This window comes from Leuresthes tenuis, unplaced genomic scaffold (genome assembly GCF_036924035.1).
Source record: "Leuresthes tenuis unplaced genomic scaffold, fLeuTen1.0.hap1 SCAF_9, whole genome shotgun sequence".
NCBI lineage: Eukaryota > Metazoa > Chordata > Actinopteri > Atheriniformes > Atherinopsidae > Leuresthes > Leuresthes tenuis.
Window position 1 is genome coordinate 24,735,456 of NW_027325363.1, and position 123,351 is coordinate 24,858,806.

A 123,351-nucleotide genomic window follows, 5' to 3' on the forward strand; every position below is an offset into this window, starting at 1 on the left:
TCAGTCAGAAGAGGTTGGCTCCTTGGTATAATTCACAGCTGCGTGCGTTAAAGCAGACTGCAAGAAAGCTGGAGAGACAGTGGCGTTCCTCTAATTTAGAAGAGTCTCAATTAGTCTGGAAAGATAGTTTAATAACGTATAAGAAAGCACTTCGTAAAGCTAGAACTGCTTATTATTCATTATTGATAGAAGAGAATAAGAATAATCCCAGGTTTCTTTTCAGCACTGTTGCCAGGCTGACAAAGAGTCCGAGCTCTGTTGAGCCATGTATTCCTTTAACTCTCAGCAGTGATGATTTCATGAGATTCTTCATCAATAAAATTGTTTCTATCAGAGAGAAGATTAATGGACTATGGATTATTATGACTGATGTATCATCAAGTAGAGCAGCTTTAGAAGTATCTTTCGAGCCTGAATTGTATTTAGACAGCTTCTGTCCAGTTGATCTTTCTGAGCTAACAACAGCGATAGTCTCTTCTAAACCATCAACTTGTATGTTAGACCCAATCAGAACCAGACTGTTCAAGGAGGTTTTCCCCTTAATTGACACTTCCATATTGGATTTGATCAATCGGTCTTTGTTGATAGGATATGTACCTCAGACTTTTAAGGTTGCTGTAATTAAACCTTTACTTAAAAAACCTACTCTTGATTCAGAAGTGTTGGCTAATTATCGACCTATATCCAATCTCCCTTTTTTGTCTAAAGTTCTTGAAAAAATAGTTGCAGTTCAACTTTGTGATCATTTACATAGAAATAATGTGTTTGAAGAGTGTCAGTCAGGATTCAGAGTGCATCATAGCACAGAAACAGCACTGGTGAAAATTACCAATGATCTCCTGTTAGCTTCTGATAGCGGACTTGTTTCTGTGCTTGTCCTGTTGGATCTCAGTGCTGCATTTGATACGATCGATCACAGCATTCTGTTACAGAGACTTGAACATGTTATTGGGATTAAAGGAACTGCATTAGGCTGGTTTAAGTCATATTTATCTGATAGATAATGTTTGTTCTTGTAAATGAAGAATCTTCCTCACACGTTGGAGTAAGTCATGGAGTTCCTCAGGGTTCTGTGCTTGGACCGATTCCTTTTACTTTATACATGCTTCCATTAGGTAACATTATCAGACAGCATGGCATAAATTTCCATTGTTATGCTGATGATACTCAGCTGTACTTATCTATGAAACCAGATGAAACCAACAGGTTGGTCAGACTACAAGCCTGTCTTAAAGACATAAAGACCTGGATGACTCAGAACTGTCTGCTTTTAAATTCAGACAAAACTGAAGTTGTTCTCTTTGGACCTGAGCGCTTCAGGGAGAAATTGTCTAGTTATATAGTTACTCTAGATGGTATTTCCTTGGCTTCTAGTTCTACAGTGAGGAACCTTGGAGTTATTTTTGACCAGAATTTATCATTTGACGCACATATAAAACTGGTTTCTAGGACTGCCTTCTTTCACCTTCGTAATATTGCTAAAATCAGGAACATCCTGTCTCAGGGTGATGCAGAGAAACTAGTTCATGCATTTGTTACTTCAAGATTGGACTACTGTAATTCCTTATTATTGGGCTGTCCCACATATTCTCTGAAAAGCCTCCAGCTGATCCAAAATGCTGCAGCCAGAGTTCTGATGAGAACTAACAGGACAGATCATGTTTCTCCAGTTTTAGCTTCTCTTCATTGGCTCCCTGTTAAATTCAGAATAGAATTTAAGATTCTTCTTCTCACATATAAAGTTCTTAATGACCGAGCTCCATCATATCTTAAAGATTTAATTGTAAGGTATTTTCCTAACAGAGCACTTCGCTCCCAAACTGCAGGTTTACTTGTTGTTCCCAAAGTTTCTAAAAGTAGAATGGGAGGTAGAGCCTTCAGTTATCAGGCCCCTCTCTTGTGGAATAAGCTGCCAGTAAATGTCCGGGAAGCAGACACCCTTTCCACTTTTAAGATTAGGCTTAAAACTTTCCTTTTCGATAAAGCTTATAGTTAGGGATGGCTCAGGTAATCCTGAAACATCCCATAGTTAAGCTGCTATAGGCTTAGACTGCTGGGGGACCTCATCTGTCACACCTTTCCTCACTTTGCTCTCTTTTTCCCCCTGTTTAATTTCACAATTGATTTTATGTACATGTGACATTATTGTGGTTATTAACGTATGTTTCCCTGTTCCAACAGATATCCTTTGAATGGCGTTATGGTGTTTTTCCCCCCTCTTTTCCCTCTTTTCTGTCTTCTCAAACCCCAGCTGGTCGAGGTGGATGGCCACCCTTCCTGAGTCTGGTTCTGCCAGAGGTTTCTTCCTGTTAAAAGGGAGTCGTTCCTTTCCACAGTCGCCACAGGCACGCTCAGGACGGGAGATTGGACTGAAGACAAGTTTCGGTGCAATCTGTTGGTTTCCTTAGCTAGGATATTAATTTTTTTAATTGGCTCTATATGAATTAATTGGATTATGATTACAATGAATTGAATTCCAATTGGCTTGAATTGGACTATATTACTTAAGTGCCTTGAGATGACAATTGTTGTAATCTGGCGCTATATAAATAAAATTGAATTGAATTGAATTGAATTAAAAAAGTGAACACAAGATAAAAAAATCAGCTAACAGTTTAAACAATCACTTAGGCCGTGGAATCAGGTCTACAGAAGAAGAGAAGAAGGATCAGTGATGCACATCGTCATGCAGTTTAAATGCTGCTGGGTGCAATACAATGCAATGCAATGCCAATAAAAAAAAAAAATCACCATCACCAAAAGCGTTTTAGGAGAATCTCTTTCAGTGATTTATAGAACATATGTCACCATTTCGACTGCAAACGCTGGGCAGAGTGTGTGTAGCCAGCAGCCAGTAGCACTGTTCATAGTTGTCAGCATTCACTTTAGGCTTACTTTGGATTCACTGAATATGCCAAAAAGCTTGTTTTTGCTGGATTTTTTTTACTAACTAAGAATGGTAGCGGACACTTTAAAAAAAGAAAGCTTGTGTATAAACAGTCTTTTAGAGATAAACTTGTCTGCCTCTTGTTTATTTCTTTACTGACATCTGTTTCTTTCAGTTAAATGAACGTTTTTCACAAAACCTTTGATCCTTTGAAGTCCATGATGCATATAATCTTAATAGTGGTTCTGTTGCGTTGTCTGTCCATCTATTTTGTCATGTTAATACAGTGATGTTAGACCAGGCCAAATTAGTCCAGCAATATTTTCAAGTAACTCTTATCAAAATCCCCCTCTGCTCAAGTTCTTAACCTTTTTAATGTTTTTTTTATGTGTTGCAAGATGTATCATGGGCAAAATTGGGCATCAGAGCACCACTGAAAGTCTCAGATCTCTGTGGTTAGACACTTCACATGACTAGCACTAACCAATACTGATTACTTGCGGGTTGGGGTTGTACAGATAATTTGCTTGAACTGTGACAAACAGTTGAGCTAGCAAGCTATGAAAAAGATCGTTCAGGCTAGGTGAAGAACACTTGGCAAGCTGGGGGAACTGGTCAAACGGGAGCTAACCGTAGAAGCCTCCAAGTCTGGGAGCGCAGGGCAAGATAGGGCCAGAAACTGGAGAAACATTGGAGCTAGCAGATTGAAGTCTCAGCTTGGCCACAAGCCGACTAGAAGGTTTTGGTTCTAAAAGTAATGGTCTAGAAAGGCCTAGGGACAGGGCTTGTTGCTGGACTAGCCCAGTACTCCCAGGGCTAATGGCTTCTGTTTGGTATGTGATTTGGCTGAGATTCTACTCATTCTTAATAGGGTAGAATTCATACCCTATTCTACAGGGGCGGCTGTAGCTCAGGAGGAAGGTCGGTGGTTCGACTCTGGCTTCCCCGGGCTACATGTTGAAGAGTCCTTGGGCAAGACACTGAACCCCACGTTGCCTCCCGATGTATCCATCGGGGTATGAATGTATGTATGAATTATTAGAAAGCACCTAGTTATGTGTAGTATCTTAAGACGTGCTGTATGAGTGTGTGTGAGTGGGTGAATGTGGCATGTAGTGTTAGAAGCGCTTTGAGTGGTCAGTTAGACTAGAAAAGCGCTATACAAGTACAAGTCCATCTACCATTTACCATTTACTCAGCTTCTTCCCAAGCCTGCCAAGCTTGTGGATACTATACTAAGTGCAGCACTTCAATCATTTGCATGACACAGTGCATGAAATACACATTCATGACCACCATATAGCAACAGTTTTTTCACACAAGGATTATCTTTAGTTAATAAACTTTTGCTGCTTCCTAGTTGGGTTTAGGCTATTATGTTACTCTTGGCAAGACCAAGAAATCAAAACTGCTTGGTTAGGATTGGGTTACTGATTATGGTTAGGGCTAAAATACAGGCAGCCATTTCTTTGAAGGACACCGTTCTAATAATTCACATATAATTAATTTCAAAACCACTAGAGGTCGCAGATTTTTCTAATGTAATTGTATATTGTTTTGGCCTGTATGCTCCATAGGAATGTGCCACAAAATAAATCCTGGCTAAGGAGATTGAAAATTCAAATTTGGATGTCACCAGGACTTACGTAAGCCCTCAGAAACATACAAACAAATAAATAATAAAAACGTATATCAATAAATAACCAGTTGGCTACATTCCGCTATTTCTTGTCTGTTAATGGAAGGTAGGTAGAGTAGAGGAAGGATACCCAGATCTAATGAGAGAGGACCAGACAGGAAGGACAGATGGAGGTGACAGAAGATCACGAGGCTCAGTAGATGTAGATGAGAAAGATGGGCAGAAAGGCTGAATGCTACAATATGTGCCTCCTCTAATGTGCGGTCCAACTCCAGGCTGGTGCTTGCATGACATGAAAATCATGTCATATCCCATATTAGGTTTGAGCCTCATTAATTAGCTTTCAACCTCTGTGCTTCAACATGATAAAAGAGGGACTGATTGCATGTATGGATAAAGCAGGGTTGGACAACGATGATGATGATGATGATGATGAGAGAGAGCGGGAGTGTGCTGCAGAGAAGGAAAAACAGAAAGAGAAGCTAATGACTGGTTTTATATGCCAGCACGGCCCAATTTTTGCGTGATTATTAAAACTAGCCATTGTAGTAGAGTTCTGCTCATTATAAAATGACAGGATTTAAAATGAATGCCACTCCAGGAATATTAAAGCTTGAGAAAACAGTGATGAAAAGGAGAGGCAAGTGACTAAGGTTGAGCTTAATGAAAGGATGGGTGCACGTATGGGTGAGGGTGAAAGAGGTAATTGAAGAGACAGGACAAAGACGGGGAAATAAATTAGCAGAAGAAGAGGAGGAAAATAGAGCAATAAAAGTGTGAGGAAGTGGTGTGAAGGACAAAGACAGACAGATCCAGGAGGAGATAGAAAGTGCAATGCAGGTTAACATTGACATTGTTTACATTTGCTATTTGTTTGCATCAGGCCAATCATATCCTACAACTGTCATTATGAGTAACGCTGCAGTGCAGAGCTGTTTTCTGTCATAATGTATGTGGTATGCCCCGCTATACAAAAACATTAATTTGATGTATTGTGTTTTGTGTGGAGTTCATCCAGCTGTCCCATGAAGAATTAATGTATCGTAAAAGTAGCATTTAACACTAATTGAAAAGTAGAAATAACAACTGGCTTTCCTCGTGGTTAAAAATACCCCTGCTGCATCAACAAACACAATGCAGACATGAAGCAATATCCCTCTATTTGATGACACGCTCACTGATATTTCATATTATACTAATTTAAAAAGCTCTTTTCAAAGCAGTCATTGCTTTACATGGGAGAGTCGAGATAAAACAATTTAGCACAAAGACATTGAAAAGGATCAGTCAATAAATCAAGCAAAAACGAAGGGTGAAATAATCAAATAGAAAAGTGCACTTTATGGATTAGCTAACATGAATTTCAGTGCAGAAGTTCACTTAATAAATTAGTTCATCTAAGGATGGATTTGCATAGACCATACAGATCTGAGGTCAGTCTTTTTTCTTTAGCTTTTAGGTTTATCCTGAATGAGTTCAAAAGTTGCATAGACAGCCTATTTAAAACCAAACAATTTGGCAGTAAGTCCTAACATTAACATCTGTGGGAGATGACATGAACAAAGCCATTTTCACTCATGAATTCCAAAGAATGTCTCGAGAAGGAGGGCTGCCATTTTTTCACACATGCCCTTAGCGTAAGTAGATTCTCCAGTAAGATACTCTCTCACATCTGGAAACAACCTGTTTGTGTGAGTGTTTTCTGGGTAGAGAGTGCACAACATTCAGGACACAGATTTGTTACAGCATGTCAAGAATGATGGAGGTGGTGACCTACTTGTCTGTAATATTGATAAGTAAAATTTATATCAACATAAACATGTATAATGATAAATCTGTGATATGAGTGATATATAGGTCTGCAGACAAAGGTTTCAAGAGACTCGTTTGCAATGACTAGTACAGAAAATAACATATTGCATCACACAATGTAATTTTGTCATTTGTCATGCTCTGGGCATTTAAGTTCTTATGTGAACCGCTGGAAAATGTAAAAAAAAAAAACAGTTTGGGTTCTGGTATATATGCCAGTTCAGTTAATTTAAATTCAATTTAATTTGATATCTTTTTGACCACCCTCTTTTGTTACCACCCTCAGACCTGGCACATTAGACATTAGACCCCATTGCCATGGGGGACGTGTGCCAGGTCTAATGTTTTTGCCCAGGCTTCGAACGCCTCATATGCCCATGTGGTTAAGCACTGGGCTGACTCAGTGAGAGAAGACCAGTCCATGGTTCAGCTGCTGATTTTGTGATTTGAACTATCTAAGAACACCTCAAACAGTATCTTGTTGAAGTCCCAGTGAGTAACAACTGCAATTATTCAGAAGGTGATATTTCCGTTGTAGCTGATCAATGCAGACTGTTTATTTCAAACCTCGAACCTTTGCAGTAGAATTGTGATGTCCTTCTAAAAGATTAAACAAAACACACCTTGACATGTTGTGCTTTCAAAAAACTGATGAAGGATTATCATTAGGTCCACATCCAATTTCAGCTAAAGAAAAAAAGAAAGGACAAGGTCGTATACCTTGTGGAGTGGGAATACTTTAAGGAGAGAAAATCGGTTGGTTGGTATCACAATCATAGATACTATCGTTATATATTTTCTATTTTATTTCTATCTGAAGACGCTATGGGTCTTATCACTGTGGGATTATAAAATGTAATGAAATAAAAATAGTAATGTCTTCAAGTAGACAGTAGAGGAAACTAATTTCCATCATGTTCTAAAAATTTAATAAAAAGAAAATTTTATAAAACATATAGAATGTTATGTATATTATAAAAACATTAAGCATGTCAAGCTTTCTGCTCACCCACAGTAAGTATACACCTTATGGTGCTACTGCTGGGGAAGTTTTATTGTATGCTGGCACTTACAGAGAGTTTAAGTGATAGTACAGTGCTGCTTCTTTAAGTTCCCTGATGGAAGAGTGGCAGTAAACAGTTTGTGTCATGGCTTTTCAAAGAAATCCAATGTACAGTTTTGTCACTAGGATGAGTCAGAGAACGACATCATAAAGGCTTTAACCCACCCCAGGAAAAGCTGCACTTATCCAAGCTCAGAAATCATTGTGAGATACAGACTTACGATGTGCTTAAATTGAATTAAGAATTATTGTGGTTTTATCTTGTTGATCTTCTTTTATATCTTTTATTGCAATGGACTCTTGCGAGCATTCCATCTCAATTCATTCAGGTTCAAGTTGGGCCACTGTTTATTCTGATTTAAAGCTGCAGAGGTCAATGTATTCCCAACAGAAAGATAGATTTTGACACCACAAAGCTGTAAAACTCCCACACCCTCTGCTTAGAGCTCCTTCCAAAGCCACACCTCTACGACATGTGCACACATATCAACCCGGTCAGCTGGAAGAGCAGTAATTTAGCCTTGAGCTAACATCGGAAAACCGTGGTAAATACAGTCATTGACTAACATGCAATAACATAGTTGCTCCACCTATAAAGTAAGGAAAATATCAAATTCACCACGAAACAAAGCAAAGCATTACGTTACCACAAAAACAACAAGCATGGTGTGAATTTTTAAGCTCAGCGATTCCTGGAGTTGTAGCCATCATGGAAAAGCTGCCTCTTTATTGACAGGCTTGACCCTTTCATTTAACTAAACATTTTTCATTTGTAGTGTTTATTAATAGAGTCATCCTTTTCTTGCCTCCTGTAGCAGTGCTTGGTGTGGAGGGTTTAAGCTGATGCTCTTTCTCTGCCAGTACAGTGTTGTCTGTTAGCTGCTGTCACTCTGTCAATGCAAAGTATCATGCAGATGCAGAAATCTGTCACTGAAATATAGAAAATCAGTTCAAATTCCCACTGTAATCGCAGTGTTACGTGAATTCACTATTTGTGTACATCAGCACAACTAAAACAAATTCCAGTTAGTGATTATTTCAGTTTGTGCTCTGACATCAGGTGAAAGATATTTATATTTAACCTATTTTTATACTTAAAAATAGGGCCATTTGCAATGTTAACCATGCACTAGAAAGCTCTCAAACAAAACTTCTCCCATATGCAGCTTTTATATCAAAACAACATCATTTTAAATTTTTGAATTTGTAGAAACTACACCAGCACAGCAGTATTAGATCATGCATCATAAACTCTGTAGAACTATAGTGATCTTATTTCTTGGAGGGTTAAAGCGAGCAATTGTTCCCCTCCTACCCCCACCTTGTTCTGTAGAGGCACCATTGAGAGTGTTCTGACCAGCTGAATGGCTGTCTAGTATGGTAATTAGTAAGAGGATAGGAAAGACAGGTGGAGCCTCTTTCTTCCCTACCGGACACATTTCACAAACCTAGTGTGCACAAGGCCTGCAGCATTGTACAGGACTCCTGACACGCTTCACATGGACTTTTCACAGTTCTGCCAACCAAGAGAAGATACTGCAGCTTCAGAGCCATATCTGTTAGGTGTGCAGGACATTTTTTACCCCCAGGCTGTCAGGCTCCTCAACATCAGGCTGCCCCCCGGGATCACACAGTCTCAATTACCACTTAAACGCACTTACACAGAACTTTTGTACATGCTACTCTCCTGTAAAGTCTAGCTGCATATATAACAAATAACTGAAAATCACATGCTGACCATTAAATATTCCTTTCTTCTGCTCTGAAAGTTCTGATCTGTCATTGTTGACATACGTTTATGCTTCTGCGTCACGTCGACGGTGTAGGACGTAACGCCGTCATTGAGCATTCGAAGTTCTGCGTCGAGGGAACGTGTTGCTCTGCAATTCACCATGCCGCTAGGGGAGTGTGGCTGTGTGTTTGTGGGGTTTCAGGGGTTATAGCCGAATCCTTGCTTTTTCTTCCGGTCACAGTTAACACCAGTAAACAATGGCAACCGAGGTGGAGCAGCAGTATTTTCAGTTGGAGCTCATCAATATTTAAGAACAATTGCTTATATTGCAAATGTTGAAGTGCAAGTGACAGAGAAGACGTTTGCAGAGGTGGCCTGTACGACCACTAAACCGGTCGAGGCTGGGAACGGGTTCACCCACTGAGGGTCCTGGATGAACAAATGCACTTTCGATACTTTCAAATGTCAACAGGCCGATTTGACGAGCTTTTTCACCGTGTATAACCATTAAGACCGGATCACAGCCCTTCGTCAACTTGATGCATAGGATTTTTTGGAGGTGCATGTCAGGCTACGGCATAGGGGTCCACTACACCGTCAACTTGACGCAGAAGCATAAACTAGGCTTTAAACAACTACCATACACTGTTTCTAATACTGGTGCCATGTCTAGTGCTATTTCTGCACTACCTCACACTGTGCTGTATAATATATTTGCTGAATATATTTTTGTATCCATATTGCACAGTACCATAAATTGCATCAATGTACATATTGATTACTACTCATCATATTGTTGCTACTTCTTGTCCAGGCTTTGCATAGATGTCTTTTCACAAGTCTTGTCTTGTGTTCTTTAAAAAAAAAGATTATTCTATTCTATTTGTGGACCATGAGCTTCGCAATTTTGTCTCTGAACATACTTGTATACGGTTGAGATGACAATGAAGCTCACTTTGACTTGACTTAAATACTCGTTACTGTCCAGATGTTTGAAGTATTGTACTAACAGTATTATATTTTTGTAGGGCTGTCTCCTATTTATTTTTTATATGGGATCTAGTAAATAATCCTCAATCATATAGCACAATCTCATCTTGGTTCTACAAAGCTCTTTAGTGAGCTTCTCTTGCACCCATTCACACACATCTAAACTCATACAGTGCTTCCCATTTTGTATCTGCACTCTATATATGCATCACTTTTAACTTTTTTTTCACTCAATCTTTTAAATGTGTTCTTACAATTTCCTTCCCAACATGCATCATTGAGGAGGAAATTTCTGATAAAGTTTAAAAGTAATGATTAAAGATTACGCAGTCATGTTTTGCTAATTTTAGACTATATAAAATTGAAGATCCTCCGTCATTTTGTGTAGTGGATTTGGAAGATTTTCCATCATGTAGGCCTGGTAATAGTCCTATTAGATACTATTAAATATTCTAGTGGGTTGTCTATTCTTGCAAAGATTCTAAGGTGAAGTAAATCCAATGTTCCCTTTTCATATTTCAATGTACACCTAAAGTGAATGTACAGCAATGTACACCCCTCACATGCTAGACAATGCGTGGGAAAAAAGGTATTATAAGTACTAGTATATAAGTAGTTAATGAAAAAAGTGAGCTTAATCACTGTAGTTAACAGTCCTGCCAGTGCCCCTGTTCTGGACTCAGTATACCATGTGAAAATACATTCAAACCTCCAGGCACTGCAGAAGTGTACCAACAAATCAAGTCACTGTTATTTATAAAGCCCTATATCACAGGTTTGTCTCAGAGGGTTTTTTCTGATGTCATTTCCAGTCAGTGAGAAAAGATCTAGCCGCTTTTTACAGTTTATTTTGGGAATTTTCAAGAGAGCTGATGTGACAGTCACACTTGGAGTGATGTAAGGGAGGGATGAGACAAGACATACCCAAGCTGTTATTGTACATTGTACATGGTTGTATGATAGCCAGAAATGGCCTTGTAAGGGTAAAAAATAATGTTCTTTAACAAATGTGCATTAAATTTGGGTTGACTGCAAATTTTAAATGACTGCACAACATCATACGTTTCATTATGAATGTGCACAATTATAGTACATTTAATACCTGTTATATAGCCATGAACATAACTAAGAAATAGTGGTCTTAATATATTACATGCAACAGTTGTTTGGTTAAAAGCATTACTGAGATTTACTGAAGTGCTTTGCAAGCAGAACTACTTTATTCTTGCTGTCTCAAAGATTATCCAAACATTAAAACGATTTTTGTGAAACTCTCAAGTAGGATAATCTTCAACAAAATTCTCAGATTTGTGTAGACTTGGTAGCAGAATCAATCAGTATTTTAAAGATGGGTTTGGCTCAGCTTCATTAGATCTGCTTGTGTCTGTCTGTGACAACAGGTTGATGTCTCTGCAGTCAGCTTATCACCTGAAAGAGCATGGGGTCCTGATTTAATTGAGTGGTAGAAGGTTACAGGGGGACATAGGAAGACTAGAGGGTTATTTAATACCTCACAAGTGACACTTTTGATGAATTTATGCAGTTTTGATATCTTACAAGCATGATACTAACAGCAGAGGTGTGTTTGAAGCAGGACAAAAAAAGTGGGTATTAAAACACATCTTACATAAGCTACTTTGTGGGCTGTGATGATGCAAATATGGACCTCCCTGATTATATGATGGGTGTGACTCCAGGTCTAGGTCTGATTCTGAAACTGTCTCTTACTATCCAGCTTTAAGAATTATTATGTAAAACGAATACATGACTCAATAGATTTGGCCACCTTTTTCTATACCTCCATGGTCCCGTTCCAAAACTCATTTGCCCCATTCAAGACACTATCAGCATTGGAAAGAGGTCTGCATTTACAGTCAGATCAAACTGCTTTGATGCAGCTCCGTGTGCAGCAGTCTGCAATGCACAATGGGCTGAGACATCATTTCAATGAAAGTAAGTCATGACACTTTTAAGTGGTTTTAGTGTTATGGCTTTGGTGAATGTGTCTTGTATGTGTGCAGTCCTAGTTTGAAAGTTTTCTAGTAATATAAATGACAACAAGCTTTGAAAATGATGACTATACACACACAATTTGTAAAATATAAAAAATCATTGCATTGAAGGATGAAAACAGAAATTACAGATACTTCTGAAGTCATGCCTGAGAGTGCAGTCTGAGTACACTGCAGTCACACTTTTACTATGGAGAGGTATTTATCAAGTAGATGAAATGGGAAACATTCACAGCAGTTAATTCTGCTACTCAGAGAAGTTATTTAATCATAGTTTGAACAGAAGCAGATATTGTCTTGTATACCTGCAGCCCGGAGTCCATTATCAACCTAATGAAACCACAGTGGAGTAAAAAGACAGAATCAAGATTAATAATACTAAGATGTAACAGCCAGGATCCAGCATGAACACACTCTTTGTAATTCATGATCTTGGGGTTGTTTTCCCTGTTCTGGATTTTTTTTTCCTTTCCTTTTCTGGCCCGTATTCCTTTGTGAGTTTGTGAGGGTGTGTATGTGTACATGTGTGTACATGTGTGTACATCTGAGCTTTACATGCATTGTTCGTGCACACCATAGGCACAACTCAATATTCTGCTGACAAAGAAACAAGTCAAGATTAAGGAAGAATATTAATGAAAATTATTATTCATGGAATGAGTTTATGCCTGATAGAATATGACTACTGAGTGCTGTTCTGTGGAGGAGTGTAAGTTAGAGAGGACAGCTTTTGTGCAAAGTGCAAAACAAAAAAATGGAGGGCATGTTAAAAAAAAAAGATGAGGAATGAGAAAGAACTTGGGAGAAAGCTGGAATCCATAATTTTGACATGATGGTAAATGACTGAAATGCATAATATATTAACCCTAATTCAGCCATAATCTATCTATAGACTTATAAATGTTGAAAAACATGACATCATTTTGGTAATGCTGAATGAATGTAAAGCTTTGCATGATATAAAGGTTTATAAATACTCTAAATTGTCCTCCAAGGGCTAGCTTTAATGAATAAAGGCATTTGTTTGCCTCAATGAATTTAAATGACTCATCAAGACAATAAGTAACATACACAAAATAGAACAAGTGTGTACATTAGATTCAAACCATCAAAACCCACTCAAGTCAAGCAGAACTTTTGAGGTTAGCACATCTCTTGTGGACGCTGCGCAGAACAAAGCCATTTTTTCATTTTGCATTATTAATTTGCTGCTAAGCAGCTGATACTTTGAAACGCTGTTTTCGACCTAATGGGAATACTCATACAGTATGTGCAATGTCTGTCTTACAGATGAGAATGTAAATACTTGTTAATGTTCAGGAAACTTTCCATCACAATAACTACAGTGCAGGATTGATATGTAGTATTATGAAAATATGAGAAGAAGACCCAGGACTGCTGGGCAGCTATAATCCTATATGAGACAAGAAACAGACAACATTCCTCTCCTGAAGGTCCAGCAACTGGTCTCCTCTGTTCCCAGATATTTATAGACTATTAAAAGAAGAGGGGAAACATGGCCCTGTCCCAACTTTTAGAGGTGTGTTGCTTCCAGCAAATTCCATAAAAGCTCATTTTTTTCATAAAATACTTTCAACATTTGATTTGATTTCCCAAAATGTTATACGTTCTATTGGGAATAACATATTGTTTGATCAGATTTGCAAATCATTACATTCAGTTTTTTTTTCTTTTTCATTTCCACAGCTTACCAGCTTGTGTGGAATTGTATTGTAAAAAGAGAAACACTAATGGCACAGCTACGCGTTTGTGTATTGGCATATTAAAGGATTTGAAATAGATTATTTAATTTAAAATATGAACTCTCCCAAGAAAATCCAATTCTGACCTTGCCCCAGTTTTTAATGATCCACATCTACCCTGGAGGTCCTCATGCAGAGCTGCACACCCCAGAGAGAACTGATCTCCCAACTGCTGCATTTGATTGTGTTTTCATCTGTGCCTGCACATGCACTTGCTAGATTTGGGTTCTGCACAGCACAGTACGTGTGCTCAACGTCTCATAAAGATCTGAGTGAGCGGCTGTGATTTTACACATATCAGCATTTTACAGCCTTTATCCAATAACATGCTCTGCTCAGCTTATGCTATTTTTGGCTGGTGTGCCACTCTGAGTACTATCTGCCAACAAGATAATGATGCTGTCTATAGCTTGGGTTTGGTTGGGCATTATGTTTATCACTATGGTAATTAATTCTGCCAATGGAAATTAGTACAAATGTGTGAAAGATAACAAAATAATGATCTTGTGCTCTTAAGGAGGCTCACAGACACACACAGTATACACATAAGTGTTTGAATGATAAGTTACTGTACAAAAGATAAGATGACACATTTATAGACCAGCAATAGAATGCACACTTAATTTCTGAGGATATGTGTAGGGGAAAAGCGAATTATGGTGCATCGAGAGTAACTCAGGCTTCAGGAAAGGGGAAATTTGTTCATCCATGACAACACTGTACCTATTAATCCAGCTGAATCATATGACTCTGACACGATAAGGAGAGCAAGAATTAGATTAAAAACAAAAAAAAAAGCTAAATTTGCAATAAAAGATATTTGAAACTGTTTATGTTTGGATTTTAAGCAATGCCTAAGGCATTTGTTTAGTATGCCCCCTTTGCCTTCTTGTTGTCCTTCCAATGAACCTCAGTATGAGCATTAAGCTACTGGCCCAATGCGGACATCCACTAATGGTTTTCCAGCCAAGACTGTACAGATTTATAGACTTAGCCAGCCTTATGGCAGCTGGGCAAAAAACAAAAAACAGAAGAAAAAAAAAAGAACAGACAGCCTCTGATGGTTTGCAGAATGCTGCAGCGTTTTGTCCGTGTGTGTATTTGAATGCAATATGTGCCTTTACTGCTGTACGTCTCTGTAGAAGAGAGCAGTGGTTAATGGCACAAGCAGTGGTTAATGGCTTTCCCACAAAACCATCACTTACTGAAACTCAAAGAGAAAATGGGGAGCCACAGGGCAGCAGCCACCCGAAAACTTCAGAGATAATGATCTGCTAACAAGACTGTGGAGGCACTTCTGCCCTCTTCAGCACATAAGAAATAAGACTGTCACAGCGATAAGCCACTGACCAGGTAGTAATTGTGAGAGCACTCTTGCGGTGTTGCTGCTTGAATGCTGTGAAATGATAGTCTGCCAATAGGGGGAGAAAATGGTGGATTTACAGGTGAATGAAAAAGATAATACACTCAATGTATCAGACCAGAGTAAAAAAAACATATACATATATCCAGTTGTGACCGGGTCTTAAGAATGAGGTAAATACAGCCCTTAGAAAAACAACAATGCCTGAAATGTCACAATGTCATTATTTTTTCAACAAAAACTACGCCAAAATGCAGAGGTAGTGTGTAAAAACTAAGAACACCCCATGATTTAGTAGTTTTCTGGCATTTGTTCACACACAGCTCTCTCACAGTTATGCCACTGCATTTGGTTTGAGTTCGCTGTTTTAAACATTACAAATTACTTGATTAAAGTTAAGTTGGAAAAAAATAGATAATTAAGGCTACATATTAAAAATTACTTGGTTAAGATTCTGTATTTAATAAGGAAATTTTAGGAAATATTATTGCTTTCATTAGAACTGACCCTGTAATAACAATATCATATCAGAATATCCTTTTCTGCCAGGTATAACAATCTAGACATACTATTGAAAAATATTACTTAAATGGTGACGCTAGATAGCATGAGATAAAAAGCACAGATTTTGTCTTTATCAACACAAATACATCGTTTTCTTTTGCGTGATTATTCCACATTTTTACGTGAGACAGTTGATATTCTGGCTAAACATCTCCACATCTTTCTAGAACATTGTCCTAGAAACCTTGTGGTGAGATAATAGAGATCTTATCCTTACAAACCTTTCAAGCCACATTTGCTCAGTGTTCTTCTGATTGTAGTGTCATCAATTTTGAGATCCAACTATTGCACAGTTTGCACATAGCTCATTAAGAAAATAACCCCACCCTCCTGGCCAGTAGATATTGCAAAAGATTCCTTACAAATCAAAAGTGAAATCTAAAATTAAACAGAGGAGGTAACACTTACATAATTGGAGGCCTCAAGAGTCTGATAATGATCCTATAGGATGTCTTGTATACAGGCATGGACATAGATTCATTCACTTGCTGTATCATATTTGATATAGTCACAATTTTAATATAAAAGTGATCACAAGCAGTTAATCGTTTTAAGTTGCCTACCTTTACGGTACTCATAGTAAAATATTACTGACAACATGAATGTTATTCTTATCATAATTCCCATCCATTTTCTAATCAATCTTTTTGGATTTACATGCCAGGCCCTGCAACAGACTGATGATCTGTCCAGGGTGTAACCTGCCTCTCGCCCCGGGGTGAAGCAGATGTTAAAAATTAATGAATGAATATCAGTTTCTACCTGGAATACCTTCATAGTCCACCAAAGGACAGAAGACATATCAAGTAATAGAGCATAGATGTTTGTTGATGAGCTTGAAGAGTTTCGAATGTCAAAAATTATATAATATTATAGGGCTAATAACGATTATCATACTAATTAAAAAAGGGGCTCAATGAAGAACTCTTGATGGATTAATTTAGAAAGGCCAAATGAAAAAAAATAAGAAGCAAAAAGTGATCACTGCTGCCTTTGCTTCTTTACGCAATCACTAAAGAAAAATGGAAAACTCCATTCCACCTCATCAAAAACGTTTGGGATGTTTAGGGGCTGCAACCTTTGGGCAGAAGTTGTAAAGACACCAGCCAATGACATTGCACTGGTGTAAGGACTATGATAATACAGTGGCGAGTTCAAGTTGATGTTGCACAAGTTGCAAGCAGCTTTAGTTTCTGGACATGTTGTGTCTTACTTTGTATCTTTTTGACATTTTATTCCTGTTAAAAAAAAAATCTGATTTTTAAGGCGTTTTCAAACTTTGGTTTGAAAGCTTTGTGACTGAAAAGATTTCTTGCTGGTAATTCTGGCACTCAACACAAGAAGGTTGATTGCATGTTGGAGCAGCTGACTGTTGCTCTTAAAAAGAAAAAACGCCCAAAAAACAGCTAACTCAGATGCAGAGCAGGAAGAAAATGCAGATAAATATAAACCATTTCTTCCTCTGATTGTCAAGGGAAATGAGTGAGTTCGCTGGCAGATGAAATGAATGGGCTTGGAGTCTTGATGAGGATGCAGTGGGAATATTGGGAGGGCAATATTTTGTTTGCTGAGACATGGCTTCTAGAATGACGCTAACACCTCTCTAAATGGCTCTCAGACTAGACAGACAAAATCTGCAGACAGAGAGGTAACAGTAAAAAAGTGAGGACTGCAGTGCTTGTGAACAATTCGATTTGACTCGGAGCCTATCCCAGCGGTCATTGGGCGAGAAGCAGGGTACATCTTAGACACACAGAGACAAACAACAACACACATGCTCACTCCTAAGGAAAATTTTATTTTTGGACAGTGGGAGGAAGCCAGGGTACCTGGAGAGAACCCATGCATACACAGGGAGAACATGCAAACTCCACACAGAGGCGCCCCAGGTGGGAGTTTAGCCTGAGGTCCTCTTGCTGTGAGGCAAAGGTGCTAACCACCACACCACCAAGCAGCCCTCTGCTACACTTTAACTTTCCAAATGATTTTTAAATGTCCTGATACATAAAATCCTAAAACTGAAATGCTTTATTTCTTTATTTTATCTTAGTTCAACTGAATTCTGTAAAGAAAATAATTTTCATGACACAAATTACTACACTATTCACTATAAAGAAGAAGCCTGCAACTAAAAAATATCTCTTGTTGAATGCTATTTAAGAAGTCAATAAATGTGAATGAAATTAGGGCCATCCTTGTTAGACGTATGTTCCACAGTATCATCAGTAAGTGGTGACTAGCACTTTCATTTGAGATATATATTGTGCAACAATGAAGCCATTTACTGACATCAGCATTTGAGAGACTAAACATTCCCTTTACGGCACAGAATAGCATGTCCAAATAAGTAGTTACTTTATGCAGTAACAACTGCAGTAACAACTGCATGGTTTGTTTTTCAAAAGTTCATGAAAGTCGGATAAAAACTTCATGAGCATAAACAAACATGAATCAATGCATCAAACCACACATAAATGTTACAAAGTTCTCATGAATAAAACACTAACATAAGCTTGAAAGAGAGAAGCTTTTGATCTGATCCCATCGATATTCCTGGGTGATGATATGAAAGGTAAACTGTCATCTCAGCCTGGCTAAGATCAGTTGAGTCAGAGGTGTTTCCAATCATGAACGCAGATCATGTATTTTCTAAAGATCAGACAGATCAGACTCTATGATGATCAATCCCAAATGGTAAGCATGAACACAGCAAAACAAACAAATCTACTTATTTGAAGGCGCTTCTTCCACAAGGCTAGAGCAAGCATTGTCGATTCATTTGTAATATTATAGCAATGAAATTCAGTCTATTCATTCCCCTTTTTTCCTGTATTAGTGTACATAAGTTAATTCAACCAACCTGACAGTAATGCCATTTGCTCAGGCGTCACTCAGACTCTGGCTTTGTTTCTGCTCTCTCTTACATCTTTCCTAAGCATTCACCTTGTAGTGACAAAGTTTTTAAATCCGATGGACTTGATATTGGGGAGGCAGCCGGAGCTTACAACACTTACACAAAACCCGCTGTTTCTCCCACTGAAGACTGTTGCTTCTTTTTTCTGCCAATTCAAAACACACAGAGAAAGGGCTAACCGTGATCTCATTTGCTAATTGCGCGTACCAGCAGGTGCAAGCAATCTGTCACATCACACTAATGGCGCGAGCGGGAGCTTGGCAAGGTCTGAGCAAGTGTGTTTACATATATGTGTATGTGTGCACGGCAGAGGGGATGTGGTGTCTGTATGCTTGTTTTTTAGCAACACATCTGTCAGATGTGTGGAGTTTCAAGCTGTCTTCTGTCCTTGTGGAATTAAAGAGAAAATCCACAGAGTGCCTGGAGGACGACTGAATAAAGAAGCAAGATGTAATACAACATACATGAGCAACAGACTGGGGCTATATGCTTCAAGGTGACTGAATCTGTTTGACAATTTGTAAGTTGTCTGTTTTTTATTCTCAAATCTCTAATTGGCAACCAGAAACTAGAATTAAAAAAAAAAAAACTGAACATAAAACAGGAGAATCCATACAGAAAAAGGAGGATGAGTGGCAACTGCGAAAATGTTTTCAGTCAGTATCACCAGTAAGTAGGCGGTAGGTGATATCAAGCTGTCAATGATTTTTTTCTGTGCCCTTCAGCAAAACATTACCTTTCTGATAGCTTCAAAGATACCTCCCAACCTCTGACCTTTCTGTATAGGAGGTAAAGTGAACATAGTATAGTTAAAAACTATAAGTAAAAAGTAACTTGGAACATGCAAGTTAAAAAAGGGAAATGCAAATTTAAAATACAACAATTCTTCAATTTACTTTGACTCCTATTTCATTGCAGATAGTGTGAAATTTGTCTTACAAATGAGCTCTCGCATTTCAGATCTGCAGTACACTTCATAGATAAGTTAATAAAGTAAAGCCTTAACCAATTTGTAATATTACCATTAATTTTCACAACTCAGAAAAGATGTTCTGCATTGACGTTACCATACGATGACGCGATTCAGGTGTTAGTTTGTCCCATTCTTCCTACAAACATAGCTTTAGGTGTGTAGCAATAGCGTGTCATTGCCACATTTTTCCGTTCAAAATTCTCCACACATTCTCTGTTGGGGACAGGTGAGGGCTGCAGGCAGGCCAGTGCAGTACGTCTACCCTCCCACTGCTCCTCAGGCACGCCTTTTTAATGTGTGCAGAATGTTGCTCTGCACTGTCACTTCCCTCAAAAAGATGTTGTTTTGAACGTTTCTCAAAGATCTAAATGCACTGATAAAACCCCATACCATCATCATCATGCTTTTTAATTGTTTCTGATGACAGGAGAGGGTCGGTTTTGTCTTTTGTCGATAACACACGGAATCCATTTCTTAAAAGAAATACCTAAAGATACTGATTCATCTGAACACAAAAAACATTTACACTGTGTGGTGCCTCTGAGCCCAGAGAAGTTAGTGCCACTTCTGGACAAAGTTAATGTATGAATATACATACAGTGTATATGTATAGCTTTAGATAGATATGTATGATTTATTGGTTTAATAACGTCTGAAACACTCTATAATGAGTAGGTCCAGTCAGGACTCAGCTGTGTAGCTGTGTAGATTGATCTTGTCCCATAACTTTATTTCAAATTCTGGGAATACAGCAGTTTCCACCTGATAAACATGTAAGCCCTCTCCAAGAACCAATTCAAGTATCATTCTTAATAATATAGTTATTATTTATTGGTGAGAACATAAAACTCCCTTTAAGGGGCAAGAAGTAGTTCCTTTCTTCTTTTCTCTCGCTCTGGGTAATCTAATGACCACAAAGCTGTGAGCATCCCACAGTATTGACAGTCAACTGAGAAAAGATTGTAGAGATTCAATTTTAAAGACTTCATTGAAAAAATTGCATTTTTTAAAGAACCTACTCTGATTTAAGTGTTTACTCACTTGTGGTTTGCAAGGGTGTGAGAATGGGGCTCTCTGAAGTGAAACCCCTCCTCTTGAGGCAGGGGGACCTCTTGCTGCTCCATTAACAGCGTGGCCTACATCTGAAAACAGACAGAAAATGTTAGTGAGCTCTCTGTGGGTGGAAATAAGTAAATCAAACTCTGTGAGAATTTGTATGAACTCTGTCTGACCTGACATGATGAGGTTTTTCCCTCCTGTTGTCTTACCTTTCTGTGGTAGAATAAAACGTAGCAGGTTTTCTGACGCCACTCACGAACAACAGCTCTGCTTGTCTCAAAGATGTCCCTGTCGTCGTAGTGGAGCCATCGGTCTGATTGGTCATCCAGGGCTTCGTCCGGGTGCAATCCCTCGCACACGTAGTGTCCTAACAGGAGAAAAATCTATGTTAATGGGAACTTATGAACTGCAGCCATGTGTCCATCCATCTTTAGCACAAATTTTGTCAAATATTGAGTTGTTAAAATTGCTAGAGTCAACCTTAAACACAGAAACTCTATGTACAATACAGATCATTACATTATTTGAATATATAACTTCCATATATGTTTAAGGTGTAAACTCATCAGAAGTTGACTTACCACTATTTACAGAGGAGCCGAGATGGTTGATGACACTAACCAGGCTGTACCAACCCTCAGCCTGAGAAGAATCACAGACAACAGTTAGCTTCACTCACACACAATCCTGACAACAACACAGAGTCCATGTTTACTTTTTCTTTGTTCTGGGGTGTGTAAATGCTTTACCTGGCTGGAGGTCACCATCAGCTCATTGAGGATGATGATGGGGTCGTGCAGCTTCCTCATCTCCAGGTCCTCAGTGAACTTGAACCTCTTTAGGTGCAACATCAGGTATCTGTATCCAGGAAAGAGGACAGCAGTTAAAGGAAATGGCTGCAGATTTGATGGGTCAATAACAGATTATAAGCACAGAAAAATGAACAAAAACTATTTGCTGCCTGAATCTGCTGCAAAAGCACAACTAAAACAAGCTCAGACTTTGAAGAAGACATTCAAAAAGAGTGTGGTCACTCACTTTGGGAGTGTCAGAAATTTGGTCTCATAGCCTGATGTGTTTCCACCACACTTGCACCTGTACTCCAGCTGTGTTTCCTGCAGGGACAAAATACTGTCAGTAATGTACAGTGAAACAAACTGACAAAACGTCTACACACCCGCAGAAACAGCCGTACAGTAAAAACAGTGAAGATATGAGCCTCTCACCTTCTGGTACATCTGGAGCATCTCCTCCACTGAACTTCCAGGAATCAGGTCCAGAGAGAGATCGGTGTAGTCCTGCTGTGTGATGGACTGAACGCCACAGCTACACATTAAAGGAACAATACACATAAAGACATGTGAAGAAAAGGCCTCCTGCTAGAAAAACAATCTGTGGTACAGCAAAGCCACTATGGCAGGACAGTATGAGAACAGTGTACACAACATAATCCACATAAACAAGTGAGAAATAGATCATTTGTGATGCAAATGTAAAAATATCACAATACTATCCATAATAAAATGACACGTCACATGAATCCTACATGAATCAAAGAGGAATGTTTCCAGATCTGAGTTAGTGTGAGTATATCTGTGTGTTTTTACCTTTTACATGTCCTGGTGTTCTGCATTGTGAACACTAAGTGTCTTGTGACTGGGCAGATGTAGGTTTCTCCCATAAAAGCTGCCATCTCTTGCAGCGGTAAAGCCAACCTCCTTATTTGATCTATGACGGCTGAGAGGAATTCATGGGCATCCTGAACACACAGAAATACAAACACACAGATTTGAATTGATGCACAGACGTGAAAGTTTACACACAAAAAGCAGCTGACTCACTTTGTTTCCTGGACCTTCAAACTCTGGAGCCTGGACAGAGAGGACCCTCTTGAACCTCATGAGGTCCTGAAGTTTGAGGAGGGCATCTTCTGAGCTGTGACATCTCACAATGTCCATGAAACATCTGGAGAGGATGAAGGGAAAAAAGTGGAGCTTTGTCTTTCATTTTGTCCTCATGTACCAAAAATAAACTTGCATTAGTGTGTTTTTTGTGTGTATTTGTGTGCCTGATTGTTGTACCTCATCAGCTCAGCCTCTGGACACAGTCTCAACAAGTCCTTCTGGGAGATGACATTACCTACAAACTCTGTGAGTGTCAGCAGGCTCTGGAGGCTGGAGTTCATGTAGCAGATCTGGGCTGGGTTTGGAAACCTGGCATGCAAACACACATTAGCATTGTGAACTTTAATGACAGATCACAAAATGCATTTCATTTGACTGAAATGTAATCCAGCTGCACATAATTTGTAAGTGATCAGTGTAAGTTTATCAGCTTGTTTGTTTTCTGTGTTTATGAGCATGTGTGTGCAGATATCCTCACCCGTGGCAGGAGATGTGCTGAGTCTGTGAGCTGTGTGCACTATCAGGAGAGTTGATATAGAACCTCACACCTCTACATAGACACAGACAGACACACACACAGTCAGTATGAGTGAACACTGAGTGAACATTATTCAACTAAACAAATCTGTAATTGTGAACCTACTCATTGATGGTGACTTTTTTCACTGTGTTTTTCTTCTTATCTTTGTGCTTCTTCAGCTCATCTACAGCTGCAGGCTTTTCTTCTTTGTTGGTGTTTTCCTGCACTGTGTCCTCTTCTTCTTTGGGACATTTCAGCTCCACCACTTGGCCACCTTGGATAGAGTTGTTGGGCTGTTGTGTCCCATCTTGAGTTTTAACAGGACTACAGTGTGGAAGGAGATGATTCATTTTAGAAGTATTTTCTACATATTCATGAACAACAGCAAAACCAAACTGGAGAATTCAAAAGAATCATCATGTGCGAGAAACGTTTCACTGTTGATAGAATAAAAAACCCTTAATTTTAGGATCTGAAGATGTGATGTAACACTGTGGCTCGTGTGCAAATTTAATGCTGATCGATATGATGAAATGAGTCTGCTTACATTCTGTGATGTTCCTGAGTGTCGTTGTCACTAACTGGAGACACTCGATGTTTTCTCTGTCGGACAAAGAACAAACTCATTTGAATATTACACACCAGCAACAAGATGAACCAGCATGGACATTTCAAAAGGCAACATTTGAATCCAGAACAGAGAATATGAAGTGTTGGAACTTGTGGAACATACTCTGCAGCAGCTAAACAGACTCCAGAAACTTTTCTTTTTCTTCTGCTTGTTTTTCTCCTCAGGTTGGGGTGCTGTGGTGGTGGTTGCACCATCTGAGGAGTCGACTCTGCAGACAAACACAAACACAGCTGGTTGTTCTACAGCTGACTGTACATAAATCATCTAAAGGGATTTTTTTAAAGGTTAAAACCCTCTCTCATTTAATATATCTGTCAAATTACCAGGATACAGACTTCCTTTCAGAGCAAACCTGTTGGATTTTCTTACCCCTGCTTCTGCTCAGAGGGCTTGTCGTCACTTTTTCTTGGATTTTTTTTCTTCTTCTGTGGAGTGAAAACAAAAGTAATTCTAAGAAATACAAAACTCAGCCAAGGTTTTTCTGCACCTAAACCGACTTCCAGACATTTTCTGCAGCAATCATGTACAGCACAGTCAGTTCTTAACACACCAGCGTCTGACCAAACAGCCTGGACAGCCAAGTCCTCCTCTCTTTGGTGTTTTCTGTGGAGGTCGTAGCAGCTGGAGCTTCTAAAACAGCGATTCTGCTGATAAACAGAAACACAGCAGGTTTTCCTCCAGTGTATTCATCTTTGAGATAATTATCCCAAAGTTTAAAAAACTGTATTTTTCAAAAATTGATAAAGTTGAGAAAAGGGTGATCGATCATGTTTATTACATATTTATAATATGTGCATTGTCCAGCATATCTGGCAACAAAAGAAAATATAATCTGTTCAAGACATTCTAATTGTTCTCTGTTTCGTATCCTAAACAAGCATTCTCGAGACGCTGATCTGACATTTTCTTCATTAGTTAATACGTCAATTGAGAAATATATTGGTCAACTGATTTATGAGTCAGACTTCAAAAGCAGAGGTTATTTTTCATGCTGCAGTCTGTGAGGACATTGACATAACAGAGACACCTGCAATTCAACATCACTAATCATGTTTCTCTTGATCTTGTATGAATGCTGTGACTGGATAGTGTCGTGGTAAGATTTTTGCTCCTCAAGTAGGTGATTGGGGTTCAAATCTGAGCCCCTGCGTAAAAGGTACTATCTCCAGCAGTGGTCCTTAGGCAAGACCTTACGCTACCTGCCTGAGATATGAGCGTAAGTTGCTTTGGCTAAAAGCATCTGCCAAATGCATAAACATAAACTGTCTTATCAGAGGCTTTTTTCCTTAGTGCTGAGATCAGCTGGATCATAGATTGCGTCTCCTTCACAAATGTATTGGACAATTATTGAAAAGCACAACCTTCAGTATCACAATAAAACACAAAAATAAACTATTTTTTCCCTACACAACAGATGTAACATTACTCTGCATTTCTGAGCTTTCTTACCTCCCATCTTGACCAGTGCACTGTGAGTTCTGCTCTCCTTGAACTTTTTCAGGAGTGCTTTGATTTTTCTGTACAGAAAAAAAAGGAGAAAAAAAACATAAATTCTCTCCCCAAAAAAGCTCTTTGCTCTTATAAACTGGCCAAACAGACAACAGTAACCACAGCACTGCTGTCAGTGAAGGCAAAAACGTAGTCAAAATGTTCAATGAATGAGGTCTAAAGAGTGTCTAAAAAGCACATTGTGTCAAAATTTCTTGACAAACCTTCTGCCGACGGTTAAACATGGTTCCAAAACTTTTACCGAGTAAATGTGTGTGAACTGTAGTTAAATATGTTCAGACTGACTGAATCTCCAGCTAGAACCTTCTGAGGAGGTTCCAACACAGGTTTGATATGTCACAACATAGAAGTTCTAGAATGTGACTGTGACATCACCTCACAGAATCCAGAAAAAAAGCGTTTAAAAAAATCATTCTACACATTGTGGTTACTGATACCAGCAACAACTACAGCTGGTCGCTTCAAACTATTTGTGATGTCTAAAAGTGTAAAAGAAGCTTTATATCTATAACCAACATCAGTTTCTAGTCACGCCATGTTTGGGGTTTTCTTCCATTCTGGTTAATTTCTGCTGACTTCCTGTGCTATTATTTTTCATCTGAGTATTTCCCCTCATTCACCAAGTCCTTCTTTAAACACAAATTCCATGCCAAGTCTGTTTATGTTTATGTTTATGTATTTAGCAGACGCTTTTATCCAAAGCGACTTACAAATGAAGATATAACAAGCTATATAGAGGTGTCAGAGGTGACAGAGTAGAGATAGGGTGCAGGCATAGAAGGAAGTGCAGAAAGATAAAGTGCAAAGATAGAGGGGGTAGGGAAGTACAAGGTAAGTGCTAGGATAGGAGATGCTCTCTGAAGAGCTGGGTTTTCAAGAGTTTCTTGAAGATCGACAGGGACGCCCCTGTTCTGGTAGCGCTCGGTAGGTCATTCCATCATTGTGGAACGACACGTGAAAAGAGTTTGGATTGAGTTTGGATTGTCTTAGGAGTGGTGTAGGCACTGCTAGACGACAATCCTGCGACGGACGGACGGACCGAGTTGTCACATAAGCCTTTGCAAGAGCATTCAAATAGTTGGGAGCCATTCCATTAAGCACTTTGTAGGCTAACATCAGTGACTTGAATTTGATGTGGGCAGCTAAGGGTAGCCAGTGGAGTTCAATGAACAGAGGGGTGACGTGTGCTCTTTTAGGCTGATCGAAGACCAGACGCGCCCCAGCGTTCTGGACCATCTGCAGAGGTTTCACAGCACAGGCTGTGTGTTAGGAGAGCATTGCAGTAGTCAAGGCGGGAGATGACCATAGCCTGCACCAGGAGTTGGGTGGTATGTTGGGTTAGGTATGGTCTGATCTTTCTTATATTTAGCAATGCAAAGCGGCATGTCTGACTTGTCACTTTAAGTTTAACACAGTAAAGAACTACCAGGGGCACATTTATATCACTATTGATAAAACCTGTTCAATTTATTTACAGGTGAACATGCAGATTCCAAAGGAATAAACTTGCTTTTCTATAAATGCACACATATAGCAGTTTATTATTATAAACTGGTAATATGATTTACTCATCAGCTAATAGCAAACAGCAGCGTGAGGAAGTATCTTCATCATAAATGTGGTTGCAAAATATGTTACAGTTTCAAAGTCTCTCACAGGTTAAAAGGAGCTAACCAAACCCTGAAAGACTCATTACGAATATATATATATATTTCAATAAATCATTAATCAAGCTACATTAGGGCTTCAAGAGGAACTTTAAAACTCTTCATTCAAAGACTAAATTAAACATGATTTTAAGATTTTTTTCTCCTCATATACACTGAAAAATTGCAAGAAACACCAAACACCAACATCTCAAACTCTACAGGCCTCAATTAACATGTTAAATGTTAAATATCATGACGGTACAATTAAGAAGACTGAGCAAGTATGGGTTGCTTGGAAGGGTTGCCAAATTAAGGCCTTTCATCTTTTTTTTTTTTAAGAAAAAGGAGGAAAAAAAGAATGTGGCAACGCAGCTTAGATTTGCTAAGTTGCTTTTGGAACAATGTGCTTTTGACAGAAAGACCACAGTGGCGATGTTTGGCCATCATGCTCAGCACATATGTGATGAAAACCAAGCACAACATATAAGCACAAAGCCCTCGTACCAGTTATAAAGCACGGTGGAGGTGGTGTGATGATGATTTGGGCTTGTTATGCAGCCACAAGACCGGAGCACCTTGCAATTATTGAGTCGGCCATGAACTCCCCTGTATATTAAAATATTTATTTATGTTTGACCAAATGTTATAGTCTAACATGAGGCCATCTATCTGGTAATTGACCCCATGCATACCAGCAAATCTACAACAGAATAGCTTTAAAAGAAAATAATCAAAGTGTCACAATGGTCCAGTCAAAGTACAGACCTTAACCTGGTGACATGCGTCAGAGACATGTGCATAAGTCAAGGCCTTCAAACCTCAAACCTTCAGTGTAAAGACGAGTAGACCAAAATTCCTCTACAAATATAAGAGCGATTAATGATTCATACAGAAAATGATTACTTTAGGTTATTATTTCTAAAGGTGGTTCTACAAGCTGTTAAATCAAGGGATATATTTCATTTTCCACACACTGCTTATGCATGACAGTACACGTCTCTATTGGAGAGAAGCAGGGATGGGGGTACCACCCAGCTGCCCAGTTAGTCAGCATTAAAAACTGAGCAGATTCTCAGAGAATAACAGAAATTATTCACTCTATTTTCTGTACTGTTACACCAGAAAAACAAGTTAAACAAGCCTTGGGCCACACAGCTGATGGACATTTGGCAACTGACATTTACTCTCTGCTATTTATACACACAGCACTATGTGAAACTGTTGGATATGTCAAAATTTCCAAAGTTCAGACGTGAAAAAGCTGTTTACACCTCTATGCAGGAATCATTCTATTGCTGACACAAACACTAACATTCACACCATCAGTAGCTGGAATCCAGTGTCCGTCTCTTCCAGAAAATATAGGGTGTAGTTACTTGCTGTGTTTGTTTAAAATTTTCTTCGGATTTCGAGTTCTTTCTGAAGTGATTTGAGACACAAACCATCCTAAACTAAAAAGATCATTTAGAAATGTAGTTACCATACATTTAATAAATTGCATGTGTGCTTGTGTCTTTGTGTATATCTCATCGTCAGGAACAAACTACCAGATTACATCATCACTTTGGGCATTTGATTCAACACTTCCTTGGATTTTTGGGATATTTTTGAATTGTCCTTTATCATTTGCAATGAAACAGTTCAAAATTTTTATAATTTTGAGTGCACGTGGACTTTGGTGCTGTAATGAATAAAAGAGAGTATCCACCAGCCTCAGACTGACAAAAAGAATATATCTGTTCACAGCTGTTTAAGTGAAGATGAATTTGAGTGTGGATGAGTGTTCCTGAATCTAAACGATTATTAATCTCTGTTACCTGTGACATGAGCAGAGTCTCATTTACTTGTTGACTGAGGAGGGTTCTGTGAAATCAAAATGGAGTGGTGCCAACTGAGGCTGATTGTGTGCCTTGATTTGTGTGCTACATGAATGATGGTGTCAGTGTTGGGATGGGTCAGGAACTAAAGCTATAATTAAAACAGTCAACAATCAAAGTCACATCTGAACAAACTCCACCTCAAAGAATTGTTGCTTAAAATAAACTGCAGATGCAATATTATTGTAACTAATTTTTGATTATTGAACTGATTTTATACTGTGTATAATGATGATACCTCTCATACAAAACATTTTCTATATTTATGCTGGAAAGCCTTTTTAACTTAACTGAAAAACATCATTGTAGGATATTAAGTTATTAATTTGTATTAGACTTTTATGGTATCAGTACATTTATCATGCGTAAAGAATGTGAATACTTCCACCACTGACAGTTGGTCACGATTTCCCTTGGTCCTGGTATTTGATAGCGCTAATTGTTTCTCAGGCTGGTCTGGTTACGATCAGGGACGCGCATTGAGCCACACCTTGCGGTGGACACGAAGAACAGCAACTCTGGTGACTGCTAGAGGCGGAAGTGTACGGTTCGTCCCCTCCAACTTTCCGTCGGACGGCGCTGTCATGTCTGCCCCCTTGCTTGTAAGTTATCCTTTAAATTTCGATTTAATGCTACAGTGTTTAGGGTATTAATTATGTCTAAAGCTGACTTTTGTTTAGCCTTTACAAGGCCATGTTTACTCTCGGTTGATAGGCTCATAACGTCTGCTATCGCCAGGATTTCACAAGGAGGCTGTATTAAATAGGCATGTTAGCTAATGTTAGCTTATACTTACTTATGTATCTGTGTTTTCTATATGTTTGGGTGTATAACGGATGTTTTTACCGCCTTCAGGGCTGTATTTTACCTTGTCTTTTTCAACTGTACTTAAGTTAATGATTTTTTAAAAAAGGCAGTTGGAATCAGGACAAGGACAGGACATCATTGTTCTCATATTTCCCACTTAAAATCAGAACTGAAGTACAGTTTATACTGTTCTTTCCCTCCCTTGCATCACATCTCCTCTGTCTCCATGCAGTCTCTACACAAATGCTGCCAGCTTTCAACTCAACTCATTGTTGCTAGGCGACAGTGGAGCTCCAGCTCAGCATCTCCCCTTCTCTCGAGGCTCCTCCTCATCCTCACCCAGCGTTTCTATGACGTAGAGATGCTCCTGAACTGGAGGTTTCAGATGAGTAGGAAGCGCCTCCAGAGGAAGAATGTGTAAGACACAAACCTAAATCAAGAGAATCACCTACACTGCTGCTGTTGCTGGGTAGACTCCTTCTGAAGTGCAAGAATAAGCTGCAGCTCCTTATGACACATTTTTATCTGCTCAATAATAGACTAATGAAACAAAATGGTCACTGAGCTGCCAAGTGAAGTGAAATAATTGCCGTCAATAAGCACTGTGGTTTAATTTCAGATGCAATTTGTCATGTCACTGCATATAATCGACCATCACTGATTTCCCTGCTCTCTATCACAGTTATTATGGCTACACGCAGAGGTTATACGGACCGGACATAGCATCTGCATATTATATCTTGAGACTGAGGGGAGGATTTCGGTAAGTGCCCCATCGCTTTGCCTCTACACTGTTTGTAGATACTATGTATACACTACATAAGATGGTCTTGAAATATGGATCACACCCCGAAGGTGTAAAAATGACCTAATATAGGATCTTAAAGCCAGAGTTGGTATCTTTAAATACAGATATTTTTTGGAACCTCACCCCAGCAATCTGACAAACTGCTGTCAGACTCTTTTCACATTTGTCTTTGATGTCTCCAAAACAAGTTGAAATGCATCGAACACAATTAAAAAAACGTTATTTCATCATTATTTTCCTGGTGAAATTTGTAGTAGCTTTTTGTGCAGTGTTTGCGTTCAGATCTTGTCCCAAGGGGTGTACTATGAGGTGTCATTAACGGCACAGAGACGTGTGTTCAGTCTAAAGTCAGGAGTTTTCAGTGTTATGAAAATGGCTCTTATGGCCTGGCAAGATCGCTGAGATAACTTACTGTGAACACATAACCTTTGCTGGACAATCTTGTCAAATAACTGACAGAAAACCAGTAACATAAACATCAACTTGAAAGCTTTAAAAGTGCTAACACAAATTACAAAGTGAGTTAGTCTATATAATGGAAAATATTTGTTTATTATTATTATTGTTTATTAACTTCTGGTTGCTGTTCTTGTTTTAGTTGAAGCAACATTGGTTATTCCTTTAAGAGTTATTATATACTTCACACCTCTCCATTCACGCAACCTGCTCCTCTTTTGGATGCGGCCTCAGGCGATCAGTGTACTTTGTGCATAAAAAGCATCAAGTAATGTTTTAATCGCCAGTTTTATGTGAGTGCACCAGAGCAGATCCACCATGATGGTACCCGTTATCTCCGATTCAAGTTTTAGGATTTGACGAGCAGCTAAGACAAAGAAAGCGTGGCTGTGTTGATCTTGCTTCATAGTACACCACCCTGGTGCTGCTGTGATCCAGTTGTAACATGATCCGCAGGTATGTTGGCCATTCGGATTGGTTCCATTCAGACCACAGGGGCAAGTTCAGCTGGGATTTCTTGAATCACAAAGACACACCTCTAGAGGAAGTAGACATGAGCCACACAGTCATCAACTACACAGGACTGATTAACCTGGGTAATGAGTTCTAACACTTTTTCTTTCTTTCTCTTTCAAAATCCGCTGTAAACTCATGTTTGTTATGTGCTTGCTCTTTTATTCTGTCAGACACATCTGCTGCTGAATCCTTTGCTCGTTTAGTTTTTTTAAAAGCTTTGTCTTTCATCAGAGAAACAACGACAATTGCGGACTCTGAAATTGCGAGGGTGTCCTGAATTGGATGACTGGTTCCTGGCTAGACTCCATGTGTTCCAGGACTCTCTAGAGGAGCTGGACATTTCTCACTGTCCACGCATCACCACAGGCGGCTTGGCTGCACTCAGGAATCTCAAGTAAACAGCCAAAACTCACATAATAGCCAAGTTAGCAGTACAATAACCACCACTCTGATAAGCTGTTCTCTTTTGTTTTTGTTGTGTGTTTGTGTGGGCTGAAGGGAACTGAAGCGTCTGAACGTGTCATCCCTGCCGGGAATTTCGAGTCCTGGGTTGGTGATCATCCTCCTGGAGGAGATGTTGCCACAGTGTCTGATTACAGCTGATGGTTATGACCTCAGCGTGAGGCAGGAGGGAGGGGGGGGCACAGACGTACAGACACAGAGGTAGCGCAGAGATGGGGACAGCAGTTGGTGCTGTCAAATATGGACAAAGAGCTCCACTGTCGGATCATGTGTGACAGGTTTTTTGAGATATGAGTTCTTAACTGACAATTGTACATTTTTATGAACTGGTTCTCTATGTGTAACGTCAGTCTGTATTTCATGTCTTCTGCATAAACCCAAAATCAATTTGCTGGTAAAGGTGCACATTCTTCATGTCAATTTTAATATTTGCTCAGTGATTTGTGTCTCAATCAAATTGCACTTTGTCTGCCATGACTTTATTTGTTGAGTGTAAACATGATTGTAAATGTATTTAATAAATACTGAAACCAGGAATATTGTTTAACTTTGTGAATTCGCACATTACACATTACAAACCACGTGGTCACACGTCGTAGTGTGCCTGTATGTATGTCTAATCTTCACACTGGAAGCTTATGTGTGAAAACTAAAGCCCATAATCCAGTATGAGTTGTTCCTGCAGCAGTGTTACATTTCACAGGGGGCTGATGAAAACACCAGAAAGACCAGAGAAATGCGAGTGAATGCAGCTGAAGAAACCACGAGAGAGAACCACAAGATTTAAAGCAATTAGGTCGCCAGGTTTCATGTGAGAGGATCATATATATAGAATAGAATAGAAAAATACTTGCTTCATCCCCCATGGGGGAAATTCTAATATAAGCTACCTCTTAATTTTCACTAACATTGGATTGTACTGATGATTATGATTATATTGTACACAAATTGTATGAAAGTCACACATTTGACATATATTTCTTTAAAAGTGGGTTTGATTAATAGAATAGATTTTTGCTAAAGAACAGTGCTGTAATTAGTAGTAGGAACGAATCATGCCTCCTACTGTGTCGCGATAAACACGGACATTGTTTTTGACGGACAACAACAAGTAGAGACAGCTGAGGACTAACTGTATCCCTGCAACATCTTTATTGAAATATTGGATATTTAAATTGATTGTCATCTGGACCCTTGTGGTGTAAGGGTCTCAGCAGACGGATAAATGTCTGATGCATCAGGTTGGACGGCTTTCTGATCCGTAAACAACACACAGTTTCGATAATTGGTTCCGCTGCGCTCGTGAACTAGCTTTGTGACTTTAGCTTTGTACATTGAAAAATCTGTGTCGAGCTTGACGTTCTGTTTAATTTTTTAATTTCAAACATCCAGATACCACTCTGATGGGATCTGATAGCACCCATGGGAAGCAAGCCCAATACATGAAGACCCTCCCCACAACCCACAGGGCCCAAAGGATCCTTTGCTAAGGTCCTGGTACAAGACACTCCAGGACACGTTCAGATGTCGTTTGACATGGTCCAGTCAAAGTACAGACCTTAACCTGGTGACATGCGTCAGAGACATGTGCATAAGTCAAGGCCTTCAAACCTCAAACCTTCAGTGTAAAGACGAGTAGACCAAAATTCCTCTACAAATATAAGAGCGATTAATGATTCATACAGAAAATGATTACTTTAGGTTATTATTTCTAAAGGTGGTTCTACAAGCTGTTAAATCAAGGGATATATTTCATTTTCCACACACTGCTTATGCATGACAGTACATGTCTCTATTGGAGAGAAGCAGGGATGGGGGTACCACCCAGCTGCCCAGTTAGTCAGCATTAAAAACTGAGCAGATTCTCAGAGAATAACAGAAATTATTCACTCTATTTTCTGTACTGTTACACCAGAAAAACAAGTTAAACAAGCCTTGGGCCACACAGCTGATGGACATTTGGCAACTGACATTTACTCTCTGCTATTTATACACACAGCACTATGTGAAACTGTTGGATATGTCAAAATTTCCAAAGTTCAGACGTGAAAAAGCTGTTTACACCTCTATGCAGGAATCATTCTATTGCTGACACAAACACTAACATTCACACCATCAGTAGCTGGAATCCAGTGTCCGTCTCTTCCAGAAAATATAGGGTGTAGTTACTTGCTGTGTTTGTTTAAAATTTTCTTCGGATTTCGAGTTCTTTCTGAAGTGATTTGAGACACAAACCATCCTAAACTAAAAAGATCATTTAGAAATGTAGTTACCATACATTTAATAAATTGCATGTGTGCTTGTGTCTTTGTGTATATCTCATCGTCAGGAACAAACTACCAGATTACATCATCACTTTGGGCATTTGATTCAACACTTCCTTGGATTTTTGGGATATTTTTGAATTGTCCTTTATCATTTGCAATGAAACAGTTCAAAATTTTTATAATTTTGAGTGCACGTGGACTTTGGTGCTGTAATGAATAAAAGAGAGTATCCACCAGCCTCAGACTGACAAAAAGAATATATCTGTTCACAGCTGTTTAAGTGAAGATGAATTTGAGTGTGGATGAGTGTTCCTGAATCTAAACGATTATTAATCTCTGTTACCTGTGACATGAGCAGAGTCTCATTTACTTGTTGACTGAGGAGGGTTCTGTGAAATCAAAATGGAGTGGTGCCAACTGAGGCTGATTGTGTGCCTTGATTTGTGTGCTACATGAATGATGGTGTCAGTGTTGGGATGGGTCAGGAACTAAAGCTATAATTAAAACAGTCAACAATCAAAGTCACATCTGAACAAACTCCACCTCAAAGAATTGTTGCTTAAAATAAACTGCAGATGCAATATTATTGTAACTAATTTTTGATTATTGAACTGATTTTATACTGTGTATAATGATGATACCTCTCATACAAAACATTTTCTATATTTATGCTGGAAAGCCTTTTTAACTTAACTGAAAAACATCATTGTAGGATATTAAGTTATTAATTTGTATTAGACTTTTATGGTATCAGTACATTTATCATGCGTAAAGAATGTGAATACTTCCACCACTGACAGTTGGTCACAATTTCCCTTGGTCCTGGTATTTGATAGCGCTAATTGTTTCTCAGGCTGGTCTGGTTACGATCAGGGACGCGCATTGAGCCACACCTTGCGGTGGACACGAAGAACAGCAACTCTGGTGACTGCTAGAGGCGGAAGTGTACGGTTCGTCCCCTCCAACTTTCCGTCGGACGGCGCTGTCATGTCTGCCCCCTTGCTTGTAAGTTATCCTTTAAATTTCGATTTAATGCTACAGTGTTTAGGGTATTAATTATGTCTAAAGCTGACTTTTGTTTAGCCTTTACAAGGCCATGTTTACTCTCGGTTGATAGGCTCATAACGTCTGCTATCGCCAGGATTTCACAAGGAGGCTGTACTAAATAGGCATGTTAGCTAATGTTAGCTTATACTTACTTATGTATCTGTGTTTTCTATATGTTTGGGTGTATAACGGATGTTTTTACCGCCTTCAGGGCTGTATTTTACCTTGTCTTTTTTCAACTGCACTTAAGTTAATGATTTTTTAAAAAAGGCAGTTGGAATCAGGACAAGGACAGGACATCATTGTTCTCATATTTCCCACTTAAAATCAGAACTGAAGTACAGTTTATACTGTTCTTTCCCTCCCTTGCATCACATCTCCTCTGTCTCCATGCAGTCTCTACACAAATGCTGCCAGCTTTCAACTCAACTCATTGTTGCTAGGCGACAGTGGAGCTCCAGCTCAGCATCTCCCCTTCTCTCGAGGCTCCTCCTCATCCTCACCCAGCGTTTCTATGACGTAGAGATGCTCCTGAACTGGAGGTTTCAGATGAGTAGGAAGCGCCTCCAGAGGAAGAATGTGTAAGACAAACCTAAATCAAGAGAATCACCTACACTGCTGCTGTTGCTGGGTAGACTCCTTCTGAAGTGCAAGAATAAGCTGCAGCTCCTTATGACACATCTTTATCTGCTCAATAATAGACTAATGAAACAAAATGGTCACTGAGCTGCCAAGTGAAGTGAAATAATTGCCGTCAATAAGCACTGTGGTTTAATTTCAGATGCAATTTGTCATGTCACTGCATATAATCGACCATCACTGATTTCCCTGCTCTCTATCACAGTTATTATGGCTACACGCAGAGGTTATACGGACCGGACATAGCATCTGCATATTATATCTTGAGACTGAGGGGAGGATTTCGGTAAGTGCCCCATCGCTTTGCCTCTACACTGTTTGTAGATACTATGTATACACTACATAAGATGGTCTTGAAATATGGATCACACCCCGAAGGTGTAAAAATGACCTAATATAGGATCTTAAAGCCAGAGTTGGTATCTTTAAATACAGATATTTTTTGGAACCTCACCCCAGCAATCTGACAAACTGCTGTCAGACTCTTTTCACATTTGTCTTTGATGTCTCCAAAACAAGTTGAAATGCATCGAACACAATTAAAAAAACGTTATTTCATCATTATTTTCCTGGTGAAATTTGTAGTAGCTTTTTGTGCAGTGTTTGCGTTCAGATCTTGTCCCAAGGGGTGTACTATGAGGTGTCATTAACGGCACAGAGACGTGTGTTCAGTCTAAAGTCAGGAGTTTTCAGTGTTATGAAAATGGCTCTTATGGCCTGGCGAGATCGCTGAGATAACTTACTGTGAACACATAACCTTTGCTGGACAATCTTGTCAAATAACTGACAGAAAACCAGTAACATAAACATCAACTTGAAAGCTTTAAAAGTGCTAACACAAATTACAAAGTGAGTTAGTCTATATAATGGAAAATATTTGTTTATTATTATTATTGTTTATTAACTTCTGGTTGCTGTTCTTGTTTTAGTTGAAGCAACATTGGTTATTCCTTTAAGAGTTATTATATACTTCACACCTCTCCATTCACGCAACCTGCTCCTCTTTTGGATGCGGCCTCAGGCGATCAGTGTACTTTGTGCATAAAAAGCATCAAGTAATGTTTTAATCGCCAGTTTTATGTGAGTGCACCAGAGCAGATCCACCATGATGGTACCCGTTATCTCCGATTCAAGTTTTAGGATTTGACGAGCAGCTAAGACAAAGAAAGCGTGGCTGTGTTGATCTTGCTTCATAGTACACCACCCTGGTGCTGCTGTGATCCAGTTGTAACATGATCCGCAGGTATGTTGGCCATTCGGATTGGTTCCATTCAGACCACAGGGGCAAGTTCAGCTGGGATTTCTTGAATCACAAAGACACACCTCTAGAGGAAGTAGACATGAGCCACACAGTCATCAACTACACAGGACTGATTAACCTGGGTAATGAGTTCTAACACTTTTTCTTTCTTTCTCTTTCAAAATCCGCTGTAAACTCATGTTTGTTATGTGCTTGCTCTTTTATTCTGTCAGACACATCTGCTGCTGAATCCTTTGCTCGTTTAGTTTTTTTAAAAGCTTTGTCTTTCATCAGAGAAACAACGACAATTGCGGACTCTGAAATTGCGAGGGTGTCCTGAATTGGATGACTGGTTCCTGGCTAGACTCCATGTGTTCCAGGACTCTCTGGAGGAGCTGGACATTTCTCACTGTCCACGCATCACCACAGGCGGCTTGGCTGCACTCAGGAATCTCAAGTAAACAGCCAAAACTCACATAATAGCCAAGTTAGCAGTACAATAACCACCACTCTGATAAGCTGTTCTCTTTTGTTTTTGTTGTGTGTTTGTGTGGGCTGAAGGGAACTGAAGCGTCTGAACGTGTCATCCCTGCCGGGAATTTCGAGTCCTGGGTTGGTGATCATCCTCCTGGAGGAGATGTTGCCACAGTGTCTGATTACAGCTGATGGTTATGACCTCAGCGTGAGGCAGGAGGGAGGGGGGGGCACAGACGTACAGACACAGAGGTAGCGCAGAGATGGGGACAGCAGTTGGTGCTGTCAAATATGGACAAAGAGCTCCACTGTCGGATCATGTGTGACAGGTTTTTTGAGATATGAGTTCTTAACTGACAATTGTACATTTTTATGAACTGGTTCTCTATGTGTAACGTCAGTCTGTATTTCATGTCTTCTGCATAAACCCAAAATCAATTTGCTGGTAAAGGTGCACATTCTTCATGTCAATTTTAATATTTGCTCAGTGATTTGTGTCTCAATCAAATTGCACTTTGTCTGCCATGACTTTATTTGTTGAGTGTAAACATGATTGTAAATGTATTTAATAAATACTGAAACCAGGAATATTGTTTAACTTTGTGAATTCGCACATTACACATTACAAACCACGTGGTCACACGTCGTAGTGTGCCTGTATGTATGTCTAATCTTCACACTGGAAGCTTATGTGTGAAAACTAAAGCCCATAATCCAGTATGAGTTGTTCCTGCAGCAGTGTTACATTTCACAGGGGGCTGATGAAAACACCAGAAAGACCAGAGAAATGCGAGTGAATGCAGCTGAAGAAACCACGAGAGAGAACCACAAGATTTAAAGCAATTAGGTCGCCAGGTTTCATGTGAGAGGATCATATATATAGAATAGAATAGAAAAATACTTGCTTCATCCCCCATGGGGGAAATTCTAATACAAGCTACCTCTTAATTTTCACTAACATTGGATTGTACTGATGATTATGATTATATTGTACACAAATTGTATGAAAGTCACACATTTGACATATATTTCTTTAAAAGTGGGTTTGATTAATAGAATAGATTTTTGCTAAAGAACAGTGCTGTAATTAGCAGTAGGAACGAATCATGCCTCCTATTGTGTCGCGATAAACACGGACATTGTTTTTGACGGACAACAACAAGTAGAGACAGCTGAGGACTAACTGTATCCCTGCAACATCTTTATTGAAATATTGGATATTTAAATTGATTGTCATCTGGACCCTTGTGGTGTAAGGGTCTCAGCAGACGGATAAATGTCTGATGCATCAGGTTGGACGGCTTTCTGATCCGTAAACAACACACAGTTTCGATAATTGGTTCCGCTGCGCTCGTGAACTAGCTTTGTGACTTTAGCTTTGTACATTGAAAAATCTGTGTCGAGCTTGACGTTCTCTTTAATTTTTTAATTTGTAGAACTTCCTAAAAAAGAAGAAGAGTTGGAGGTTACTCCTGAACCAGAGGTAAGAACAATTTATCTTGAGCTGGTGATTATTAGCCGCCATGAATGGCTAACCTGACTGTTGTTTGTTGTGCTTATCAAGCCTTAACATGTCCGATGCAGCAGGGTTTGATGAATAAAACGGACTAGTCATTAAATGCAGTATTCTCTTCTCCGCAGGAGCAGTCTTACGACAGCAGTGAGGACGAGGCTACAGGAGACACAGAAAGTACAATTCCGCCGTTGTTGTTATTGTTGTTTTCTTTCCACTCTTTGACATGATGCTAAGAACCCGTCTACAGTCTGTGGTATTTATTATTAGCTACGTCTATGTCCATAGATGATTTCAGAGAGGTTTGGGCTTGGGTGTTGACCTACCATTATACAATGTTGCCAAACAATAATTTGACCTATTGCAGGAGTTGCAAACCCATAAATTAATGTAATTTCTGTTCACAGAGATCATGGGAAGTAAGTGCATCGTTCTCATACAGTGATAAAGGGCACGAAGAAATAGTGAATTTTTTTTTTCACACAATGAATTCAATGGGTCTCAACTTGTAGGCCAAATAAGATTTTTCTAATTTTAAAAGAAAATCTCACTGCACACACTTTTGCTCATTGAGCTAATGAGATGACATCATTTCTGGTGTCATGTATGCGTCTTCACAGTACACAACAACATATTATCTGCTTATCAATGTACATTTTGTATAAATGATGATATTTCATTTTAAAGTCTTCATCTGTCGATACCGATGGCTTGCAAACGTATCTGTGGCTGCCCCCTGTATTAGAATAATTGCTGCCTGCCATGTTCAGATGGTAGTCAAAGAATTACATATATCCAGACTATTCTGAGTCATTATTCTGACCACACATAAGTAAATATATTAAACATCCTCATATGAATCTTGTGTTCCTGCCAGTGGACTTCCTGCGCAACCTCTTCTCCAGCACTCTGGGTCTCGGCTCAGCAGAAAAAGTTCTGGATGAGCTGACTCTGGACGGGGTGGTGCGATACATAAAGAGTGGCAAATGTGGGTGTTTTCCTGCTTCACCTCAACCCATTCGTTATGGGTTTCCCATTATTGATTGATTTACTGCTCACAAGTTGGTTATTATTTATGGAGTCACAAGTTTCTCTCCATCCAAACAGGTAAAAACATTCTTTGCATGGTTGGAGCAGGAATATCCACATGTAAGTATATTCACTTTAGTATCACATTCAGTTTTGTTATAAACACTTGTTTGTACAATCTTCATCAGTAATTCCTCACATCCTCTCCTTTCACAGCCGCTGGGATCCCAGATTTCCGTTCACCAGGAACCGGCCTGTATGCCAACCTGCAAAAATATAACCTGCCTTACCCAGAGGCCATCTTTCAGATAGATTACTTTAAGGTTAGTGAGAGATTATGCCGATCAGCCATGACATAATGATCACCTGCCTAATATAGAGTTTGCTCTCCTCATACTACTAAAAGAGCTCTGACCAGTCAAGACATGTTCAAACGACATCTGAACGTGTCCTGGAGTGTCTTGTACCAGGACCTTAGCAAAGGATCCTTTGGGCCCTGTGGGTTGTGGGGAGGGTCTTCATGTATTGGGCTTGCTTCCCATGGGTGCTATCAGGTCCCATCAGAGTGGTATCTGGATGTTTAGTTTAGTTTAGAGGTCAGGAGAACACCTCAGGCTCTTTGACATGCTTTTTAGCTCTTCCTCGGCTGTTTTTGTAAGGCTCAGTTATATCCCTCTGCAGAAAGCTGCTCATTAGGGAGTGGTGTTGCCATACTGTCCAAGGGAAATCCATGTGAGGTTTTCCCAGCAGAACATAGCATTGGGTCAAGATAAGAAGTGCTGCTCACTTTACCTGATCGGTGTATGTTGCATGTTTGAAGGATGACACCTTCATTAAGGCCATCAAAAGTCAAAGTCATTGTCGATTTTATTTATGAAACTAATTTTGAAAAAATCTGGCTTACAGTAAAATTTCAACAAACCAGGAGCAATAAAACAACATGACATTTAGTGACAACACAGCAAGCCACACGGCTTACAATAAAAAAAATACAAGAATGGCTTAAAGTAGAAAATAACATTCATACCGTCAATAGCATGTTGAAAGTTTCAAAGGTCTGAACAGTTCTTTTTTTTGAACAGATGAGTTTATTGCAGAAAGACTGTAGTTTTGTTTCTGGATCCTGGAACATCTAAAAGCAAGTGGTTGGTTGACCTCAGTGTTCTCGCTGGAGCATAAAGATGGAAAAGTTCCCCATGACAGTGACAGGGTGGAGCCTTTCCAGAATTAAATTCTTAAACTCAGTCCTGTAACAAACAGAAAGTTGTTGAAGTGAGGCCCACACTGGTGTTGATAGTTTGATTTTTTTTTCTTGTTAAAGGACAAGCTGTGTGGGTTTTTTTGGGGTTTTTTTTTACCAGTTGCTAATGAAGAGAAGACTGATACATACCCACAAACCAAGAATTGGAATAATCTTGCCCAGACTAAAGGATCACTGGTCAAGTTTGAGTCGTCAAGTTTTTTTCCAAAACAAAAAACAAATTACTGCAAATACTTTTTAAAATGGATTATTTGTAGTCATTACACCACAGTCTGTTAACCTCCTTGGCTGCTGTGGTCAGTGACTACTTCTAACCTTTTATTATGACAACTTTTGTTAGATTTTAATGTGTTACTTTACCTGTCTTCACAGTCACTACAGAAAGTAATATTTTCTCCACTTTGCATCGCAGAAACACCCAGAGCCGTTCTTTGCTTTGGCGAAAGAGCTTTACCCAGGACAGTTTAAGGTACAGTACAAAACCTTTATTCTGTTCATTGATCATTGTTTGCCTTTTCATACATAAACAAGTCACTGTGGTGGTCTCTACCCTTGATTTCAGCCCACCGTCTGTCACTACTTCATAAAAATGCTGAAGGAGAAGGGGCTCCTAAGACGCTGCTACACACAGGTTAGAAAAACATGTGGCTTCACACCCAGTAATCACCCAGTAAAATGTTTTTAAGCCGTCACCACCTGGAGAAAGCCATACATGCCCAAATAAGTTCAAGGTCAGACTATTGCAATGCACTTTTTGTCGACGTCTTCCAGACTTCTCTCAGTCACCTTCAACTTGTGCAAAATGCTGCTTCCCGTCTTTTAACCAACACTAACAGACGTATGCATGTCATTCCTGTTCTTAACTCCCTTCATTGGCTTCCTGTCCTTTATAGAATTGATTTTAAACTTTTAATTTTTGTTTTTAAAGCTCTTAACGGCCTCGTCCCATCATATTTATCTGAGCTTTTAACTGTCCGTAATCCTGGTAGAGTTCTGAGGTCAACAAATCAAGTTTTGCTGGAAGTGCCTAGGTCAAAATACCAGCACTGGGGGGACCGAGCCTTTTCTGTTGCTGCCCCCAGGCTCTGGAATAGATGCGTCGAGATGCGTCTTAATTCTGACCTGGGCCTCTTTAAATCTAGGCTAATAACCTACTTATTTCAGATGGCTTTTAATACCCAGTAGTATGGTGACACTTTTATCTTATCTTATTAAATTTAGCTGTATTTTATTGCTTTTACTGTTATTTTATTGGGTTTTTTTCAGTTTTTTTTTTTAACTTATTCTTTTCTTTCTTTCTTATCTGCTGTAAAGCACTTTGGTACACCAAAATGGATTTTTGTAAAGGGCTATATAAATAAATGACATTTACATTTACAGTAATCAAAAGCGCTAATTTTTATGTATTTACATTACCGAGTGTGTTCATGCAGAACATCGACACTCTGGAGCGAGTAGCTGGGCTTGAAGGAGAGGACCTAATCGAGGCTCATGGAACTTTCTACACTTCTCACTGTGTCAGCTTCTGTTGCCGCAAGGAGTACAACCTGGACTGGATGAAAGGTGTCTGTTGCTTTTGCTTTGGATTATTGAGTTGTTACGATTTTAGAAATAAAGGATTTCAATTATGGCTTTTTGCCTTGCAGAGAAAATCTTCTCTGAAGCCATTCCAAGATGTGACAAGTGTAGCAGTTTGGTCAAACCAGGTCAGCAGAGCCTTTGTTCTGTAAGGCTTCCTAACCTTTGCACATTTCTTTCTTAATCACTTTCGAAGTTGATGAAACATTTTCTCATTGTTACTGTTCACCCAGATATCGTCTTTTTTGGAGAGAATCTTCCTGTCCGATTCTTCACTTCGATGAAGATGGTGAGCATGTGCTGGTGCTTTGTGACATGAAGCAGGAGGTGTGATGTAACCATTTTTTTTTTTCCCCCATAAGGATTTTCCTCGCTGTGATCTTCTCATCATCATGGGGACGTCTCTGCAGGTCCAGCCCTTTGCTAGTTTAGTCAGCAGGTACTGCTGATCAGCTGTCACATTCCTAACTGCAGCACACACACATCGCTGCTGTTATAGTCAGCTCGCAGTCAGCAGGCTCGTTCTACATTAAGAAATCTCAACCTTCATGTAGGTATATCTGAGGAAGCTGCTGCACTCACCAAGACATTGCTCTGTCTTGTGTTTTTACCATTTTAGGGTTTCAAAAAGTTGCCCCAGACTGCTCATTAACATGGAGAAAGCAGGGGAGGTGAGCCTTCACTGCTCCATTTTTTCTTTCTTTTATCCTTCCTAATTTTTCTCTCACAGATATATCTATTCCCGCTACCCGATTAACGGACTGTCGGTATAGAAAATGGATGGATGGATGGATATATCTATTGAGTTCTGTGTGTTTTTCTCTGCAGGCTGACCCTGTATTAGGGTTGCTTGGGTTTGGAGGTGGAATGGACTTTGACTCAGATAAAGCTTACAGGTGATGCTGAGATTATTTGGTATTTTTTTAAATGTTTGTTTTTATATTAGCTTGGTTATATGACCCAAAATTCATATCCCAGTATTTCTGGGCTAAATGATGATATAAAGTATAAAGGATATCCATATTTTTTACAAATTAGGCTAAATGTTAATTTTTAACTCAATGCCTCGTGTATGATATTACAGCCACTTTGAATCATTTTCAAATTACTTTAAGATTCTAATGAAACAAAAACCCTTCCAGGGTCTCCTTTGTACTGTTTAATTATTTTTTCGCCAAAATTTTCACTCACTATAATCACATTGGAGGGAGAAAAATGCCATACTTTTCATCTCTGTCACCCACATTCTCGTTGATTTTCATTCTGTTCCTCCTGCACTCACTGAACTGCATTTTCTGTTTTTTGATGAAGATGCCAAAAGGCTGAATAAGTCTAAAAGTGATGCTGTGCACTGTGTGAGAAAATGTACAGGACAGTCTGCTGTCTCTAACTTTTTCTGTTGGAGATGTTTTCAGACATTTTAAACCTGCGGTTTAAAAAAAGCATTTTATTATAGCAGAGCAACGGTCTGGAAATGCTTTCAGTGGACACATAGTGGGCTAATTATCAGTCACAGTTTCTAAGATATTCAGTCGTTTGACAAAAGAAACAGAAAAATTAGCATGAGAGGAGCTTCTCGGCTATATTATGCACTTTACTGTTTTTACAAAAACATGGAACTTTAGAGCATGTGCAGCGCACATAGACCCATTTAAGTCTTGTTGAGCGTATCTATGTAGGAGTGATACAAACCCCAACCCCATTGTCTGGGTGTGTTTGTCCCGTGTGGAGAAGCTGATTTCCTACCATTTCTTTTGGACTAACAATAATTTTTCTTTTTTTTTTTTCCTAGAACCCTGTAAGCAGGCTTATTGTATGCAAGCATTTCTTCTAACCTGGCATACAAGCATAAGATAAAAATATGCGAGCTGTGTGCCAAATTTATTTGGCCGTTAGCTATTAGTCAAGTGTTTCTGCTTTTGCAAGTAAGTCCTGGTTAGCACATAGCTGCAGCATCTGTTGGTAGAAGAGGGTGAAGGAGGAAATGTGTACTACCTGTTCTGATTGTGCTTCCATGGAATTTAGCCACAGTTTGTCTAACATGCCTCAAAATGTAAGAGTGATTCCTTTTTTTAAAGATAAAGTTGCAAAATTTCCAGCAATGATGAAAAGTTGTTACCATGTTCACTTCAGCTTGTTGCTGACAAACAGGGGGAAAGGTGGGGGCATGGCTGCGCCGTTAAGATTAATACACAGACAGCTTTACAGAAACAGCATTGGATTAATCCATATAAATGTATGATACCATAACTAATCTAAAAAAAATGGGGGGGGGGGGGGGGTTGACATGCTGCAAAGGGCCACAGGCTGGAATCGAACCTGAGACAGCTACAATGGGGCAAAGAGCCACCGTATGTAAGCGGCCCGCTCATCCCAGTGAGCGAAAGAGCGGCCTTTTCATTCTTATTTTGACTTAAACCTGTTGGTGTTTTCTGTCTGCCAGAATAAACTGACATCTTACAGTTTAACATTTCATCACCAGATGGTGCCAAAGAACGAATAGAATAGGTTTAGACTTTAGGCTATTCTGCAGCTGGTTGCAGTTCTAATGAATGAGGATAATTTAACACGTGAGTGTGGAATGTTTTTGCACAGTATTGCACTTCATCGTCGCTTTATTTAACAAATTGCATATTCTTGACTTATCAACAGCTTTATAAGGGAAAAAATAATAAAATGAGATGATTGTCAGTACTGCCAGTGTGTAGTACTGGTATATTTGTTATTGAAAGTAAGGACTTGTTATGAAGCCAGATCCTAACATGACTTTTTTCCCTTTCCAGAGATGTAGCTCACATCAGCACGTGCGATGACGGCTGTTTGGCTCTAGCTGACCTGTTGGGATGGAAGGTGAGCTCCATGTTTTTCTCTCAGAGGTTCTGTGCTCATTTATGGTTTGAGCATTTTGTACAACTGTTAGCAGAGGGCAGATGCCACAGAAGGATCACATTTGATTGTGAAGGAGAAAAGGAAAAAAATCAGACCACCATGAAGTCAACACCGTTATCATCCCTCTTTTACCTGTATGTCCTGCAACACTTAGCCGATAAGGTCAGCGACTTATCGGCTTATTTTTAATGTTGGAAATGAAAAAGGGAATTAGAATTTTTATTTTATTTCAAAGGACCCTGTTCTCCAGCTCTAAAAGGCACCCTTTTGTACAACACCATATGATCAAGTGCTGACTTATTGTTATTTTAAGCTGAAATTCATTTTGCACGCGAGCTGGTTTCAAGTATTTTTTAAAAAGGGGAAAGGAAAAAACAAAAAAAAAAAGTGCTTTCTCTTACAGAATCGAGTCATTATGATAAGCAAAACTGTATGACAGCTCTGCAGTTTACTGTAGTTTGGCATACAGATCATGAGACTGGTGGATCCTCTCACAGATCAATCTAAAATAAAGTCTTTCCAGATACAGTTAACAATAACAATACTGTGCAAATGGTCTGCATTTAAAGTGCACCTGAAATCAAGTAGCTGAATCAGAGTGAAAGTCTGGGGACTCGATGAATGGCTAATGCACTCTGCTGTAGCTCATAATAGCAGCAAAAAATGCAGATTACAGCCAAATGAAAGTGGCCACCTACGTACAAACTATAGAGGCTGTAAAAAGTGACAAGAACACACGAAAACCTGCTAGAGCCAGCATTTTTGGTTTGACCCTTCCAAGCCACTATAATAACATGGTGCAGCACAGCAAAGGGTCAGGGAGGGGAACATTTAGTGACCTTAGATGTATTTAGCTCATTCTGCACCAATTAAAGTCTAGTTATAAAGCACATTAGTGCCCAAAGGTCTTCTTAAAGCTTACAAACTGGTACTTTAACAATACACAACTTCAATTTAACCTGGTAAGTTATATAAAAGGTCTCTGCTTTGTTGTCACGAACAGGAAACACATAGACTCAGTGTTTTTTCTGCAGTGAAGTTGCTCATTTTAGAATCTAATTCTATCAGGATTGACTCTCTTCTGAAGCCCACCCCAAGTGACCATTTGAGGAATTGCGCTCCTGCTTATTGCTGCTTGATGACGACCTTATGTCAATGTAGTGAATAAATGAATACTTGAAACACAAGCTCACACATCACAAAAGATTCCATACAGCAACCTGCATTAGATTTCCTGCTTAACTACTCTTATAATCTAAATCTCAATTATATGACTACAGTTTAAATTTTATTGAAGGTATGCTATTGTTACAGATAGACAACTAAATACAATTGGTGGCAACTTAGCTAATGATGTCACGGCATCAGCAATTAATAAAAGTGAACTCTCTCAGTAGACAAAGTGGACAGGAACTCACACCCAGAAGCTCAACATCTGGGGTGCAGAGATACTCCTTCCCATTGACATGGCCAAGGCCACACCATCGCTGCCAACACGCATCACAATTATACAAGCAAGACAGTATCCAAATCAGCATAGAAAATGTGTTGTTTTTAAAAATAAATAAATAAATCACAGTTTTCAAAGAAAAAAAAAAACTCTAAATCTACAAGAAGATGCAAAGAAAGACACAATATGTCCAGAGCTCCTGTAGAGCTACTGTAGCAGCCTGCCACTGGAGTAGTGCCATTCTAGAATGTAAGATGACTCGTTAGCCGCTCTGCAGGAGCGCATGACCCGGTGTGTAAAGCTAACACTGATGACTCCTAACTCTTCTGTTCCACCAACAACGCATCGACTGCTCTGTTGCATGTCATGTGGAGCCCAGCTCAGGTTTGTGTCAGTCAAACAGACACCGTGCCATTTCACCAGCTGACACAGAGCCTTTTTTTTCTTTTTTTTAAAAAATTAATTTAAAAGGATATTAAATATAAAAGGAATAGATATAAAAGGATATGTATTTTAAGAAATGCATTAAATTATTTTCCGACTGCAGAAAGGAATTCACTGTCATGTTATGATCAATTCATCCCCTTATGTGTCAGGATTTGGGTGCAAAGCACACATCATGTGTAGAAATGCAGAGGAGAAAAAGGTGCGAGCTTTTGAGTTGTCGAGGCAACTTTTTTTATTTTGTGATGTTCCTGTGTGAAGCTGTGGCCGCATGGTGGACTGACGTGTTGTGAAACCGAAAGCCTGAGTTGTTTTTCTCTGTTTCGGCCAGCAGTCTGTCCCGCATTGCTCCTCGCACCAGTCACCTTTAACCCCTTGCTTTTGCTCTCATGTCTGTCCAGGCGGAGCTGGAAGAATTGGTGAAGCAGGAGCATGACAGGATCGACAGTCAGGACAAGAAAGAGAAGGAGAGCAAAGGAGCTGCAGCCACGGCGAGTACTGCATCAGCGGGACCACAACCCAAAGCGGAGGAGTAACTCGTTAAAGAGCCTCAGGTTTTTATTGACCCCTACTAATGTGATGTCACTGTTTAGAGATGGGCCTTGAAGGGTGATTAAGATGCCAAGGTTTTTGTTTTTAGAAGTGAAGCTTTGGTGGGTGTATTTCACATTCTTCTCTTTAATCTGATGACATTTAATTCCTCTGAAGACCTCTGATATCCTGTGTTATATGCTTCTGTTTATGCACTGTACTAACATTACTAATACTTTCCATTAACTCACATTTGTGTCAGCAGTGAGGCAGATTTTACTGCAGCACAACACGATGTAGAGTTAATACATTTCAGCCATATGGTTTGGAGATATGTGAAAGTCGGTTAATGAGGTTGTATTGCTGCATCAAAGCTGAAATGACAGAGTTCTGAAATGATGTTGGTTGATGTGCTTCAGCTCTCCTTGTTGCTGTGAAAAGAACTTTGATTTTAAATAACTAGGCTGTTTAAACACGGGTTCATGTTTTTGTTTTTTTCCCAAACTAAAACCAGAAGGCCTGGTAAAAGTCTAATAATTCTTCTGTATTAGAAAACTAACCTCCTGATAAGTGAAGGGTTTTAACTGTAAATATAATATAACCACGTGATAACCACTCTTAAATGTCTTGATTTTTAAGCAACAATGTTTTTTTGCATTCATTTTCTGCCCTTGTTTGACTCCCTGTAATTTTGCTGTAGAACAGTGCTTATGTTCCTCTAATGGAACAACAAACTCCACACAGTGTCCCGACAATATCGCTCTTTTCTCTCCCATCTCAGTTGAGACCCTATATAGCTCTTGGCTGATTTTGCTTTCTATATCCAAGGATAAACAAAGTGCTGTATGAAAACAAAGAGGAAAAAAGAATTCATGGTTGCTGATTACAGAGATGATCTTTTTTCTGGGGATAAAGTAAGTGGGTGAGCTGTCAGAGCATGAATTGTTTGGTAATAATAATAAAAAAAAACATTGGGTTGATACAATAACTTTAACATGTATGATAATGATGGAAACCAATGGAAAATCCTGCAATAAATTTTACCTTTGTAAAACTGTTCACTTGTTTGTCATTCAGTACTCATCATATTGCTCAGTACATATTCTAATGAACACAACAACTTAAAGTCGCACTTTAGTAGTTGTTCATTCCCCACAAATTCAGTGGTGTGCCTCAAAATTGTACATTTCAAGATTTTGCCACTTTAGAAAAAAAGAATCTCACCTTTTTCTGCATTTAATATGGATCAGTGAATATACTACTGTGGCTCTGACTATGCTGTTGCTCACCAACAGATAATAGTTCACCACACTGTGCAAAGACCGTGAACACCAGATTAATTCAGCCAAATACTTTTGAACCAGAGAGCAATTCTCAAGAAGAGGAAGCTAGATGATACAAGGTTGCATGCACATGGAAGTATTATAATGGTACTGTGTTCACTTTGTATCACTTTGAGTTTTTAATAATGATAAAGACATAAAGTTAGAGAGGCAGAGTATTGCTTGAGTGTAGAAACTGCAAGAGTTGGACAGAGAAAACTTGTTGCAAACCATAATTTATCAGTTTATGTACATGCCCGCTTGTAGCTGGCTGTATCTTCCAGATAAAAAAAAGTTAGAGTAGCATCAAACTTAATAAATAGTGGCTAAATCCAGCCGTTTTGGGAATTAGATTAGCAATTCAACACAGTAGCTGACTATGAAAATAGTTTTGAATAAGCTAACATCTGCAACGAGTTTCTATCTGATTCGAATGGGCATTCCTGAGGTTGCACAGATAATGATGTTGAATGGATGAGGTTCACATTGAAAGTCTGAGTCTACTTTGACAGAGATAGACCATGAGAACAGTCAACAAGACCTTTCTGTGCGGTTTCCATGACATGCAGAACTGTTGCGGTGCACTCAATCCTACCTGCATGTTTGTTACTGAAAATAGCCCCCCTAGCCCCCCAATGTGCAGCCCTCCCTGTCAATTATCTCTGCTATATCCTTTATAAATAACAACATCTTCAAATAATGTTTCAACACTTTGTGTGAGTCGTTAATACATTTGGGAGATAAATCTGTTCTATAACATCACAAATCATCTCAAATGGTCTGACTGCTCTCAACTCTGAAGATTGCACGATTCACCGTAACTGAAAGCAAAAATAGTCACATATAGCTCTCTCGAGCACATGCTGTCTTTTAAACGTTCGCGATGTTCTCAGAGTTGGGTTAACCACAGGTAGACTCTAGGGGAAATGAGGGTGTAGAGGGTGCTGTGAATTTTCAAATGAAAATTGAAACAGCCCTAAATGCCAGCATGTGAAGGGGACAAAAGAAGACTTACAAGTCAGCAGGACGGCAATTACCTAAACTTTGAAATGTAGAAAATGTGGCAAATTGCGCCAGGAGACTTCTTGGGGATCTATCTCAGAGAAGAAAGTGAACTTCCTATTTTAGCCCCGATTATATTTTGAGCTCTGAAGCAACACCGTGTTGCGCAGAAAGAAAGAATTCAAACGAGAGGAGAAATTGCGAAGAGTAGAGGAAGGAAGCCACATGTGAGTATTAACCAGTCTCTTACAACATGAAACTTCTTTTCTAAGTCTCTTTCTGACATTCAGAAGTTTAATGTCTGATTACGTGAAAATTTTAAAACTTTCACCTTCAAAGAAAACTTGATCGTCAATTTAGTTTCTGGAACTTACTCATTATCTGTTGTTTATGTGCCTGTGTGCAGACTGACGCTGCACGAGCACATAAACGTGTCCATATGCTTGCATCCAGGGCAGTTCACAGCCAAGTTAATGGGACAACAGCCATCCCATGGAGAAGCAGTAGGAAGAAACCGTCCATCCTGGAGCAGTTGAGGGTCTGTCAGGAAGCCTGGTGCCCTGGGGAACCTTGGGATAAAGAGGGAGCTCATGCTGCTATGTGTGGGGCACCCGCAGGGGTAAGAGACAAATTAAGCAACACTAACTGATCGATTTTTTTTTTTTTTAAAGAATTCCACCTTTTTTTTTTTCATGAGGAATTTACCATTTCTGGAATATCAATCCTTATCTTCTACATTTGAGCGACTTTATTCAAGTTCAAAGCTCCTCAAGTTACCATTCTAACAACATCATAAAAATACAACCATCTGACACTGACTGCTCTGAGTTTCACAGTCTTTTTGCCACCAGTCATAAACTTGAATTTCTTTTATCTTTTTTTCAACTTGCATTACATACAGAAGTTTTAGGCCAGCGGTACTCAAGATTTGTTTTAATGTTACACAAATGCAACTCTCACACTCAAACCAAAATGTTACTAAACTTAAGACATGAATGTTTTTAGAGGCAAAAAAAAAAGAATGGATAAAACAAAAAGAGAACTGACTCAAACTAACAGTTAGTTACAGTTTTTGGTCTTACAAAAAAGTATCCAGTGACTAATACTCCTTTTCATCATGAGTCCGTCAGTTTCTTTGATATATTGATAATCTGCTTTCACTGAAACAGCAACCACTGCTTCACAAATGCAGGGAAAAAATAATCTTTTATTAACTGGCATGAAGTTTAGGTGTTGATTTTCAGTTCATCCATCCAGCCATCCATTCATTTGGTCATAGGGGGCCTATCCCAGCTGCCATTGGGTGTAAAGCAAGGTACACCCATAGGTAGGACCATTCTATATCACCTCTAATATGATATATACGACATAACCTTTGTGTAACAATGTGATAGGATTACTTCAGGCAAAGTATATAAAGCACTTTTTGCATGGTATTTATGGAACATCTATAGTTTCAGTGCTGCAGACCCGCATCACAGCTAGTGTATGTGTGTTTGAATTCTTGTTGAAGTGTAGTTGTCTTTTCCTAAGTCCTTAAGAATTTCTTCAGCCATATTTCATTTTTCATATAAGTCAAGGAAAATAGGAGTTAATTTTCTGACTATTTGACCAGACCCACTCACTTGTAAGGTGCATACGCCGGGAGAATATGCAAAGCCCACTCAGAAGGATGACAGCCGAAATATGAACCAGGAACTTTGTTGCTGCATGGCAACAGTCCTTACCTTCACACCACCATGCAGTCCTTTTTTGTCTGTCCTCAGCATCTCATGGTCCATCTATGTCATCCTTGGTGACGGCAGCCAGTGCAAGCACCCTGCTTGGCCTGACTTTAAGTTGTGCCCTTAGTAATGGCCATTACTGATGCTGCACAGGTCTATTTGTGTGCGCCATCGAGAGACACTCTCATCCACCCAGAACATCTTTGAAAAAAAAACTGTCCTTGAAATTTTTTTTGGACCAATCTAGATGTTTCAGCTTGTGAATCTTATTCAGTGGTTTCACCATTTTATGCCGTCACATTCTCTCTGATACTGGTACATGCGGGAGCTCCAAATTAATGCCGTTTTGAGACCTCTCTAATGAGTTCCTACTAGTGTTACATTTAATTTCTCTCCAATCTGTTGGAAGATAATTGTCAGCTTTTCTTGTCCATGCTTATGTCCATGAACAAATTGCTTGACTGGTTGTCACATCTTAGAAGTTCAGCTATTTCTATCGGAAAGGCGCTTTCATTTATCTGAAGTAAATCTGCGTAATAATAACGTACATTTAAATATAGGGTGTTAATGACTTTAAATCAAATCTTCCCTCAAATCATCCAAATGATTAAAGCCAATAAGTGTCTATCTAGTTTTATGTTTGACGCATTTGATGATAGTTTGCACAATTATATGATAGTCATGCACAGTTTAGATTTGGGTGTTCAGCTATAGAGATATTTCAACCTCATTAAAAAAAAAATTTCCTTTTTTTGTGTGTTTCAGAACATTTTCCTTAGCTTTGGGAAAGGATTTTGACTCTTCATTTGTCATCACCACTATTTCCCATTACTCTTTTTTTATTGTCTCTTTTGCTTCCTCTTCCTGTTCAACTCATTCCTGTGTGCCTCAGCCTGCAGTGCAGCATGATGTCAGCTCTTGGTTAGTTTGCTGCTTGTCTTTCATACAATACAGCATTCAGGGTTGTGTTTGAAACAAGACAAGTAAAAATGCTCCTCACAGGGCCACAATTAGGTTAACTATACCAAAGAAAGAGTGTTGTTATCTTTGTAAGATCTTCGTGACATGAAAGCAGTTCCCTTTTCTGTTTGACATATCATTACACGCTAGCCTCCTTTTGGGCTGAATGCAGAAGTAGCGTTGAATAAAAGTGCGCGTATAACAGGGAAATGACATTACAAAATGGATATGACAGATGCACAGAGAGACTGTGAGTAGCGAAGATAAATGTATTGAATCTGTATCTCTTAGTTATTTTAAAGCGTTGCATGCAAATGATTATCAAGAAATGCACGGGTCTGGCTGCATCAACTCATTGAACCGTAAGTGTGGAGGAGGACTTTTTTGGTTGCACATGTAGTGTGACGTTTGCTTATTTGAATGTTAAACCAAAGAATATCTTTGCTTATTTCTTCTTGACTTCTTTCATGAATGACTGACTAAGGAGGCTTTTCTGAGTCACCAGAGAAACTCTTGTTCAGAATCTCTTGCATGGATGTGTCTCTGTGACTAAAGTTGGGTGACTTGAAGTGAACTTGTCTTTATTTCTGTGCACCCTACACTGAAAAGCCACATCCTGTGTGTGTGTGTTTATAATTCTATGCATGTTAGCATGTGAAAGTTTGTCTGAATTCACTTGTGGTGATGTTGCTCCATGATTGAGCCACTGCTCAAGATTGCATGAATTTGTTTTACACAAGTTCACTGTGACGCCACTAACAGTCTCTCTGCTTTTGTCACTGCAACGTGGTCACACTTATAGTTTTGGATAACATAGTAAGAAAAAAAATCTTTTTTTATTGTTTTGGAAAGGCAGAATTGTAATTGATCAAACATATCTTTGCATGAACTTAGTGGCTATAACTTGAGAAAACAGAAAGTTAAATCAGGTTTTTATTTAAATGTTCCAACATTCTACATTCTGCACTGGTGCACTGAAAAACGTTACACATGATCACACGATCAAACCAACATTAACTGGATAGTTATCATTAGTGACAAGGCTGAAATATTGACGTGCAGTTTCTGCCACTGTGGTAGCATTTCAACCTTGTCTCTGATTATATTTGGCAAGTCAGGAAAGAACAAATCTTCTTTTGTTAGGATGTTTGTGACTGTTGTCATTAGGTATCATTCGGTCAACTGTTTATGCAAAGCTGACTGAGATGTTTTTTTTTATGACAACTTGACATTAACCTGAGGTTAGATTTAGGATTAGGGGAAAGAACAATGACAAGTCCGAGTTGTAGCACAGTAATTGAGTTCACGGTTTTCTTGTGGTAGCAGAAAAAGCTAAGGAGTCTGCAGGGTGCCAGTGGGAAAACAATGAGTTCACCTATTTCAATTTGACCATTTAAAAAAAAAAAAAAAAAAAATCAGCATACAATTTTTTTCTGCAGCTTTGAGAAAACACATCTCAGTCTGCATCTGTCTGCTCTACAGGGTGGTGCTGTGTGCCCCTTCCCCTGCTCTTTCCAAAAAACATCACCACAGGGGGAATCATCTTAGTGAATTATTTCATCATGGCTGCCCCTATAGACTCCATATAAGCTCAGCCATCGTGTCCCCTCTGAAACAAAAAATTAAACGAGAGGCTGTGTAGAAATCAGACTTAAATCAATTAGATTGCTACAAGGAAGAATACGAGTCCCCTGATACTTACAGTAAATGACAACATTCATGGCAAGTATGTTATACTACAAAATATATGTCACAGGTTGGGGGGAAGCTCTGAAATAGGTAGGCTGTGTTTCTTAATTTATACCCCTACTCCCATTTATATTGCCTGCCATTATGTAACCTCAGTAAATCATAGTAACCTGGTATGCTAAACAAATAAAAGGTTTGTGACATACGAAGGCTGTTCTCAGGATTACTGCCATTCTTTTTCTTTCGCAGTCCAACTGATGAGCAAACTGATGCTATATTTAGGTTTAACCCCTCAAAATAAGAGTTTATTTCAGTCCAAATGAACCATTGTAGGTTACACTGCATGTCATGTTAGCCCCCTCTCAAATCTAGCTTCACTTACAACACTTACTGGATTTCTTCACAGTTTTAGTCATATAATGCATTTTTTTCAGTGGGTAGAGTAGACTCAGTTCCGCTACTAATACAACAGAATGGAAATATTGAGAGGTTGTGGGCCACATTCAGTCAGTGCTCAGACAGAATTAGCCAAGCCCCACAGACTCAGCTTAATGAAGTGGGCAAACAAACTTCAGCACTTATCAGCCCGCTAGTCAGTCATGGCACTGGAACCTGGTGCAGGTTTAAAAAAAACAATGAAATCATCAATATTTTCATCCAACGGCCAGTGTTTATACTGGTTGCCAGGAAGCCAGGTATTCTAGCCTGCCAGTGTGAACATTTAAGAGAAAAATACTTCCTGCTCAGCAGGCTTGTGTAACGCTTCAGACAGTTGAATGAGTCACTGTGTGTTTCCCCACAGAGTTTCCTGGTTGTGCGGGACTCTATGACATCTCAGCCCAGCCTGCTGTGTGTGTCTAATGGTGCACAGGATGAAGTTCTTGACTATAGCATCAAATGCACAGACACAGGTATGGACCACCTGCATGCAAAGATATCGGTTTCATTATGTGTTTATCTGTGTGTGATCCAGACTGCTGACTTCCCTATGTGTCACTGTCAGTGGTCATTTTGTGATTCGTTACTTCTGCCAAACTCGACAAACCAGGCCAATAAACAGTTTGAATAGACCAGTGACACCATCTGTCAGGTGTTATACTCTCCACTGATTGGCTTGTGCACCTTGTACCCTTGTCTTATCCTGGCGATGTTGTTGCAGCTGAGAGCAGATCACAGATAAATATCCAGATTTCTCTCATACTGAAGATACTGCTTCTTATCTGTTTTGCACCCTTTTTTCAGAAATGTTGCAAACTAAAATTTCAGCACTAAGCCAATGCATGTGATATAACTAAAAATCATATGCAAAAGAATCAGCTGACCTTTCTGACTTGTCGCAATCTGCTTCTTATAAAGTACAGTGAAAGGGGAAATAGATATAATTTCTTGTAAATAATGCATGGAAGTAAACTTAATTTGATAATAACTGTGACAGTCACTTATCTTGAAAAGTCCCCATTTGGGCTTCCTGGTTCATGTTTCGATGTGTTTCCAGGAATATAACAAAACATGATGCTGCCCACTTTTTCTCTCTTTCTTTGTAACAGTCTTCCAGCTGTCTGGGTCTCGTCTTTCTTTCGCCGACCTGCTTCAGCTGGTGCTTTTCTACACTCTGACTAGGTAAGAAACTGCTTTATCACTATAGTCTCTCTACATTGTCATTGTAACTGTTTAAAAGCCTTAACAGAACATGCTTTAAAATGACAGCTACTTTAAAGTCTGCACAAATCTCTTAAATCGGAATATATATATATATATATTATGGCATGTCGTTCAGGAAATTAATCTTTGAATATATGGAATGAAACTTTGAATATATTGAATGAACCTTGAATATATTGAATGAAACTCTGAATATATTGAATGAACCTTGAATATATGGAATGAAAATTTGAATATATTGAATTTGCTCGGAATTTCGTAGGAGGAATATTAATGAATGAGGACATCATTAACACACTGGCGAATGCATGTACGGGCCAAAATCCTCCCGATAACCCTGCCCGTTCTTCTAACGAAGACGTTCGCTCGTGGCAGACCTACTACAACAGGCCAGGCAGCTGTTTATCAGGCCAACCTCAGCATGCCTTCAACCTCTCAGGAGTGCCCCAAAACAGCAGTGCAGGCTGAATATTTAATTAAGTAATGAACGTATTTAATGATCCGTGACGCAATGTCCACTTTGGGCACGATGCATTTTCATTCCATATATTCAAGGTTCAATCAATATATTCAAAGTTTCTCTCAATATATTCAAGGTTCATTCAATATATTCATGGTTCATTCAATATATTCAGAGTTTCATTTAATATATTCAAGTTTCATTCAATATATTCAAAGTTTCATCCATATATTCAAAGTTTCGGCATAATCTCATCATGCATTTGTCTGTCCGCAGACCGCTGTGTGAGTAACGTGCCCATAGTTGTGTCGCGGATCATCAAATACGTTAAATACTAAACTAAATATTCAGTCTGCATTGGTCTAAGAATGTGGGTGATTTTTACTGTATATAAACAATATTTGAAGAGCCTCACTTTCAGGTTACGAAATCCCTGTAGCCGCAGCTGCTTCTCCAGTGCCGGAGAAGTGCCGCGTCAGAGCGCTGAGATCTAGAATATGAGCTACATTTTTATATGCACTATAAGAGCCCTCATGTAGTTTTAAATAAAGCCTAGCTATTCCTACATCTTGTGTCTTGGGCCCTTTCTTGTTTACGGGTGGAGATTGCACACAGGGACTGTTTTGGGGCACTCCTGAGAGGTTGAAGGCATGCTGAGGTTGGCCTGATAAACAGCTGCCTGGCCTGTTGTAGTTGGTCTGCCACGATTCAAAAAGGAGCGAATTTCTTCGTTAGAAGAACGGTATTGGGCAGGGGGGATCGGGAGGATTTTGCCCCGTGCTGCATTCGCCAGTGTGTTAATGCTGATCCTCATTCTTTAATATTCATCCTACGATATTCCGAGCACACTGGCTCATTGTCATTTGCCTTTCGCCACAGTATCCACACTTTAGACAAGATGGCCGCAGGCACTTCCGTGAAGTCTGACGTCAGTCAAGTTTCATTCAATATATTCAGAGTTTCATTCAATATATTCAAGGTTCATTCAATATATTCAGAGTTTCATTCAATATATTCAAAGTTTCATTCAATATATTCAGAGTTTCATTCAATATATTCAAAGTTTCATTCCATATATTCAAGGTTCATTCAATATATTCAAAGTTTCATTCCATATATTCAAGGTTCATTCAATATATTCAAAGTTTCATTCCATATATTCAAGGTTCATTCAATATATTCAAAGTTTCATTCCATATATTCAAGGTTCATTCAATATATTCAGAGTTTCATTCCATATATTATATATTCAAGGTTCATTCAATATATTCAGAGTTTCAGTAAATATATTCAAAGTTTCATTCCATATATTCAAGGTTCATTCAATATATTCAAAGTTTCATTCCATATATTCAAGGTTCATTCAATATATTCAGAGTTTCATTCCATATATTATATATTCAAGGTTCATTCAATATATTCAGAGTTTCAGTAAATATATTCAAAGTTTCATTTCATATATTCAAGGTTCATTCAATATATTCAAAGTTTCAGTAAATATATTCAAAGTTTCATTTCATATATTCAAGGTTCATTCAATATATTCAAAGTTTCATTCCATATATTCAAAGATTAATTTCCTGAACGGCATGCCATAATATATATATACACAGGTTATTAGTCTTTTTTTCATCATCTCTTCCAGAGATGTGTTGGCTGTTTGTCTGTCCATTCCTCGTTGGATCGACAGCGTAGTAGAAACAAGCAAAGATCATCTCTCTCAGCTTGAACCCAGTAAGCTTTTGCCACTTTGACTCTGCCCTGACATCAAAAATATTGAACCATAGAGACATTTATGCAGTCATTTCTTGTTTCATATAATTCTCCACTGCAGAGACTTGGCTCTTCCCGCCACCTGAGCACCAGATTGAAGAAATGACCCACAAAGAGCCAAGTAACATGATGTGTTCCATACAGGTAAGTTGCTTTGTGTGAAGGTGAAATTGAAATGAAGATACTGAACCCATCATCCTTGTTTTATTCATTGAGGAATTGTAAAGCCTAAGTTTAAAATCTACTCTGGGGTAGAGTAAAACAGACTTTAAAAATCATATTTACCCTGACATCAAATTCTATGCATGTCTTATGCTATATGCCACCAATTCACTGTGCCCAAGAGCTCGTCATTACCTGGTGAATAAAAAGAAAATGCTGATGCTCTGTTCTGTTCTGCACTCCAGGCTTACGTAGTTTTGATTCCAATAATATGTGCGTTTCATCACATACTGACATTTGGTCAGGAGCCTGCTGCACAGGAATCGTCGGGCTAAGACTGAGCCACAAAAACTAAGCAACCTGGAAAAAAATCAAATGAACCATTTGAGTTATATGCAACAATGTCTCTTGAATAAAAACTGTCCTTTAATATGAAGGCGTGAGCTTTCAGTGCTCTGTAGTGCCTCCCAGAGCGTATAAGAGAAAAAACATTTTAGGGCATAGTGAGCCCAATGTATTTTTTCAGATGTTGTTATAATTTTATGAAGGCTTTTGTTTTCTGCCTCAGTGCAGTTACTGTACCAGGCTGTGAGGGAGGCCGTATGTCATGACACTCTCAATGGAACACTGGTAAAAGGCTTTGAGCAACTCTGCAGACAAGTTGTTCTTTTTTAGAGTCCTCAAGCAGTAGAGCTACTGTTGATTCTTTTCTACCAGGGTGGAGGTGTTCATTGTCCTTGTGAGGTCTTTAATGATGTAGGTCCCCAGAAAGTTAAAGCTGTGACCCTATCCACTTCCTGTCCCCCGATGGTTTCTCAGTGATGTCAACAGTATGGTTATTGCTGATACACCACTGTATTTCCTCTCTGTAATAAGTAAAATTTTTGTTAGAAATCAGTCTCAGCACTGTTGTGCCATCAGCAAACCTGATTATTGGGTTTGAGGGGTATGTTGGCGTAAAATCATATGTGTCAAGTGAATGTAGCATGGGACTTAGAACACAATCCTGCGGGGCCCCAGTGTGGAGGCTCAGACTCAGACCAATTCTAACTGTCTGTGAGCATTGAGAAAGTTAGTCCTTAATACACATGCATAGATTGTTACTAAGAACCAGGCCAACCAATTTGGTGATCTGCTGACGAGGAACAACGGCACTGAAAACCGTTGTGGTCAATAAAAAGCATTCTCACGTATACCCCCTTCTGGTCGAGGCGTGTAGGTGCTTGGTGAAAGGCAGTGATAATAGCGTCCTCTGTAGATTGATTTGCTCTGTCGGTATGTTGGTGCTTGCCTAAGCTGGCATGGCAGCTGGATTTAATGTGTTTTAGAAACACCTGGGACTTAGTGCTATGAGTTGATAATCATTCAAACAGTTGATGTTACTCTGTTTGGAAGCTGGTATGTCTAACTGAAGGCAGGTGGGTACTGTGGTAAGTTATAGTGATGGGTTAAAAATGATGAGTACAGTACTGTAGTCTACTTGTTGATTAGTCAGAACTGTGAAATGACGTTTTCCAGTCATTTTCTGTCACACAGCTGGGAACATAAGTGTTCTTCCATTTTTTCTGTAATGTTATGTCAACCACATTAACTTCTTTCCACACTGAAATAACTAACAAAAAGTTTAACAGGCATTGTCACATTCAGTGTTTCCCACCATCTCTAATTCTTAATCTGTGCATGTGTTTTTCTCAGCTGACTTCCAGCAATGGAGCCCTGTGCATCATTAATCCTCTCTACCTCCATGAACATGGAGATGACTGGCTGACCCACAGAGCACAGCAATCAACTTATACACGAATGCGACGCCTCAGCACCACCCGGACATGGGCAGGATCGGGCTTACAAAGTAAACGAGCCATCTCGTTGGACCAGGAAACCTCACCCGCCAACACAGAGAGCTCAGGTCAGAACTTGATATATTCACTGAAGAACTGAGAATTTATTGTATGTGACCTTAATGTTTGAATGTCTTGTTTTTCTTGTTCAAGGCCTAATCAGAGCCAGGTCAGCTGATTACCCACCTACCCCACAAACAGCAACAGGGGTGATCCTAAGGAGACCCAGTCGTGATCTGACCTACAGCCCACCTCAAAGAGCAAGCACAGGGAGCCTATCCACCCCCCCAACCCCAGGAAACACAACACCTGAGCTGCAGCGTCACAGCAGCCCCGTGCCTCAGTCTCCTCATAGGGTTTCCTGGATTGAAAATGGATTTTGGCTGCCTCCACCCAGGCCTTCCTCCTTTCTCCAGCCCCCATCGCTTGAGCTGGACTCACTGTCAATCAGCAGCATAGAAGAAGAGCAGGAGTCTCAAATGCCAAGCCCCACACCTCACCACCCATCAGCACACCGTTTGGCTGATAAAGTCATGAATCGTCTGTCGGCGGTGGGTCAGGCACTCGGTGGGCTGGTAAACCAGAAAAAAAAACTGACCAATCGTGTGGCAGAGCTAAGCGAGAGAAAAAGTGGGGCATTTGCAGGGGCTGTAAAAGGTTTTGTGGAGACAATGCTGAAGGGAGGGACTGATCCCAACAGGGCGTCAGGATCAGAGTTTTTACAGGAAGTGAGGTCATCGCTGACATCACTGAGGGAGATGCTGCTGGATTATCCAGAGATCCAGACATTACTGGAAAACATTGTTGACTTAAATGACTCTGAAATTGGTTAGTGAGCTCACAGTGACCATCACTGTCAGAACATATTCTTGCAACTCTGTGGATCAGAGCCATGATTTCTCTTCTCCTGTTTGTTTTTTTTTCAATCCTCTTGTAGACTCCCTGGTGGAGCTTTCCCTCCACAAAGTGGCTCTGAAACCCATCTCTACTCACCTCTACACCTGCATTCACACTTCCCGGACCAGTGACGGCAGCTTCGAGCGTCTCCAGAGCAAACAGCGGGTGCTGGAAAAGAACAGTGTGGAAGAGCTGGGGGGATCGGCAGGAGTTGGAGTTCCTGATTCCATCATCCTGGAGCGCATACAGCAGAGGTGGATGAGCATGCATGAGGCCTACTCACCAAACAAGAAGATCCAGATTCTTCTAAAAGTCTGCAAGAGCATCTATCACAGCATGAGTGCGAATGCAAGCTCAGGTATGCTGGTGGTATTTTGTGATTGTTTTGATTCCAGTTCTTATCCCTGGCAGAGGCAGCTGCTGATATCCCGTTCACACTTTTATCTCTTGCAGGTACGGTGTTTGGAGCAGATGATTTCCTTCCATGCTTGACATGGGTGCTGCTCCGTTGCGACTTGGTCACACTGCAAGTAGACACGGACTACATGATGGAGCTGCTGGACCCTGCACAGTTGCAGGGAGAGGGTGAGTCAAATATACTCAAACTCATGCGCGGTGTATTCATGCTCATTCCACCAAATTACAGCCTAAACACACAGAAAGTTCTGTGTATGTCACTGAGACAGCCTCACTCTTATCCACAGGTGGCTACTACCTTACAACTCTTTACGCCTCTCTGTACTACATCAGTAGCTTCCAGCAACGACTGGCTGTTCGCCAGCTCAGCGTGGAGGCCCAGCATTCTATTAACCAATGGCATCGTAGGCGCACCCTTCACTGCAACCAGTCACGTCGCAGCAAGAACCGGAGGACAATTCGCCGACAGGTGTGTCATGAGAGGGACATGGAGAACTCTGAGATAGAAACTGGAAGTAAAGAGGAATGTGGGAGAGAAAATGATTTTGACAACATTGAAAGCAACACAAAGACTCTGCCGTGGGAGAAGACAGAGAGGGAACAAGAACTCACGGATCAATCACTGACCTCAGCTCCAGCTTCAGGCTGTCAGTCTGTTACACAGCAGGAAGAGATTACAAGGAAACAGGAAACAGGACAGACTCTTTGTGTAGTAGCAGAGGAGGACCAAAAAGAACTGTAATATGGAAGAAAAAAGAGGATCTGAGTTGAAAAACATTGCTGACTGTCAGCCACACATCTGGAGTGTTTGCCAGAGTGTCTCCACTGTGTTAAACAAGGTCTTCCTAAACATGCTTAAATTCCTCTTCTAAAGAGGGCAAAGAAAGCTTTACATTTGTGTATCTAATAGACTATTGTCACTTAATGATGGAAATGTGCCCACTGTATGAAAATCAATGTTTGCCAACTTAAGGCTTGGGTCACCCCTTTTAGTCACCAATTTGAGGAGAAGATATTTAAAGGGCAAGCATTGATATGCTTTTCTTAAATTTCAGCTTTTTTCCTCACAGAACAATTATAAATTCACAGTAGTGTAAATAAAACATTGTGTTTTTACAAAAATATATTTAAATTATGCATATTTAAGCTGTCTATTAACTCTATGTGTATCACAGCTTCAGTTTTCCTTCAGCTGGTTCTTACATTTACGTGTAACAACTGATCACATTGGTTGATTGATAAATGTTCCCAGTCAACAGATACCAGATACCGGTCCAATTTTAACCTCTAATTTTAATGTTAATGTGTGTTTTTTTTTTTACAGGAACTTTGAAACATTGCATTTTTCTTAGATAGCTTCCAATGACCAGGTGGCTGTATTTAATAAGAGCTGGATTTCCAAAATATGGTTAATTAAATCTTTTATAGTTTTTCATTTGTAAAACACGATTATCTGAAAGCAAAATCTCAGTTTTCAAGCAATATGATGAGAATAAAGTTACAAAACTGCCTACATTTACTGTTTTTTAACCATTTATAACTGTCAGCTGCAAAAATGCTCTGATAAACGAAGCCTCGGTTTGTGTCTTTAATACAGATTATCATCATCATTATAATTGTTTTTATAGTAGAGGGTTATATAGGTAGTAGCATTAAAATTAGGTAAAATTCTTAAGTTTCTGAAGTGCACCAAACTTGAGCATGTATTTATCAGAGGACTAATTTAATATTGCTCTATGCCTGCTTTGGAGTTTGCTTTGGGAACCTTCAAAATGAATATCTTTGAATGAATAGGAGCCTTTCTTCTCTGGGCTAAGCTGTCCAGCTTCTAAAAACCTTTTACTGAAAAATAAATAAAACAACTTTAACACTGAAGACTAAAGACTATGTCAGCCTCTCATCTTCACACTAAAAACATCTGTTGTTTGATTAGGCCACTAGAGGACAGCCTTACACCACATCTGAGATGTACAGCTTTTACCTCAGTTTACAAGAGTAAATCTGCTCTTGAACGTTTCCTCACTCTTCCTCTCTCTATTACACACACACACAACAACAATAACCACATACAGAGATTATTTGACATACCGCATGTGTTGGGAGTCTAAAGGGACTTCGTATACTTATGTTTTCACATACATATGAATACTCAATTTCTCACCTGCTGTAGACGGCTGTCAAAGCGTCTTCAGTTTGGGATATCAGGAAAGAGGTCTGACTGGTGAGTCAAGCTAACCACTTCTCAGAAATGGATAACAAAAGTTATTTTCTTCTTTTTTTGAGCAAACACTGATTCAGCATCCCTTTTTCCATCAGACAGTTGTTTACTTTGTCACAATATTTGTAGCAACAATAGTCACTGAAACTGCATTTGAAGTCTTTACATACATTGGTAAGTCATGCCACAGTTACAGCTTGACTAGGCCATTTAATTGGGTTAATTGGTCCTTGTCCTAGTAATATAAGAGCTATGACTCCACTGTGATCTGTGGCTAAATGGCCCTGGTTTTAAGGCATTACGTTACAGACCAAAACGATGGACAAACAATTCAGCTGAAATTCAGAAAATTGATTTCATGTTGAGTGGTGATTTGGACAGCTTTGCAGCTCTGTACATTTTATCTGTGCTTTAAGCTTTAGTGTCCAGTACAAATGAGAAGCACACTATACATTGTGGTTATTCTCTAGAGTTGCTACCTTCTTTTTCTTCTTCCTCTGTTACCTCTAGTTCACACTGTGAGGAGCACACCATGGCCAGTTTGAGTCCAAATTGAGTAATGAGTAATTTGACTCCCAACTGCTTTATCTGAATGTGTTAAGAACACCACAATTAACAACTGTATGGATAACAATGTGAGTCTCCACACGACTGAGTGATCATATTCTGTAAACAGTGATGCCAAGCAAGCGCTGAATGCTCTGAATTTCAGCTTTACCCAGGCTCCAGAAATGATTTTGATGACCTGCTGTTTTCCTGTACATTGCACAGACAAAGTAATGGAAAACCAGAAGGGTCCTTCATAAAAGTAACAGAGACAAGAAGAGTATTCATCACTTTAGTATGAAAGCCTTCCCCTTTTGAGGAAAACTGCATTATCCTGACCCATATAATTGAGCCTTTATCTGTAATTAAAATAAAGAATATGAATGGTAAGAAAACAGCGTGAAGCAGTGCCTTGGAGGAGTCCATTTCTCTGCTCCACAGAGGAGAGGATGTGACCTTGGTTGTTGATTTTTCTTTTTTTTAAAAGTTAATCAAATCACTTTGAAAGTGACACTTGACAGTAATGCTACTATTATCATCAAATTTCCGGTGTGGAATCCGACCTTTACTTGAACTAAAACAATATTTACAACAGTCCTTTTACTTTTGTGCCCAGCATTTTTAGGTTGGACAGCTCTTTAGTCTGTCTTTGAGAAATGCAGTTATTTCAGCTGGACTAGCACGATAACATATAATCTTAAAGGTCCAGTTTTCACTGTACTAACAAAAATTATTATTATTATTATTTTTTTAACATCACAGAAGCACACTGACAGAAAGAATAGTTGAATTACCAGCAGAGGACAACCACTTTGAGGACTTGAGTGGCGTCATATTGATGTTTGAACTTCAAAGTATATCAGTTCAATCCTGATTAATTTACATTCACACAACAAATCACAGCATATGTTAGAAAAGCTTTAGAGGGAAGGCTTAACAATGACCTAACAACAAGCTAGAGAATTTTTTTTTAAAGAATTTTCCTTTGATGACTTCGTGTTGATAGTTGAGACAAATAATTCTCTACTAACAAGAGGAAGCACTCAACAAAACCAGATTCAGACTCAGATTTAGACTGGTCTTGCACTGATAGGAAATAAACTCTTTATTGAGGCTGTAAGACCAAAAGCAATTCAAGTTACCGTGAAAGCAACTGAAGGAACTAAACAAGTTGGAATACAAAGAGGAATTTTAAGGGAACTGAGGTGAAGAAGAGTTATAGAACGAAAGTCATGTTGCAGATCAAGACGGAGCGCTTAAAGAGATCTAATCAAGAGCTGACTAATAAGCACTTTTAAGAAGCTGAAGTTGAAGGGCAATGATTTGAAGTTGCAGTTGAAATGAGAGCACATAAAACAGAAGCTGAAGTGGTTAGCTAAGTTGCATTTGTAAAGCACTTAAATACACTTATATCTAGTCATGTCTGGTTTATCTCTTGTAGTTTCCAACCATTACAAGTATTACCTCGCTATTTTTGTCATAACTTTATAACTAACAGCCTGTAAATTCAAATAACAGCACTGGTTAATGAATGCATATACACCATGCATGTACACATGTAAATAGTTATCCAGGGGGCCTCTTATGTAAATGTACACGCACAGCGTCATGTACACACACATATGGAATCGTCTCACCGCTGCATCCTAAGCAGCAGAGCCAATCAAATTTGCTTAATGAGACATCTGGCATTCTGCCTGCATGTGGATGTCAAGCCCAGAAACAGCTGGGCCTTTACACACACACACACACACACATGCTCACATATTCCCTTTCTCTTCTCACACTTTAGCAGTGCTGCTGGAGTCGGTAAAAGACTGACAAAGATATGCAGTGATACACACGGAATCACACATCAATTGGGGCCATGCAAACACACACACAGGGCAAAAGAGTGTTGATGAAAGAGTTGCGGTCTAGGCTTTACTGGTCAGTACATAATGTCACACACTGACTCTCCCACACGCAGTTCTTTCACACATGTGATATATTATGCATACATGAGTGTGTGTAACACACTCACCAAAGCCATAAATTAGATATATGGCGACGTCGGCTGCAGAAGAAGAGGGGGTGCACTTACAAGAGAAGAGTGTGTGTGAAATGAGGAGGGAGGGGGGCACAGATGGCTGTGGCCTGAGGCATTTGAGGTACTGCAGCTAAACATGGAGACTGTAACAAACACACACACATACACACTTAAAACTTTGTGTGTGTGTGTATGTGTTTCAATGTGGATGAGGAGGAGATGCTCATATATATACAAAACATCACAAACATATCTTGTATGTGGAGTAAGAGCAAAATACGAACAAATCCCAGGTTTCTCAGCACTGTAGCAAGTCCGAGCTCTATTGAACCATGTATTCATTTAACTCTCAGTAGTGATGATTTCATGATCTTCTTCAACAGTACATTTTTTCTATTGGAGAGAAGATTCATGGAATCTTTCCTACCTTTATCACTGATGTACACAGCAGCTTTAGAAGTATCCTCAGAACCAGATTCATATTTAGACTGTCCAGTCGAACTCTCTAAGCTAACAACAGCAATAGTCTCTTCTAAACCATCAACTTGTATTTGACTACAAGCCTGTCTTAAGGACATAAAGACTCAGAACTGTCTGCTTTTAAATTCAAACAAAACTGAAGTTGTTCTCTTTGGACCTGAGCGCTTCAGGGAGAAATTATCTAGTTATATAGTTACTCTAGATGGTATTTCCTTGGCTTCTAGTTCTACAGTGAGGAACCTTGGAGTTATTTTTGACCAGAATTTATCATTTGACGCACATATAAAACTGGTTTCTAGGACTGCCTTCTTTCACCTTCGTAATATTGCTAAAATCAGGAACATCCTGTCTCAGGGTGATGTAGAGAAACTAGTCCATGCATTTGTTACTTCAAGATTGGACTACTGTAATTCCTATGTCCCACATATTCTCTGAAAAGCCTCCAGCTGATCCAAAATGCTGCAGCCAGAGTTCTGATGAGAACTAACAGGAGAGATCATGTTTCTCCAGTTTTAGCTTCTCTTCATTGGCTCCCTGTTAAATTCAGAATAGAATTTAAGATTCTTCTTCTCACTTATAAAGTTCTTAATGACCGAGCTCCATCATATCTTAAAGATTTAATTGTAAGGTATTTTCCTAACAGAGCACTTCGCTCCCAAACTGCAGGTTTACTTGTTGTTCCCAAAGTTTCTAAAAGTAGAATGGGAGGTAGAGCCTTCAGTTATCAGGCCCCTCTCTTGTGGAATAAGCTGCCAGTAAATGTCCGGGAAGCAGACACCCTTTCCACTTTTAAGATTAGGCTTAAAACTTTTCTTTTCGATAAAGCTTATAGTTAGGGATGGCTCAGGTAATCCTGAAACATCCCATAGTTAAGCTGCTATAGGCTTAGACTGCTGGGGGACCTCATCTGTCACACCTTTCCTCACTTTGCTCTCTTTTTCCCCCTGTTTAATTTCACAATTGATTTTATGTACATGTGACATTATTGTGATTATTAACGTATGTTTCCCTGTTCCAACAGATATCCTTTGAATGGCGTTATGGTGTTTTTCCCCCTTCTTTTCCCTCTTTTCTGTCTTCTCAAACCCCAGCTGGTCGAGGCGGATGGCCACCCTTCCTGAGTCTGGTTCTGCCAGAGGTTTCTTCCTGTTAAAAGGGAGTCGTTCCTTTCCACAGTCGCCACAGGCACGCTCAGGACGGGAGATTGGACTGAAGACAAGTTTCGGTGCAATCTGTTGGTTTCCTTAGCTAGGATATTAATTTTTTGAATTGGCTCTATATGAATTAATTGGATTATGATTACAATGAATTGAATTCCAATTGGCTTGAATTGGACTATATTACTTAAGTGCCTTGAGATGACAATTGTTGTAATCTGGCGCTATATAAATAAAATTGAATTGAATTGAATTGAATCTGTCAGGGTATACTGCAACAATCACCTGATATCCACTGGGATCAACTCCAGCCTCATGACACTTAACAGAATAAAGCAGTACCAGGAAATAGTTTAATGAAACTGTAAAAGATGGAATTAAAAGGTGTCTTATACTATTATGAAATTTTTTCATCATTTGGACATGAAACTACAAAAAAGCACGTGTGTCTACTGGTTAATTCATCAATCACTTTCATTGTTTATATTTTATACTGATTTTTCTTCTGAAGATGTTGTTGTTTCCTTCATTTTTTTTTTACTGTTTTTTTTTTTTTTACTGTGAGCCGAGTACTTTGCTTCATTCCCTTGATGTATCTCATGTTCTAAGATGATAAAAAATTTATTGAATCCTTTTGTTATTCTCCCACATCGCACTTTGAATGCCCCATACCTGTCCTGCTCTGTTTCACTCTAAGCTCTACAACCATCTTAAATCAGCTTGCATGATGTGCAGACTTCGACTGCATCTTTACTATCCTGCTCTGCATTGTCCTCATCTGTCACTTGTCGCCTCTAATACATGTTTGTGTCTTTGTCTTCACTGCAGCCTTTCAGGGGCCGTCGCCATCCAACAGCTTGCCTCTGTCACGGCTTGTTCACACACCCACAATAAAACTTTCTCTCTTTCTTTTCTCTCTTTTCATTCATTCTGGAGCTCCCAAATTCCCTCCAGTCATTCAGTTTCTCTCTGCAGTGTACCTTCCTCCTGCATTCCTCTGTTCCTTTCTCTTTCTCCGCTCCTCCCTCTCCTTACTTCTCTCGCTCCCTCCCCCTCCCCCTCCCCATCTCTCCCACTTGTCCAAACTCTGACAGGTGTGTAATTGAATGATTAATGACCACCAGAATAACCCTCCTCCCACACACACACACAAACCCTTTATGTTAACACGTGATTGTACATATTTATATGCACACACATAAATTCAGGCTTGACAAACACAGGTTTGCACATTTTCATGTTACACATGTGTATTAATTTGCTTCAATTGCCTGAATGGTCTTATTCAAACCAGTAGGAGTCTTGAAATGGTGAAAACATTATAAAGAGTGTAGCAATATGTGTATGTGCAATATATATGAAGACCTTCCGTCCAGGGCCAACACAGTGGCACTGATGCAAGGGAGCTCTTTTGAAATGGTAGTCACATTATGATCCTATCTAAGTAACAATAATATTAGAATATTGAACATAAAAAGGCTCTGTTTTCTTTTATTTTCTTATAATTAAGATTACATGTCTCATATAGGAGTAAAGTAATAAAACTTAACACTCTACTGCAGTAAAACATACAGCTCGCTACAGTACATATATTTGTCACTGTTTTGTTCCAATTATCCACATAAAGTGTAAATCTCATCCTATAATGGAGAGAAAAATTGGCCAATACACCTGAGCAAATCAAAAGCTGAGACTGTGATCATGAATGATATTATGCGACAGGTCTGAGCTCTGATGTGTGACCAAAATGAGTGCAGTTCCTTTTTATTTTTGCCTGAGATGTAATGCAGTCGAAAAAACATTATTTCAAGGAAAACTGAAGTGCAGAACGCACACACACACACACACAAAGCTCGATTTTAGGACAATAACAACATCAATGTCAACAATACAACAGCAAAAGCAAAAAACGTTTCATAAGACAACAAAACCAAAAACAGAAAACAAATACAACTAAACTAAAAACAAATAAAAAACTAGAAAACACAAGAAAAGTAAGAACACAGCACAATAAAAAAGAAACATATCTAAGAAAACTTAGGAAAATATAACACACAAAATCTAAAAACATATAAGCTTGAAAAGAAATCAAAGCTAACTTTCATAAGACAACATCTCACAAAAAAAAAAGAAAAAACATTTTAAAGAAAGTGTTTTCTGAAATGATGTTTTCTTCTTTTACGTCATGTGTTGGGCCCTTCCGGGCCACCACAGGAAAATTTCCAAGGGTGGTAGCATTAGTTTTATTAAGAACAGAATACACTACAGAGTAAATCAACTGGTTGGACAAGATGCAATACATTGTTGTCTGGGACGATGTATCTTTCCGCTTATCTCGTTTGGTCCAAAAGTGGTTTCATAAACACCCACAGTTTGCAGTCTAGAACCTTCTATTGTAATCCTCCGTTCTGAAACCCAACCCTAAAAAGGGTTTTTCTCTCAGAATGGTAATGGAAGGTTTACAATCGTTGGCCAAGCCCTTAAATCAAAATGTAAGCCATGACGGAGACCTGTGATCAGATTGATGCAGCATCTATACATGGAAGGGCTCAGCGTTCAAGAAGGTCTTACCATGTTGCTCCTTTTTGTCAGAATATAGCCTGTGCCACATCACAGGCCAGATCCAGCTAGGCAAGAAAACAATGTGTAGTTTTTGTTCGTTTTACAGCAACTGTCAGAATATCTATTTTTTGTCTCCCCATCTGTGTTTGCTAAGCTTGCAATGGTGTTCTGAATGTTCTGTTCTGATGATCCGTAATAACTGTCTTGAGTATATGGATAGAAATGCAATAAATAAATGTTTCTGTCCTGGGCATTTTCCCTGTGCCTCTTTTTAATTTTTTTTTTTTTAGGTTCTTCATCATCTTTGTTATGAAATCTGCTGAGCTAGCTTTCAGTCAATCAGCACTGTTCCTAAGGTAGAGTGAGACTCTGAGTGGGACTTTTTGCAGACTGTCCTCTGCCCTAATATGTCCCCATGGAATGTTTGTTTATGCCAGCCGAAATGAACTTGTGTTACTTTAAAGGAAACCTTCTTAAATGATGTGTGATGTTGAAACCCATATGAGTCGTGTGTACTTACGTCTTACAAGATACCCTTATAGGTAAAAAAAAAGTTTAAAAAAAAAAACAATTTATTGTCTTATTCTTCTTCACTGTCACTTCTTAGCTTAACTCCCTATTAAAAATCTTACCATGTCAAATGTAGAACTTGTTGCTTTTTTTTGGGAGTTTTGGGAGTCAACCTGTGTTTTTTGAATACTCAAAATCCTTCCCTTCGCATGAGGTGCAAGCGTCAAAAACTAACACCTCCATGCAAGCATAAATAGACTCTAAGCTGCTTCAAACTCACCACAGACAGAAGGCAGTGACATTCATCTTGTCAATTCAAGATAAACGAATATTCTTTAAGATATTCAAAATATATTTTAAGTGGATACTATGAATTAGGTTGCAGTTTTTTTCCAGGACGTTGATACAATAGATTTTACCATTTAGTTTTCAGAGTTCTCTTGGTGAACAAACACTGATAACTATGGCATCACTGATCCTGAAATGAATTATTTGATTGATCTTCCAATTGAAACACAACCACTCAACCTCCTGTGCTACAGGCACCTCATGTGAAATTTTGTCATGTGAAATTCAAAGGAGGTATCCAGCTCAGAACCACATGAAAAATAAAGATAAATATACTCTTTCCCACAATAATATCTCCGGAAAACCAAAGTTCAATTTCTAATTCTCAGAGGTCATAATGAAACAAAAGCTGCACTTCTTTACATGACAGTGAGGTTTAAAAGCTCACCAGGCAAACAAGCCCGTGAGGAGGTGAATGAGGAGGTGAGTAAAAGTGAGGCCAACATGGTCAGGGAGCGAGCATGTGAAAGGACAAAGAAAAGAAAAGTGGAGGGGTGCTGGGGTCAGGACTTGGGTGCCAGGGAGAACAGCCATTTCCTGTTGACCTCTTTTTGAACTCTGGCCCATGACCCACCCCTCCCTCCTCCTGGTCCAGGCTAAATGGGGGTGTGGTGTTCAGTGTTTGTTGTGTGTTTGGATGGATATAGGGTGGCAAAAGGTGGAAATTTGTATGGATGTTTGATGGCAGAAGGGATGCAGAGCAGAGGGGAGGAGAAGGTTATGGATATGAGTGCATCGCGATGCCAAGGGAAAGCTTTGATGTGTAAATGCAAAGGCTGTTTTATGTGTGTGTACTTTTTGACTAACCATTTTAGCCACAATTTCACGTGATAAATTAATCAGAAAGAAGAATGTGAGCTCTGACCTGTGCTTTAAAGCATTTGGAAAAATCTGACTTCTTTCCTTGCTGTGATAATCCCAGCCTGTGTGACGGATCACTGCAGCTGCAGCCTGAGGCCTCCATCAGAGATAAACAGATAGTCACAGAGGATGGAATGACATGACTTATGATTGTGGAAAAGGAGGAAGATTGGACTATTTTTCAAGAAACGCTTCCTTTGAAGTTAACGGTTGAGATCTTTGTTATGAATGCTTGAATATCTCAGGAGTAAAAAAACATTCCAAGTGGTATGAAGTAAATCAGGAGCACAGAAGCAAGAAGTCTGAGCATTACATCTGCCTCACATTTTTGTTTATTTGACTATATGATGATGGTCTGTCTTGTGTGTACTTACTCCAGCATATATCACTGTGCACAAAACTTCTCTCCTACACTCCTTATGTCTATATCACTCTGTGCTATTAATGCTGCTCAGACCTACCTTGTGTGAAAACAAACAAAGAACAAACTTTAACAAAACAAAGACCCTAAAAACTGACATGCAGGTCTCTTGAGCAAAGGAAGTCATTGTACAATCCCAATAAATGAATAAAAAACTGTAAAATGTAAACAGAATGCAATGATTTGCATCAAACTGATATTCTGTGCACAATAAAACAGAGAAAACACATTCAATTTTGAGATTTTTTGCTACTTAATGAAAAATATTAGCTCATCTTGAATTTGATGGCAGCATAATGTCCCAAAAAAAACCTGGGACTGGGGAAAAAAAAAAGTCTGGCTCCTAAGAATAGAATTTGAAATTATTCTCCTCACATAAACTTTTAATGACCAAGCTCCATCATATCTTAAAGATCTCATGATTCAATATTTTTGCAATTGAGCACTTTGCTTTCAAACTGCTGGTTTACATGTGATTCTTAGAGTTTCTAAAAGTGGAATGGAAGAATTTTTTGTTACCAGGCTCAGGTGGCCCTGAAACATCCCATAGTTATGTTGGTATACTATACTGTTGGTATACCAGACTGCTGGGGGATCTCCCATGATGCACCTTTTCTCACTCTCCTCTCTTTACATTCCATGTACATATGACATTACCGTTGTCATTAACTTGTGTTTCTCTTTCTCAGCAGGTATCCCTCGCCTGGTGTTATGAAGTTTGTTCACCCCTGTTTCCGCTCAACCCCTGACTGGTTGAGGCAGATGGCCGCCTTTCTCGAGTCTGGTTCTGATGAAGGTTTTTACTTGTTTGAAGGAAGTTTTCCTCTCCACCGTCATCTCCCACATACTCAGGATGGAGGACCGAATTAAAAAGAACGTCTGATGCAATCTATACATTTCCTCAGCAATTCTTTTTAAATTAACATTATATGAACTGGACTGTTGCAGATTTTAATACATTTCTTAAAATCGGATTATAATTGGCTTGGATTGAATTGTTTCCTCCAATTCCAATACCTTGAGATGACATTTGTTGTGAATTGGCCCATATGAATAAAACTGGATTGAATTGAAATTGAAAGGTATGTGGTATTAAAAAGAAATAGCTGGTAGAACATGTTGCAGCTAATTAGGTTCATTGGCAACAGGTCAGTAAATGATTGGGTATTTTAAAAGAAAAGAGCACCTTTGAGAGGCAAAGTCTCTCAGAAGTAGAAGAAAAGTAGCAGAGGTTTAGGTTTTCTACACAAAACTCCTACAAGTTATGGAGCAATTTCATAATCATGTTCCTCAAAATAAAACAGAAAACAATTTGAATAGTCCATCATCTACAGCACACAATATCATAAAAAGAAAATCTGAAGACACAAGGGTGACAATTTAAAATCAATAATGGATGCCCAACATCTTCATCTTCTGCCTTCAGGCAGCTTTGCATTAAAATCAGGCATGATGCTTTCATGGAAATTCTTGCATGGGCTCAGGAACACTTAAAGACATAATATTCTGTTAACACAGTTCACTTTGCCATCCACAAATACAGAGTAAAGCTCTAGCATGCCAAAAAGAAGCCATACGTGACCAGGATCCAAAAAAAACACTGTTTTCTTTGGGCCAAAGTTAAAATGGATGGTGTAAAACTGTTCTGTGGTCAGGCGAGTTTTAAATTCGTCTATAGAATCATGTATTGCATCCTCTGAACTAAAGAGTAGAGGGACCATCTGGGTTGTTGTGAGTGCTCTGGTAAAAAACTTGCATCTCTGATAGTATGGGGGTGTGTTGGAGCCTTTTGAACCAGCAACTTGCACATCTGGAAAGCATAATCAGTGCTGAAAGGTATATTCAAGATTTAGAGCAACTTTTGCTCTTACTAATATGACAACTTTTTGAGGAAAGGCATTGCTTATTTCAGCAAGATTATGCTGAACCGCATACGGTATCTATTACCACAACATAGTGTCATAGTGGAAGAGTCTGTCATGGACCGGCCAGCCTGCAGTTCAGACCTTTCAACAACTGAAAACATTTGCTGCATCCTGAAATGCAAAATGTTACAAAGCAGACTCAGGACTGTTGTGTTTTTGTAATACTCTGTTGGACAAAAATGGGAGTGGAGTATTGTGATATGATGTTAGTGTATTCAGTTTTTATTTACATATAAAGCATCCCAACCGACTTGGAATTGGGGTTGTGCAGTTAACAATAAGTGCTGTCCTTAACTAAAATGCATACCCTTGTAAATTTTAACTTCAACTTAGAAATAATGTTGTACAATAAGCAGGATACTATATGCATAGTACATAATAGTTTAAGAGGAAGAGACCTCAATATTATCATCCACTCAATCAAGTTTGACCCTGTGCATGTTCAGGACAATGACTGAATCAAACTTAAGATTCTGTGCAATCAGTTTTTTTACGAACTGGCATTCTATGAAGGCCCTGTGATGGGCTGGCGACCTGTCCAGGGTTTACCCCGCCTCTCACCGCTGGGTATAGAAAATGGATGGATGGATGGCATTCTATAAATACTATCATACTGAATTGAACTGAACGGAACTGAATTAGACTATATTTGATTAGCCATGATCTGAACTTTACTTTCTCTGAAAAGTGCCCTGAGAGGACTTTTGTTGTTAATAGGCGCCACATAAATAAGCCCAATTGAATTTAAAATCAAATGGGAGCAGTTATTTAACTGTACTGAAGTAAAATGTCTTTGTGTGTCTTATGTGTGACCATCAGTCTCTGTCTGTTGGTCAGCATAATCAGACAAACGTTACCAGGCCATGAGATTTAGAACAATGATGAAGAAAGGGGCAGAAGAATAATCGTCCGCTTTTGGTGTGATTGGTTCCTCTTTAAATAATGAAGTGGGGCAGCGGCATTGATGGAGGATGCACCATCTGAGTGCTCTTCTTATTTTTTTTGCTCTTACTTCTGCTATACTCAGCTCTCTGTTGGTGTTACATGAGTTTCAGTTTTGAGATAGTGGCATATCACCTCTATAACATTTTATTGCATTGTGTCTGTTGGATCATTTTTCAAGTTAACACAAACTTTATTAGATAATGCATAATTTATCTATTTGTCAAGATGTATACTGTTAACATACAATGCATTCAATAGCATAAAAGCTAAACACTTAAGTAAAATGCTATTTTATTGAATTGTTTTAACCTTATATACAAACAATTGTAGAGTAGATAAATGAGACTAGATCAATTAAAAATTTCATGCATCTACTTTCTACTTATAGACAAATGATAGAAAGCAATCGATAAACATTTTTTAAAACCCTATTCTCTACTATTTAATAGTTTTATTACAAAGATCACATGGCACAAATCTTTTATTTCCTATTTTGCTTTTGTGTACTTATATATCAAATGTCATGCATACCACCTCCTTGGAGGATATTTATTTAGCAACAGGTTCTCTGTAAGCAAACAATATTAAGGACAGTTGTGAAAAACATATAGTATGGAACTGGGGCATTGTGACTGACTCACTGACCAGCTGGTTTAAGGAACTTAAAGCGACTGTAGTGTCTTCTAGTAATGCAAAATACATCATGTTGAATGGTTAAGCTGCAGGTTGAATCACACCACACATACAAACAAATGACAAGTGACAAGTTTTACAAAAAAACATTTTAATACTTTAACTGAATTTCCCATCGTTATCATCCGGAAATACTTTAGCGGTCTGAGCAGAGTGGAGAGGGAGCTAAATGTGTAAAGAGTCCTTTGGCTGCAGCTCCCCTCACCCACCACTGTGACACTCAACACTGTATGAGAAATGCTCACAGAAGTTTGTGTGTGTATGTGCTGAAATGGCTTTCTGTGTTGTGTTTGCTGATGTATGCGTGCGTGAAAGTGTTTGTGAGTGTATAGGAAAAATCCTAAGGTAACGGAGGCCTGATGGCGTCTTAAGGAGGTCAGTGATACAAGAGCGAGGCAGACTGGAAGTCATTCATAGTGTTTAGCTTCATGCTGAGGAAGAGCACTAACATTTCAACAAGCTCATGTGAAGCTGCATCTGCCTGGAGTGGCACACATAAATACAAAAATAGAATAGGAAAAAAAATTAAAAAAGCTTAAATAAAGTGTGTGTGGACAGTCGATGTGTGCAGGAAGACGGGGAATGGGTAAGAAGGCAGGTTCCCAGGATCAAGTCCCATTCAGTAACAACCTTGTGCGGTTGCAAAAAGTCTGTGAATGAATATTCATTTGTCTCTCTGATCCGATCAGCAGGCATGATGGGAAGCGTAGTTTAAAGCATGTGCCTCACCCACAGGACACAGTGGAGAAATTTAAAGAAGAGGAAGCACTTCTACTCTGAGAGAGGTATGGCTTACACCTGTGGGTTCAGACTGAAGTGTGTGAAAGTGAAATGTTTGCATGTGTGTGTATGTGTGTGTTAACAAGTGGAACTGCTAGGTCATATTGAGGTCAGTGTCTTTCAGTGGGGAATGTAAACGTTTGGAGCAATGTGTTATTTGTTCTTTAAATAATGTACTGTATGAGTCATTACACATCCAGGCTCATACACACACATATCCCACCCCACACACTCACACATTCATTCAGTAAATTTCCCACACACACCAACTCCCTCAACAGCTAGTGTGCATGTATGTCCAGTCCTTGGGCGAGGAGTGGCTCTGCAGGGTGTGCATGTGGCGGAGGATGGAGCAGCATCGCTGGGTGAGGGTGTGGTCCGGGATAAGAGTGGAGGGATGGTCCTGGGTGCGGAGGGTAGCCTGGCTGGGACAGCAGAGCGCCGGGGTAGTCACCTTGTAGAGTGGGCATTCCCTGGAGACCTGGTTGGAAGAAAGATGTTTAGAAAATAAAAAATAGATATGGTACAAGTACAATACACACTCAAATCATTTGGCCTTGATGGTCCTTTTGGAATTTTCAAAGAATGAAGAATAAGGTTTTGTTTTTGTTAAATCAGTAATTAAATTCTATAAAATTGCTCTGACGCACATCGCAGAAATAAGACTCAGACGTTTTACACATATTTTCTGCTCAAAAGTTCTCCAATTTAAAACACTATTAAGTTTAAACTCGTTATTATATTATACTATTTTCTCAATATGCTTTTCATCTTAAAACCAGCATTTTGTCCCTGATTGACATCGAAGTCCATGTCTGATGTTCTACCTTTTGTTTACTTTTCAATGCACAGCACAGGTTTTCCTTTTTGTTTCCACTTAGGCAAAAAGATTTAAAACCTTATTCTATGAGTCATCCTATACAGAATCTTGTTCAAGTCTTAATTAAAGATTAATGTTTACACTGAATAAATACAATAACATCCAGCCTTCTGATTAAATCTTTACAGGCTTTCACTAAAATTCTAGTAGAAAGTATTTGGTATTCAATTAAATTGCATAATATTCCTTTAAAACTTGAGTCCCAAACTGTACACAAAAAAACTGTAGTCCCTATCCCTAGAAACCACTTTTAACATGATGCTAAATACCTGGTGAGTCACTCTTTAGTCATAGAATTTACCCTAAAGACTCAACTCTGTCCTCTCATGGCTATGTTATTTTCTCTTTTATCTATGTATCTTTTGCTCATCTTTGGTATTTAGCCCAAGGCCCATTGACTCCTCCTGGGGACATGAAATTGTAAAAATGTATATACATTTATGGAGAAAAAGAGATGCAAAAGTAATTTAATGAAACAGCTGCACTCTGCAGTTTCTTATAAATAGGAGTAAGTAGTGCATCTGTTGGGGACTGTTTTCAGCAGCATATAATTCCACAGTTTGTGCTCTGGTGAGTGTTTCCAGCAGCAGGATGGCGTTTGGGGGGTTGAGTCAACTATAGTAAACTACATTGTTTGTGTTTATGGCAATTAAATGATGAGTCAAAACAGCACGGCTCATCTTTGTGTTTTTAATGCCATATGGCACAAAGGAAAAAATATATACCTGCAGTTCTAAGCCCGAGGTGGGCCTGCCCGTCAAGCCCGTAGCCCCCAAGAGCTGCTCCCTCTGGGCTGTAGGGACCACCCTGACCTACGAGATAACACACACCTTCAGACACACATATACACTCGAATACACACTCATATGCTCACTAAGGGGTTTTCTAACTGACCGACTGAACACCAACCTGAGCGGTTTGACTGGTCAATCATCGGTTGAACTATTCTTCTCCTGGCATTGATGAACCTGCACAGAGTGGATGGGGGGAGAGATATAAAGTATGTGTTTCAGACAGACAGTGAGAAGGATGGACAAGGCCAGCCGTTAATGGAGAAAAAGGCTGAACGGGAGACTATTAACCTTTTCCCTTTTACAACCACTTAACCCTTTCAGAGGGCAGAGTAAATCAAAGTTAGGGTAGAGCAGATATCGATCAACCCTGTGATAATAGATTGATCTGCTTTGATCTCGCTCTGTGTGTGTACTGCTGCAGAGGTATGGATGAAAATATGCCAGAATGACATATAGAATTATTAAATATTTTGTTTAACATGTAATGAAGACTAAAATTCTGATGTAGAGAAAAAAAATTTTTTATGAAAGAACCGTTAAATAATCACCACGGAAAGTATTGGCCAATTGTGTGCATGTGTTTAATCTATGTTGGCTCATTTGTGGCTGGAGAGTGACTGAGAAACTTAGGTGCAGTAAATAATCTGATTATTAGATATTGATTTGCAATTCTGTTTCATGAGCACGGAGCAAATGGATTTTACTGCGCTGCAGCTTGAGTAAAACTGCTTCGCAGGGCATTTTCCTCTCCATCATGGGATATGCTCCAGTGAATTAGATTATAATCCTCTCTGGAAGTCTTGTAAAGGTGATACCTTTAACCAATTAACTGTTATTCACACTGAATATGCACAGTAGAAAAAAAAAGCTTACATAAGTCGTCAAAAATAGACACAATTAATGCCGGCACCAGACGATTACGCCTTATATCTTACTGACACGGCTGAAGCCATGTTGTTCATTTGAAAGTTGATGCTTTCTATTTAAACAAAACAGTCTAATTGATTATTGATAAACCACAAGCCTGGAATTGGTACATTGATTTAGGAGTGCACTGACCAGTTGTTGACCTGTAAGATGGTCAGCCCCGTGTCTTGCGACAGCTGCTTCTTCTGCTCCTCTGACGGGTATGGGTGCTGGAAACACAAGGCGCACATGTAGAGCCAGGGTTGCACAAATTAAAGCCAGACTTTGAGGTGTGACACTGGCGGCAGCATACGAACAAGGAAGAGAATCCTTTTAAGGAAAACTGAAGCTTCAGCTCAAACCCAGACCAAAATAATGTGTGTGAGCCCTCATTGTGAATTCTGATGACACTCCATCTGAATTCCTCTCTACACACAATTTAAAGAGTCGACACCTCATCCCCATTTCAGTGTTTCTCTCCCTCTTCACACACACACACACACACATATTGTAATAACTGGAGTGAGGCAACATTTGACCTGCCTCATTTAGTAGCTAATCACTAATCTAACTACCTCACCCACAATTACACACTCCATTTCTATCATTTCCACAACGATTTGACAGTGAGCATATTTATATAATCACTTAATCCCCAGATTTTAATTTAATTGAATTGACCTCCATTATACACTCACTTCCCCTCTTTGTCTTTTCTTGTCTGTGACATGTTCCCCACACTAAATCCTCTCTCGCAGTAATTATTCCCTGACAGTGAGCAACACAGGCTATCTTTGTTTAGTCAAATGTCTACAATGGTGGTCTTAATTACTGTCTAAATCTAATACTTTCAAGTGTAATCATTATTTTTATGCAGCTGAAAGCTCACCGAAAGGTGCTGAAAGAGCCATGCTCGCATGATGTTCGTGGCCACTTTAGGGAAGATCCCTCTCTTCTTGTTGTTCCGCCTGTCTCTGTCACTCTCGTCCTCTTCTCCTGTGCTGGGAGAGGCCACTCCTCCATCAAGACCATCGCCTGCGGGAACACCACCAAGTTATGGTGTTTAAGTAAATACATGTATGGGACCCCTATTAAGGCCCAGTTGGTGTAAGGTCAGTGTGCTGATTTATTTAATTGCTTTTAATGTCATAAACCTAAAATGTGCGACATATACATGAAATGTATTTTTGAAAATGGTAAGATATGACATTCACTATTTCTGAGAAGCTGTATTAATGTCTTCTGCTTGTTTGGTCCAACTAACAGACCTAAATACAGATTCTATTTGTGACAGAACAGCTAGTCGCTTGAAGCTAAAAGCAGAGAATGTGACTGACCTCAAGTGACTGACTATCAGGATACGTGTATTTTATTACACAAAATCTGAAATAGAAGCTTTATTCAACATACGATTATTTATTTATTTCTACTACTTTATAGCTTGGGCATGTGTACACCATTTCTCTGTTCTGTGACATTTTATGAAAATAAAATTAATATATGGGAATCCAAAAAATTATTTGAAGGCATTTGCGTTTTCCTTCTGAATTGAATTGAATTGAATTGATTTAAGTTTAAGCTCTGGCACCTGACTGGGATGCCTAGTAACGGCAAGGTTGGGGTCTTCATTCACAAGTCCCACTAAATTGCATTTTACCTTTGCACTTGACACTGAAACACAAGTTGCTTCTAACTGCAGCTCCATCACTGTGTGTGATTGGGCAAATGAGAAACACGTTTCAAAGTGCTCTGTAGAACATCTAAAGTTAAAAGGTGTTATGTAAGTGCAACCACTTACCACTTTGTGGGACTTGGCTGTGTGTGAATCGTGTTGCACATTTGCTTACACCTTTATTTTCTTGCATGAATCCTGACTGTACAATGCAAGGCTTTCTCACTCACACATTGTACTTTCAATTTGAATGCATGTATCTGTCTGCATATTTACCTGCGTCACTGCCGTTGTCTACTGTGCTGTGTGAGGGCAAGCCACACGTGCCTGGTGTCCCCAGAGGAGTTGTGGCGCATTCATCTGGCTCCCGTAACCACGATGCATTCTGCAGAGGAGAGAGAAGGAGGGACGATGAAGGCAAAGTGGGGAATTCGCAGCAGGTGAAACATGGAAACGCAATGGAGTTTATCCTTTTTGGACAAATAGTCTCACCTGCTCTGACAGACTAGTGCAGGATCCACTGAAGTCCTCCATGTCAGACTTGGACCCTCCCTCCCGTTCATCCAGAACAAGGTCTGTGGGCATTTTTCCCTTCAGGCAAGTGATGTAGCGATGGCAGAAATTATCACACAGGTCATGCACCTTGGGAAAACAAATGAATTCTCATCAGGGCATACTACTGACACCAGTTAGTAAGCAGAGCCTAAACAGACCACAAATAATGATAATGACATAATACTGACAATAATTTAATTCATTTGACTGATGCGTTCACAACACAACCCATCTCAAGACACTTCAAAGAAAAACTAAACACAATCAATGCATGTTCAATGGGATACAGTCCACTTCAATCCAATTATAAACTGCTTTAATGTAGCTAATTGTGATCTAATAATTAATACAATATAATTTAATGCATTACAATCCAATTTGAGTCAATTTCTTAACTTCACACCAATGCATTATAATTGTATCCCTATAATGCTTGTGAAATATTTGCCATAGTGGCTGTAGGTTACTTGTTTATTTATATTCATATATGTATTTATATTTATATTAGGTCTGTTTAAAACTTCAGATGACTTGAGGAAGCTACACTTTCCCACAAAGACCAGAAATAATATCAAAGCATTTTATATTGTATAGTATATGCCAAATCATGCTGTATAATATCGTATTTTATAGTGTTGTATTTTACGGCTTAATATATCATATTGTATCGTATTGTATTGTATCTAATGATAATGTATTGTATCGTATCATAATGTAGGACTTATTGTATTATTCTGCATCACAAAGGACAGGTTCATGTCTTAGAACAAAATAATGATGTGCATTTTCTTTCCTTTCACAGCCAGATACATTTTCTTTCGTTCCCATCTACATGAATAGTATTTATAATATAGAGATGTTTAACAACTACATGTAGCTGCTGGATGATATACTTTCCTACAAACAAAGAGCGCTCAGTTAAAAACATATTGGGATATAACTAACCTTCTCTAACTCCAGTAAATGGAACCGAAGAACCTGTATGGCCTGGATCATCTGTGGAAAGAAAGGTCAGAGCTTAATTTTGTGGATATATCTCACAACGTAATATGAGAAAAGTGAGTTTCTTATTTCAGCATGTCATTTGTTGGTGCATCATACCAAGTTGTCCAGCTCAGGATTGGAAGAAAATATGGGTTTCTCTGAGCGAATCTGAAACACAAATCCAGCCACTTAAAACAAATCTAAAAACCCCAAAATCTACCGATGTCTGATTTGTCCTCCTGACCCTCACCCACCTGCTTAGCAAAGGCTGCGATGTCATCGTTGAAGGAATCGGAGGAGCAAACATCACTGTGATTGGTCATCCCGGGGAGGTGGGCGGTGGCTGAGAGTGAGGAGGAGTCTCGAGGGGAGCAGGTGGCCAGCTCACACTTCTCAAACACTAAGGCCAGCAGTGGAAACAGTGGGTGACTGCCCACACACATACACACACAGAGACATAGATATACAGTTAACACACTATACATAAACACAGTAACAGTTGACATAGTGTACGCACGATACATTTACAGAATGTGTCACATGAAACTTTATGCAACTGTGTTTATGAAACAGACAGCTGTAAACACTTCAGATGGATTCTCATGTTCAGCATGGTAAATATATTATGTTTGTTAATCTGCTACAAGTGTGCATGCAGTATAAACAGTTTCTTAACCACTGACATGCCAGACAAATCACCGTACCCATATATCTGGTCTTTGTGGTGTTTGAGGGAGTCAGGGATGGTGTGTCCATACTGCGGGGGAGGAAGCCCCCTGACGTCGTCCCCGTACCCCCCCACCGACATGCCCTCCGACCCTGAGTAGTGCACCAGCTCTTCATACTGAAACATAATTACATGGAGAGACAGAAAACATGAGACACATTTGACATCTGTGGCTGTCTGACATCAAATCTTACTGTGATTTTATTATACAGCCAAGCTGTCCGGGGGCCTGAGCAACGCAGCCTACTGGATGAGGATACAGTGAGCAGACCTGATGAGATTTTATGATTTAGCAGAATTTGCATGTGTTGCAGGGATTTTGTGCTGTCGTTTGATCAAAAATTAGCAAATTTCTTCCTGTAGCTGCTGGTATTGTCTCCTCCCTCCTGAACTCAGACTAGACAGGAGTCGTGCAGAGACCTCCCTTGTGACCTGCTGTGAAAACCTCACTATGACCCACTCATGCACACACAGACACACTAACATAAGGAATCAGACACACATATGACAGATAGAGGGACACACACACACAAACAAATCCACAGACAAGCATACACGCTGTAGTTCTCTGAGCATATATGTCTGACTCTGTGTGTGTGTGTGTGTGTGTGTGTGTGTGTGTGTGTGTGTGATGTGTCTGTGAGCTAATTTGTCCCTGCCTGCAGCTGCTGTCTGTGAGGCAGCGTTGCTCAGGTCAGAGGATCTGCTTCTGTTTCTCTTTCTGTTGGATTAAAGGGACTCCGGGCGCAGTCCCACAGGGCCACTGGGATCACACACAGACAGCTCCTGCTAAGTGGCCTCACCCGCACACCTTTCCCTTCACTGTTATTTTAACCAAGTCATAAAAGTTATGATGTGCTCAGCCTAGTTTTTCTATGGAAACTGTTCCCAAGACAGGCTGCAGCAAGATAGGTTTCCTTGAATTTTTTACGGAAATATGAGCTGAAGGTGACACACAGTGACTCAGTTCTGATATTTGGAGGCATTAGGATTAAGACAGTAATTCAAATTACTTTGGAAGCTTGTATGGCTCACAAATAACTTTAGCTTTAAATAGCTTTAGAGTCTTGTCAAATTATTTGTCAAGTGTAAAAGTATTTAAACTGTACATGATGTACAGCAACAATGAAAAACAGATATAAAAGTTATTTTCTGCATTCTCTCTTTAATAAAAGAAAAATTAAATCATTTTTTCTTCATGTGCATGCACTGTCCCCAAATCCCTTTCTAGAGCCCCCTGAGGTCTCCAGACCCCACTTTGGAAACCACTGTCCTAAATGGCTTATCAAATTGTTGCATTTCAGAGTCCCATATGGCCACCCGGATCACAGAAAGCACCTGCTCTGAGGCCCCGGCTCGGGACACCTTCCAGTTTTTATGGAGGCTGGCTATTAACACAATCACCGCTATCAGATTGCGCGTCTCTTTTTACGCATGACCCCTATCGAATTTCTTTGCGTCAAGCGGATCAAAGCGCGTAAGTTTAGATGACAAATTCCGCGAATTTTACCCCGTTTTAAGAAAAGTCACGAAGCCGACAAACAGATCTCTGATAGGCAGACAACATTTTCATTATGAGTTTAAACTTTGTTATCTCAGACGAAAAGTTATTTCCAACTGCTTCATCAGGATGGTGGGATGATGATATGTCGTTAAGGACGAAACTTGGTCCCTCTACTTTGTTTCGTATTGTTTCCCGTTAGTTCAGTGAAAGTATAGCTGAAATAATGGGCATTAAGTCTGTTTAAATTGTTAAAACATCTAGATTTGATCAAACTGTTATGGTTATCAAGGAAAACGTCTCATTTGTCGAACTGAATTTCGCAGGAATTTGACTTCCAAACGTGGAAAAAAGTACAGAAACCTATTCAGTTTTTTTCTCGCGTTAATTTATGAAAGAAAAGTGGAAAAAAATACGGTTGATTTGGAGTTCTTTTAAAGCAAAAATGATGTAGTTGTGTTCAATCCTAAATTTCCCAGTTCCTCTGCCTTTAACCGAGAGAAGTAAAACTCTAACAAATGAGAACCAAGTGACTACAGTCATTCAAGGGATACTTATTCACACAAACGTTGTTTTTGACAAGGAATTTCTTAACTATTTTGGTTACTTGAAATGTAAAAACTTAAAGACTTTACGGATCAAATCACTCCAACACTTTGTGGATGAAACGAACTGAACAGTACTTGTTGCAGATCTGAGCGCTTGAAAATAAGTGAACTTCAGTATTGTATAGCTCACAGAGTATATAAGTGAGTTATCCTGAGAGGACGATTGTTTTTCCTTAATTTTTGTTTAACAGAGTCATACACTTTTCGATGGTGTTTTGAATATATAAACTATCACTCTAACACTCAATTTCCCTTTACATAAGATCATGCAAAAGATCACTGCACTCTCAGTATCCATCCAAATATGATCAATACTGTTTGGATATATTTTTTTTTAGCCTAAATTCAGTTTCTGAGCAGTTGGTGGTGGATGTGACTCTGGTAGAGCATGTCTGCCTGCTAAAGCTCTGTCAGCACTGTTTGTCTACAGCAGTGATTTTCTGTCTGCAAAGTGTACATCTCTAATTGCTGTCTTCTCGGGAGAGGGCTCAGTCTGCCTGCTGCCCGTTAGCCTCTTCCTATATTCCTCCTCCTCCTCTGCCACCACCGAGCCTCTGAATCGCTGTAGCAAAAAAACTGACCTACTTACCGAGTTGAAGAGCTGCATCTCCCCTGCTCTCCTCTGCCTCTTAATGACCAACTCTCTAACCCTTAACTGACTGGCATTAAACAACTAGAGGACCTGTTATGATAAGGAGAGGACGAGATCTGAAATCTAAATCAACAGCTGCCGCTCGAGAAGTGACCTCACTGAAGTGACTTTCCCCTTACGAATGGAGAAATTGGGGTTTAAAAGTTTATATTCTTTACCCCATCATAAAATGGCCAGAAAAAAACAAAATGTATTGGTATATGCACAGATTTTAAAGTCCAATAAATGCATTTCTCCTTCGGGTTTTCCCTAATAAGTCCATCCCGGTAACAGCCCACTGGTCTCTCTAACGGGCCTTGCGTTTTTGTGGCTGCTAACTGTGCATGCGAACATGACTCTCAACCATGTGCTCCTATTATGATGATTATCATCTCCGTGGTGATAACCTATGAATTATATCATCCCAAGCAGTTTGTGCTAAATAACGTGGAAAAAATTAAGAAGAAAATCAGCAGACCTACCCTCTTCTCCATGCGACTCGACAGCCAGACCTACACCGGAGATGATGATGCGCTCCTCGGCTAGTCCAGCGAGATTTACTCCCTTCCTCTGCTTCTCGGCTCCTGGAAATCAGAGCGCATTTGTTGTTCATATGCATCAGTGATTAAGTTGTAAACAAGATCAACATCAAGACAGAAAACCCCCTAAAGGATTAAACAAAAAACATTAAGTGGGCAGAGAACAGTGGAGATCTGCTCCTGCTGTGTGTTTACTCCGCGTCCATCGCGTTTTATATTACAACATAATGATAGGTCTGGAGGTTTTATGGACGACTGATATCCTGAGAGCCTATTGCCTATAATGGTTTACAATACGCTGAGAGGTAATAAACGCTTTAACTAATTCTCGTAGTCTATTAAATGCTATAGGCTGATGAGTAATAGCCTACAAGGCTCCAGTAAATTGTGTGAAATATCCCACCGAGACGTAAATATCCGCCGTATCCAGTCCTGTTCGGGCCGCGTCCGGTGCAGTCCAGGGAGCGGGGTGAGAGGGAGCAGCGGCTTCCTGCAGCGCCTCGCCTCCGCCTGGTGCGCCTCTCGCTCCGGATCGCAGAGCGTCGGGATGCTCGGTGCTGTGTGCGGGCGACAGATAGTCTACACAGCGTCCAACCCCTTCCTTTTTGGCTCTTTGCGCTCGCTGTCCGCGCAGCATACGGCGACAGGCTGGAAAATGTCACGGCCCGGGATGAGCGATGGTGTTTTCAGCCTCAAGAGGGGAGAAGGAGGAGGAGACGAGGAGGAGGAGGAGTGGTGACTCTGGTGGTGGCGGGTTGCGGGGAGGTTTCTGGGGGTCAAAACGCGACGGGATCTCTTGCCCACCTCTACCCCCCCAGCCCCTCCCTCTATCTATCCATCTATCCATTCCTCCTCCTCTTCCTCCTTTACCCCTCCTCCTCCTCCTCCTCCTTATCACACACACAAAACGCAGGAGAGGACCTGCTCAATTGTTTTTGTCCCTTTTCATCTCAAGCCTCCTCCGAGGTCTGAGCTGATTTCATCCCTCCATCTTTCCCTTCCTCTTCCCCGCAGCTGCCCAATATTCATGTCTGGGTGGAAGAATCGCAATCAGTCAACGAAAGTCAACCAACAATTATTAAGCTGGCCATTAAAATCCAACACACACACAGCCAGGAAGCGTTTCATGTCAAACAAAAGGCTAACTTTAAGTATAGATGGTTTGTTTACGCTTTGAATTTACGTAACTTATGCCACCGCCATAGAAATCTTACAAAATGTTGGTTTGCAGGACAGAAGTTATAATTTAAGGTTGATGTTAAGGCTAATTGGGGTAAAATTACGCTTTAATTAAGCTGCTTCTCGTTGTGGGTCATAAATAAGTTGGAAGCGTGCTTGTTGACAAGGAATTCACTGACAGATAGCTTTCAAAGTGTTATATTGTTTTTCTAGACACCTATTAAAGGGCAGCCGTTTGACGGAGCCCAAATGTCACCCTTTGGCTCTCTTCTTGTTGATTGAGAAAAGAGAGAAAACTAAAAGCGTTGATGTGAGAAAGTTTCATTTTAACCAAAGAGAAAGAGAGAGAAAGAAAAAAAAACCTTTCACATGTTAGTGGGACAGCTAAACTCCCAGTCTTGTGTTGTAAATTACACCTAAGTAACATAATAATTATACAAAACGCTCCTCTTTCCCCGGTCCCGCTGTGAGGGGCCAACAGGCGGCTGCACTTCAATCAGCAGCGGCTTGGCGGGGATCAGCAGGCCGGGGCAGGCGTCTCGGTGGGCGGCATGCTGTTTCACGGCAGAGCCGGCTGTGACTGGGCCCTCCAACGTCCTTGCAGCCAGGGGTCTTTCAACTCTGCTGGGTGCTGATTTCCTACGGGAGTGATCACAGCGCTCAGCCCCCTCCTACACTGAGCCCATAATACATCCATGGAGCTGTGTCAATGGGCTGGAAAAGGCGATCCAAGGCTTGTTTTGCCTTCAACAGGTTGAATGAAAAGGATTAACACAAAATAATTCGTGTTTACAGGGATTTACATACCTTTTTTCTTTAACCCTTCCACGCCACAAATATATTATGTTGAACCAAAATTCAAACAAATTCTTTAACAGATGTGATTGTTTTTAGTGAGAGGAATTTGATCATAAATCTTCAGGCTTTGGAACATTTATCAAACAGGCTGTTATCTAAACACGAAGATTACACTCATTAACATCTTAAACGCTTGACGGATTAGTCATTATCATCACATCACTAGCTTTCACACACCTTCTCCTATAAACAGCACAACACATTTGATGACACATATATGACAGGAGTAACTGGGCTGTCCTAAAAGAGCAACGTTTGATTGAAATGCAGCCATGAAAACAACTGCATTAAGTGAAAAAAAACGGAACGGGATAAAGGATAAGATATCTTATCAGTGTCACTCAGTGTTTTTCATGGTAGCTTTTTGTTGCAAAAGTCTCTGTCTTTATGGAGTTACACTTCAACTTTATCCTTCTGTTAGGGCCTCAGCCTGTTCAGAAAACATATTATAAACTACAAATACACTCTATCTGGGGTCACGTTTGGTGTAGTCTACTGGATTATCATATTTTGATGTGTCACCCATGAATATTAAGCACAGAAATTTCAGTTTATTTGGAAATGAATGCAAGTCTAGAATATTTTAATAAATTGTCAGAAGTTATTTAGGCACAGCAAAGTAGCTCTCATGATGTTGTAGAAAATTGTCAGCAGAAGTTCAAGAAATTGACAGATTTAATGTATTTAACTAAATGAAAAAGAATAAGGTTTAATTTTTTGATATGACCAGAGTTAACCACGAATTATAGTTTTGTTTAAATTCTAAAAAGGGACCAGGTTTTCAGCTTCTTGTTCACAATGGCTGAAGCTTGCTGACAACAATTCCAAAGGCTAAGACATAATGGCTTAAGATCTTGGCGTCCTTGTTTCAACAGTTTGTAAGTTTATCACAAACTTTCACTGTCATTAAAAGGGTAAGAAAATGTATAGGAAGTAGCACTAAGAAGAAGCTCCGTGAGAAGTCAATGAAAGTTGATCGGGATTGTGCCTCACAAGTCAACTAAAGTGCATGAGACTGATGTGGAGGAATAGTGGTTTCAGTCCATGTCATCACACACTTCACACTGGTGCAAATTGACGTTCATGTATGAAGATTAAAAAGGATGCTATCAAAAGGTGCAAAAAGGCAAGAGTGTTGTTTGTAAAAACTTCACTTAAAAAAGCTTGACACTGACTGAGGAAATGCTCTGTGGGCAGAGGAACCCAAATACAGCTCTTTGCTAATGCAGTGAATCAGCTTGTTTTTAGGTGACATGATGAAGATCATAAGGAAAATAGCCTTCCTACAGTAAAACCTGGTGGAGATTCTATCTTGTAGTTGAGCTGCTTTGCTGTGAGGCATTAAATGTATGAGCGGAATGAGGAAGTCACAAAAATGCAACATTTTAGAATGAATTATGTTAAACAGAAAAAAATTGTGTTTTGGGTGAAGATCTCGATTTAGTCAGTGGGAGTATGACTACAACCCACAGCAAAAAAACTGTTGTAATCAGGTCATTTTTTATACCTGAAGAAAATCCCACTAAAAACCTTCCAAAGAAGCTCAAATCTGCTATTCCTAAAATGATCCCAGTTAGTTTTAAAGCATTTGAACAATGAGCACTGGAAGAGTGGCAGAAACCAATAGCAGACAGGTGCAATAAGCTTCTACAGAGTCGTTTGGGGCTGCCATCATTGCAAAAGAATCTGCAGCCTAATGTTGATGAAGGGTGCCAATAACCGTGTGACATTCATTTCACGCTTGTATTAACATATTCATTTTTTTGCTTATTAGTTTCACAGTATGGAGGCCTTTTTGTGTTGTTTAATAGCTCAGAGCATTCTACATTGTAAACAAACTTATGACACCAACTGGTTCAGTTGCATTTACGTTTGAGCATGCTCTAGATTCTGTGCTCATAACTCAGTAATTATGAGAGCCAGTAATTCAGGACTCTTCCTTTGATTGTTGTTAAGACACAGAAATGTAAAAATCTTGTCTATTTCCTTAGTCTATCTTTTTTTTTAACGCTATATGACTAGTTTATTTTTCTAATAAAAAAGGCACCTTCAACACACAGTTCTCATACAAAAATATGGATCTTTGAGCCTAATTCAGCCAGTCATCATTTACAAAATGCAAAGCTGCTCTTCTTTGCTCAGGTAGGAAATATGTTTCTTTTTATAATCTTTTCAGATTTCCTTGATGATATCCTTGAATGATGTTGAGAGGAGTAAAGTTCTCTGGCCACATGATCTCAAATCTATAAGTTTTACAGTTGAATTCCTCACTTTTTACAACTGTTTTCAGTCTATACACAACATTTACTGTGCATCCTGTTTTCTTGAGAGTACAATAGCATGAACAGCAGCTGATTAAAACGACCTCAAAAGAAGCTAGTACATGTTTGGGAGCTATTTTACACATAATTCAAGCTCATATCATAACCCTCTACAGTGGATAACTTCTGATAAAACAAAAAGAAAAAAGAATACTTTTTGTTTTTTGTGAAAAAGCACATTTTCTGCTCAACAGAGTTGAATATCAGTCAGACAGGTTCTCTGTGCAGGGGCCATACTGCATGTCAAGGCTGCTGCAGTTATTTGTCACTCCCTGTCAAGGCTCAAGCTCTCGCTGCTCTGCACCAACCAAAGCCTGTTGAGTGTGTGCCCCCACCAGCATGCATGTGTATTCATGACAGCAGGCTGAGGAATGCATGTGCTGCATGTGTGTGTGTCCACTTGGTTGTGTGCTACAGGGTCTGTGTCACTGGGCTTCCCTTCTAAGTTTGGCCTCACCGCAAGCCATGCCCAGGGCTAGAAAACAGGACACAACGAGCAAGAAGAGTGTATGTAATAGTGTATGTGTGTGTGTGTGTGTGTGTGTGTGTGAGAGAGAGAGAATTCTTGAGTGACTATATTTCTGTCACTAAGGAATTGATTAGCTGTAATCAATGAAAGTTGTGAGAAAATGCCAGACGTTACTGTTCTTCAAATGACTTTTCCTCTGCAGAATTCAGCTTGATGCTATTGTTACAAACATTGTCAGCTGTTCATATGTTCCAAATGTCAAACCATCATCTGTGAGTTATAAAACGTCTTGAAATTGCCATCGCTTTGAGCATCCTGCCAACTAAGTCTAGTTTTACTGCAGATGGCCACCCAGCCTTGTTGACTTCAGTGACTCCACCATTAAGAAAATATGGCTGCCTTGACCTCTTGCAACGACACACAACCACCCAAAACATCACACAACTGTGAGCCTACACAGCCTGCTTCAGAGTAGGAGACAGAGGGATCAGGGTGATGGAGGAAAGTAGAGGGAGAAAGAGAGGATGAAGGAAGGGAAGAAAGAGGGCTAAGGGTTGGGGGGCAGTCAGGGGGTGCAGAGTGCATTTTTATGAGCCTCTGCCTCTCTAGTTTCTGGGTTGTCTGGCTGCAAAGGCATAAATTTTCTCCCTCCCGCCGCCCTTCCCTCCATCTTCTCTGGGTTTTTTTTTCTTGCACTCTTGCTGGGCAAATCCACCCTTATCTACCTGCCTCTGCAGCCTGTTTCCAAACTTTCCCCGCACTTGCTTTCATTCCATCCACCCTGGTCATTTCTCTTCGGTTGCTGTTTCTATCTGTTCTGGCCAAACACGTGACCATTTTTCCTTCCCTCCCTCTACCATACCCTTATCCTTTTTTAGTTTTTAGTATTGTTATTTTCTTCCCCTCCATCCCTCCCCTCCGTTGCCCTCCCCCTCTTATAGATGGAGATTAACTGGGGAGTGCAGCGCCATCCGTCCTCGTGACTGTTTGTTGTTAAGGAGATGGATGGAGGCTCCCTCTGCCAGCCCCACGCAGCCGCAATTACACCAGCCGCCATGATGGATGGAAGGGAGGGAAAGGGGGAAAGATGGAGAGAGGGAGATACAGAGAGGGGCATCTATCACACCCCTTAATCTACCTGTCACTGCACAGGCCTGGATGGGGGAAGGAAGGCTGAGGGAGAGAGGAGAGTGGGCTTTACTTTGGACTCTGGTGAAAGGTTTCTCTCTTTCTTCCTTTTTTATCGTTTGTTTCTTTGCTTTTTCTCAGAATTAAGCCTGGAAGGACTGAACTCATTAAATGTCCCGAGCTGTCCAATTGATTTCCCAGAGCTGATTGGATTCTGTTGAACATACAGTCAGTGCATGTGTTTCAAGCCTGTGTGTTTGTCTAAATTTGGTGGGCCTTAACAAGTTAGAAGATGGAGTTTCTTTCACCTATTCAAAGACAAGGAATCTTTGATGAAGACAAATGTTTTGCTGAAAGCTCATTTCAGCATAATTGCACAAAACAACCCCCCCCCCCCCATGAACACTCAGAAAGGTGACCAGCGCACATACACTCTCACATCAGTTTTTTTTTATCATCCCATCTGCACTCATTGCCTCCATGTCCCACCCACAGACCCTTACCTCTGCTCATCCTCATACCTGTTGAAGCTGTGACCTATCGCTGAATAAATCTGCATACAATCCCTGCCGTGCCTCATCAACTTTCCACAACTCTGCATGTTATAAATGTTATGAAAAGTAATCTGAAGTCTCCTACCCTCAACCCCTCCTCCTCCTATTCGCATTTTCCTCCTCCACCTCCTCATCTGTCCAGAGGAGTGAGAGATGGGATGGTGGGATTAATACTCTTCCGCCCAAGCAAACCCTGGGAATGATAGATGGACAGATGCAGGACGGGAGCGGAGGAGGAGAGACAGATTAAAGGAGAAAAGTCTGAGGGTTCATAAATCCAAAAAGGGGAGGGAGACCTGCACCGCATCACACTCTAATAAGATCTGCAAGAAATCTATGATGAGGGAGACAGAGGTGCAGTGAAGATGAGGGAGAGAGATGGGAGTGGTGTAATAGCATTAGATGTAATCTAATCACGGCAATAAGATGTGAATGGATGAGTGTGAGCATGGTGATTATGCAGAAGAGCGATGGCGGTGTGTTGATTAGGCCTTGAGGTGTTAGGACAGGCCTCGTTATTGGACATGAGGTCCACAGTGTTGTAGTTCTCACTGGGGAACTTTGTGCTGCAGACATGCCATAAAAACATTGTTCATTGGACTTTGTGTCACATTCAGCCACTTTAATAGTCACCAAAGAAAAACAATGTCATCACAGTGGGTGCTGCATGGCAGAAAATGTGTTGATCACTTCTGTCATGAAACCTGTGAGCTTTATTGTGTATGTGTGTGTGGAGGCCATTACCACGTTAAGAATCATATGTATGTGCATTAGAAGCTGTTGTGCAGCCGTGACCTGACTTGGATCAGATAGAGTGCTCCTTCACCTCCCTCCTCTTCTCCACGACCCCATCACCACCCCACACCACCCTCTCCCCAACCTCCCCTCCATCCAGCAGGCCACATTTTTCATGGCCTAGCTGTCAGAGGGCCGTGATTGGTTGGCCCGGCGGACAGATAGCCGATAGGCTCTGATTAATAGTTGAGGCCCAAGAACTTCCTCATTGATCAACAGGACAGGCTGCAGAAGGACGAGGAGAGAGGCAGTGGAGAGAAAAAAGGCATGCCCTGTCGCTCTGCAAGTGCTAGCTGATAATCCAGATAGTGGCTCTTGGAGTTTGCGGAAGCATTTGTGTCTATTTGTGGGTTGTGTATTTGTTTACTATAGTAAGAAGACAAAAGTTGTTTGGAACAGGATGAAAAGGAAGGATTGGAGTTAAAAAGAGCTTCAGGATGCACCATCTCTCTATCTGTCCAAATTTTTTCTCTGTGCTGAAGTGTGATAGCATCTGTTAGTTTCCCAAGAGTAAGAAAGCACATTTAGTATCAAAGAAAACATATATGTTGCCCATTAGTGTGAGTGTGTGTCGATAGACATAAAATATACTGTCTGTGATGGATTCCATCAGCTTTCCATGGGAGAAGTTTGAGTTTTAATCCATTCAAAGGTGCTTTTGATGTGTTTAAATATACCCCCCCCCAGGTATGTTTACTGAGTGTGTGTGTGTTACAGTATCTATGTGTGTATATATGTGTGTGTGCTTGTGTGTCCCCCTCCTGCTGTTCTGTCCAGCCTCCAGTTGATTGATGATCTCCACTCCCATAGGGTCAGCAGGGTCATGACCTCCCCCTTTTGACCCCCCTACAGAGAGGTTCACGCACACATATACACACACAAGGGCGCGCACACACACACAAAAACAGATGGCCTTGGGACAACTGGAGCTCTCTCACCTTTTTCTCACAAACAGCGTATCTTCATGATTTCTTTCATTCTTACAAATAGAACAACCACATTGAATCTACACATAGACTCTGACAGCACTCAATCATTCAAAATATTTTCAAAAAGCTATACAAAAATGGAGAGATATCCAAGAACAATACTCAATATACAATAAACAGGCTTACTGTATTTAATCAGAAACAGCAGATAAAGCACTCTGATCTTTGATATGTGGTATTTAAAAGAACAAATTCCCCGCCTCTGTGGCAACATCATTCCCTAGTGACAAGACAAGGTAAAAAAAAAATCCTCAAAAATGATCTATCAGCAAAACTGATTAGAATGTACAAAGGTATCTTTCAAAATCAAACCAAACCCAAGAAAATAAGCAAATAAACTGCAGTTCTATAGTGGTAGAACAGGAGGAAATGGAGGACAAGAAGAGGAGCATGAAGCAAAGCAGATCCAACCAAACAGGCCAGATTATTTCCAAGTACTTATCACTTTCAGTTGGTGGTGATAAGAGCTGATCAGGTTTTAACGTGACCTGATCAGTGTCGGGCTGCTTTTTTTTCCAACTTCTCCAGGGCTGCAGTCCTCAACCAGCAGGCCACATGTTTTTCAATCTCCTGAGAGGTGGGAAGATGAGTTAACAATGTGCTTAAAATCTCGAGAGATATACAATACCCTTTCATTTGTTTTATGATGCAACAGTAAAGTATTTTTGCTAATATTTGGCTGTAAAGGCTGGTTTCATTGTGGGATTACTGAGGTGTGTGATTCAGAATGTCAAGGAGTTTAAGGGATTTCCGATTATTTGTTGGTCAGATTTGAACAGATGTTGCTGTAAGTCATGTGCATACTACAACTAACACTTATCACATTATTCAAGTAAATGCATAATGAGATGGTTACTCATAATTCTGCTTTTCTATACAGAGATCATCCATCTGCCTTCATGTGATATCAACGTATAAAAATGTGCTTGTTCTGTACCTGAATGTTTTCCAACATCCAGCTGATATTTCAACACTCGTCAGATGCCACTACGTTGTTGTTTATAATGTTATTTATGTTTTATTTTATTTTTTATAAATGATTAAACAGTGCAACACCTAATTGGAAGTTGTTCTGTTCAGGCAAAATGTGTTAAAACTGTGTAATTTTTGTGTTTGAAACCTCATTCACATAAATTTGGTTTAAAAGTTTTAAAATTATTTTCCGCATAGGTCTACAGTCAGCCTGAAGTCTAAACATGTGATTAATTTTTCAATTACATATATATATGTAAAGAGTAAAATATTCACTTTAGCAGTGGCTTACCTTTAAAATGTATTTTCTTTAAGTGAGTGCGTGCTTTTCCTCATCCATTACATTAAAATGATATTAGTGTGGCACACCATATCCTCAAATCCAGTTCATGATATTGTAACTAAAAGTACACACTGGAAAAACGCAGCTGGATGTAAAAAGATGTGGACATATCCTTTAATGGAGCAGTGTAGAAACACATTTTAGTGACGTGAACATACCTGTCTCGCTTTCCACAGTGAGCGGCGCTCTCCGACTCTTCCACTCGACATATCAGCACAGTGTGCAGTGTCTTTAATAAAAACTGTCTGAGCCTCATCTCCTTCCCCACTCCTGCCCTGAATCATCGAAAGCTCCTTCCATGGGTCAATTCCTCCTGAAGGTAATGAAAAAAAAAGTTAAAAAAATATATATGCTGATTATGCCCTGTCTCACATCACTGTCTCACATCACTAATCCTGTGTTACTGTGGTAACTGTGGTACGTAGGATCAGTCACTTGCTGTGGTTTTCATAGTTTTTTCTTTCTCCAGCAAAGGAAGTCTCACCATTGATGTAAAGGACCCTGTGTGTATTTGGGTCGTCTCCTCCATAATAACTGTTTGTGAAGGCAATGCGTGCAGCAAGAGAATGCTGGGAAATACCGAAAACCATGGCACAAAGCTCAGTCTGAGCCTGCAGGGTTGACATCCCAGAGAATGGACAAGTGGTGTCTTCACAAGTCTGGTCTACATGCACAGATACAAGAAGGAGGTTCAGCACACAGACATGATGATGTTAACTATATGTGTATTGCTGTATGTGTGTGTGTGTGTGTGTGTGTGTGTGTGTGTGTGTGTGTGTGTGTGTGTGTGTGTGTGTGTGTGCAGTGTGTACAGAAGCCAAACTCAGTGCAGGTCTGATAGGTCCACTGTCTCTCAACTCTTCTGCCGGTGTGGAGAGATGTGTCCATCAGATCTTTCAACGTTTTCTCGTGAGAGATGTCCAGACAGTGTTCCTCAGTGGTGGAGTGGTAAATCTGCACAGATTTACACATAAAACATTGTAAGCTGGCCTAAGAGCCGCACATCTCTTCATTAAAATGGAGTCACAAAAGCTGCACTTTGTCATCTTGTGGCTAAACCCTTGTACTGTGAGGAATGTGTGAAAATGGGTTTGCGGTGACATCTGGTGGTGATATCAGAGCATGAAAAAAGAAGATGAATTAAAAGGTTGCATACCTGCGAGAGTTTCACAAGCCGGTCGTAGGCCTCCATGTGTTGCACATACTTCTCACTTGTATTGGTCATAACACCACAGAGGTCCTTAATCGACATGAACACGCCCTCTTCATTATACTGTACTGTCCCCATCACAATATCGGCCAAGTTTTGCACAAGTTCAATCTAGAGTAAGGAAGTTCAGTCAAAGGGTTATTAAGGAGGATTTACAACGCGTTACAATGGTGGATGAAGCATGAAGACAATTAGGTGTAACAGTACATTCATTTATAAAAATTAATTCTCAACAAGGAGAATGTAAAATCTATAATTAGCAATAACTATATAAATAAAAGTACATGGTTCAAATCTAAAAGTAATGGACACAATTTCAGGGTGATTGTAAGCTAATTATTTAATAGATCAATTAGCTACAATGGATAAACATAATAGCTAAAACTAATGGAAAAACAGTTGGTTCAAAGCAGTTGGCTAAATGTGCTTTTGCATAGAGTAATCAACATAACTGATTTAACCAAAATCAAATAAGTATGCAATGTGCAATGGTTAAAAAAGCCAACTAATGTAATAAACACACAGAGCACAAAGTAAAAAGTAAGCTAACTGGTGAAGCATCATGCTATGCTTTACTTTTAGCCAACAGGAGATGGTTAGTTAATATGTTAGCTGATTGTAAATGATTAGAATAGCTACAAGTAAAAGATAAATGGTAACAAGTTCAATGTAATAGAAACAGTGTGAGCCTCTTGGCTAAAGCCAATGTATAAACTGAAAGAAAACTAAAGGAATAGCTCAGGGATAAGACGCTGAATGTTGGTTTATATAGCCGTATCTTAAAGATAATCTGTTGAAATAAATAACCTAAAATAACAGATTATCAATTAGAAAGTTATTTTTCCTGCAAGAAAAAATGTGAATGTGACTAAACTGAACAATGTGAACACAGTACGGAAAAATAACTTTCCATTTTCGACTTTAGTGTTAGTTATGCTAAATTAGTTTTAAATGATACATTAACACATTTGGAACATAATAGTTGTTGATGAAGTGGTACTCGACATCAGTTGTGAGAGCAAGTCTAAAAAATGTGGCTGAAAGCATAAGTTTGCTTTGTTAATCATGGGAAAAACTTTTCACTGTCTATTGGAGGCATTCAGTTTATTCTTCCCACTTCTATAAAAACTTTAATATAGAGTGTTAACTAGTGCAGGGAAAAGTATCTAAATTTAAAGTAAATTAGCAAAAAAAGGCGTTCTCCTTTCTTAAACCAAACAACAAGTCTTCTTAAAGCATGAAAAACCAATCCATCACCTGATCATCAAGATCTTTGGGTATCTGACAGCAGCTGAAGTCCCTGGCCACCTGGCTGGAGTTTCCACCCATCAGTGCTGCTTCCACAGCAGTAAACGCTTCCCGCACTTTTGCCAGACACTGCAGGAGGAGAATGAGTCTGAATTTAACACAAGAAGTGGCAGACAGGAAGTTAATGCATTTTTTATGATGCACAGACAGATGGCAGTCTTCACACCTTCTCTGAGCCACCAACTGCCTCGTTCTTCAGACTCAAACCAACAACCTGTAACAGAGAGAACGGCAGACGTGTGAGTGAGGAGGAGACTCATTAGTACCAAGTGACAGTTCTGTATGCAACGCAGCAGGAACAACTAAGCACACTAAGGTAAAGCCAAATATTGGGTTAAAGCCATGGAGAATTTACATTGTTGTATGCAGAAAAGTCCAGCTTTGCCTTGACTGGAGCAGAGGAGGCCACAGCTCCATACACCAGACTGGGAAACTGCAGATGAAGGCAAGGTGAGTGGAGTAAGAAAATTCATCAAAAAAATAATTAAATCATGTACAATGTGTTGTATTCATGTCATGTCTATCATATTGGCTATTTTCCCACCAGTGAGGTGGGAAAGAAAACAAATATGGTCTCCTCAAAAAGCAATGTCAAAAGTCAGACACATGAAAGGAGCATTGTTGGAGAAAAAATCTAGAGCTCCTTTGAAAATGTTATTGTCAGACAATCCCAGCAGAGGTTTGGGACTAACAATAAACTAATCCTACTGACAAATGCAACATCCTGAAATATATGTAATTTATTTCAGTTAAACTTAACATTTGTTAAAAATCTTCTAATTAAATAGAGAAATAATAGCAGACAATGTGCTGTGAAACTGACTGATTAATATGTTTTTAGTTTTAGTCTTTTCGTGGAATTTCCTGAAAATACTAAATCTGTACAATGGGCATTATGTTGTCAGTGCCAGAGCCACTTTACTGTTGACAATACAATGGCTAAACATCTTGTTTTTCTGTAGTTGATGGACCTAGCTATATTTATATGAAAGCCACGAGTGCGGGCAAAGTGAAGATTAAAACCAAAGTGTCCAAAAAGAATTTTAAAATGAATGTTTAAGGATAAATTCATTCTTAAAAATTTAACTGACTTCTGTGGTGTTACAATCTGTCTGTGAAACACTGTGTCTGAAGCTTTCTGCAACTCTTAAAACTTTTGAGAGATTCGTATATGAGCCTCATCCCACACCTTTCCTCTAAACCAGGCAGATAAAGCTCCAGAGTAAGATCCTCCGAAGCTGATCCAGGTGTTCCTGCGGCTTAGACTGAAGCTCTCGCAAATGTACTGGTGGAATACAGCCAAGTCTGCCAGCCTGGCCCAAAAGGAAATGGAACATACATGTTCAGTATACACACATCTGGGGATACATGTCGAAGGATAGAAACAAATGTTAATGCTGTGATAGAACGCATAAGGCGTACTTAGGAAGGACAGGCAAAAACACACAAACTGTCCCATGCTTGCCTTAACAGAGAAATTTAATGAGAGTGGATGAAAGAGAGAGACAGCACAAGGCACAGATTTGCATGTGTAACAAGGCTGACACCTGTCCTGAATAAAGGAGAATGCAATTAATTTTGACTGACTGTCCTGGAAAATGTTCCAGGTTTTCCTGGGACGTAAAGTATTCTGAGTTTCATTTGATATATTTTTAAATGTTGCATGAAGTACCAATATTTCCATGACTGCAATTTGTGTTCAGACCTAAGCATGGTAGATTGGGAGATGTCCTTATTGTGCAGCAAGGAGATTCTGGAGGCAAACTTAATACTCAGACATTACTACAGAAAAGCACTTGTACAATTTGCCAGTAAACATAAACAAGTACAATTAACACAAAGGAACTGGAAAGAGTGATATATCCAATGAGAAATAGAGAACAAGAAAGGAGAAATGCAGGGTGAAAGACATGAATGCACACACACACACACACATGCACTGGTGGACAGCTAATACTAACGCCTGCTGGCTGCTCAGATCTGCCAGGTTCTCCGTTTTTAGGCCATCAGGGTTGATGCTGTCACCATAGAAACGATGCTCCACTGCCAGTAGCAGAGCCCCGTGCTCCTTGGCCATGTCGACGTGATGACCTGGGTAAGCATGTTTAAAGCTGTTAAAAGCAAGTCTTAATACATATATACTGGTGACGAACAGCACTCTCAAAAAGCGGAACAGGAAAAGAGATCTTGAGTGCAAATAAAATGACAAGAGAAAAAGATGTCCTTTTCTTGACATCTGATATGTTTTTGTATCAAACTGTTTTAAAATATGTCTATCATATTATCAATAGGTCACAATAGGTCAATATGTCTAAAAAAAGCACAATTTAAATGCAGTCAAGAAGTCTTTTACTAAACTTTCTTTCCCATCATGCTTGCACTTTTATTTCTTAACTTCTCAGGAAGTGTTAGTGAGTTGTATCTGCCTGTCTGATCTTTCACGCCCAGCTGGTCACGTACTGACTCTTAATCACACATTTTTGCAGTACTATAGGGTTGTGATCTACCAGGACACAGAGTTTATGTTCTACGACAGATCATCATTATGACACTTTATTTTAACTTTAGCCTATTTTTGTTTTTAAAAAAAGATGCAGACAAAACAAAACTATGTGGTTGTAAAATTCTCACGGCCAGACACGGCCAGACCAAATTATCCCCACTGATAACATCATGTTAGGATGCACACTTTGCACACACGCACCTCCAGCAATAAGTGCTTCCATTATCTTGGTTACCACAGTAACCCATCTTGGAACAGTGATGTCACCTTCTTACAACATGGGGTTGAATTGTGATGTTGAGTGGTTCTGATCAGGAGTGTAAAAGCTAATGGTGGTGAGTGAGAATATGTTGCATTTTTCAGCAGTATAAAGGTGAAGATATCCCAAGGTACCTGCAAGAACATCAAACTTAAAGATGGGCCCTTCACCACCAATGAAGAGAAACACTGGACCATCAGGTCGCTGCCAGTAAGCCTCGTTCACAAAGAACTTCTGCAATGCAAACAGATGGATTTAGAAAAAAGTAAATGCAACTGAACTAGAAGAACATTTAGAACCTTACTGTGAGCGATGCTTCGTATAAACTGCAGTGGACAAATTAGTGAACTGTCAGCTTGAAGTGGCTTTGAGAGCTAAGTGAAGCTGCAGATTGAGCTTAATGTTGTCATGAGACTTTGTCACCCTTTCTCAGATTGCTTTATCGCTTTCACTGAGATCACAACAATCTTATTTGGTGCTTTACAAACAACTGGGCCAACTTGCATTTGTACTGCATGGGGCAATGTTAGCTTGAGGCAAAGGGTGGACTTAGTTGTCCCACAAAAGAAATTACATCTACTGATTTAATTTTCATTGTGGCTGTCGAGGAGCAAATGTTTGCTCTTCTCAAAAAAGGCAGCAGTGTCGGTGGGATGTCGTCTGGGATAACCAGACCAATGTACTAACGTCTTCACATCATTGTATGTAATATGGTTTAACCTTTCTCTACCTGAGGGAAGGTGTTAACCTTCTGACGGTTGAAATGGTCCATAGGCTGATAAATCCAGGCCTCCTTCACATGTTGGAGAGGCTGATGACCACTGGCTATGAGAGTCAGGAGAACCTGCTTGTTTTTCTGCAGCTGGTAGTCACGCACACGCGCCTTGATTGTGCTCAGAATGCGTCCTGCAGGCATGAAAGAAACAAAAGAACAGGAAATAGACCGGAAAGTGTAAAGTTGTGACACAGATAATGTAACAGATGTCAAACTTGAATAGTTTGTATGAGTAAAACCCTAACATTTGTGTAAACTAATGGCAGTCCTGTGTGATGTGACCTTAAACTTGTCACTGGCAATACCAAAGCAGATGGGGATCCAGCTTGTTTATACACATAAGGATGTCATCGAAATTTATGTTTGTGTCACTGACATGAGAAATTCATCAATTCTTCTGACAAAATAAATCTATTTCAGGAGCAGTCTGACAATAGTTTCCCAAGAGTCTTACTGTCACCACCAGCATCTGTTTTGATGTTTCTTTTAGCTTCACACTGACAGCTGAAAAAATAACTAGACTTGCAAATAAGTACAGTGTGCTAGGATCTGATCTGGGACCAAAAAGAGAAGTGGCCTTCCCTTTTCAAAGATGTCAATATGTCCTATCATGAATGATGTCGTGTATCTTTTTTAAATTGTGAGTCTTATCAGGATTTCACATAATTCATTTAAAAACTGAATAAAATAAAATAAAAAAATTTAAAAATCAAGGCATTGAATCCATTACAGCATTACAAACTCACCAGAATCAACAAAGCTGAGAAGAAGCACAGGTAGGAGACAGCAGGCTGCTGAGAAAAGCATCTTTAACTGCATCAGGATACTTCAAATTGAACTTAATGGATAGCTGGTCTGTAGGGTTCAAGAGGATCTCATCACTTTGCAACTTCTTATATAGTTGCTGGAAGGGGCTGCACTGAAGTGTCAGCACTTTGATAGAAGCTGTGCGTTGTTATGATGTCCATTTTACACCTCATGAGAACTGCATGTGATTGTATTGAAAGAGAAAATGTACAAAAGCGCTCAGCAGAATAGAGCATCGACTTGGTGATGTAATTACATATTTTTGCGTATTCAAAGCTTTTTTGGGGGTGGTTGAGTTACAAAACCAATGCAAGCTTTTTCCACTTCTCAAGCTGAGTCAGTGTCTACAAGCAGTTGCTCATGTCCTTCACTATGGGTGTGTAATTTATTTATTTATTTTCAACCACAATTATATCAAACAAAATTAGACTAATTGAAAAAATGCTTTATTTGTCCCATAGGGAAACTATATACTCACAGCAGCCTGTTAACAAATGGGATGACATCAACCGTTGGCAATGGCAACATTTTTATCCGGGGTGTCCTGGCTGTGTGACACTGACTTTACCCTTAAACTGCAAAAAATCATGTACATTTCATTTTACTGGACCCATGTTGGATCATATAAGCACTGAAAGGTCTTTCATTTGATAACTGTTTTGCTTTTTGATTATACTAACAACCTTTTTTATGGGAAAGGTCATAATAAAGGTTTTTGGATGTATTTGTACCACAGAGTTTGTGCTTAGACAGAGACAGCGTGATGGAGGACTGAAATGCTTTATAGTTCAATCCTTTTTTTCTCATGCATATTTAGTCATTCCCCTTCATTAAAGGATAAATACATGATAGACACAATCAGCATCAGCTATTGGGCTTTAGCCAAATGATCTCTAACCTTCAAAATTTCCTAAACCTGCATGATGACTTCCATTATAGAATTTAGCCTTGTTTAATGCAGTGTTGTTTAAGGGCATCTGTACTTGACTCATGGTGAACTTTGTTTTGCCCAATCATGTTTATGACAGGTAGTCATACTTGTTGCATAATGTTCCTTCAGCATTTTCTTTTAAGTACCACTTACCTTTCAGCTATTTGTTGCCTCTGTTTCATTTTTATGTTCAGAAAAATTAAGATTAGTAGATTTTTTATGGAATAATGTCTTACTTTCAACATTTTATGTATGTTCTATGTTCTAAAATGGATAAAATATTGATTCATTAGATGTACACATCCTGTCATTCTGGTTTTAGCTATAGCTGGTTTTAGTGTCCCAATTTTTTTAGAATGGAATTGTATATGTGAAGGTAACACTGCAAAAATACTTCCTGCAAGCAATGGTTTGTCATACAACAATGGAAGTGTGGCAGAGAGTGCCAGATCCTCAGTCCCCAGCACAAAGCCAGCCAATATTACCCTAAAAATATTAAATGTGTCAAAACATAAGAATAGTTAGTAAAATACTATTTCTACAACTCACAACTTACTTTTCAGTTCCAACATTTCTGGCAGAAATTCTGAGACATCTGAAAGATATCATGCTCACCAGGCATTCCGAGCAGGTCAGAAAATCCCAATGATGAGCTGCAAACTTTGGCACCAACTGGCAGTAGCTAATATTGGCATGTTCCGTCAGCGTCTGGCTCCAGGACACAATCTATTTCTACTGATGTAGTGTACAACTTCTGTACACTGCTTATGCTGTACCGCATGACGAGTTTTTAGTGCACTGTATTATAAAGGAACAATTTCAGTTGATATTTTGAACAGCACTACATTCTGACTCATAGCAGGCAATATACTGAATGAGTTGGCTGTTCAGCCACAGCGAAAGTTAGATGCATAAATAGAGTCGGAAAAAGGTGAGGGTTATCGGAGGTCAACCAGCACCCTGGTGGGTGGACCCTCAGAGGGGCTTGAAAACTGACAGCTCTGTCTTATTGATAACTCTCGTAAGCTAGAAGATTTGTTGGGTAAATATGGACCTTTCTAAAATAAATGGAACTTGGTCAATAAGAGCTTTACATGGAGAGGAATTTTCATTTCTATTCTGGATTTTACAAAGAACTAGTGACGAGAAAGGTGAAGAAATAGTCCCAGGCAAAACTCTCACTGTAGCATTATGAATCACTGAGAGTCAATCATATAGTCTGTTCCGAAGGTGCTCGAGTCCAAAAACATTCATTTCAGTTTGGTCTAAATTTAGAAGCAGAAAATCAAAAGTCATTCAGGCCTCTGTGTCTTTACATCCTTTATGGAAATGTATTATCTGCATGTCAATGGAAATCTATGCTGTGCTATTGCCTAATGATCCAGTGATCCCAATGAAGAATGTATCAAGTCCGTGTGTCATTCCAAGCAGAGAACTCTTTGGAACTAGTGATGTGTCAGTCGTGAACGAGCCGGTTCAAAGAGCCGGCTCTTTTATGTGAAAGATGGTAGCCGGTCCGTCCACGAGGCTTTTTTTTTTTTTTTTTTACTTTTCGCTTTGGAAAAGTACCTGCGGGCACTGCGGGCATTGGGTATGGGTGTCACGTGCATGCTTTGCAACCAGTCATGTGAGGACTGACAAGGATCATACCATCAAGCAGGGAGGGGCGAGGGTAGCAGCGCTGAGACGGTGACAGGAAGAGGGGGAGGGAGAGACGTGCTGAAGGAGAGAGAGGAGTGAAGATGAGTATGATGCAAAGATGAGTGAAAACAGAAAAAGAAGTAGTATTTGGATGCATTTTGACAGTTGTGAAAACATGAATGTAACATAAACTTACATGCAATTGGCTACAGCATTTTATTGAAATTTAGGTGATATATGTGTTCAAATACAAATCACAAGTCAAAACAGCGCTAAATTTGTCTGAATTCTAAAAGGTATAAGTGGTAAAATGGAGAAAGGGCTCTTCTTGGGGAGCTAAGCCAAATGATCCGGCTCACTAAAAAGAGCTGAAATTCCCATTGCTGTTTGGAACTCCATGACAAGCTCTGGTATGTATGGAAAACACAGTGTTTACACGAAAAAAAATCTATCTGACTAATCAAACTGATGGCATGTAATGACATCGAATTAGCCTCAAAACAAAAAAAATTTTGTATTTGTGTAGATAGACAAGAATTACATATTTTGTTCAACAAAAATTACATATTTCATTCACCCCACCAAGCACAATATAGGAAAAATGTTGTTGCTTGACTTTAAAGCCACACGTACAGTAACTCGACAAAACCTTTCTGACTTCCAAATGCTAAAGATTTATCCTCGTGGATGCGATTGTCCTTTTGTAACTTTTACATAAAATGCTTTGATACTGTATTCTTCTGTAAAGTTGTTGTGTCCAATACCATGAACAATCTTTTTAAATGTGTGTCTCTGGCTAGAATCAATAGACTGTGTCGATGACAGTTTCAGGTCTAAAAGATAAACTGATAGTTTAAAAGAAGCTATTTTAGTCTTTATCTTATAAATATCGACTGGAGAAACAGTCCAAATACAAATCAGAAACCCCACAGTTGTTTAAACTGCTGCTGAACCTGGCCCTATATCAGTGACAGAAGTGAGAAGGTTGTGATGAGTTTTTTCTATCCAACAGATAGGATTTAATTTGTCAAAAAGCTCATAAAGTCTTCATTTCTGAGAGATAAGGGAATTTGGCTCAACAGAGCTATAAACTCTTTGTCATTCAAGCTACTGTGCAAAAAACCTAGGAGTGTTCATCTTCTGCTCTTTTAATGATGAATGAGGTTCTAGTTTTTTAATTTATCAATGATCCTTTCAAGCCAGATGAAGTTCTTTTTGAATTAAGGAAGCTTTGCAGCTTATTTAAAGTCCACTTTAAAGTACACAGCTGTAAAAACCTTGCACCAAGAACCTGTTCTCTTCTAATACATTTTCTTCAACAGTCAACGCAGTTACATGTACAGCTGAGATGAGCTACAGTTACAGCTTGACTTGAGCAGTTAACCGGACTAGTATGCCAGATGCTGCGATGTTGAGAACTGTGGGAGAAAACTTTGTCAATGGCAGATAATTGAACATGTAAACATAGTCAAATTCAGCTGCACAGATGCTGTCTTTAAGTTACTTGAATAGTGACTTTTGTAGCAAAGCACCTGTCTTGAAATGCTTTAATCAATGGCGAGTTGATACATAGTATCAATGAGCCTCTCATCCGTCACAATTTCTGACATTTTTGGACATCTGACAAAAGAACCCGAAAAATATATGAATGACAGCAGCTTATTGGGGATTTTGCTGCAGTAATATACACTTAAACTTCACTGTTTTAACAAAATGATGCAAAGAAACAGAATGTTGTGTGAAGCAACTAGGCCCATTGGAGTCTAGTTGAGCATATACATGCAGGGGGGATTCAGTCCCAAGAAGTGTTGCGCATGGACACGTTAAAGTAAGCGCATTCAAGAGTTGAGTTCATATGTTCTATAAATTTTTAACTAAAGAAGGCAGTTTTTAACTGAATGTGAAGTGAGGTTCTCGCAGCATTGAATGCCAATCTTGTTCGACAGTGAACATGTCATGTTGAATTGTGCCTGCACACGCCCTGTGAGGGTACGCTTCGGCAGAAACCACCATATCTAGCATAATTTCTGCACTACACAAAGGTATAATACAACTGCATTAGGATAATATATGCTTATAGTTACAGAAAAATTTAGAACTTTGCAGCAACAATCCCGCAGCAGGACAGCAAGTCACAAACTGACAAAAATTGGAGTACCAAAACAAAAGTGGGGTTCAGGAGAGAGCTATAAAGAGAGAGTTATGAGACCTTCCAGCTTAAACCAGTGATCCAGTGTGATATTTGAAGACTGTAGAGTGAGAGAGCAAAAGGCACGTTGCTAGGATTTGTAGATTTTTTGGACTTTGGATTAGCATTTTCTTGTCTTTGTTAGTTTCTATTCTATTTTCTTGTTTGGATTCTTGGTGTTTTTACTTATTGGTTTAAATTAGTATTTATTGAGTTTGTAGCTGTCTAGTCTTCAGTTAGTTACTCTCAGGGTTTGTCTTTGTAGTATTACTTTGGTCAGTGAGTCTTATCTTGCCTCAGTGCTGTTTAGTTTCTTGTTCCACTTTTTCACCAGTAGTTGTTCTCAGTTCCCCATGTTGGTTCTCTGCCATACTCTCACCTGGATTTAATCTGTCAGCTGCTATCACTCACTAATAAGTTCCCCTCACAGTACTCATGCTCTTTGTTTGGTCACAATCCTCATGGTAGTTCTCAGTTGTTCTGCTCGTTGCATCGAATGTATCACAAAAATGCTTGAAATGATTGGAATCATACAGAAATTACATCTATAGTGCAGATCAGTAGAACTAATGAACATTAAGAAATAAACTTAAACTTGAAACTAGACTGTGAACTTAGATCAGATTTCCAAATGGTGAGCTATGAATATCAGCTAAATCAGTTTCAGTCTGTGTGAACTGAACTTTGAACTAGTTCTCGAGAAGTGTGTAAGTTCAAAACACCTCCAACCACATTGTCTTGGTTTATTACTCCATCAGTGTGCTTAAGTCTGAAGCTGAGGCAGAGATATTGACATGTTCAGCATCTATAGAAGTGAAGTTTTGAGGTTTCTGATCCTTATCACAGTGGAATGAAAATACCAGTGACCTACAAGTAGATTATCTTTTTTTTCCCCAGAAGATTCTTAAAATGTGGTTGCAGCATCATCAGATAAGTGCCTACTGTACAAAACTAAGGGACACCTTTTTGGTTCTCTTGAATAATTTTTTTCTTAGATGAGCTCAAGAAAAAATCCCATGTATTGTAAAAAAAAACAAAAAACTTGGCAAATGTGCTCAGTGTGCCATTGTAATTATCTTTTGTACTATCTTAAAGTTTCCAGTAAGTGAGCAATCAGGACACCCACAATGAAACCCATCAACAGGTCATAAAGTATCACGGTACTCTCAGTTTTCTTTTGCTTTGATTCTGCTCTGACACTGTGCAGTAATGGCTAAGTAAATTTTCCATTCAAGGAGTTTATCTTCAGATGTGAATCTTAACTTTTCCATAAGAGTGAATAGATTTCCATTTTGATATAAAAAACAAATGTATTTATTTTAATTAATGTACTGTTTTGATGGGGGTTCAGTTCCTATAGAGTGGTCTATAAATTAAGAAAGAATCACAGGCAGAGTTATCTTTTTACAACAGGGACAGTGTACCAAAATAGAGAAGTTCAAGAATAAACCACTTGAACTGGTCATGTTAACTTTTTACAAAGTATGACGAAGGCAATTTACTGCACTAATTTGTTTCTTTATTCTTACTTTGGGACAGCAGATTATATGAACATTGTGGAAACAATTTTGCTAAGTTGTTATTGCAGTTGTTATTTGCTGTTTAGCAAACAGTTGACTCTGGGACACAGCAAAATATGATAATAGCTTCATGAAAAACCAGGTGCCATTAATTTCTAAAGTATATCTGTCGTAAACCTTAGATAAAATATGTCCAAGCTGAAACAACTGTGTCAACGTAGAAAATGGCTTGTAGATTTACGTCAGAGACCACAATTCTTGCCACAGCACATTGATTTCCTGTTACTTTTTTCCTCTCCCCTCATTTCTCTCAGATAAGAACAGGGGAAGGAACCACTGAGTTTTGGGCTCTGCTGCAACTTTCAGTAACGGACTCAGAAATATTGCACTTCTCTTCAGGTGGACAACATTTAAACAACAATATGACCAACTTGTTTTATGCCGTGATTTTTGGCGGTATCATGGCAGTCGGTCTGCCTCTCAATATCGTGGCGCTGTGGATTCTGCTTCGTCACCACAGCCTCAAATCACCCAGTGCCGTCTACATGGTCAACTTGGCCATCTCAGACCTGCTGCTCATCATCACCTTGCCCATGAGAATCTACTTTTACGCTACAGGCAACTGGAGTCTGGGCAGTCTGGTATGCGTCTCGATCACAATGCTCTTTCGCAACAACATCCGCTCCAGCTCCATCTTCATCACCTTCATCAGCGTGGACCGGCTGCTGGCTGTGGTTTATCCTCTGAGGTCACGGCACCTTCGAACCCCATCCAGAGCTGTGAAAGGTTCTGTGCTTGTTTGGCTGTTTGTGTTGGTGATGAATATCCCTGAAGGTTTGAACTTTTACAAAAAAGCTAGCAGCAACGAGACAACTTGTTTTGAATCTGTTCCTTTTAACCACGGGAGACCACCATTAAGCTACTTTTATCTTGTGTTAGTGCTCATTTTGATGGTGATCAACATCGTGTGCACTGCTATGGTATCTTGGACTCTACGCAATCATCTCAGTGACTCTGCAAAGGTCAAAAATAAGGTGAACGTTTTGCTGATTTTTTTCCTGAACATGGTTTTGTTCATCATATGTTTCGTTCCAGTGTCACTCGGTGCAATAACAGTTAGTGACAGTTCTGAGCTCACGCCCATGATATGTCTGGCCAGTGTGAACTGCTGTCTGGATCCGTTGTTGTATTACTTTTCCCTTGATGCCTTCTGGAAGAAAAAAGAGACAGTGCATATGACAAGAGAACAGATGACAACACAGAGAACAGAGGACACACATTGTCACAGGCCTTTGTAAGATGTCCCATTTAACATTTTGACATTCTTGCTTTTTTTTCTTTCTGTAGAATGTTTATACTCTTTAAATCATGTAAGCAAGATTGACTGCCTTTTCAATAATTATGGGTAATTTCAAGATAGGGGGAGAGGGAATCTTTTAGGCTAAATAACAGTATCACTTCCAAAGAGTTTTAAGACGGGTTCAGAAGAAATGGGAATGTTTAAAGGAATATCAGATTATTGTGGGAAGTAAGTTACTCTGTGGTAGTATTGAAAAGAACTGATGCCACCTATGTTTGTGCCAAATGAGGAAACCAAGCCTATGGCACATAAAGTGAAAGCAGGGAAACATTTGTTTTTATCCAAAGCTGAAACCAGTATGTATTTGCTGTATGAATATTTGATTTCTTGGGAAATATATGTAATTTATGACTTGCTTAATTTGCGTGGCACCGTACAAGAAAGAAAGGAGAAAAAACTAAAATTACCGAAGACAACATTTTCACCTTGAAAAGCCAAATTCAGCTTTTTCTGTAACCTGTAGTAACTGATTGCACACTGGATCTCACGACAAGGCGCAAAGCTCACAGGAGCGAGTAGTTTTAATGTTGTGTTGGGCAAGAGCAGGCATTCAGAAAGAAAAAAAAAACTGTTCACAATCATGTTATATTTTGTTACTTTTTATATTCTGGTTAGTGTGTGTTCATGAAAGAAACCAAGTATTATTTTCTTTGCTGCCGTTTTACATTGCACTTTTTTTTACCCACTGTTAAATGTTGTATTATTTGTTTGTAAACATAATAATGCAAATGCCAATAGTTTGGTGCCGTTCTTTATTGCTGCTTCATTTTGTTGTTACAGCATTTGATTCACACTGGAGTCCTACGTTGGGCTTGGAATCCTGCTGGACCTGATGCAAATCTTATGGTCAGTCTTATATTCAGAAGTAGAATTGAGGAAACAGTCATATATCTTTATATCTACTGTACAGACATGAGAATGGTATTAATCATCTCATCTGACTCTCTGTAGACAGAATTTGCATCAAACTCTCTTGGCAGGAATGTAATGGTTCTGCTGTTTTGTAGCCGACTATATGAATCTTTGGCCTGATAAATTGTAAAAGATTAACATAGCTTTAATGATGACAATTGGTTATTATACCACAATTTGAAGCCTTGACCTGGCAAGTGACCGCTGGAACTAATTTCTGAAACTATTCATGCTCAAAGCAACTCAGCGCAGTTGCCAGAGGAATCATCCTCCGTCAGTCATTTGGGGAAATTCTGGTTAAGACACTTCAGCACAGGCTTGACTTTTGAGCCTATGTCGTAATTATAGCTCTGGGACATAATCCATTTAAAACCTTAGATTTTTGGACGGATTAAAGAAAGAAGATGTAATCGGGCGATTACAAGCCTGTTAGCCAGAGTATCTGTCTTCACATTGAGGTAATTGTCTCCTGGTTGCGGCTCCGTATTTGCTGACTACATGAATGATATCAAACTGCTCATTTAAGATATAATAAATATCTACAAATATATATTATAAAAAATATCAGTTTTCCTTCAATGAAGCCTGAATACTCGGATGCTTACACGTATAACATATACTGTATAGATACCGTTTAAGATGGAGTTAGTTTATTTTCATTATTTGAAACTGACTCATTTCATTATCTCTTTTGATTACTCAGCATAGTAACATCATTTGACTGTCTTGTGTGTGTGTGTGTGTGGTTTTTTAAAATTTTTTATTTCATCAATTCTTTGTGTGAGTCAGACTGTTGCCTTCTTTGTGTGCGTCTTCGTAGTGGAGCCAACAGCTCAAGGCCTAAGCCCCCACCAGATGGAGGGGATGTCACTGTAAGCCTGCAGCAGACTGCGAGGATAGGTTACCTCATTTGCAAATTTAAAGTGATTCTAAACTAATTGCTGGAGGATTGGCAGAACTTCCAATACATGACTGTTTTTTATGGATTTTCTCTTACAAACTACGCTCGTGCAAGTGCAACTTCTTTTATTATCGACATCAAGAGAGGCAACCCCAAAAATAAGCTGCGTTGTTGCCACAGGGGAGAAGGAGCATGTGATGTAAGAGCCAGAAGGAGGATTACATCAGAGAAATATTCCAGGTCTGACTTGATGCAATAGAAAATAAACAGGAAAATCATTTCACAATAAAACATTCAATAACCAGAGGGACAAATTCTGTGTTGTAAAAATATGAAAAAAAAATACTTCAAGGTAGTTTGAAATGGAGTCAAAAAGAAAGCACACACAGCTTCATGTAGATGTAAAATGCAGCCACTCAAATAAGCAATTAAATCTAAATGTTAACTTGATCACAAAACAGGAATTATACCCTTACTGTAAATTGTGAGCACATTCTTATTGAGGCTTATAAGAGACATTCAGGTGGGATCATTCTCACAAATTCAGACAAAATCATCTTAACGATTGGGACATCCTACAAAATGTAGGCAAAAAAATGTAGTATTTTTTTATGATTAGGGAAAGATTGCATTTAAGACAACACTATACAATCCAAAAAAATAACTACATCCATTGGAGATAGTAAACATAATTAAACAAGCAAATGCTTTGAAACAGTGTCCATTAGGTCGCCGACAAAGCAAAAACAAATGGCATTTAAATTGGCATTTTATAGAGCTTTTATTAATTTAAACATACAAAATAAAATCAGCAACGTGAAAAAGAAAATTTATGTTGACATGATACCTTCAAACTTATATGCACACGTTAGAAAATCCTCAATCATCTTGAAACTGAAGGTATTTTTCACTAAAGAAAGATGAAAACATTCCATCAGAAATCACGGTTATGGTGAAAAACTAATTTATAAGATTTTACTTATCGGCACATTAAAAAAAAAATCTGGTGCTCATCACATCTTAAAAGTGGACTGATAAAACTTCAGACGAACAACAATGCATGATGTATTGCACTATTACACATTTCACTGTTCTTTTAGAACAACTAAACCACAATGATGAATCAGCGTGTGAGAAACTTAAAGGAGAACGTAGGCCCTTAAAGCTTCTATAAGAATTTAAAGAGTAGGTTACAGTTTGCAAAGTTGTACCTGAACAAACCACAAGACCCCTGTAACAATCTCCTTTTGGGCAGACAAGATCAACATGAAGACATTTGGCCATGATGTACCCAGACACAACATATCACCTCCTACCAGTCATCAAGTATATGGGTGGACGGCCTCATTTTGCAACCACAGGACCTGGACACCTTGCAATCATTGATTCAGTCATGAACCAAAGTGTATACCAAAGTGTTTTTAAAAAGATGCTATTTCTTCTTGTTGAACCTATTTTTCAGCCTATATATATATTATGACAGATCATTTTAGAAAAAAAAAAGATTTATCATGTATATTGTTAATCCAAAATGCAAACAGTTGATTTTTCTTTAACTGAAAATAATCTACAATCTTCCTGATCACTCAAGCTCCACTTATGAGTCGTTTGTAGAGCTTTCAACTTTATCTCCAGTTGCCTTTTCATGAACTACTTTCAAACCAGGACTGGTGCAGCTTTGCTCCAAACTGGTGGCATCTGTGAAAGTAGGTAGGCGGATGGGAGGGTTAATTCTGATCTGCAGGCTGGTGCGCCTCTGAGTCGCCAACGTGGGCGATCACATGAGCAAGTCACAGATTCTAAATCAGAAGCTTTTTATGTCAGATGAAGCCTTGTGCCATGATTCTACAGCTGATGGCTTCAGATATTGATCTCAAAGACATCCGTGTATCTTCTGAGTTGGTAAGAAAATTAAGAAGATTGTGTTGTTATATTAAGGCTAAAATCAACTCACTTAATGTTGGAAACATACCCAGATGAAGTCTGCTGCTACACTCCAACTGGTGGCATTGCAGGCTCTTAATATATAAATGTAAAAATAGTTTTAAATAACACAAACTCTAAAAGCCTAAACAATCAGAAAATCTATGAAGAAAAATGAGCACTGCTTCATGTGTTCCATGGTTTTCGGGTGCAAAAGTAAAGCCCCAACAGTTTTGATTAATTCATTTTCACTTTATTCACAGACAGATTGCATTGGCAGACAAAATGTACAGATCAGAGTTGGTTTTATTCGACAAACTTGTAAGATAAATATGCTCCCTTTAAGTTGTATTGACTTTAGTTCAGTCTCTGACTCTGGACTAAGGCTTTAAACATTTAAACAAAACACTAAGAGTGCTGTTTGCTCTGTTATGGATGAACACATGCAAAGAAAAAGAAAGATTGTGAAAGGATTTGTACGTGTGTGTGTGTGTGTATGTTGTGGGGTATAGAAATATCAAATGAGATATATAGATGGATCTTCAAATGGTTAGATGGTTGAATATTGTTTAAATTTTTGAATGCAGTCAAAGGTCAGATGCTACCCTGTGTAACTTCTACCATGTGATGGTGCTTTTTAACAAGATGAAAGGCAAAAACGAAGAGCTGGGAAGCAAAAGGCAGGCAAGATACAAGCAAGCAGAGGTTACATGTTCGCTCAGAAAAGACCTCATGCTTTGCACAGATGACTGTTGGTACAACTAAGAAACACGATTAACCTCCGGGGTCGCAACATAAAACAAAAGCACAGTCACCATGACAACACATAGGAACAGTAACCATCATACAAATCCCCAAAGAGGAAGAGGAGAGGTCTTGAAATAATCCTTTATTATTGGGTTAAGGATTTGCTACATGGAAAAATCCTGTGATAGAACCAACAACTTAGTATTGCATCACCCTGAGGGTAAAAACTCACTATGGAACAGAAAAAAAAAAAAAAAAAAAACACAACAACACAAGCAGAGAGTGACACTGAAAAAGAAAATAGTTTACAAACGACTTCAAAATCAAAAGTAAAGTGCAACTCAGACACGATCAGATCCACAGGAGGGTGCTACAGTGGCTGGGGTAGTGACTGGAGATGTGCTTTTAGGTTGGAGCAATTACAACGATGATTTCACGCTTCATCGCAGATCACCGTCTCCACCACAAATGTATTCTCAAAGTGGCGGATGTGGTGGCAGTCCTTCGCCTCTCGCTTGTTGATGCCTGCGAGGGAAACGGTGAAACAACAGAGAGGGAATCAGCCACATTACTTTGTTTGTTGTCTAACCCAGATTAAGCCAAACTTACGCCTGCGAGTGAGACGCCGGTTCAGGCGGTATGTGTCCTTCCCGTTGCACAGGCGGTAGATGAACGGTCCCAGCTGACGCATGTTGTGCACTTTACCAGTCACCACCATCTCTTCATGGATGATGTAAGTCTGAGGCAGGTATGTTCCCTTCTGCAAGGAACAGAACAACAAGCTCCATGGGACATGTTTGGCTACAGGATTATGATACACCTGCCTGAGCAAAAACAGACAATGTTGAACAAACCCAGCTGCACGCAAAAGCTGCTATAGATGGTGAAAGTACTGATTGTATAGCAGAAAATCCTGCATGACAAATGGCCATCTGGTACTGACAACAAAAGGGGGAGAAAAAAATAATTTTTCAGAAAGAAATGTGCTCTGTAAGGCATTTTAGAGATTGTCACTCTTCCTTTGGGCAGCCATCACCTTCATGTTCAACAGCAACTGAAAGCATTAATTTCTCTGCATAACAAGCAACATGACAGGTTATTTGGCTTTGGTTTGATTTGCAGGGTTTTCACACATTCACCCTCAGATGACATCTTGCTCTTGTGGCCTTAATGGGATTTTGGACATTAGATTGATTTCCCTCCCAAAATAAATACTGCTGACTCATCCTGCTCTGAGGGGCATATACCGATGGTATGATATACTATAGAACAGTATAACATCTGAAGAGCCTATATGGAATACTGGGTGTGATCAGACCTCTGGTGCTGACCAATCAGTGGCATCTTTGGGAAGGCAGGATGGGGACGGCCACCCTGCTACTATCAGCTGCTCCAGAGGGACTCTTAAATAAACAAAGTGACATGAGTACAGCACGTTGTTCAACACTGCAGCCGTGTTACCTTGACATTGATGAGAAGCTCCCAAAGGTTGCGTGGAGGCATTACAATGGTGGTATTGAGCTCGATAACATAGCACTTGTCCAGAGCAATGTCATGGTAGGCGGTCAGTCCCTGGAAAAGAAAAAGAAAGAGTCTCAAACGTCAACTCTACAGACTAGAGGGCGTATTTCACATTTTTGCACTAGTGTTTTATTTTTGGCAGTTTACAATATCAGAAGGTGACTAGATTTAACCATTCAAGCTGAAGTGCTGTTTGAAAAGGACTGTTAGGCAGTCTCAAGCCACCCCTTATTTCTACATTTATCGATTGAAAATAAAAGAAAAGAAAAAAAAGTGGGGACGATTTATGGAAACATGCGGAAATGTCAAAGGATATATACAGCATATGAAGTAAAAACAGAGTTTGTACAATTCTGACGAGTCAGTCAACATTTGGTACGACCACCTTTCCTCTTCAACACACACTAAACTCTTAGACTGGATAGTGTAGTGGTAAGATTGCCACCTTTTATGCGGGTGATCTGGGTTCAAATCCCCTGCTTGAAAAAGTACTACTACCTCCAGTAGGGGTCCTTAGGCAAGGCCCCCTTACCCTATCTGCCTACCTGTAAGTTGCTTTGGATAAAAGCGTCTGCTAAATGCATAAACATAGACAAGCTTTCTTGTCATTTATTTAAGTGGTTCTCAGGTGCAGTTCTCCAGGCTTTCTTGAAGGATAAGAAATCTACATTTTGTTCAATTTGACCCAACACAACTGTTATTGTTGTAGATACAACTAAAGAAATTGGAACAAACGATGCATATTTGCAACAGGCTGCTAGTAACAAAGAGCCTAAAGATAAAATTTATTTATATGTATATTTTTTTTTTGACTCCTTGAAATCAAAATCTCAGATACTCAATGTGTTGCCAATGTATTGCCAATTATGTCCAAAGAGGAGAAATCCTATCATCCACCAACTTTTCCTTTAGCAAACCACCATCAGGTCAAAATGTTATTTTATCCAATATTCTAATCGCCTGCCTGAAAATAAAAAAAATAAAAAATAGAAACAGAGATTACGTCATTTGATAAATGTTAAGCAATTACATCAAGTCAATATTTAAACTTAGTCAGCATTCCAACCAAAGTCGCCTTGTGTTCAGAAGCATACTTGACATTAGCATTCAGACCAAGGTACCATGATAAATAACTGTCCGTGTGTATGACCTCACCCTGTGAAAGTCGTGGATTATATCAGCCGGGTCGCTGCCTCCAAAGTGAGGCACGGGCACAGTGATCTTCTCATAGTTGTCGGCCAGGTAGATGCCAACGTTTTCCTCCAGCTCCTGGCGCCCACGCAGTGGGGCGTATACAGAGTCTTCATAAAGCACCCTGCAGTGAAACAGATTCTCCTCTGGGATCTGTGCACAGACACAGAAACACAGGATAAGCCTTCAGATCAACAGCCAAGAAACAAGTCTGCTTCAGAAATATCCTTCTTTACAGCCCTTCTTGTCATTTAAGAACAGCAGGGTGACTTAGAATAAGATCTTACATGAGGTATAAAGTAGTAGCGGTAGACATAGATGGAGGCCAGGACCAGACCAGCCATGAAGACTACCAGGCCGAAGGTCAGGCAGCACAGACCATTAAGGGGAGACTTCTTGGGGCGCAGCGGCAGAACCAGCTCGTCCTCATCCTGGAAAACACACAGTCCCGCGTATGAATACTCAAAAGAGACACAGAACAACATTTCCAGGCAGCACCAATCCAGTCCGCTCATCTCCACCATGACGAGCAGCTGAAAATAATGCAATTTAGCCAACTCCTAAAATCTCACGTAAAAAGTGATGCAGAGCCCAGCTAGAGAAAAGGGATGCTAGAGAGCCTGTTAATGAAAACCCAACTGAGACAGTGAGTAATCTTCCCGTATGCATCCTGTCTGGCAGCCCATCTGCCAGCGCCACGCGCCCAGCCTGCGTGGGCAGAGTAACACTACACACAGATAGTAACTGCTCAGTGGGCACCTCCATTTACAACAATAATGACTAACAACGTGTCCTAGCACTCATTGTGGATGTACTGCTGAGTGATTGTGGAAGGTTAGATTATTCTGTAAAAAGCCAGTTCTGTATGAAAAAAAAAAACTAAAGTGGCTCTTCTATTCTGGAGCAATGAGGGAAGAACACACAACTGTGTGGCTTTTGGAGGAGGACCCCGAGACAAGCAGTGAGCTCCTATGTGAGCTTTATGTGAGCAAAGCAAATGACATAAAAGGCTTGAAAGCTGCTGTGCTGTTTGACAGCGTCTGGTATATCTTTAGAGTCAAATTACCAGGAACCGACTTCCCTGAAGCAGGAGTGGTCGTTTCTTGCTGTTGTTTGTGGAAGCACTTTGAGTCAGAGGGTGCACAAGGACAAGGAGGCGACAGAGTATGTGTGAACACACACACTTCTGTGAGTTCTTTCATCCCACCGATAGAGATAGAAGCTCTTTCACGCCAGCTGTGAGCGTGACACACTGAGGCCAAATGTTCAAAACATCCAGCTCAACACCAGTGACAAAGCAAACGCAGATATGTGCTTCTGTAATACTCACATCCTGTGCACGCCGCAGCTCTCATGTATAATATGGTTTATCATATAGAGCTCTGCCGTGTATCAATGAGAAGCACAATGCAAGGCAGAGTTCAGGGCTCCACGGCTGGTAAAAAAATCTTGCATGCTCTGCAAACCACAGCAACCCATCTGCCATTTTGTCAGTCAAAGCAATGCTTGGCTGGTATTCTACCTTTTTTTTCCTCCATCCCTTTTAAGCGTATGGTTGCTCATTTTAACCAGCACTGAAAGAAAAATCCACCAAGACCACACCGCATCCGAGGAGACGTGCAATCCGAGGCGACTACATTTCTATTTTATCCTTTTTGGTTTTCGTAATCCCTGAACAAAGAGCATGCATTTGCGCATTTTAATATCTTACACTGAGCTTCAATTTGCGAACCAACTCGGCAACGATTTCGTTTCCGCCCACAAAAGCAAGTGAGGCTTGCAAAAATGTAGAAAAAAAGAAGAAAAAAAAGCATTTTTAATACATGTTTAAAAAAAATCATAGGAAAAACAACCGTGCCCTGGAGTTTGTGAGCGTGCAGGTGCACGGACGCTACCTGACCACAGCAGGCATCGCCTTACATAAGTATCATTACAGACAGCAGGGAAGGGACACCCGTTATCATCGGATGATATAAGACAAAACGACGCAGTCACTCACCATCGGATGAGGAATAAGAATTTCGGTCTTGTCCACATCATTGTCCTTTTCCACTTTCTGCCCCGCGACAGACTGGAAGCTGATTTTCACCATGGCTCGGTGTCCTGTTCGTCCTCCAGCTGCAGGTGTCTGCACCTCCTCGCCTGTGGGAACGTCAGCTGATGTCAAACAGATGCCCTCAACTCCACGACGTGCCGCTGTCTCTTTCTGCTCCCAGCGCTGGGATGCTGCTCTGGTTTTGTCCGTTTTAACCGGAAGTGCCTCCCAGCCAAACCCCACCGTCTTAAAGAAGCAGCCCGCTGTTTTCTACAGTCACGCTTCATTACCAGCTGATTTTCATCATCTGGAGCTTCCCCTCAACTTAAAAGAGATGTTTAGTGAGATATTACAGTACATGGTTGTCAATAACTATTAAAGGTGCGTGATAAAAGATTTATTAACCCCAAGAAGACAGTGCTCTGATGATAAAAGAGTAGCAGCACCGATATCTGGAAACATTTCATATTTCTGTTCACTTTCATCTCACAGAGCTTGTACTTACACTTGAGTATAATTGACCAGTTTTTAGTGGCTTACTACTGTCTTAGTCAAGTTCTTTGGTTGTGATAAACAGCACGTGTGTGTGAGTATTGTTTTTGGCGTGTATCTAATGTACCAGACCTATCTATATCAATTGTGACGCTTTATCTGACCCAGTTATTTTGTCCCGCTATGTTATCCTAAAGTCTTGGACATACTTTGTGTTGTATGAGCAGAGTGGACAGGTACAAAATGGGAACATAGATTGTTTAGTGACATACAGAATATGAATACATAACGTCTAAGAACAAAACCAATTATAACACGTTTTTATAACGTTTTTATAATAGTATTGTGAGCAGTTTTAGGTGAGCAGGCTTTTATTAGCTTAACTGTTACAGGCTGTTAAGGGACATACACGCCTGTGCCATATAAAAAGTGGACATAGTCACTCATAGATTAAAAATCCAGGGTGCAGTAACACAGATGGCCGCTAAGAGATGGCTCTGAAACGAAGACTCATCCGTCCCGGCTAGGGTTACCAGAGATGGACAGTCACGCATTTTCATTAGTTTTCACACGTCCCGCACATTGAGACGTTGTCCCGCATTGTTATTGACAGTCAGACTCCAGTTTTGTAATGCGTGTTTGTTTTCTAAGCTGGCGTTTATCAAATGGCTGTGTGGAGACAGCAGTCAGGACATCATGAGGGGGCGGGCTGTTCGATCACTTCAATCAAACGGGAACGCGGACGCAGGTTGGACGCAGGTGGGCGCGCCCACTAACAAAAATCAAGGCAAATCAGGTCAGCTGCACACGGCACGAGATATGGTCGGAGAGCACGACTCGTAAGAAAATGCAGCTACAACAAAGACTGGGAAACTATCTACCCCTGGGTGAAACCAGTGCCAGGCGAGTCTGGTAAAGTTTTGTGAGAAGTTTGCTTGAGTCGTTTGAGGTGAATACGACGTGAAACGACACAGACAATACGAGACTCACAAAAAGCACTAGAATTGAAATAACAACTGTAGACCTGACTGTCTGTTCTGTTCAACTGAACACAGTCAGGTGTGTTAACTTGAGAGGCACTGTGTAATAGTATAAAAGCTCCATGCTTACTGTGTTTTCTTACGTGAGAGAACTTGGAAAGTTGCATTTAAATAAGATAGATTAAATTTTTATTTACAGTCTGTTATGTGCTACTGAATCAACAAGATGGCAAAGTATAGTAATGTTATAAACTAAGGGGCAGAATAGAAAGGTTTATTTTTATTTGTTTTAAGTTATTTTAGACTACCTCGATGCATTGGTATCCCACACTGTCCCACACAAACGTAATCTTTGTCCCACATCTGGTGAATGGGAATCTGGTCACTCTAGTCCTGGCTTGAAATGGCATCTTAATCCCGCCCAAAAAAAAATCGAATTCCATTTTCTTGCATGAATACTAAAGCCTAACCCCAGTTCCTTTAATTGGTCCTAGCCTTTTGTTTCCCCTTTTTATTTAGGATTTAAGTAGTATTGGTCAATGGTCACCCAACCCCTCAACAGACACTTTGAATGACTGAATCCTTCATGCTTATTTAAAGAAAAGGAGGACCTTAGTGTTATGTCTCTGACACCAAATTCTTGACAATATTGATGGTATATCAAAATAGAAACACTGAATACATTAAAATTAGTTTATGTATGCAGTCATTTTATTTAAATATATTTGATAGTTTAGAGTCTTGGCTAATTCACTGGCCACTTACAGTACTGTGCAAAAATCATTTTCAGTCCAGTCCTGGTATGTAACCATTTCTGAGACCTACATGTGACAAAGAATCCATTTTAAATGGACCCTAAAGCACTTAACCAGCAGCCTGTGGAGGACAACCCATCTTTTTCCAATTTGTTTGGTTGCATCTATAATAAACTCCAACGATAATGCTTCAACAGACGAAACCTAGTATCTTGCACCAAAAAAAAAAAAAAAAGTGATTCCCAAAGAGCTATTTTAAAAAAAATGCTTGATATGTCTTGGTATTATGTGCAGTATCCTCAATGGAAACGGGGTGAAAAAGCAGACGTGTGGA

At 39.5% G+C, this 123,351-nt stretch overlaps 8 protein-coding genes across 11 annotated transcripts; 5 read left to right on the forward strand and 3 right to left on the reverse strand.

Moving 5' to 3' along the window:
* The first annotated feature begins 29,368 nt into the window (after positions 1 to 29,368).
* LOC140313795 (distal membrane-arm assembly complex protein 2-like) lies at positions 29,369 to 32,428 on the forward strand. The gene is made up of 6 exons (XM_072391774.1): positions 29,369 to 29,463; positions 29,901 to 30,085; positions 30,351 to 30,431; positions 31,389 to 31,528; positions 31,680 to 31,842; positions 31,947 to 32,428. Exons 1-6 carry the CDS (start codon positions 29,446 to 29,448, stop codon positions 32,113 to 32,115), a joined length of 756 nt encoding a protein of 251 aa, XP_072247875.1. The 5' UTR covers positions 29,369 to 29,445; the 3' UTR covers positions 32,116 to 32,428.
* A 2,643-nt stretch (positions 32,429 to 35,071) lies between these two features.
* Positions 35,072 to 38,143, forward strand: dmac2 (distal membrane arm assembly component 2). The gene is made up of 6 exons (XM_072392975.1): positions 35,072 to 35,182; positions 35,621 to 35,805; positions 36,069 to 36,149; positions 37,107 to 37,246; positions 37,398 to 37,560; positions 37,665 to 38,143. The coding sequence occupies exons 1-6, from the start codon at positions 35,165 to 35,167 to the stop codon at positions 37,831 to 37,833; spliced, it is 756 nt and encodes a 251-aa protein (XP_072249076.1). The 5' UTR covers positions 35,072 to 35,164; the 3' UTR covers positions 37,834 to 38,143.
* Positions 38,144 to 38,724: 581 nt separating this feature from the next.
* Positions 38,725 to 49,329, forward strand: sirt2 (sirtuin 2 (silent mating type information regulation 2, homolog) 2 (S. cerevisiae)). The gene is made up of 16 exons (XM_072392976.1): positions 38,725 to 38,869; positions 39,014 to 39,060; positions 39,219 to 39,267; positions 39,968 to 40,078; positions 40,198 to 40,239; positions 40,336 to 40,442; positions 41,793 to 41,849; positions 41,943 to 42,011; positions 42,814 to 42,943; positions 43,027 to 43,086; positions 43,192 to 43,247; positions 43,321 to 43,397; positions 43,578 to 43,629; positions 43,787 to 43,854; positions 45,742 to 45,808; positions 48,143 to 49,329. The coding sequence occupies exons 1-16, from the start codon at positions 38,854 to 38,856 to the stop codon at positions 48,275 to 48,277; spliced, it is 1,143 nt and encodes a 380-aa protein (XP_072249077.1). The 5' UTR covers positions 38,725 to 38,853; the 3' UTR covers positions 48,278 to 49,329.
* A 1,137-nt stretch (positions 49,330 to 50,466) lies between these two features.
* rinl (Ras and Rab interactor-like) lies at positions 50,467 to 63,448 on the forward strand. 3 transcript variants are annotated; one of them, XM_072392977.1, is made up of 11 exons: positions 50,467 to 50,823; positions 51,003 to 51,215; positions 55,772 to 55,880; positions 56,517 to 56,589; positions 58,737 to 58,825; positions 58,926 to 59,008; positions 60,722 to 60,932; positions 61,018 to 61,692; positions 61,802 to 62,119; positions 62,215 to 62,346; positions 62,466 to 63,448. In XM_072392977.1, exons 2-11 carry the CDS (start codon positions 51,036 to 51,038, stop codon positions 62,918 to 62,920), a joined length of 2,325 nt encoding a protein of 774 aa, XP_072249078.1. In that variant the 5' UTR covers positions 50,467 to 50,823; positions 51,003 to 51,035; the 3' UTR covers positions 62,921 to 63,448. The 3 variants fall into 3 exon arrangements, with proteins under 3 accessions (XP_072249078.1, XP_072249079.1, XP_072249080.1); XM_072392978.1 differs by having other exon boundaries at positions 51,050 to 51,215; XM_072392979.1 differs by lacking the exons at positions 50,467 to 50,823; positions 51,003 to 51,215 and adding an exon at positions 53,387 to 53,530.
* Positions 63,449 to 76,947: 13,499 nt separating this feature from the next.
* meis3 (myeloid ecotropic viral integration site 3) lies at positions 76,948 to 88,238 on the reverse strand. Its single transcript, XM_072391775.1, has 13 exons — positions 87,854 to 88,238; positions 87,394 to 87,495; positions 84,149 to 84,288; positions 83,699 to 83,873; positions 83,562 to 83,612; positions 83,406 to 83,456; positions 82,398 to 82,547; positions 82,182 to 82,290; positions 81,123 to 81,268; positions 80,387 to 80,463; positions 79,443 to 79,501; positions 79,259 to 79,345; positions 76,948 to 78,134 (listed from the first exon to the last, which is right to left on the reverse strand). Exons 2-13 carry the CDS (start codon positions 87,403 to 87,405, stop codon positions 77,935 to 77,937), a joined length of 1,257 nt encoding a protein of 418 aa, XP_072247876.1. The 5' UTR covers positions 87,406 to 87,495; positions 87,854 to 88,238; the 3' UTR covers positions 76,948 to 77,934.
* Positions 88,239 to 95,987: 7,749 nt separating this feature from the next.
* Positions 95,988 to 103,963, reverse strand: prss16 (serine protease 16). The gene is made up of 13 exons (XM_072391776.1): positions 103,860 to 103,963; positions 103,069 to 103,244; positions 102,473 to 102,572; positions 101,538 to 101,667; positions 100,766 to 100,889; positions 99,932 to 100,009; positions 99,743 to 99,790; positions 99,526 to 99,645; positions 98,215 to 98,379; positions 97,871 to 98,012; positions 97,543 to 97,722; positions 97,217 to 97,371; positions 95,988 to 96,313 (listed from the first exon to the last, which is right to left on the reverse strand). The coding sequence occupies exons 1-13, from the start codon at positions 103,930 to 103,932 to the stop codon at positions 96,236 to 96,238; spliced, it is 1,569 nt and encodes a 522-aa protein (XP_072247877.1). The 5' UTR covers positions 103,933 to 103,963; the 3' UTR covers positions 95,988 to 96,235.
* A 6,521-nt stretch (positions 103,964 to 110,484) lies between these two features.
* On the forward strand, positions 110,485 to 111,537 carry LOC140313799 (lysophosphatidic acid receptor 6-like). Its single transcript, XM_072391777.1, has one exon. The coding sequence runs from the start codon at positions 110,623 to 110,625 to the stop codon at positions 111,496 to 111,498; it is 876 nt and encodes a 291-aa protein (XP_072247878.1). The 5' UTR covers positions 110,485 to 110,622; the 3' UTR covers positions 111,499 to 111,537.
* Positions 111,538 to 116,166: 4,629 nt separating this feature from the next.
* On the reverse strand, positions 116,167 to 121,009 carry itm2ca (integral membrane protein 2Ca). 2 transcript variants are annotated; one of them, XR_011917155.1, is made up of 7 exons: positions 120,755 to 121,009; positions 119,043 to 119,186; positions 118,720 to 118,908; positions 117,505 to 117,615; positions 116,653 to 116,803; positions 116,315 to 116,568; positions 116,167 to 116,274 (listed from the first exon to the last, which is right to left on the reverse strand). XR_011917155.1 is itself a non-coding variant. In XM_072392980.1 (6 exons), exons 1-6 carry the CDS (start codon positions 120,845 to 120,847, stop codon positions 116,477 to 116,479), a joined length of 780 nt encoding a protein of 259 aa, XP_072249081.1. In that variant the 5' UTR covers positions 120,848 to 121,009; the 3' UTR covers positions 116,167 to 116,476. The 2 variants fall into 2 exon arrangements, 1 of the variants encoding a protein (XP_072249081.1); XM_072392980.1 differs by having other exon boundaries at positions 116,167 to 116,568.
* Positions 121,010 to 123,351: the final 2,342 nt, after the last annotated feature.

Bases quoted from the DNA above. Each gene is read 5' to 3' on its own strand.
- LOC140313795 (XM_072391774.1), top strand. The intron at 30,432-31,388 runs GTAAGTGCCCCA...CATGATCCGCAG, and splicing joins AGACTGAGGGGAGGATTTCG to GTATGTTGGCCATTCGGATT. The intron at 31,843-31,946 runs GTAAACAGCCAA...TGTGGGCTGAAG, and splicing joins GCTGCACTCAGGAATCTCAA to GGAACTGAAGCGTCTGAACG.
- dmac2 (XM_072392975.1), top strand. The intron at 36,150-37,106 runs GTAAGTGCCCCA...CATGATCCGCAG, and splicing joins AGACTGAGGGGAGGATTTCG to GTATGTTGGCCATTCGGATT. The intron at 37,247-37,397 runs GTAATGAGTTCT...GTCTTTCATCAG, and splicing joins CACAGGACTGATTAACCTGG to AGAAACAACGACAATTGCGG.
- sirt2 (XM_072392976.1), top strand. The intron at 42,012-42,813 runs GTTAGAAAAACA...GTGTTCATGCAG, and splicing joins TAAGACGCTGCTACACACAG to AACATCGACACTCTGGAGCG. The intron at 43,248-43,320 runs GTGAGCATGTGC...TTCCCCCATAAG, and splicing joins TCTTCACTTCGATGAAGATG to GATTTTCCTCGCTGTGATCT.
- rinl (XM_072392977.1), top strand. From the start codon at position 51,036: ATGCTTGCATCCAGGGCAGTTCACAGCCAAGTTAATGGGACAACAGCC. The intron at 56,590-58,736 runs GTAAGAAACTGC...CATCTCTTCCAG, and splicing joins CTTTTCTACACTCTGACTAG to AGATGTGTTGGCTGTTTGTC. The intron at 60,933-61,017 runs GTCAGAACTTGA...TTCTTGTTCAAG, and splicing joins CGCCAACACAGAGAGCTCAG to GCCTAATCAGAGCCAGGTCA.
- meis3 (XM_072391775.1), bottom strand. The intron at 83,874-84,148 runs GTACGGTGATTT...GTGTGTGGGCAG, and splicing joins CACAAAGACCAGATATATGG to TCACCCACTGTTTCCACTGC. The intron at 81,269-82,181 runs GTAAATATGCAG...GTGTTCCCGCAG, and splicing joins AGACAACGGCAGTGACGCAG to GCGATGGTCTTGATGGAGGA.
- prss16 (XM_072391776.1), bottom strand. From the start codon at position 103,932: ATGCAGTTAAAGATGCTTTTCTCAGCAGCCTGCTGTCTCCTACCTGTG. The intron at 100,890-101,537 runs GTTAGTATTAGC...CTTTTGGGCCAG, and splicing joins GATCTGAGCAGCCAGCAGGC to GCTGGCAGACTTGGCTGTAT. The intron at 97,372-97,542 runs GTGAGACTTCCT...CATTACCTTCAG, and splicing joins CAGGGTCCTTTACATCAATG to GAGGAATTGACCCATGGAAG.
- LOC140313799 (XM_072391777.1), top strand. From the start codon at position 110,623: ATGACCAACTTGTTTTATGCCGTGATTTTTGGCGGTATCATGGCAGTC.
- itm2ca (XM_072392980.1), bottom strand. From the start codon at position 120,847: ATGGTGAAAATCAGCTTCCAGTCTGTCGCGGGGCAGAAAGTGGAAAAG. The intron at 116,804-117,504 runs GTAACACGGCTG...TGTTCCTTGCAG, and splicing joins AGCTTCTCATCAATGTCAAG to AAGGGAACATACCTGCCTCA. The intron at 116,569-116,652 runs GTAAGTTTGGCT...TTTCCCTCGCAG, and splicing joins CCGGCGTCTCACTCGCAGGC to GCATCAACAAGCGAGAGGCG.